Here is a 121,896-nt window from a genome sequence, read left to right on the forward strand (position 1 = left end):
AACAGTATGTGGAGGAGAAGGAAGATGCATTAGCAGCTTGATATATTCACTAGGGTACTGGAGGTGGAAATCTCTGTTATCCTGTGAGCAGACATATGTAGGACCAAATGCCAGATGCTATGGTAATATTTTCAACTAGCCTGTAATTATTCATTCTGTCATCCAAACAATAGTTTCCTCTTTATTGAGTCATTTCTTGACTCAGATTATATGACCTGCGTTACTTTTTAATTAATTGATGGGGATGGGTTTGAGGGTTGGAAATTAGGAAAGGCTCATAAATTTTTCTCTGTGTTAGAGCCTCTAGGAAAATGGAAGCAGTCAGTCCCTTAAAACAAAAGTTTGCTGTTGATGGCTTAGCTGGTTGGAATATATTTGGGGTGAATTATATAATTCTAAGCAAGACACTAAAGACCTTGGGGGAACAAGATTACTGAAAGTATTGGGAAACTCAGTATTGGCCCAAGACTTTCTCTTTGGTTTTTTAATCCATAGCAGTTAATACAATTAATTGGCATACCGTAAGTGTTTAATAAATGCTTGTTGAAGTGAACAACTGGTTAAAAAGATTTGTTTGAAATTGGGATTTGGATTTCTGGAACATGACTTAAGATTTAGGAATGATAGACTCTTGTTCTATTTTAAAGTATCTCACAAGGGTTAGTTAAAAATAAAAAAGCCTGGACACCTCTGAATCTAATCCAAATCAATTTAAAAAAATAGAGGGGAAAGAAGAAAACTCTCCACATCCCATAGATAATTTGTGTATTATAGGAAAGTCACCAGTGGAGGAGAACAGCAATTCACAAGAGATAGTATCAAAAGAGAACAAGACCTATGACCTCAGATATCTGTACAGAGATGTAAAGAGCTATGGATAATAAACAAAGTGAACTAGACATATTGATTCAAAGAGGCACATTTGAATCCAAAGGTAATAATAATAACTTACACTTTTATAGTGCATTAGAGTTTATAAGCACATTTCTCAGAACATTTATTTGGGATAGGAAATAGAAACATCAACACTCTCTTTTAAAGATTAAGGAAACTGAACCTCAGAGAAGTTCATTGATTATCCCTGTTAGTGCAGTAAGTAAATGTTGAAAGTAGAGCTTGAACCTGAGTAACAAGACTCAAAAATCCAATGTATCTTTCCTAATTCTCTGCTGCCTTTATTTATCAATTCATCTGGATAATTTCCAGCAATGGCATTGCTGGAAAGAAAAAAAATGGATAAAAAAGTGATGGTATCACATTTGATATCATGAAAACATTTTCATTTGAGAAAATCCATGAATTAGAGGGGAGAGAATGATGGAAAGCTTTGGAAAAGGATTAGTGGAGTGAGGAACAGAAGCCATTTTGCTGCAGCAGCATACATCAAGCATCTGAATGAGAAAAAATAGAGGGCAAGTTTGGGGAACATTCCAGAAGAGTAGCACTGATGAGTAGCATTTGTTCTATTGAAACATCTTGGATTTTCTCTCTTTAGAAAGTAGGGAAATGAGTACATTGTTGATTTGCTTTATTTTTGTTGTCCTTCATTCTCAAAGAAGGCCAAGACACCAGGGAGATGATGCCATGACAAGCAAGCGAATTGAATTTGAGTGAAGAGGGTGCTGTGTTAAGTCACCAGTCACTTTCTCCTCCAGAGCCATCTAAGTCAAGTGGCTAGATATGAATCAGGGCAACTGGAGATGACCCCGGATAGGAGGCAATCAGGGTTAAGTCACTTGTCCAAAGTCTCACAGCTAATAAGTGCCAAGTATCTGAGGTTGAATTTGAACTTGGGTCCTGACTCCAGGGCTGGTGCTTTATTCACTGTACCACCTAACTGACTTTGCTGATAAGTTCATTGTTCAAAAAAGCAAGACTCAAGTCTCTCGATTTCTAGGCTAATGTTGGTATCATACTACCTTTCTTGTTGCAGTCATTGCTTTGGAGAATTAACATATTTAATATACAATTCTTGACCTCAACCCACAGAGAATAACTAGAAGATAATTCTGGACAATATAGAAGCCAGGGTTAAGTGCTTGGCAAGCAACTGAGAGTTTAGTGGAGATGGAAATCTATGGGTATCATACTTGTCTTGGAAACTACATGGAGGAGGGGGAGAAAGCTTAAAATGGCCTTTGAAGCATGTGAATTTTTAGAGATAGTGGGGTAGACTTTCAAATCTGGAATAATCATCAGAACTAGGAACACTGAGATGAGAATAAACAAGATGACCATGGAGAAGATAAGCAGAAATGAGAGTACTAGGGAAACAAGACTGGGTAGGCAGGTTAATCTGGGGTCAGATTTTGGAGGGCCTTGAAAGTCAGATGGAGGTTATCACTTGAAGTGATCAAAAAATGGGGAATCCATGAGGGATCCTTGATGAGGGTAATAACATAAAATCATAGATATCATAGAAATTAAACGTGGACTTTAGAGATCATCTACTCCAATCTTCTCATTTTACTAATGGAAAAATAGAAGACAAAGAGGTGTTCTGGCTCACCTAAAGTCACACAACTAGTTAATATGAGAACCTTGCTGAAAAATGATGTGTTGGAAGACTAGTATCATAGAATGGATAAGTGAGGGAGAAACTGGAAGATGAGGAAGTTGTTCTAACAGTCTAGAACAAAGGCAATAAGTCTTGGGACTGCTAGTCAGTCAGACAATAAGCACCTACTAGGTGCCAGATGGTTTTAAGATTAAGGATACAAAGAAATGCAAAAAAAAGTTCCTGCCCTTGCAGGAGCTCATGATCTAATTGAAAAGAGAGCATGTAAACAGTAATGTACAAACAAGCTATATACAGACTAAGGTTGTAGCAATGACACTGGAGAAAAAGGGGCTGAATTGAAGAAGTACTAAAAAAATTGACAGGATTAGATAAAAGAGTGGATGTATAATGGAGATATAAAGTGTGAATTCAAATAATGCCACCACTTCACTATTCATACCAATTTTTACCCATCTGTAAAGAATGAAACAGAAAGAAGTGTCAAAGGCATCTACAAGACTCCTGAGACTTGGGTAATGGTTAACTTTTGTACTCTCTCTCATATATGTTCCCTCCTTTCTATACCCTCTCTTGCCATCCAAATACAGATTTATATTTCATCTTGACAATAGATTCCACACCAATTTTCTCATCTCTAGGATTCCCTTCCCTGACCTTATCATATTGGTTACTGCCAGAGGACTCTTGTCACTTAGCAGTTCTGATGAGGTCATTCATCTACTCAAAATTCTTCAGTGATTCTATTAATTTTTTAAAAACAATATTTGAAATTTTCTTTTCCCAATTACCTGTAAAAACAATTTTAAACATTTATTTAAAAAGTTGAGCTCTAAATGCCCTCCCTTCTTCTCTCATTGAGAACACAAAGCGATTTGATACCCTATTACATATCTAAATGCAATCTCATTTATACCTTTAGTCAGAATCTTAACATAGTATTCTAATTAGCCAAGTTCCTAACAACACTTTATTTTCCATTATGCCTATTTTAAATTTAAACTAATATCTGGAGAAAACAATGAATGAATGAGGGCAGCTAGGTGGCACAGTGGATAGAGCACCAATCCTGGAGTCAGGAGGACCTGAGTTCAAATCAGAGCTCAGATACTTAATAATTACCAAACTGTATAACCTTGGGCAAGTCATTAAACCCTATTGCCTTACAAAAAAAAACAACAAAAATAATGAATGGATGATGGCCACAGAGTGAGTATCACATTTAAGAATAGAATCTACTCTTCCTCCTCTTTAGATTTCCCTGAAATTAATGTCAACTGCCACTATACACAACCACCATACACCATACACTGCCACCATGCACAACAAATTATCATTTTAAGTCCATAAAACCAATAAAGAACCATTACCTAGAAAATTTGAATTACATCCCAACAAACTATTTTTTAGTTTCTTGAGGTTTTTGACATTAAAAAATATTCAGAATTATGTAATATCTCTACCTCCAAGATGAAATGCAGTCATACAGAAGAATTACCAACTTGAGCCAATTCTGAAATAAATGAAACTTGAGCTTTTTGCTATGGTCCTGGGAATGTTCTAAAATGATTTCTTAATTATTTCAATGTTTTATTCATCTTTATTCTATTTTGACAGATTTACTTTATTTAGTTCAGTAAGGTGCTAACACTTGGAACAGTTCTGTCTTTCATCAGTCAGCTCAGACTTTAAGAAACATCTGTTCTTTTTAATTAGTTAAATTTGTTTTTGCCCCCATCAATTTCCTACTTCAAAAGGTGAATCTCTTGACTAAACTTCTTGCCAAGTTGGCCATTTGGGAGGATTTGCTATCTCAAACTAGTCAAACCAGCAACATGAAGTTTTGCTCACATCGTTGATATGAATTCATTTCAGAAGTTTTGGAGATGCAGAATAGGAATATGGAAATAGTGTCTTGGAGTCAGTTGCACCATATAGTACTAAAATGAAACTTATAGACCATTTTATTTCAGAGTTAAGGAAAGTGAGACCTGGGAGGCAAGGTGAGATAAGTTGATTTTAAGAGTTGGGTTTTCAGCTTAGTCTCTTTCTCACCAGGCTTTGTAGATACCACTCCCTGAAGGAAACAGGGGGTCATCTTTCAGTCTCCAAAGTGTAAAGTTTCTGTGAATGTATCTTTAATCAAAGTAAACTGGAATAAATTAATAAATATACATAATCATGGTAGTTTGTCTTTTGAAAATGACAGTCTAAGTCATCATAATAATAGAAAAAAATGTTTATTAAAGATTTTATTTATTTTGAGTTTTACAATTTTTCCCTCAATCTTACTTCCCTTACTTCCCGCAAGTCCATCAAGGTTGATCATCACCACCATGATGTTGTTAGGGTGTACAGTGTTCTTTTGGTTCTGCTCATCTCTCTCAGCATCAGTTCATGCAAATCCCTCCAGGCTTCCCTGAATTCCCATCCCTCCTGCTTTCTAATAGAACTATAGTGTTCCATGACATACATATACCACAGTTTGCTAAGCCATTCCTCAATTGAAGGACATTATTTACTTTATTTCCAATTCTTTGTCACCACAAACAGGGCTGTTATGAATATTTTTGTACAAGTGATGTTTTCACCCTTTTTCATAATCTCTTCAGGGTATAGACCCAGTAGTGGTATTGCTGGATCAAAGGGTATGCATATGAAAAAATATTAAATGTCATAGAATACCCTTTTCTTTTTTTAAATTCTTTTCTTTTATTAAAGATTTTATTTGAGTTCTACAATTTTCCCCCCAATCTTACTTCCCTCCCCCCACCCCCATGCCCCACAGAAAACAATCTGTCAGCCTTTATTTTGTTTCCATGTTGTATATTGATCCAAATTGAGTGTGATCAGAGAGAAATCATATCCTTAAGAAAGAAACAAAAAGTATGAGATAGCAAGATCAGACAATAAGATATTTTTTTTCTAAATTAAAGGGAATAGTTCTTGATCTTTGTTCAAACTCCATAGCTCTTTATCTGGATACAGATGGTATTCTCCATTGCAGACAGCCAAGAATTGTCCCTGATTGTTGCACTGATGGAACGAGCAAGTTCACCAAGGTAGAACATCACCCCCATGTTGCTGTTAGGGTGTACAGTGTTTTTCTGGTTCTGCTCATCTCACTCAGCATCAGTTCATGTAAATCCCTCCAGGTTTCCCTGAATTCCTGTCCCTCCTGCTTTCTAATAGAACTATAGTGTTCCATGACATGCATATACCACAGTTTGCTAAGCCATTGCCCATCCAATTCTTTGTCACCACAAACAGGGCTGCTATGAATTCTTTTTGTGTAAGTGATGTTTTTTTGTGTAAGTGATGTCCATCATCTCTTCAGGATATAGACCCAGTAGTAGTAGTATTGCTGGATAAAAGGGTATGCTCATTTTTGTTGCTCTTTGGGAGTAGTTCCAAATTTCTCTCCAGAAAGGTTGGATGAGTTCACAGCTCTACCAATAGTGTAATAGTGTCCCAGATTTCCCACATCTCTTCCAACAATGATCATTATTCCTTTCTGGTCATATTGGCCGGTCTGAGAGGTGTAAGGTGGTACCTCAGAACTCTCTTTTCAATGAACTTGCTATATAGATATATTTTTATAAATCACATATAGAGGGTGTCTTAAAAAATCTTAGAGCAGTTTTAAGCTTTAATAGCTTAAAAATACAATTAAAATATTGAAAATTTACTAAGTGAAACACTGATAAAACCTAATAGAGAGTGTTCCCTAAGAACCTAAAATGCACTAAAACTTTTGGAGCACCTCATAATAGATCTACATAGGGTTGACTTCACTTTGTATATTTACTTACTAGTTTTAAAAGCCCATTAAGTGAAGGTGGAAAATTGTAAGAAATAACACAGGGCTTAGGAAATGTTTGAAGTTACTAAACAATGTAGAGAAGAGCCAGGAGGGAAGAACTTGCCCTGGCAATGAAGGATTGAAAAGTAGTTGAGGGCCCCACAGTCTCTTATACTTTTAGGATTGGAAGAAGGAGGTTCAGTGATAAATCTGTTGGCAGCTTTTTCCTATGGAGCAGCATTTTTTTTTAGTTTTTTGCAAGGCAAATGGACTTAAGTGGCTTGCCCAAAGCCACACAGCTAGGTAATTATTAAGTATCTGAGGTCACATTTGAACTCAGGTACTCCTGACTCCAGGGCCGGTGCTCTATCCAGTGCACCACCTAGCCACCCCAGAACAGCATTTCCTAGATTTAGAGTGGACTTTCTTACCCTTCCTTTTACTTTGTTTCCCCATCTTTCTTTTTACAGTGGATGGATGTGGGAGAGGGTAACAGGAAGAGGAATGGGTTGGGATGCTGATGGGGAAGATGAGGAAGACAATCACTTCAATTCCTTTTCTCCTTACATCAAGCAATGGTTTGTGGATTCTGGTGGTTTTTAGCTTGGGATGCTTTGAGCCAGAAAACATTATTTTTTTTGGATCTGGACTAAGTTTACATATGAACCAAAAAATAATGGCCCTTGTTCCCTAGACTTAAATTAAAAAAAAAAATAGAGAGTTTCTGATTCCCTTTTTATAGTAGAATATTTTCAGTCAGAGTTCTCAACCTTGGAAGCAAAGATAGGTAAAGAAAAAAAACACCTTTAATCCAAATCAGTCACCCCTTAAGATGTAATGAAAGTAAGGGCAGGAAAAATTGCCAGGTATCTCTATGCGTTACAATTAGCCTCTCTAGTATCCTGGTTTTCACCACAGCACTATGCAATTATGTAAAATCATAATGGGCACATTAACACTGCTCATTAGCATGTTTAGAGCTTCTTTAACTGCAAAAGTTGATTGTTGGATTTCTTTTTTTGAAAATTTCCTTAAGCCCCATTTCCCAAATAGGAAATGGGCCTAGAACTATCTTATCTGAGAAAACAGCTTCCAAGATAGATTACAAGTATTCATTTTGAATCAAATATTCAAAGTGAGGAGGTGCTTCCAGATGAAATATATGCTGAATAAACTGTGTATAGGAGCACAAAAAAAATCATCACATCAGTGCTGGCACATAGGTAAATGCCTAATCAATTACTCCAGAATAGTGTTGAGAGATGGGTTATCGATCCATAGATGGGTCATTTTCAAGACAAACAAATAAACAAGCTTTTCCCCTTAACTACATCTATTTTAATGATTTCAGCTCTTACCCTCAAGTATGATGCTATAAATTTGATTTGCTCTTAATAAATACTCTCACCCTCTTTCTCTACTACAATTTTCCAGGTTGCACAGACTAGAGAAATTGAAAGGAGGTTCAATGTCAGGAATGTGAATAGGCTTATTATTTCATGTATAAGTCATGATGGCCTATAGCAATTCAAATGTGTCAAATATTTTATTGCCATTCATGAAAAGGCACCCAAAGAGTTCTCCTAATTTTAGGAAATGTATTCTTTTTGGCAGCCTAAGATCCAAGGCTGATTTGATTGATTACTGCTGTTTCTGAGTAGGCTACAATTCAATAGAAAACACATTGATTCAAGTGCATAAGGAACAAGGGCTCATGGAGGGGGGATTACATAAAGATAACTAATTCATATTTCCTCCTTTCCTGGAGCTCATAATCTAGTAGGTGATGATGGCTATCCATGCACAGAACCTCCCTTTAGCCAGTTTATTTTCCTTCTGTATTTTCCAGCCATCTTTAAATTTCAGAGAAAAGCATATTTCTTAAAGTAAAAAAAAAAACAACTGTCCATTCCAGAAGTTCATTGTTTCTTTAAAAATCCTTTTTTTTTGTTCTTTTTTTAATATATTGAAATGTTTGTGCTTGTTGGTTGTCAAGTTGCACAATAAAAAAATTTAAAAAGAAGAAAATTAGGTCAAGTGGATGTGAATTGCCAAGGCATTACTGTAAAAGGATTTATCTATTGTCTTTCTGAAGAATTTCAGTATCCCTCATCCCCCACCCCATTTACTGCAAATTTTTTACCTGCTTCCAGGCTAGCCCCTGCTGCATGATCCAAAGAATTCCCTGTTTAGAATAGATGCAAAGTCATTGCCACCACTGATACCAAACTACTGACCAGCTGTCACCATCAAACTGGGTAGGTCCAAGAACCCTGGAAATATCAATTCCTCTCCCTACCCCACCTCCAACTCCCAGACCAAGCTTTTAGCCTGGCCCCCAAAACCATACAGGAAAGAAGCCCCTAAGGAGAAGTTAACCTATCACCTCTACAACTCCAAACCAAACTGCCACTCTTGTCGTTAAGTTGCTTCAATCGCCTCTGTTTCTTTGTGACCCAATTTGGTTTTTATGTTTGTTTATTTTTTTGGCAAAGAAACTGGAATAGCTTGCCTTTTCTTTCTTCATTTCATTTTACAGTTGAGGAACTGAGGCAAATATGGTTAAGTGATTTGCCCAGGGTCTTACAGCTAGTAAGTGTCTGCACCTGAAGGAGTCTTCTTGATTCCAAGCCCAGTTCTCTATCACTGCCCCACCCAGCTGCTCACCACCCCTAGGACAGTTAAGTCAGCCTAGCTAAAGAGGCAGAGATGGGAAGTGATGTAGGCCAAGCAAGTCAAACCACTGTCACTACTTTGACTAGTGCCTCCCTTCAGACCTTGACTGAGACAGCCAAGAGCTCCAAAAACAGCATCACCCTCCAGATCACTGTCCTTCTTTCAGCCCAACCTATAGATACCATACAATTTGACTTGGTAATGCTTCTCTGGGTTTTGCACCCCCTGTCTCCTTCAGAGTGATTGAAAACTCAAAAAAGAAAGTCCTCACCACACCACACCACACCAAAATCCTTTTCATTGTCAAATGACTCAGCATTGCAAAGAGCTATTATTTTATCAAGGGAAATATCATTACAGAAGATGCATTACCATCTGCTTTGCTGTGGACCCAAAGGACCACTGGACGTTTCCATTCGACTTGCAAATAAAATGTCCACTGTATATTGTCTTCTTTTATTTGAATGGGAATTCTTTGAGAATCGGGACTGTCTTACTTTTCTACTTGTATCTTTGATGTGGTGCTTTAACAAATCAATCAATAAACATTTACTAAGTGCCTACAACATGCTCAGGGTTTACCAGTGTTTTGCTTTTAGTACATGCTTCTAAGATGCTTTTTTAATTCTTTCATTTATTCACATCTAATACTGCACTATGAAGGAGAGACATATGAAAAGAGAGCTACCATGCCTTACGGAGAAGACTAGAGAAGCCTGTACCTGAGAAGTATTCTAGAGGAGATACCAAGATAGTGCTTGTCAACAATCCCTTTGGTAATCAGCCAGTGAGTATTTAGCAAAGTTTTGTCTAGTTGCTAGTTAAAAGGATATTTATGGGTTCATGAAAGAGTTCAAGAAGGAATGTTTATAGATTCAAGTGAAAGGCAATCACTGAGTTAAATAGAGCATGCCCATCCTCTTTTATCTTTGAGATGAAAATGTTTGATGGTGATCCCCTACTAATAGCACACCTGAGAAATAGCATGCAAAGAAAATTGATTAGAAAACTTAAGACTTCAGACCTTACTATAAGTGGTAGGATTGCCTACTACTTGGGAGTCTTAAAGCCAATTTTGTTAAATTATTTCTCCATCATATAGAATCTTTTTAACCTTCACGTGAAATGTAATCCTTTTGTGTCACCAAAAATAAGGAAAATGATTTGGACTTAATGGGATAGAGAATGAGCCATGGGAGGTATATATTATAATCATTCATACTTCTAGACAGAAACCTATTCTGATACATTTAAAAAAAGAAAGAAAAGAAGGAAGATGTGAGGATAAGGTAGGTCTCATCCACACACATGCAAGGGAAATGGGATTCAAAGCAGCAAGGTCCCCCACTCACTCTTGGATGTTGTTAGAATTCACAGATCATAAAGTGCAATTGGGAGGATTACCCAGCTATGAAATCCAAAAAAGTTGTTCTGGCAACACTTAATACCAACATGAAGCAAGTGTTCCTAAGGGGTACCTGCCCTTTACACACACAAATATCCATAATACAAAGAAAGTTATGGTAAGTACACAAGGCAAATCCAAGGATCTGTCAACAGATGTTCTCTCAACAGAGAACTCCAAGGAAGTAAATATTTCCCTTTCATGAGCATCAAGGAAAGCTTCATGGAGGAGATGTCACTTGATCTGGGCTTTGAATAATGGGTAGGATTTCAATGGGCAGAGTTTTAAATACTGGAGCTCACCAGCATAAACTTGTTTTGATCATTCACCAAGCAGCCATTGTGTGTACACACTTTGGTGTCGAAAGATATAGAACAGCTCCTGCCCTTAAGAACTGGAGAATCTGGGGTGGCTAGGTGGTGCAGTGGATAGAGCACTGGACCTGGAGTCAAGAGGACCTGAGTTCAAATTTGACTTCATTCACTAGGCAATTACTAATTACCTAGCTGTGTGGCCTTGGGAAAGCCATTTAACCCCAATGTCTTGCAAAAGCCTAAAAAAAAAAAGATTGGAGAAACCTTCAGACATACATATATAATCTAGGGGTTAAATAATGGCAGGCATTAAAGAAACTAAACTGAGGAAACTGGTGAAGAATGCAACAAGTGTCCTATACAGCCAAGAAGTATTATTTCTGTGTGGAGAAGTGAATGGCAGACTACTCCAGTATCCATGAAAACTCCAAATGGAATCATAAAGAGTTAGTCCTGACTGAAAATGACTGAACAATAAACAACTATCTTCATTGCTTAGCAGTGTGGGGAGTACATAGTGAGTACTTAATTCTTGTTTTTTTGTGATTTTGTTTTTATTTTTTATTTTTTGATAGCAATGGGGTTATGTGACTTGCCCAAGGTCACACAGCTAAAATATTAAGTATCTGAGGTCGAATTTGAACTCAGGTCCTCCTGATTCCAGGGCAGTGCTCTATCCAATGCACCACCTAGCTGCCCCCATAATAAATGTTTATTAACTATTATGAGGAAAGCAATTTGCACTCTACTGTTGATTGATTATTTTCATTAACTAGAATTTTCAAAGGAAATTTTAATGAGTTTCATTATTTACTGGTTGTTATAAGTACTAATGTGAAATAGAGGACAAAGTACTGGAATCAGGAAGACCTAGCTTAAGTTGTTTACTAGTCTTGTGATTTCCATTTTTTTTAGTTTTCTCATATGCAACATGAGAAATTTGGACTTACTGACCTATAAGCTCCCTCCCAGCTTCAGATCTCTGATCCTATCATCACTCATCAGTGTTTTGAGACAGTTGAGGTCAAAGCCTTTTCTCATTACTTATTTTAATGAACTAGTTATCTAAGAGGATTAGATGTGAGCTTGAAAGATTGTCTAATGAGTCCAACCCTTCATCTTAAGGCAGATTCTCACTTTAGCTATCCAAGACTGATGAAAAACTATAATAATTATAATATCTTCAAATTAAACTACACATTGAATTTAGGACTGAATTTATTTTTAGAGTCTTATTCATCTTCATTAAAAAACAATTCAGCTTATGGTTTGGCCAAAAAGACTCCAATAAGGAGTAAAAATAAATACAGTAAAAAAGAAGCGGGGGAAAGGGATGTATATCAATGCTATGAGTGACCCTGGGAGGCAGGAGACCTGGATTCTACCCTTGGTTCTAATTCTTACTACCTATATGAAATGTGACCAATCACTAGATCTTTCAAGACTCCAGTTTCTTCCTCTATCAAAAGAAGTAACTATAAAGTGCCTTCAACCTCTGACATTCTTTGATTTTGTTATAGCCTTGATTATCTCACTTCGTGGCCTTGAATGATGAGAACAATCTCAAGAGTGGGCCAAATAGAACATGAGTTGGAAGAGAATTAAGAACTCATTTGATTAATTCCCCCATTTTGCAGAGGAGAAAACTGAGACCCAGAGAAGGGGAACACCTTGTTGAAGGTCACATAGTTTTAATAGGTAATAGAGATAGGATGTCAACTCAAGTTGTTTCATTTTGTTTTGTTTTTTGACTTAGAATACAGAGCAATAGCACTTATTCTGCTAACTCTCTGTGCCTCCTTGGATCAATGTCACCACTCCTGGAAAAACATTTTTATATCCAAAGGACAGCACATATTTCATAGGAAGCCAAGCAGCAAACTGGTGCTACATTAGACATCATTAATTGTCCTTATTTAATTGGATTTTTGGAAAAACCTTTTAATCCTCCATTGAATGAGACTGAATACAGTACTTAAGAATGGCTGTAGTTAATTACTCACTCTAAATTCATTGAGGCAATTCCTTAATAACCATTTTCTTTGGGTAGATTCAGAAGCTCATGGATTTGGAGCTGGAAGGGATAGTAAAGGTCATCTAGTCCCACACTCTTTTTTTTGACAGTTGAGAAAAGCCAGGTAACTGAAAGGACTTGCCTAGGATCATGGAGGCTGTAAGGGAATGCATTTTGAAATTTATCAGTCCATCACAATAAGGGGGCTCTTCTTTTTTCATTTTTTATTGGATGTTTTAATTCCCTAATATTTATTTCTCAAGCAAAGGATATATATTTTGTCTTCAAATTAAAATGTAATAATATCAAGAATAAAAAAAAATCAGTTATATAGTTATTCTTTAAATCTCTGATAGATCTGTAATTTTATCACAGAGGCTCTTCCCTCTAGTGATGTATATTTTAACCTGTCAGTGTCTATCCATTCTCCATTACTCCTGTCCATGTTCTACCATAAATTATTCCTAAGTAATCCCTTATTCTTGCCACATGTCCATTATCTCTTTAATTCAGATTATTTCTTTGATGACATACTTTGTACTGGTTCTCTTATGTAACTCCCTGTGACATATGCTCATGTCCACCATGTTCTTTTATATTGCCCTTTGGTTAAACATGAAATTGGATTCTTCGATTTTTGTAAAGTTCTATGACTTACAATCTTTCAACATCATTGAAAGAATATGGATTCAATTATCTTCTCTCTGCAGCTCATTCTCATTACCTAATCACTCTTTGTATCTAGCAGAGTATTAGGGATAAAAAGGCACTAAGCAATGCTTATTAATTAACTGATTTAAAAGTTTTATTGTTGTCTTTTGGTTTTAAACTATTGTCATTTCCTCTTATCCCTCCTTGGCCCTAGCATTGAACCCTCCCCTATAATGCCTCACAAACACACATACACACACTTTTCAGACTTAGCCAACCTTATCAAATATATTATTGCATTCCACATATATGTTCCTACCTTTCTCCAGAGAGGGGAAGGATATGCTCCTTCACTGATTCTCTAGGATTTAAATCAATCATTGCAATTTATTAGATTTCAAATACTTTTTTTGGGTCCTTATCATTTACCTGTTGTAGGCATTGTGCTAATTGTACTCAGTTCTGTTTTCTTTATTCAGTATCATTTCATAAGAATCTTTCCATATTTTTCTGAATTTCTCATTTATTTTTTCTTATGGCATTTCCCAATTGATAGGTATTCACTTTGTTTTCAGGGTGTTTTTTTTAAATTTTGTTTCATTTTGGTCTGTATTGCTTTTTTATATGCTAACCACCTCCTGACAGACACATAATGACCAACGGGTACAGAATGAGGAATCTATTTTTGGACATAGTCAGTGAAAATTTGTTTTGCTTGATTATGCATATTTGTTACAAGGTCTTTGTTTTTATTTTTGGTTTTGTATTTAAAAGGGAGAAGGTGGATTAGATAAAATAGATTTTGTCAATTAAAAAAATTGAAAAAATAAAGTATTCTCTGAATGTGATATGTATATATATATATATATATATATATATATATGAAACCTTTCTGTCATTGACCTTTTTGACTCTAATTTTTTAAAAAATGATTTTATGTCTGATAGGCATTTTCCTGAAATATGGGCTAGGCATATTGAATGTAATTTCATTTGTAAATCTTATATAAGTATGACCTTAATTGGCACTTAAGAGGACTTAATATGACTATTTTATATTAATCTTTATAAATAAAAATATAGACATTTAAATTTTTAGATCTGTACTCAGAGGGTTGTTGTTGTTATTCAGATGTTTTGGTTATGCCCAACTTTTGTGACTCTCATTTGAATGGTCTGTCATTTCCTTTTTTAGCTCATTTTATAACTGAGGAAACTGAGGCAACAGAGTTAAGTGACATACTCAGGACCACATAATACATGGATTTGGATTCAATAAAATGAATCTTCCTGACTCCAGGTCTGGTGCACTATCCACTGTGCCAGTAAATGAACCTAGAAATGGTTCACAAAAAGTGTCACCGACCTTATAAGACTTAAGGTATGCTGTAACACAAGGATATATGCCAAATGACTAATGGCTAACTTTGTGCTGAGATAATGACATTTCATCAGAATTTGTAGACTTCCTCTCAATAGAATATAATCCTCTAAGAGAATGAAAGCTTCTCGAGGTCAAGGATTGTTTCATTTTGTCTTTGTATCCATGTGTCTTGCACATTATGGGTATCTAATAAATGTTTGATGAATTGATTTCAATTGTAAAGAACAAATTCCTTAAGAACTTTAAATTTGAATTTGCATGAGCACATTAAAAGTCAAATATAATCCTGACACAAGAGGGAGCTCAGTAGGCATTCTACATTAAAATATAATAACCTTTCAGTGTTTTTCTAAAAGGACACTGGAGACAATATAGAGAGACATTATGGATGGAGCAATGAAATTAACAAACCAAAAAAGGGTAAAATATGTGTTTAAAATACACATTCGAGCTTTTAAACCTTTTTGTGAACTTAGAAGGACATAAACCGAGACTGGTGATTAAATGAAAGTGACAATATGGGAGTCACATAAAAGCTTATGGTGTTTTGTTTAAACTGCCTGTGTTCTTGCCTGCTGAGAAATCTGTCCTCCTCTTCATTTTTTCTAGAGTGACCAGAAGAATGGTAGTACATTTTCTTCATCCTTCTCTTTTTTCTCCTCCCCCTCTTTATTACTGTCATTAAAAAGCTTCTGTAACACACTGCTATCATTAGGGCAGTGGGGAGTTAAATATAACAGCAGCCCTTGAAGTCCTTGAAGGACTTACATTGCAGTGAGGAAAAAGGCTAACTAACATGCAGGATGGTCAGTTTGATATACAGCGGACCCCTGAGTCAGAAAGATTGGGTTCACATCTTATCACTAATACTCCCAAATTATGACACTTTGGGCAAATCTCTTAAACCCTCCATGTCCTAGGCAACTCTTTAAGAAAGTTAAAGATGTTCATTTATCGAGACAGTCTCCTGATTCAAAGTTCCTTATGTGGATGACATCATAGACGTAATCTAAAAAATAACAATACTTAAGGCTAGCTACCTGAATAAGTAACTCTTTGCCTCCTATTATAGTGACGTCTGAAACCTTGGAAACCTCGAAGGAAATGAGGGGAGAGTTGAGAAATCTGACCTTGATTCCTTAAACATTTACTATCTTTCTCTGATAGGTCTAGTCTTAGATAAGATGTTGGGGGTGGGGAGACAGAAAAGGTATGATAGCTGGTCCATATATATATATATGAACTCATTAGAAAATAACTAAGAGCTAAATTGTATGGTACCTTGAGTTTCCAACTTAGGAAGATGGGAAGTTACTGACTTCATTCAGGAAGAGAATGTCTTCTAGGTTCCTGGAAAATTATTTCTGAGGGAATGATTTGTTTAGTAACTCTCTATCATGCTTATCTTGTAATAATGTTTGCTATAACCTTCTTTGTTGGTATCTTGTCTTCCTGGTAGCTGGTAAGCTCCACGATTGCAAGGTTATATCTTATCTAAACTTGGTGTCCCCTTCAGTACCTTACACAGCATTTGACATGCTAATGGATAGAATCTAGACCTGGAATCAGGAAGCTCTGAGTTTAAATTTGACCTCAGACATGAGCTGTGAAATCTGGGTGACTCTATTTGCCTCAGTTTCCTCATCTGTAAAATGAGGATAATACTAATACCCACCTTCCCAAGATGCTGTAAGGATCCAATGAGATAATAATTATAAAGTGCTTAGAATAGTGCTTAGCATAGAGTAAGTGCTATTTACAGATTAGTTATTATTATTATTATTATTATTATTATTATTTGTAGTAATCCTTTGTTCTCAAAGAGGGAGGACCAAAATTTCATTACTATTTAAAGTCAAATTACAAATCTGACTGTGGCTGATCAAACCAATCCAAGCTCAGAATATTTTACCACAGGTTAGACACAAATAGTCGATGGGAACATTTGGGTGGATTCTCTAAATTTGCACATCTTCTGGGGTTTTGTTTTTTTTTGAGCTATTTCAAATATGTATTAGTAGTGGAGGTGGTGGTGGTGGTGGTAGTAGTGGTGGTAGTATAGTAGTAGAGGTAATAATAACAGTAGTAGTGTAGGAGGAGGAGAAAGTGAGGAGGAAAAGGAGGTACTTAATATTGTATTGTATAATTGTATAAATTTATTTAGATAGGTATTTATCAACTTGCATCTCTCCTCTATCTTGGGAATGATCTTCCTTCTGGGCATAGAGATGAAAGAAGGTACTTCTGGTCTACCTCTTAAGAGACTAGACCTGAGATATACAATTATACTTACATTCTGCTTTTACTTCTACACTTATACTCTTTCTTCTCCTACTGTTATTCTTCTTGTCATTTGCGACTTCTTGATTGTCCCAGTTCAAATCAATTTGACAATTTTTAGCTCCCATTATGTGCAAGAAATTATACTAGGCACTGAGGATACAAAGTCAAAAATGAAGAAGACACTGTATTTTATATGAAATATCTAATATTAGGTAGGTAATTTTACTCAGTCAACTAGAATTTAAGGGCCCACTATGTGTCAGATTATGTTAAGTGCTAGGGATGTAAAAAAAATCAAAAACAATAGAAGCTCTTGAAGTATATGTAAAACAAGACAAAATGGGGGGGGAGATATAAAAGAGAAGGAAAATGAAAGAGGAAGAGAGAAAAGAGAGAAAAGTGAGAGGAGAAAGAAAAAGAGTGAGAAAAAAGAAAATGTGGGAAAGAGAGAAAAATACTCAAAGACAGAGGGAGAGGAGAGGGAGAAAGAGTAAAAGAGAAAAAAGAGAATGAGAGCAGAGAGAATGAGAGAGAGAGAGAGAGAGAGAGAGAGAGAGAGAGAGAGAGAGAGAGAGAGAGAGAGAGAAACAGAGACAGAGAACAGTCGTTAAAACTAGAGGTGGGAGAATAAAGAAAGGCTTCATGAAGGAGATGGCACCAGACCTGAACCTTGAAAAGAGCTGGAGATTCCAAGAGGCTGAGGTGGAGCATGGGACATGAAATATTCTGTGCAAGGAAAGTATAAGTAGAACTTTTTAGTTAGAATATAGAGGATATGAGGAAGAGTGGTATGAATTTCATTTTGCAAGGTTGGAGCTAAAGTGATTCCAGCTTTAAGTGCCAGAGGGATTGTATTTTATTATAGAGGAATTCTAAGGAGTTCTAGTCTTAGGAAGTCTCTGAAGATTTTGGAGCAGAAGAGAGATCTGATCAGGAACATATTTTTTTTTAACAAGATCAGTTGGGAAGTTATGCAGAAGAACTATATTGGAATCAAACAGAACAATTAGAAACAGTCCAAGAGAAAGGTGGTGAGGGTTCTAAACCAGGGTGGTGACCATCTGAGTGGAAAGCAGAGGATAAATGAGAATGATGCTGTGAAGGCAGAATCAGAATTTGTCAACTGACTGGCCATGAAAGATTTAGGAAAGGGAAGAGTTGGGGATGATTACAAATTGAGAACTGTGGCTCCCATTTAGTGGTGGTGAGGATGGCATCCTTTACAGAAATAGGGAAATCAGAAAGAAAAAGTGTTTTTTTTTGGGGGGGGGTAGGGAAGATAAATTCTTAGAAATGACTTGGCTACTATCTGGTATTGGATTTGGTTGGTGGCTTTTGATAGCAACTGGTTAAGTGGTCCCTTTACACAAGACACTGTAAGTCCTATGTAACAAATATTCGATAAGCTAATAATAATAATATAGCTAACATTTATTTAGTTCTATGTAAGGCTTTGTGTTAGGAGCTTTTACAAACATTATCTCTTTGATTCTCAGAATAAACCTGAGACGCAGGTGATTATTATTACCGTGAACTCCTTGAAAACTACAATGTCCACATTTTACAGATAAGGACTGTTATTACAGATGAGAGCTACTATTATCCCCCCCCCCCTTTTTTTTTTACAGACGAGGAAACTGAAGGAAATGGTTAAGCGGCTTTCCCAGACTTTCACAGTTAGAAAGTGTCCGGAGGTCACATTTGAACTCAGATTTTCCTGACTCCAAGTCATAGCTTAAGACCTTTTGTAGTTCCTCTGTCTCCTTCCTTATTTTTTCTGTAGTCCTACCCCCCTTTAGAAGCCAGGGGTCCTATTAAGGGTGACTTGGAAGAATCTAATGTACCTCTCTCCATAGTGATGTGTGACAGATTCTATTAGAAAATGACTGTCTTGCTAGGGATGGGGGAGGCCTCAGAAGGGACTGAGCATCCTCCCCCACCCAAAAGCCCCAGCGTGGTTATAGAACCAATTTTAAAAGAGCTCTTAGGTTTAAGTTCACCATTTTATCCAAATCGGGCGTGTATCTGCAGTGTCTCTCCAATGCCCAGGCTTATCCTCATCATCACTTCAGCGCTTCAGCCGGTCATTGGAGAAGTGAAGTGTGGCAGCAGGAGGCCGGCGGTCTGCAGTTTCCAAGGCGCCCCGGTTCGCTCGGCTCCTGAATGAGACGAGGAGAAGGAACATCCTGCGCAGTGTCGCAGTGACAAGGAGGAGACACAGACGGATCTCGGTCGCTCCGCGCTGCCTGCATGAGCAATGAGATCGCAGAGAGCGGCCGCCTCTGTGCGCTTTGGCCACACTGCCTTAACTCACTCGGGCAGTGATAACATCACACTGGACCAAGGGCGACCAAGAGAGGACAGGCATTGTGGCATTGTGTGTGTGTGTGTGTGTGTGTGTGTGTGTGTGTGTGTGTGTGTGTGTGTCCGATTTCTCCTTTGAGCAGATGGAGCGGCACTGTTGATTTTTTTCTAGTTGGAATAGCCTCGATATTTCACACAAACAAAAACACAATCCTTCAGTCTCTCTCTGGAAAGGAAATAGAAATAAAATAACCACGGTCCTAGTAAACAGTCTCGGTTCATTGCTAACGTTCTTGAATTCAGAAGCTAACTACTTTATTCTTTGCGGCGGTGGAGGGAATGAGAGAAATATAAATGAACCTTTGGTCTTCTCTACATTAAAGAACATTTAGTTAGCATTCAGAACAAGGGAGAGATAATTTCACGGTTCTCTGCCCTGGTTAGAACCTATCTGAAGGACTGTATTAAGTTTGGGCCACCACTTTTCTCCCCGCTTCCCTTTATATCTAGATAGATAATAGATAGAGCATATAAATAGATCATATCTATCATATAGATAGAAATGAAATATACCTATCTATATTTCACTTTATATTTTCCCCATATATTATATATGCCTGTATATACAAACATACACACATACATTATATATGTGTGTTCAATACACCTATGCATGCATATACATAAACATGTATGTGAGTCTATACATCTATATCTATATGGGGCAAAGTTGGGCATAGAATGGTTGCTGCTGGGAATTATGGAGCCTGCATGGCTCTGGGACAGTCTGATCTTTAATTAGGGGAAATAGGTTCCCCATTTTCACAATCCTGAGTTCCCTTGTAACACCTCCTCCAAACCCCCAGGAATTTCAGGAACAATGTCCTTTAGCTCCTCCAGAGTTGGAACTGTTTGTTTCTGTTTTTGTTTTTGGTCTGTCTTTGTATCCTCAGTGCTTAGCACTGGCTTTGTACACAGTTGTTGCTTAATAAATGCCTGTTGACAGACTAGAAATATTCTTTTTTTGACTCAAATTTAGGATCTCCTTCCAAATAAAGAGGGTCTCAACATGTAATATGAATTGGGTAAAGGACAGATCAATTATTCCTCCATGAAAAAAGTACAACTATAAAAAAGAATTTTAGTGTGCATTATAGAATGATTAGACCAGAATTCAGTAATTTATGACTATTGCTGCACTCTTCATGGAAGATCATAGTGATACACAACATTGTAACATACAAGTTTTGCGAAATTGCTAATTAGTCATTTTACACTTCACCCCTGATTGGGACTGTTTAGCCAATCAACTTGACTGTTGAAATTAGCCAGGGTAGATCCTCTCCTGGAGATCCAAAGGTTCCCTTACCTAGTCACAGTCATCCAAGCGGACACGAAAGCTAGTATTCTTAGCCCCTGTAGAATTTTCAAACCTTGAGGAACTCACAAAATTTCCACCTGGATATGTTTATCTTGAGGTTTCGGCTTGCTTATCTATTCAGAAAAGGAAACACAAAGAAACAGTCCAAACCGGGTTGGCCATAGACTTTTTTATTATAGATCCCAAGTGAGGACTCATAAAAGGTACTAGGAATTTTCAGCCTGGAGCTGAGGCTTAGGGAAGATATAACCACTATGGTCATGTTTTGAAGGCCTATATAGAATACATTTAGAGCTGAAAGAGACCTTAGAGGCCATCTAGTCAAACACCCTCAGTCTTGTAGATGAATAAACTGCAACCTAGAGAAGATCTACCCAAGATCGACGGCTGGTAACTGCTAGGAACTGCATTTGAACCCAGATCTTCCAGACAAAAACCAGTGTTTCCTATTGGACCATGATACATGGACTTTGCCACTTGGAAGAAAGATCAGACTTTCTTTTGCTTGACCCCAAAGGACAGAATTAAAGGTGGAAGGTTCAAATATGCAAATTAAGACTTGATAAAAGAGAAAATTTCTTAAAGTCATCCTAAAGTAAAATGGGCTGATAGGTAATCTTCAAATAAAAGCTAGATGGCCACTTTTTAGGTACCTGTCCCTCAGGAACGCAAAGTATACCAGGAATAAAAGACAAAAATAAAACAGTTCCTATACTTAAAGAGCTTACATTCTATCTGGGAGACACCCATGTACTTAAATAAAAAAGGCCATAATATAAAGACCTACTAGGTAGTTAGACATACTAGGTAGGTAGTTTTGTTGGACAAGACACTAGTGGCTGGAACAAATTGGGAAAGACCACATGAAAAAGGTAGCACTTGGGCGGAGTATGAAAAGAAACAAGGGATTCTAAGAGTCAGAGGGAGGGAAGGAGGGATGGAGGGAGTGAAGGGAAGGCAGACAGTTTGTATAAAGTCATGAAGATTGGAGATGGAGGGATAAACAGCAAAGTTAGCTTGATATGTGTGTATAAGGATCTAAACATTTATATCAAGGTATTTTCTGTGTACATATCACACACACACACACACACACACACATATATATATATATATATGTATATATCCATACTTACATTAGGGTAGGTACTATATCTATCTATCTATCTATCTATCTATCTATCTATCTATCTATCTATCTATCTTTCTACACACATAAATACATATATCACATATCTTAAATATTTATCAGATTATTTGCTGTATATATTCACATATATGCATAATATCTATATATGTGTGTGTATTAAGAAAGTTACTGTCATATGCACATATATATGCAAATATATCTATACATATATATATATGTATATAACATGCACATTTCTCAGGGCAGATTCTATATTTTGGGGGGGGATAAAAATGCCCCCCCAGAAAAAAATCCACCATCTTTGACTGGGTTTTCCAGAGTTTGAAAGCAAAGTGAAATGGAGCTGATCCATGTTCTCATCAATGAGGTAAGCTGCTTAGCTTTAAGAAAAAATAGGCCTTAGAAATCAAAGGCAAAAGTAGACCCATCCTCTTATAATATCAACCATCCTGAAGTATTCATGCTTTAACTCCTGGAAGGTTTCTGGATATTGAAGTTGCCATCAAAAGACTCAGTATAAAGTGTTCCTGCAATGATCAAAACCAGGGTAGCCTGTTCTCTTCCAGTCCAGGGATGAAGACCTATGTTGATTAAAATTATAAAGGATGTACAGGATTCCTATCTGACAAAACCATCTAGTAGTTCTTGGGATCCTTTCCTTGGGTCCAGAATGCATTATAAGGTTGAATAACCAGAGAAGCTTTTCATGATCCACAGCCAGTATGTGTTGCCAAAACCCCAGGATGTTTTCCCTTTCTCTTCTCCATGCTGCTTCTGCCCCGCCCCACCTCCCAGTCCAGATAATTTCCTAGAGCAGTTAGGTGTTTATGGATGGAGCACTGACCTTGGAGTCAGGAGGAAAGGAGTTCAAATCCAGCCTCAGACACTTGTCGATTATTAACTGTGTGATCTTGGAAAAGTCAATTAACCCTGATCACCTAATATCCAGGGCCATCTCCAGTCTTCCTGATTCATGACAAGCCACTGGACCCAGACGGCTTTGGAGGAGAAAGTGAGGCTGGTGACTTAATACAGGATCCCCCTCACTCAAATCCAATTCACCAATTTGTTATGGCATCACCTCCCTGATGTTGTGATCTTCTTTGAAAATGAAAGTCAAACATTATTAGATGATTCTCTGCACAAAGGAAATCCTTTGACTTTTCAATTAAGTTTTGTGTGTGTTTGTGTGTGTGTGTGTGTGTGTGTGAGAGAGAGAGAGAGAGAGAGAGAGAGAGAGAGAGAGAGAGAGAGAGAGAGGGAGAGAGAGAGAGAGAGAGAGAGAGTGAGAGGTGACTAGGTAACTATTTTCAGTCAACCAACAAGCACTTTTTAAGTGCCCACTACATGCCAGTCACAATACTAGGAGGTGGGGATATAAAACCAAAAAACAATTCCAGACTTCAGAGATACCAGAAAGACAACATGTACACAGAGTACCTTCTCTTTGTTAATTATTTCTTATTCCCCTTATGTAGCTTGTTAGTATAGACTTGCTTGCAGGCTGTCTTTTCCTCCTGGAGGGCAGTGACTGTCCTTAAATCCCTCTCTGTCCCCATCACTTAGCAGTGCCTACATCATGGTAAGTACTTCATGATTGAAATAGATATATGAAATAAGTATATAAAATAAATAATAAGGCTTTAAAGAAAATGAGAGCTTCTAAGAGGCTGAGATGAAGAGGAAGGCATGGGGGACAGCATATGCAAGGAGGGAGATAGGAGATGCTGAGTCATATGAGGAATAAGAACTGGTTAACTGTACTGAAGAGTGTGTGAAGGAGATTAATATTGGTGCCAGATTGCAAATGTCAAACAAAAGATTCTGTATTTAGTTATAGAGGTATTAGGATTAAATACAATTTATTGGACCAGTAAGCCTGTGGTTTAGGAATATCATTTTACCAGCTGTCTGAAGAATGGATTGAAAAGACAATAGACTTGAGGTAGGAAAACCAATTAGAAGCCATTGCAGGTGTATAGGTGAGAGATGATGAGGGCTTGCACTAGAGTGGTTGTCATGTGAGTAGAGAAAAGCGGATAAGTATGAGAAATTCTGTAGAAATTGAACTGACAATACTTGGCAATTGATTGTATTTGTGGTTTATGAGGTCACTTAGAAAGAGAAGAGGGCCCATGGGAGAACATTTGGGGTTACTCATACTTATGAGGTGGGATGCTTCTTCTTGTTCTTGTTATTCTTGTATTTTCTGTTCTTTGATTTCTTCTCCTTCCCCTTCTTTTTTTCACTAGAAGAGAAGTTAGATGAGTAACAGAACCAAGAGAGAGGGGGTGTCAAGAAAACTCAATGAAAAGAGAGTATAGTATCTAGGAGGAGATAGATTGTCATTAGCATCAAATACTGGACTAAGTCAAGAAGAAATAGATACAGTATGAACACATAATAAGTATTTAACAAACACCTAATTTATTCAAACCAAGTCTTGCTACAAATACACTGGGAAGGTGTACCTTGGAAGATATAACCCAAGGCTCTACACTATAATACTCTATACTATAATAAGAAGAGTTTACATTTATATGATTTTTTCAGGGCTTAAAATTTTTCAGTCTGGACAAGGTGGGGAGAATGCTTTTTATGCACACTGGGACATAGTCAGGGATGCCAAGGACACCAGAGGCCTGGAAGATTATCATTACTCGTTCCCTAGTCCTTGGTAACTCATCTGCTCACTCCCACATGTTCATGAAAGTTGTGAATATGGTAAAAGAAGAGTTTGGGGACCGGGGAAAAGACACAAAGGCTAAGAGTTGAAATCACAGCACAGCATTCTCAGGGAAGGGCAGGTGTATCTAGAGCTATCATCAATTCTGCTATGGGAGAGGAGGACTCTGAAGGTTTGAAGATATTGTTGAGCATGCTTTTGGATGGTAGATAGTAAAGAATGGCATACCTTTGAAGCTTGGGTGCAATGTGACAAGTAGGAATAGATAGGAGAAGGGAAGAATGAAAGGGATGATATATTGAGAGCCTGAGGCAGGTTGGTTTAGTTATATTGGTTTGACTCTGGACCCTGATAGAGACAATTAGCATGAATGTCATGATCTTTGAGCTTTCTCTCTGATCTGCTCTTTCTTCCATGTTGTTGGGGGGTTATCATAGTACTGGAAATGAGAGCTAAACATGGCAGCATTGTGGGAGAAGTCCAGTTGGAAATCAAGATTGACAAGCAACTTAGATATATATGGGAAAGGGAACCTGGAGCATGTGATGGAGAGTTCTGGAAAGAACCATCTCTGTGGGATGTAATGAGAAGGAACTGTGGAATTATTGCCCTTTACACAGGTTGTAAAGAGAAGATAGCACAAGTCATTGGGAGCATTGGGTCTTTGTCTGAAATTGGACTGCTGGATCATCTCTTTCCTGAATTATCTCCTTTTCTTCTTTTGTAGGAGCCTGGTTTCCTTCAAGGTGGTGCAAAAACAAACCTTTAGACAAATGGAAAAGATTTAATTGGCAATGGAGATAACATTCTGTTTGAATGGACAAGTTAAAGGCCTGCAATTTACTTTGTTTTTATCTCTATCCTAGTATCATTTTCTTGAAAGGAGTTCTGTCACCATTTGGGTCCACTCTAATAGGGCAGCCTTGATAAAGCAATTACAGGATAGATACGGTGATACCTCTATCATAGTTTTCATCAAATATTTCAGGCCACTTTTCTGGTTCAGACCATTCTCAGTTTCTCCATCTTCTATCTGGAAATTGTCTAATTTGGCTGTCACCTATTCTCTTACTAGAACTCAGCTCCAGAGCTCAGAGGCAGTTTGAAAGTGGGGTACATGAACCTTGATGGACCACGCAAATACAGGATAATTTCTAGATTTTATTAACCATTTTTCCTTTATTGATTTGCAAAGTAATTTGACCATTTCTCTACGTATCTTCTGTGAAAGATATAAGATAGGCACACAGGTCATTTTTCTAACAGCTTTAATTAGACTAAGGCACCCTGAGTCAATTTATGTAATTAGTTTGCCCCACTTTTCTCCCTAGGTGAAACAAAAGTACCCAAACTAACTCTACTTCATAAAGCTTTGTTCTAGGAACCTGAACGCAATAATAAAGATAAAAAGGTTTTAAATGGAATATGTTACCTTCTATTCTGCTTTAGGGTCTTGCTTGTGCCCTTAAGGGGTTCTAATCTTCATTTCCACTAATCTCTCCTTCCTTTCATTACTCTCCCTTTCTCTAAATCAGTTTTTCTTATCCACAGTCAAAATACCACCCAAACAAATCTCAGAGGCTGTTTATTTTTCAATTAGCAGGGGCTAAGTGACTAAAACATAAAGCACAGCTCCCTAGGCACTGATTGACCTAGAGAAGTTTCAAGTTGATTTAGTCCAGAGGAGTTGCTTCACTTACCAGAAAACTTGTTGAAAGGGAAAGCACACAAGTCAATTAACCTAATACCTCCCTTTCCCAGCTCTCTGTAAGCAAAAGGAGTTAGCGGGGGGGAAGGGGGCAGTTGGAGTCATAGTTGCTTTTAACAGATGTTTTGCTGAATAGAGTTAGAGTCATAGAATTTCATATCACTGGGGAATTTATACATTATCTAGTTGAACCCCCTTATTCTACTGACAAGGAAAATCATCCAGAAAGATGGTGACATACTTATTTTTACATATTCAAGGGCACTTCTAATTGATAGGGGACACAGTTTTGAATCCCACATCCTCAATTTTCATTCAAGAGCAATTCAACCAAAACAATAAAAACCAAGCTTCCATTGTTGAATCCAGAACGACTGGGATACTCACCTTCTCCCTTTTTTGCTAAGGGGCCTCTCAGCTCTGGACCCCTGCACAAGCCTCTCTACAGAGGAATCAGTTTCTTTTATCTCACCATCCTTTGGCTTTTTATACTCTTATACTGGAGAAAATTACTTAAGTTTAGGTTTTGGCTCATGTCTAGGGTTTCCCCAAAGTGAGAAGCAGAAAGGTATTGAATATATAATGTAAATTACATATGGGATAGTTATTTTCCTTACACAAAAGAAATGTTTAAAACATACAAGTTACACAAGTATTCCATCTTCTTATCTAGCTTTTATTAAGTATGGATTATGTACTAAATGTTGGTGATGTAAATATAAAAGTCAAAATGAAGTTTACAATTAGAGACACCACACTCATATATAGATATATACAAAACAGAGACAAGTAACCTAGGAAGAGAAGACATTAGCCATCAGCAGTCCAGCTATACTATCAGGGATAGTAAAATTTGGAGAAATAAATACCTATATAAGCAGAATTTATTATTCATATACAGGCCACTTGGAGAAGCTAACAAGTAATTTCACCAGTTAATGCAATAGTTGTCTCCACCCCACTGAGAATACAATTTTCAGAGACTGTTTCATTCCCTCCTTTGACACAATGTCTAGTCTATCTAAGGAACTCCTTGGAACATAAAAATTATCAAATGCCAAACTTAGAAAACCTATTTCACCTCAATTTCTCTTTTCTAGAGGAAGGCTAGATTTGGGGATATCTTGACTGGAAAAGATTTCCATTGACTGTCGCTTCAGAATTCTCAGTATAGATGAGAGAAAATGCTGTGCCCTCTAAGAAAGATACCTTCCTCAAAAAACTGAATCTAGCAATGGGATGAATAGCATTATCTGACAATGTATGCACTATTGAAACCCCAGAGGCCCTTCCTCCCTTCTTCCCTCTCACCTGTTTGCTATATATGGAATTTTTTTAAAAAATTATTTATTTTTTTGGGTGGCTAGGTGGTGCAGTGGATAAAGCACAGGCCCTGGAGTCAGGAGTACCTGGGTTCAAATCTGGTCTCAGACACTTAATAATTACCTAGCCATGTGGCCTTGGGCAAGCCACTTAACCCCATTTGCCTTGCAAAAACCTAAAAAAATTATTTATTTTTTCAACCACATACAACAGTAGTTTTCAACAATCTTTCTAGGCAAGGTTTTTAATTTTACATTTTTCTCTCTCCCTTCCCTCTCCCCTTCCCCTGATAGAAAGCATTCTAATATAGGCTCTACATGTAAACATGTAAAACCATGCTATACATACATTGGTATGTATGTATATATATATAGGTATATATATGTGTATATATATATATATATGTATGTATGTATATATGATTTTTGAAAGGGTTTCTAGGTAGGGACACCCATACTCCACCCCCTGCCCCAGTAATGTTCAGTTTGGAGATTTAGGGAATTATGGCAAGTTAGTAGGAGAGATATTTTTGAGCAAGTGGACTTTTCATTACCCCAAATCATACCACCTAATTTTGTTTCTCTTCCCAGTGGTGTGGAGAAAGCATTTTGCTGTCAATTACAAAATGTCTTATATACTCATTTATTTCTAGATAATATTTGAGATCCCTTTAAACTTTAGATCCTATGATTGGAACAGTCATGACTATAATGTTTTTCACTTTTTTTAATCCACAAAAAGCAAGCAATTTGAAATACAGCTGCTTTATACAATCCAGATCATAGCAATATGGTGAATGAAATGACTAAATGACATCTTGTGTATGTGTACATAGCAGGGATTTACAAGGCTTCTTGGGTCACATCTGAAAATGTTTTTCACAAATGAAAGTAAAGTTTTGCCATCAGTTTTTATGCAAAAGTACCATCTTGGTGTGTTTGAATTAAGTCAGTTTGAAGATTCAGTACAATGTAAGAAATGTTAATTAAACATCTGTGTGCCAGTTGACGAGATCACCAAAATGAACAATAACCAAAATGGTAAAGTTCTTGTTCTCAAGAAACTTGTTGTCCAATAAAGGATATGTGTGTGTGTGTATGTGTGTGTGTGTGTGTGTGTGTGTGTGTGTGTGTGTGTGTATTCTTGTTCATCATTGTCCAACTCTTCATGACCCTATTTGGGGTTTTCTTAGCAAAGACTTTTAGAGTGGTTTACCATTCCTTTTCCCACCTCATTTTTCAAATGAGGAAACTGAGACAAACAGGGTTAAGTGACTTGCCCAGGATCATACAGTTAGTGTCTGAGACTAGGAGGATGAGTCTTCCTGACTCCAGGACTGGCACTCTATCCACTGTGCCAGCTAGCTATGTGTATACATATATCATAACTCATAAGCCCCATTGATGTATTTACCTTTAACAGTCTATCAAAGTCCACATAATTAGTTCAAAGAAAGATTTAATGAAGTATAATGAGAACTATTAAAATAAATTATTTCTCCCCTCCCCCAAAATAGACATCAGTAAGAAACATATGTGTGATACATGTATGGAAAGGGACATGTGGAGAATGGGCAGAGCATTTGCATGGAGGGACACAGAAACAGGGGAACATGTATGGCCAGGATATATAAATATATATATATATATATATATATATATATATATATATATATATCAGAGAACATGTGTGGTGTGGGTTGGATTCATGTGTTGAAGGACACACACAGGGAACATGTAACACCAGGGATAGTCATAAAGAGTCAGCTCACATTTCTAATGTTTCTGATGATATCATTGTACTGTTTTCACCAGACTTGCTTTCCAGAGTTCCATTGGATATTGTTCCACATCAGTCATCACCCCACAGCTTCTGTGGAAATCCTTGGCTAGTGAGTACCATTTGTTCCCCAAGAAAAGAATGGGCTTTGGCATGAAATTTAAATTGGAAACCATAAGGCTTAAAAAATAGCTCATAAGGTACTCCTCTAGTTTTGGACTCAGAACTAGCAAAAATTCTATGCAAAGGAAAAATCCTTTTCAAACTTTTTTTTCCTTTTTGGTAAGTCAAAAGTAAGGAGGAAGTACATTCTAGTCATGGAGGTGCTGCCTTCCTCCACACCCTAACCCTCTCACCCTGTGCAAAAGAATGGAAGTAGGACATGAAAAAGACCTAGCAAGCAAGCAAATTTGGTCGAGGATGAAGCTTTAATGAGAGCTTTAAATTCTAGATCCAATATTCTTTGTTTTCTCCTAAAAACAACGAGTAGCCTTTGAAGCTTCTTGAGATAGAAGGTGTTATGATCAGTTCTGTATTGTAAGAACATCAATTTGAGAGTAATGTGGACAAAAAGGTTGGAGAGCAAAGAAGTGACCTCAATTGAGAAGGCTGTAAAAATCCAAATGAGATGTTATTTGTCCTTCATTCATGAAGACCATTTCATCAGGGAGGTGATGCCAAGGCAAGCAATGAATTAGATTTGAGTGAGGGGGATGCTGTGCTAAGTCACCAGCAGCACTTTCTTCTTCAGAGCCATCTGGGTCCAGTGGCCAGATGAGACATGATCAGAACCTGAACCATCTAATGATCTTGTGAATGGAGAGAAGCGAATGTGAGAGATGCTCTGAAAATTGACAACTGATTGGATATAAAGGTGAGGGAAAGAGAAGACTCAAAGATGATTTCAGGGCTGCAAAGGAACTTGAAGAAAGGTAAAGAAGAGAAAAGAGTAGTTTCTGGCAATATGACTGTAGAGAGGTTAGATAATATATTTTATGTCTGTAACTTCATAAAATGATATTATGTACTTCAAACTAACTTCCAATCTTTTTAGCCTGGCATTTAGATCCTCCAGAATCTGACATCAACCTGCCTTTCTAATCTTTACTCCCACTTCTTTTCTCTACAGACTTTCTTCTCTGTCCAGGTTGACTTACTTAACTCTCTCTCATCTATCAGGTGATGTGGCATTAGTATCTAACAACATCAGGAGCCAAGGACAGATTGGATTCACAATCCAACAAAAGGGACTTTATCTTGCTTAAGGAGAATTTTTTGAGCCCTCTATGAAAGGAAGAAAAAGATTTCCAGAAATCAGAAACTACAAGTTACCCCTTTCCACATAAGCTCTCTAAACTTGAGTTCACTTTCCCCTGAAATCTGCAGGTACTTGAGGGCAGTGTCATAGATTTTTTTTTTGGGGGGGGGGGTTATACCAACCATTCTGAGGAATTTCTTAGGAAATTCTCTTTCTAAAAGCTACACAAGATAGTTGACTCAAAGATTATCAACTGATAATCCTGGGCTAAAGAATACTTGTGGGGCTTGAGCCAAAAACATTAGAAGAAATCAGTCCCAAACCCTCTGAGATACCCCTAAAATTCTGAGGGGGAAATGTATCAAACCTTATTCTGGGAACTTGATTCATTATTGAGAGTGGAAGTTGGGAGGAAGTTATGTTAGAATTTATACAGACTCCACAGGCCTACTTGCTTTGCTCATACAACTCTCCACCTCCTCCCTCTCTCTTTGCCTTTATACTATCTTCCATACCTAGGATGTTCTCCTCACTCATTCTGTCTCTAAGAATCCCTGATTTCCTTCAATTCCCAGCTGCCAGTACCTTTCCCTTTAAGGTTAATGAAATAAATGGTTATTTCTCTCCTATATTAATAGACAATTATTGAATTATGACTAAAGTTTCCTCCCTTCCTTTCCTCATTTAAAAAGCAGCCCCTGTAGGTTATTCAGGCAGCCTTTGAAGTGAAGGGCTCCTAATGAGATGAAATCTTGGGTGAAACTGACTCAAATGAAAAATGCATATTGATCACAAGATAAAGAAATAGTAGTTTAGGTGAATTCATGGTTTCTGATTCATATTCCGACAAGTCTGGGTAAAAGTGGATCCCTCTTTTGTTTGGATTACCCTAGAGAGAGAGAGAGTGATGTGGGTGTAGGTAAGTCTCTTTTATCAAACTGAGTGAACAGAAATCACTCCCCAAGATCCTCATTAGAATAAGTCCACCTCTCATTTTAATATTCATTTGCTTATTATTTTTCAACCAATCAGAGTTGATTGCCACCCTTAGGTCATATAAGCATTGAGTGGGTTTGATGAGGGGGTCTTTGAGATTTGAGAACACCACTAATCCTTTTGGTAATAATATTCTAGCATGATTAATAAAATGATTGCTTACCCAGAAACTATGTATCTTGAATTTTTTATATATCACATTATCTTCCACTCACTCTGTATGCATTTTTTTTACTTATTAAGTCATATTTTATCTCCCTTGTTAAACTGTTAGTTCCTATTGTCAGGCACAGTTTTTTTCTTTTTATTTATTCCTAACACTTAATTTGGGGTTCAGCACATAGTAAATGTTTTAATAGTGATCAATCAATGTATGTGTCTTCAGCTTCCACCTCTCCACCCTCCACTAGGTTGTAAATCTTGGAAATCAGGCCCTATCTCGCATTTTTTTAGTATTCCTTCAACAGCTAACACTGTACCTGCAATAGTGGGCAGTTAGTGAAAGTTTGTTAAATGTAATTTATTTAACATGCAATCAACAAATATTCATTGAGTACACAAGTAAAGGCATGAAGATGCTTACAAGTAGGAATTTACTTTCTAGTAGAGGAGATAAGTTGTATATGCAAAAAAAAAATCTTCCTGGCAATAAATGATGAACTCCAAAACAAAGAGGTCTGCAAGAAAACTTAGTGGCATTTGACATAATCTCATCATTTTACAGTTAAGAAAATCAAGACCCGCTAGGATTCATCAACTTACCCAAGGTCATACAGGAGTTAGTAGAATCTAGAGTCGAACCTAGGTCTTCTGACTCTAAATCCAGGGCTTCTGTCACTACATCTTCATAGCTACTTTTTCAATCTCATTTTTTCTTATAGAAGAGGAAACTGAGACTCAGAGACATAATGCTCATCATCACAATGACAAGCAGTGTGATGATAAATTTTCCCATAGACAAAATGAGCCATAGAAGTTCAGAGAAGGAAACATGATTTCTAATTATGGCAATCAGGGAAGTTTCATGAAAGAGGTAAGATTTATGCTTGAAAGATGTAGAGAATTTCTATGGGTAGAGTATTCAAGAATAGATTGCTGCCTAGAGAGGCAGGAAAGTTCAAGAGGGAATATTTATTTTGCTGATAATGAAGAGACATTGAAGGTTTTTGAGATGAAGAGTGACGTGATAAAAGCAGTGGTAAATGCCATACTTCAGTATGTTAGGATTTTGAATTTAGAACCTTAGAGTTTATAGAATCATGTCCCTTAATTTTCATTCTTCCCCCCTTGATTAATATTTTATTTTATTTTTCCAATTACATACTATGAAAGTTTTTCTATATCCATCCACTTGCACGTTTCTAAGTTACAGTTTTCTTACACTCTCTCTTTCCCCCATCTTCCCTCAGCAGTGAAAGTCTAGTGAATGTTGTACATGTTCATTTGTGTTTAACATATTTACATATTAGTCATTTTATGTATAAGGAATTAGGACTAAGGGAAAAGGAAGAAAATATGAGATAGGAAGGAAAAACATTAGAGAAATTTTAAAGAAGGAAACAAAGTATTAATTCAGATTCTGTGATTTATTTGTTTTGTTTGGTTTTTTCCCTACCTGGATGTGGATGGTGTTGTCCATAACAGGTCCCCCAGGGTTGTGCTAACCTCTGAATTGCTGAGAGGAACTGCAAATATCATAGTTGGCCCCTTCATTTTCTCTGTCTAAACCATTCAGAAAGTTAAAAGCAGAGCCAAGATTCAGATGCAGGTCCCGAACTCCAAATGCAACCTTCTTTTCACTATTCTATTCTGTTTCCCTTAATAGCAACACTGAAAAAAAGCACTGAATCTGGAGTCAAAAGACTTGAGTTCCAGTTCTGATGACATCTCTTGACTAACCTTAGACAAATCATTTATTCGCGCCATTGTAAAATGGGGGGAGGGGGGTTAATGCACTGCCTCTTTCCCAGGATTGTCATGATAACCTCTACCAAATGAGAGATGATGTATATAAAGTTCTTTGTATCCATAACTCACTATCCAAATATCATTAACTATTATGGTTATGGGTCTATTTTTTATCAGCAGGTTCTGATATCCAATGCTGGTTTCTTTAGGGAGGTTAAAAGGTTTTAGCAAACAACTCAGTATCATTGGATAGTAACTTTTATTGAGATTATAAAGAAAGCCCTGGAGGTATTAGATATCTAAGTCCAGGTAGGTTAGACTCCTTAGTCTATTTGAATGGGCATATAGCCCACAATAGGGCAAAACTCATTTGGATTTTCTGTAGAGATATGGGGATTTCATGGTGAGGATTTCAAGGTTGCATAAAATCTTATTTATGGGGGAAAGAATTTCCTAGGATTTATTTTTCTCCAGAATAATAGAGTCTGAATAAACAGCTATAGACATACCAGGAATGTTGAAAGATGATAGAATCATATAATTCAAGGTGGAAGGGACCTTTTTTTTTAAGGGATTTTTTTTGCAAGGCAATGGGGTTAAGTGACTTGCCCAAGGCCATATAGCTCAGTAATTATTAAGTGTCTGAGGGCAGATCTGAACTCAGGTCCTCCCAAATCCAGGATGAGTGCTCTATCCACTTAGCCACCTAGCCACCCCTGGAAGGGACCTTTGATAACAACTGGTCCAGTCCCTTCATTGTGCACATGAGGAAACTGAGGTCTAGAGAGATTAAGTGACTTTCCAAAGGTCACACAGAAACTGTCCTTCAAAAGCGGAATTTGGACACAGTTCTTTCTGAGTTCAAGTCTAGCTCTCCATCCATCACACAACATGCTTTCTTTCTATTTTCCCATTTGGAATTAATTGACCAGTGATCTCTTCAGGTACAAGGTCACTGATGGGCCAGATTAGTTTCTGTGCTTGATGAATGTGAACAGTGATCCTTCGAAGCATGGAAAATGCTTATCCAAGCAGAGAAGAATGGGTGAAATAGCAGAGCTCATATCACTGGTTAATTTATCTGCTCCTGTCTCCAGGGTTTTATTCTGAAAATCTACATCTGTTAAAGGTCATCTCCATCCCCAGAGCACATGAACCAAGCCTGCCAACCCCCTGGTGGGGACATGCTCCACCTAATTGCAGGCTGCCCTCTTCCTGACAGCTCTTTTTGTCTGAACAAATGCTTGCTTTTTCATAATTGTTGAAATTGAGAGTCTCACGATGCTGAAATGCTGATGGGTTTGAAGCAAGCAGACAGCCACCCTGTGAAGCAATATCATTAGCCATATTAGCGCTTGTTTGCTGATTGCTACCATTGTATAAAGGATTAGCTAGCAATCTGCTTTGATGCAGAATGACATATGGGTACAATCAAAACTCGAGGGTGGTATGGACCCTAGTGCCTCCTCTCATATCCATATACCCTGCCACTGATGCTTCAATGCAACATAGAACCAGAGAATCATTGACTTAGAGCAGGAAAGAATTTTAGGAACTATATTTGCTCTGAATTCTTTTGTGGTTGCATACAAACAATCAGTTGAATAGCTTCTTATGCCAATCCTTGATAAATGACAATGCCTATTTTATTAAAGGAATAAGGAAAAATCTAGTGGGCTTGTATTTCCATTATCAGAATTGTTTCCGGACTTCCGGAATGTTTTTGTTTCCCTATCCCGCATTACATTCTTCTCTCACCTGCTGACCCTTGGCTGACAGTTTTTTTTTGGCAAGGCAATGGGGTTAAGTGGCTTGCCCAAGGCCACATAGCTAGGTAATTATTAAGTGTCTGAGGTCAGATTTGAACTCAGGTACTCCTGACTCCAAGGCCGGTGCTCTATCCACTGTGCCACCTAGCTGTCCCCTCATGGCTGACATTTTTAAACACCATGAACATCATTTTCTATTTTATAAGAGATAAAAAATGAAAATATAATTAACCCCAAACTCTGCTCATTACATCAAACCAAGGTATATTAAGATCCCTAACAGTAATGTTGAAAAGACAGATGATAGGAGGTCACTGAATGCCAACTATAATATTTTGAACCTTATTTTGTAGAAAATTGAAAGTTGATCAAGAGAAAACATTTTGTTTGGAGGGGTGGAAAAGGAGGGCAGGAGAGCCTGAGTAATGGAAAGGAAGGGGTAGGGGGAGAAAGGAGGATGCTAGAGAGGAAAAAAGGGGGGCAATTCAATTCAATAAACGTTTATTAAAGTCCTACTATGTGTCAGAAACCATATGAAGTTCAGGAGATACACAAGAGACTAAAAATAATCCCTGCCCTCAAGAAAAAGCTTAAAATATAATGTTTAAAGGAACAGATTGGTTAAAAGAATCAGGCATACTTAGTCTGGAGTAGAGAAGAGTCAGAGAGGAATTATATTGGCTGTCATTTGAAAGATTTTCATGAAGAGAAGGCATATGGTCCCAGAAGTCAATAGTTAGAAATTGCAAAGAGGACACTCAAGAGGTTCAATGTTTGGAAAAAAGTTTCCTAATAATTAGAGCTGTGCAAAAATGGGTTGGCTTAAGGGGAAGTAGGTTCCCTTTTCTTGGAGGTCTTCAAGGTGAGTGAGTTTATATTATCATGGTGATTGATTCCAGAGTGAATTGGACTGGATAGGAGTTGAGTTCTCTTTTAACTCTCAGTTCTGCAATTCTGTGAAAAGGGAGTCTCAGAGTCCTTGATGAAAATTTAATCAACTTCATAACTTGCGGCTGCAACTAATTTTCACTTCTCTAGGAATAATGAGGATGGTATGTTAAATTTGTATAGTGTTCTATGCAAAATACTTTTGCATAGATCATCTCCTTTGATCTTGCAGCTAGCTATCTTTGAGGTAGAGGTTTATCAAGGAGAAAAGAGAAAACCAGTCATAAGACTTCTGGCTTTATATGTCTTTAGATAAATGAAGAAAATCTATATAATAAACAAGGTGAATTAGAAATCTTCATTAAGGGGCGGCTAGGTGGCGCAGTGGATAGAGCACCTACCCTGGAGTTAGGAGGACCTGAGTTCAAATCTGCCCTTAGACACTTAATAATAATTACCTAGCTGTGTGGCCTTGGGCAAGCCACTTAACCCCATTTGCCTTGCAAAAACCTAAAAAAAATCTTCATGAAAAGAGATCAATTCTACCTTTTAAGCATCATGGAGACTTGGGAGAGTAGCACTCTTGGTTGAAATAAAGCTACAATAGAATTTTTATTAGTTTTTTTGGAGGGGGAGGTTAGATTCATGATTTCACTGGTATGAAGAATTCCTTGGGTAGAAACTTCTTCCTCCAGTTTACAGATTAGAATCTAGAAACTTACCTGAGGAACTGAGAAGTTAAGTAACCTTTCTATAACTAGTATAAGTCAGAGGCAGGACTCAAACCTTGGGCTACCTGACTCAGGACTTGCATTGATTTATACTCACCAAATTTGCAGAGGACATAAAACTGGAAAAGATAGTTAACAGATAACAGAGGCAGACTCCAAAAACAATGCCAGCTCAGGTTAGAAAGAATGACTGAATCAGATAAGATTAAGATTGTTTTGTACTGGTTTTGTGATTTCAATTTTATAGGGTACCTCTAGTGAAGAAACTCCATTATCAATTCAGTTTGATAGCTCATTTACAATTTAGAATATTAGAGATTTGCCTGAGGAACAAAATAAGTATATGTGAACTCAAGTTTTGTTGACTCCAAGGCCAATTCTTTATTCAGTATAGTATGTTCCTTCTCTAAAATGAAATTTATAAGGATATAAATGGAACAGTCTACACTTACATTAAAAGAAAAGCAATCTTAAGTAGAAGTTGAAAGAATCGTGAAAAACAGTAATCCTTATAAAAAAAATGAGTAGGCAGCCTTCATTCCTCTAAGCACATCATAGACAATTTATAATTCTGAAAGTATGGAAGGTAAGGAATGTATGACAAGGTAAGGAAAATAGTGATCACTCAAAAAATACAGTAATGCATCACTTATCCATTGTTAGGGTATGAATGGTTCCATGCTAGGAATGTCCAGATGACTGAAGTTTATCCTTGAAGTGTTTATCATATGTTATTACAATTTTACACTTCTGTATGATTTAAAAATAAATGAAACACACATTTATTTCTCTGTCTTCTTAAACATTAGTCATTTGGGAGTTTTAGTAAAACTGCAAGCTAAATATGAATCAAACATGTGATCACCATCCCCCTCTACTTGCCCCACATCCCCAGCTAATAAAGTTTCAGGCTGCTTTTAATGCAGTATAGTGTCCAGAATAAAGGTATCCCATTATAGGAAGAAGGGCTTTGACAAATGGCACACTCTCAAGGATAGTGAGTGGAATAGTGAGTGATGGGAAACTCTTCAGGTGACAATCAGTTGAAAGAACTAGGGAGTCTACAGAATATTTAGGAGTGGGGAGGGGGAGGTACAGAGAATTAGGACATCAGAAGTTGCTTTTCCCTTATAAGCAGAGTAAAAAATTATTTTTTCTCAAGTACTCTTCAATTTCTGCCCTTTTATTTAAAGTAATTTCCCTGCACCTCCTACCCCTAACCACACTCCCCCTTTCATCTTCCCTGTGAAATATTCTGGCTAAACTAGGATCTGAAAATGACTGCCTGGGGAGTCAACTCAGTCTAAACTGAAGACCCAGGGAGTGCTCAGATTTGATGATCATTTTCTGTATTTCTTAAATGATTGCTTGCTATCATAATCATCCCAGGCAGACACAGTAAGCAGCAACAGCAGCAGCAGCAAGTGGCAACTTCAGATTACATTAACGCAACAGTTGTTACTGAGCCATTTTCAAAGATAATATCTATAATTAAGGCATTAAAGGGAAATGTTGGCTTAGACTCATATCACAGCAGATGTTTCTATGATATTGGCTTTGGCACTGCTCACTGCCAGTGATTGTTTTCATTGATGACAATATTTTCTTGTCCTGCAAACAACTATAAGCAAAGGGAAAAAAAGAGAGAGATTAATCAAAACAATCTGTTTGTTTTCATATTCTCAAGTTCCTTTTCTTCTCTTCCAAGGAGGGAAGCAGACAATCGGCTGAACTCATTCTGTTTGAGCAGAAGGCATGAGTAAGGAGGATTTCTCCAGAGACACTCCCCATTTCTTTCATGTTCTTGAAGACAATTTGATCAAGCTAAGATATTCATAAAAGAAAACACATTTCTGATAACATTGGGACATCAAATGCTTTGGATGTGTTGAACTGTGCTTGATGACGCAGTCATCTGGTTGATTTCCTGTGGTGATTTGAACCTCCTTGAACATGAGACTAGAGGGGACACTGGGTGGTCTGGTGGAGAGAGTATTAGACTGAAAGTAAACAGATGTGTTCTAATTCAAACTCTCCTGTTGGTATGCAGTGTGACCTCGGGCACATTTCTCTGTGCTTCAGTAACTAAAGCTATAAAATAGGAATAAAATTCTATTTTTCTTATCTCAAAAAGATCCTGAGGGTAGAGTTATAACTAGGAATCTTAGTATTCAGGGTAAGCTGATTTGTTAGGGAGAAAAGCTTCTTCCCAATATAACATACCTGATATTCATTCAGCCTCTGCTTGAAGACCTCCTATACCACCAAGCCATTGCACTTTTGGACATCTTGAATTGTTAGAATGTTAACATGACATCCACTTTGAAGCACTCTGAATTTAGAACTCTGACTTCAGAGAGTCTACTTCTAAATCTAATTAGATTATTGTTTAGTTCACATCTCTCCATCTTTTCCACATTATATGAATTCATTATGTGAATTTATAATATTGTTCAAATGATAATTATATTATAAATTATATATAAATAAATATTATCATATTTATTATATGAAGTTCAGGTAATTTACATATATAACAATTTCCTGATTGATTCATTTAACAAAAACCCAAGAAAAAAGAAAAATAAAATCATTGATGAAACTTTGTTGGCTCTTTGGAATCAGTTTCTCTTGCTATGTGTTTACTAAGCATCCCTTCATAATGACTTGTTCTAGAATTTTTGTAAGGATCAAAACCAAGCCTACTGGCTTCTAATTCTCAGACATTGCTCTTTTTTGTCATTTTAAAAAATTGGGACATTTTACCCTTCTTCAATTTGTGGTATTTCTTCCATTTATCTCTATTCAGTCTGATTACCCTATCTTCTAGTACTTGAGAATACAACTTATTTTCTTTTTTATGTGGCATAGAATCTAGAGGGCTCTGAGGAATCAGGGAGACCTCAAGTCAAATCCCGCTTCAGATTCTCACTAGCTATGTGACCTGGGCAAGCCATTGCCTTTTTTTTAGTCTCAATCTTCATCTGTAAAATGGGATTGATAATAATGATATTAAAACTAATAGCCTGCCTAACAGGGTTATTTAAGGATCAAATAAAATCACTGTATCTAGAATATAGAATATTTGATAAGCCTTAAAGAGTAATATAAATGCTAGCTATTATCATTATTAGGAATTGTTGTTGTTATTATTATCATCTCCTTACCTAGATCTTACATCAAATCCCTTTTAGCTATTTTTGTTCTGTTACTTCCAAGGTAAGGTTTTCTTGTCAGAGAAAATAGTCAAATGCAAAACTTGAACAGTTTAACCTTCTCTGTTGTATCAATGCCCCACTTACCCTTTTCCTTGTTTTCTTTTACTAACTTCAGCTCATTTTGAGTTGCAACCCTTCTGACAATACTTTTCCAGAAAAAAGGCAACACTTTTTTTTTTTGGGGGGGGGGGATAAGGCAATAGGGTTAAGTGACTTGCCCAAGCTCACACAGCTAATAAGTATCAAATATTTGAAGCCAGATTTGAACTCAAATTCTCCTGACTCCAAGGCAAGTGCTCTATCCACTGTGCAATCTACCACATTTTTTTTTTTGCAAGGCAATAGGCAAGTATTAAGTGTCTGAGCTCAGATTTGAACTAGGGTTTCCTGACTCCAGGGCCAGTGCTCTATTTACCGTGCCACTCAGCTGCCCCTAAAGATAATACTTATAAAACATTTTACAAACCTTAAAGCCTTGTATAAATGCTAGCTTCTAGTGAACTACTTTCTAAAAGTTAGGATACATATTAGGCAATGCTCAGCTTGCTTCTTTTCTATCACATACTCTAAAAGGCATAGCCCATCTTTGTCCCCATCATTTCCATTGGTCCTTATTACTTTTGAAGAATAAAATTATGACTAAGGCAAGTCAAGAAGTATTAGCTGCTCCACTCTCAGTAGAAAAAAGTTCCAGCAAATGTTGGATTGAAGTCTATTTATTTTTATTATTATTATTATTATCATTATTATCATTATTATTATCATTATTATTTTAGATTTTTCAAGGCAATGGGGTTAAGTGGCTTGCCCAAGGCTACACAGCTAGATAATTATTAAGTGTCTGAGGTCGAATTTGAACTCAGGTACTCCTGATTTCAAGGCCAGAGCTCTATTCACTGCACCACTTAGCTGTCCAAGTCTCTTATTATTAATAAACATGTCTCTGTGCTAGATTTTTGATCTTTCCTTTGGAGTTTTCAATTATTTCTTCTTTCTATCCAACTGGACTATAGTACACCCTGATCACAAAATCATTTCTTTTAGTGCTTTATGATATTTGCTCAAATATTCTCAATCATCTTCTTCTTGCCCTGACTTGGTCCTATATTTTCTCTTATGAGAATATTTTGTTAACATAAAATGTTATCTCCTCCCTTTTCCCTATTCTATTTCTTCAAAGAAGATATTCTTATTCAAATTCATAGGGGCAGCTAGGTGAACCAGTGGAAAAAGTTTCAGGTCCAGAGTCAGGAATATTCATCTTCCTGAGTTTAAATCTGGGCTTAGACTGTGTGATTCTGGGCAAGTCACTTAACCTTGTTTAAAGTGACATATGGAAAATAAACTAGAGAAGGAAATGACAAACCACTTCAATATATTTGCCAAGAAAATTCCAAAATGGTCCACAAAGAGTCAGACTGAAAAAAACTCCCACTGAACAACAAAATTCAAATTCACACTTGAATCTTGTTATTTAGTAGATGAAGTCACAACAGTACTTTTAGGTCAAATTTATCTGCTTATGTTAGGAACTCTAGATCATCTTGCTTGTTTTGGGGTTTTTTTTTTTTTAGGTTTTTGTAAGGCAAATTGGGTTAAGTTTCTTGCCCAAGGCCACACAGCTAGGTAATTATTAAGTGTCTGAGACCGGATTTGAACCCAGGTACTCCTGACTCCAGGGCTGGTGCTTTATCCACTACGCTACCTAGCCAACCCACCGATCATCTTGCTTGTTGACTAAATTTTGGGTTCTTCTTTAAAGACATTTGAGTTCCTGGGTTTTACAATTGCCTTACGGTACAAGGTCTTGCTCTGTAGTGATTTGACTTGGATTTAAATCCTATAAATTGCTTAACCTAATTGTATCAACCCAATTGGACAAGTTTCAACTTTATTTGGTCACAGTCTCCTCATCTTTAAAGAGGTTGCTCTTGATGTCCTCTAGGATCTCTTGAAGTTCTAGATTTGTGATCTTTCTTAGATTTCTTTAACTGAATTTTTCCATGTCTCAATTATTGTTCTTATTCAGGCATTGAACTTACTTTCTGTAATATCTAGCTTGGTGAACATCCATAGTCAGTTTCTTTCCCTTCATTTTTAGTTTGATACCATTTTGATTAAATTTGCATACTCCAACCTTGGTCAGATATCTGCTAAACCTTTTTAAAAACCACAATGCAGAAGTTCAAATCCTATTCTCAGACATGATCTTTTTACCTTCTTTTTTTGTCCCAAATAAAATCTTTTCTTCTACATCCTTCACTTCAACAGACATTCTTTGACTTAGTGATTTCATTTCACTTGTCAGAGAGGGGTAGAAGGAAGTATGGAACTGGTGATCAGTAATATCTGTGATCTGAAGACCAGTCAAGATAAATTCATATTATGCACCTATTTATGATACCTATTTTTGGCCATAGGAACTCCTGAAAGCTTTCTATTAATTTATAAAAGTATTATTACCTTCATCAATGGACTATGTATCAGCACTTTAAAAAATCATTTTATGTATTGATGTCTATTTCACTATATTAGATTTTACGCAGTGTTTCAAGCTGTGGAGATCTTTTGTTGGCAACTAATATTATCATTCAACACTATCACTTCTAACCTTATGTGATCTCCATTTATGTCTTCATCCAAGTTATTGATAAAAATACCAAATTGCATAGGGCCATTCATTGGATTCACTCATTTAAATAGTTTTGACTATTTCTATCATTGACTTGCTCTGCTTATATCCTTCTTGTCTATCAGGATACTAGAAGACCTCTGAAAAATGTTTTGTGTAAACCCATAAATATATTATTTATAGACTTCTCCCAATTTATTGGTTGAAAGAGTTTATAAAAAAGAAACAAAGTTAGTTTGATATGATTTATTGCAAATGAACACATACTGTCTCATAGTAATAGCCACTTTCTTTCTGAAGACTTTGAAAGACTATTACCTTTGGTGCAAAGACTTGCTCTGGAGTCATTCCTTTAAGTATATCCTTTAAAATGTTGTGATGAATCTATTGTGAAAATGAGATAAATCATACTGATTCCATCTTATAAAACTCCCTTTTGATATCTAGGTTTCATATTCCTGTAAATACTACCTGCTTGCTAATCATGGGAATTGAGTAACATCTTGTTTCATACCCAGAAAAATCCACCTGCCCTAACTTAACTCAAAAGCCCATAATTTTTTCTCCAATTGGAAATCAGATCATTTAATATTTCATCTTGGTTTATATCCTGTTAATTGTTTTCTTTTAATGTTTAAATATCTGTCTCCCCCAATATTCAGGGTCCAGTGCCAAGCTGTAGGATATAGTCCAATTTTGTTATCAATTAGAATGCATTGCTTAATAAATTGATATACTCAGAAACTCAAATCTTTGTTTCCTCAGTTAGTTTAGATTTCACCCATCTTGCTCTTTTTACATCAATCTTTTCACTTTTGAAAATGGAATAATATACATTTATATCTCTTTAATTTAATAGCACCACTCTTGTTCTTTATATTTTTTTGAAGATAACTGAGAATGACTTAATTATATTCCCAGATCCTTTCAGTATTCCTGGGATGAAATTTTTGTAAGTTTGATGACTTGAGCTCATTGAGGTGATTTTTTTTACCATTTTCCTACTTAGCTTGGGTTACAATTCCATGTTAAGCCATTTCAGTTGTGTCTGATTGTTAGTGAATCCAACTTTGAGTTTTCTTGGCAACTGAAATAATTGCCAAAGAATGGCAAATTTGGAGAAGCATGAGAAAATTTAGATGAACTGGAATGGACTACAGTTAGATGAATGAGAAAAATATAAAGAATGATTACCACTACCGAAATGAAGCAACCCACAAAACCAAAACCGAATGTTGTGATTATGATGACCAAGTTTAGCCTAAAGAATATATGATAAAATGTATTTGCCTCCCATCTTTGCAGAATCTACACTACATGTGCTGAACATTGCAAGCATTTACTTCAGACTTAAGAATGTGTTGATTAATTTTGCTGAACTATTAAACCCTTTTAATTTTTTGTTACAAGGGATAGTTGGCCAGATTGGTGTGTGGGGAGGGATATATTTGTTAATGATGTTGTAAAAACAAGAGACTGGTAAAAAATAAAGATTAAAGTCAAACCAACAAATAAATAATATTTTCTCCCTGGATATTTTCTCCCTGGTTTCCTTTAACATTTTGGGCTTCAGTTTCCTTTTCTGTAAAATGGAGTAGTACTCATGCAATGTAAATGATTCCAAGAAACTGAAATTCTATAAAGGAATATATTTGCAGGGTCAGTAATGAATAATTGCTTGAATATCTTAGTTTCAACCAGGGATGTGTTTTACCTGTTTAACTTTCAAAATAAAAAAAAATTAATGCACAACACACCTTTAAATTTAATCTGCACTTGTTCTATCATTTTTCTTAAATCTAAAACAATAATAAAACAATAAATTAAACCCTGGTTTGTAATGTTTGCTGATTTCTAAGGTGTAAATACTCCCACTGAAAATTTAATAATCTGCTATTGAGAGCCTATGAGAACTGGTTCTAACACAGCCCTGGTCTCAACTTAATCCCCACTTTCACATTCCCAAAATATATTTTAAAGCTGTTGAAAAGTAATTGGCTTCCAAAAAAGCCAATTAGCCAAGCACTAATTTTATTATAAGAGAACAATAGACAAAAAAGAGCACTGACAAAAATAATTCCTCAGCTTTCTAAAAGACAATTTTCCCTCCCACATCCCTAAAATGTACTCATTGTCAGTATTCACTCACTGTGGGGAGGTTTTCAGTATAATTTGACATAATGGAATAGAATCAATTAAGACCTCTCACTCATTCTTCTAAAAGATGAGCTCCATTTGCTGAAATTCCCTTTCTAAGAAGCTGAATGATCTGATCACTGATGTACGTCGTTGTCCTAATTAATTCTGGTTCAGCTCTACCAATTCCCAATTTGGACTTTAAATGGTCATGGGATGTCATTGTGTAATTTTTCAAGTTGTACTATACTAATTGCTACATGATCTCTTCCAAGAAAAAATTATTACCTTCTCCCTGCCTGGGGAAGCCTCAGAATAATAAACATTCAAATTTATTCTGTAACCACAAATAGCAAGCATTATTTCCTTTCCCCCCTTACTCATTATGGAAAAATACCAGGATAAAATAGCATTTTGCTTCTTCTTTTTCTTAATTTTAATTTATTTAAGGAAATGGGGTTAAGTGACTTGTCCAAGGTCACACAACTAGGCAATTATTAAGTATCTGAGGTCAAATTTGAACTCAGGTACTCCTGACTCCAGGGCCCGTGCTCTATCCACTATGCCACCTAGCTGCCCCCTAAAATAGCATTTTGACAAATACAAATATTCTTGCAAAGTTGTTCAGTCGTATTTAATTCTTTGTGACCCCATGGACCACAGCAAACCAGGCCCTTCTATTCTTCACTATCTCTTGAAGACTGCTTGTTTTCATTTTTATTTTTTTGCAAGGCAATGGGGTTAAGTGACTTGCCCAAGGTCACACAACTAGGTAATTTTGAGGCTGGATTTGAACTCAGGTCCTCCTGACTCTAGGGCTGGTGCTCTATCCACTGTGCTACCTACCTACCCTTTGTTTTGTTTTTTTGCATATCTCTTGAAGTCTGTTCAAGTTCATACTGTGGTTTCTATCCATTTTATCCTTTTCCATTCCCTTTTTCTTTTACCTTCAATCTTTCCCAACATCAAGATCTTTTCCAATGCATCCCATCTTCTCATTACGGGACTAAAGTATTTAAGTTTCATTTTCAGTATTTGATCTTTCAGAATGAATGATTATAAAACAGAATGGTGGGCAGCAGAAGTTATAAATTTTTTATTAGTAAAGGTATACTTTTTTCCAACCACTAAATAATAAAAATAAAATTTAAAAATACCAACCACCTGTCTAGCATTGTGCTTTGTTCATATACAACAAAGCATGAAAAAGTTTCTGTCCTCAAGGATTTTATCATCAAGATGAAGAGAAGTAGAAAAAATGCAGAGTTATCAAGTGGAAACTATGGAATCAATTTTGAGATATAGAAAATCAGAGAAAGGAGAGGTCAGTGTAGGTTGAAATTAATCTATCAATCAATAATTGTTCAATCAATCAAACATTGTTCAAAAGTTCTAGGGATACAAAGACAATAAAAATAGAGCGATCCCAAATCTCAAGGTATTTTTATTTCTATCAGAAGAAATATATACACAAAAGTGTCCCAAAAGTCTCAGTTCAGCTTTAAGCTTTACTAGCTAAAATATTTTAGGACATCCTTTGAAGTTAGGTCTTTCCCTCTCAGATTGATTCAATTATGAAGGCAAACTAGGCCATCTTTTGCCTCTGTTTTTATTAAATCCATGGATAGGTATTGCCTCAGACAAACTGAGACATGGGAAAGGCCATAGCTTAAAAAGGCCAAGATATCCCACTGCATCTGGGATCATTTCCAGTTGTCCTGTCCTTTGTCTTCCCATTGGACTCATATGACTCTGGAGGAAAGAATGAGTCTGGTGACTTTGCATAGTCCTGCCTTGCTTAAATTTACTTGCAAGTCAAGACAGTACCCTCCAGATGTCATTGGTTCTCTTGGAGAATGAAGGCTGAACAACAACTATGGTCTGAGAGCCCAAAGGGTGGCTACTACCCTTAGAATCAAGGTTGTGTACCTCCATGAGTCATCCTTCTGCATCTATCTGCTTCCCACCTACAGTCACTCAGGAAATGCAATTAGGTTTAGATTTATTCATGTAGAGAGTATGCTCCAGATGCATTATCCCAGAATGACAATCGCCTCAAGTTAATCAAAAATTATTTATTAAACAAATACTATTAAACACCAGGCCCTGTGCTAAACTCTGAGGCTATAAAGAAAGGTTAAAAAAAAACCAAACCAAATACACAGAGTTGGGTGATGGAATGTTGTATGTGAGGAACAATAAGGAAGCCAGTGTCACTGAAGAGTATGTGGGAAAGAAGGTGTTAAAAGAGTGGAAAAGATAGATGGAGAACCAAGTTATAAAGGGTTTCAAATATCAAATATGATAAATTTGTATATTTGAAAGGAATATCAAGTTGTGCATAGTAGAATTTTCTTGTGTAGTAATCTTTTTAAAACAATTTAATAATTAAAAAATTTAAATAAAACATTTATTTTATTGTATCATGTTATAGAAATGCTTTTTTATTCAATAAATAAAAAATAAAATTTAATAATGGAAAAAAAGTGATTCTATTCTATCCAATCTCCAACAATTAGTCCCTTCTACAACCTTACTTTCTCACTAATCTTCACTCTTTCACTGTCTGCAAACTCTTCCCTACTGTTTATATATATTACCCATGCATGGCTTCCATCCTAAAAAAGAACTTTGCTCAGTCCATGCATTTCTTTTAGCTATCATGAGAAAAAAGCTCCTCTTTTTTCATGACAAAATTCTGTGAGGTCTTCTACAGTAGATGCCTCCAGTTCCTTTTCTCTCACTGTCTTCTTAACTCTTTGCAATTTGGCTTCCAGTGTTATTATTCAACCTAAAATGCTCTTTCCTAAATTTGCATTAATAATGATTCCTTAATAGTCATATACAAATAGTCTTTTCTCAGTCTTCATCCTTCTTGATCCTATCATCAGCCTTTGACCCCAAAATTCTCTTTGCCTTGATATTATTTTCCCTCTTGATTTTGGAAACACGGCTCTCTTCTGATTCTCGTATTTCTCTGACTTCTTTCTTAATCAGATCTTTATCCAGGTCATGCTCATTAACTGTGAAGTTCCCTCAAGACTCTGACCTGGGCATTTTTTATTTCTTTGTAATATATCACTTCATGAATCCATTGGCTCTCCCCCAATGGCTACCATATGGTACTACATATGTGTGTGTGTGTGTGTGTGTGTGTGTATTTGTAAAAGTATTCTATACATCTATTTATTTATCAGTTCTTTCTCTGGATGCAGATAGCATCTTTATTTATGTCCTTTATAATTAATTTGGGTATTTATAATAATCAAAATAACTTATTTGTTCAAAGTCAATCTTAAACCAATATTACTGATACTGTATACAATGTTGTTTTGATTCTACTCATTTTGTTCTTCATTATTTCTTGCCAGTCTTTCCATGTTTTTCAAAAATCATTAAGCTAATCATTGTTCAGCCATCCCCAATTAATGAGCATTCCCACAATTTTGATTTCTTTGCTACCAAAAGAGAGCAGTTATAAATATTTTAGAAAATATAGCCTTTCCCTTTTCCCTTAATTATCTTTTGGAGATTTGAAGATGATCTGATACTATTGTAGTTCTGACCATTAAACATGTGTCTAGGGAACTAGTGACATGATTCTCATGATCCACTGGGCAGCTTTCCAGGAAGCCAACTTTGGGTTCTGGGGAGAGTATGGTTGCAGAACTGAGTACAACAATGCAATCACCTTACTGATGATTAGAGCATCAAGAGAGACAGGTTAGCTATAGGACATTGAAGAGCCATTGAGATAGCTATACCATGTTGTCACAAAGGTGTCACCAAAAATCACCATACTAGTGTTATACCTGGCATTGCTAGAGCCCTGTGGTGCCTCGCTGATATGAAAGGGGAATCATATCTAAAAGATCAAGGACTCCCACAGCAACCAGGAATCACCAGAAGTTCTATTTCCTATCAAGTCAGGCCAAGGAATGAAATGGAAAAGGCAGTAAGAAGGATCAATAAAGAAGACAGTGGAAAGTTAGATTAAAAATAAATTGAAAATAAGTAATCTTCAAGAATTAGTGGGTCGAAGAACAAACCATAGAAATAATCAACAATTCCTTAAAGAAAATAATAACAATGAAATCACATACAAAAATTTATGGGCTATAGCCAAATTGGTAGTTAGGGAAAATTCTAAACTCTTATAACAACAAAAATGGAAAAAGAACAAATCAATGAAATGGGTATGCAACAAAAAAACTTGAAAAGGAACAAATTAAAAATCTCCAATTAAGAACCAAATTAGAAATTCTGAAAATCAAAGGTGAGATTCATAGGTTACAAAGTTAATGAAACAACCAAAAATCAAAAATTTATTGCACAAATAAATCCTTTTTAAGATAATTTTTATGAAGAAATCAATCTAGATAAGTCATTGTTTAATTTGATTTAAAAAAGCAAGAAAAAACCAAATATTCAGGATCAAAAATGAAAAAAAAAAGTGAAATCACTGCCAATGAGGAAGAAATTAAAGCAATCATTAGGAAATATTTTGCTGAAATTTATTTGCAAACTGAGCAAAATTGATGAATATTTACAAAAATATAAATTACCTAGATAAACAGATTAGGAAATAGTGTGCCTAATCTGTAAAAATAGATCAAGTAGTGGTATTGCTGGATTAAAAGGTATAGGTATCTTAATAACTTGTGGGGTATAATTCCATATTGCTCTCATTTGTGCAAATAGAAAGAAGTTTGCTTCGGCAAGAAGAAGGGTCACCTCTCCAGGTGAAACAAGGGTGAAGGAGGAGGTAGAAAAGAAATCAATTCCCAAGGTTGGTGCTGACAAAGAAATTTCCCTGCTTAGCTAGGGCTAGATTCAGTCTCGGGAATTTGGATTTCTGCTTCTATATGCATGAGTTTGAAGAACATTGCCCATAATTCTAACTCTTTCAGGCCATCTGGGTAAGTATGAGCAGCTTGTCCTGTGCTTCTGCCAAAAGACAAACATTAAAAACTCTGAGGGGTGAGAGAAGGAGCATTGTTCTATGCACTCTAAAATTAGATGAGATGAGGAGAAGAAGAAGAGGAAATTCTCAGTGAGCGCCCCCCCCCCCCCCTTTTAGTGAAATATAAGACAAAAACATTCTCAGCTGAGAGGGTAAAGCCTTGGGAGGTTTGAGGATGAATAAAAAGATTTGGAAAGCTGCCGCTTTGAGTAGAATAGTGAAATGATTAGGGAGGTGCAGCAGGGAGGGCCAAATGAGATAAATTGTAGAGGACTTAGCTCAGTTTTGTGATTTTCTCCAGGTTTGTTCAGCAAAATGTGAGTAGGATTCTAAGGGCACTCCTATGGGGTTCAGTATATCTTTCTCTATTGATACTGATTTGAATCCCTATTCCAGTGGGGTCACTGATACTAATCAGTGACTAGTGTTCCAGGTCCATTTAACTAATTGACACCAAGCAATATCATTTAGCAGACCAGAACCAGTTAAAGAAGATGCATGCTCCAAATCCCACAAGACACATCCATTACACATTGGGTCTCATGAAATTCTCCCAAAGCAGGCATCCAAGGCTCTTCAATGTGGGCAATTCATCAGCAACATTCTACACATGATTTTAAGGACTTTAGAAGTAAAACACATTTTAGAACTGTTGAACACGGAACCCATTTCCAATTAGACTTGCATCATTGATAATTATAAATAGCAAAAAAAAATGTATTTGTTCCTTGACCTACTAAATTTAGTTGTTTTGCTTGTTTTTACTACTTCTCCAAATTTAAGGGATACAGAGCAATCTTCTTTTTATATAAGATAAGGTTTAAGATAAGATCTTCATTCTTTAACTTAGAGGTGCTTTTAAGGCAACTTCCAAGGTTGGTGCAGACAAATACATTTCCCTACTTTGCTAAGGCTAGATTCTGGGATTTCTTCTGACTAAGCAATTTGAATCCCTGCTTCTTTACACACATGCCGAGTTTGAAGAATATTGTCTATAATCCTAACTCTCCCAGACCACCTGTGTAAGCATGAGAAGCTTGCCATAGGCTTCTGCCAAAAATACAAACATGAACAGTTCTGAGGGTTTGGAGGAGGACAGTTGCTCTATGTACTTTAGAAGTACAAGAGGAAAAGTTAAAAAACACTCAAAAGATGGAATAAAGTGGTCTGCCATTTCATTTTTAACTCAACACTTAGTAGTGACTTTTTTGATGAGTTCATCCTCCCGAGAGTCCTAGAGAATCTGTTCTTATTGTTTCAGCTTTGTTTTTGAAGAGAACCAAAAAACATCATGAGTTGCGTATGAATTGGATTTAAAAGAGACAGTTGTGCAAAGTCATCAGTCTAACCCTTTTTTCCTGAGCCATCAAAGTCTAGTTAAGATGACTGTGATGGCCTGGTTTGCAGTGGATGACCTTGGTGTCTTTGATGCCTGACCAAATTCTGAGCACTCCACAATGCTCTAGCTGCCTTCATGACCATGAAAACAAATTATTCTCATCTGTGCATTCTGCTAGAGGAAGTCTTCACATGTTTGGAGTAGACACCTCCTCATTTTACTAAAAGGTGACTGGCTAATGAATTTATTTTCTGATATATTTGAAAATGGCTCAGGGGAGGGGACTGAGAGCAGGTTTTTGCCTTTAAAGAGATGGTCGGGGTGGCTAGGTGGTGCAGTGGATAGAGCACTGGCCCTGGAGTCAGGAGTACTTGAGTTCAAATCTGGCCTCAGACACTTAATAACTACCTAGCTGTGTGGCCTTGGGCAAGTCACTTAACCCCATTTGCCTTGCAAAAACTAAGAGAGAGAGAGAGAGAGAGAGAGAGAGAGAGAGGCAATACTGTAGAAGTTAAGATGAGGCAAAGAGATCTTGAATCCCCACAGAAAGAAAAGTGCATAATGACTTAATGATTTCCTGGTAAGAGAAAAAATTGGGGCTATGTATTATTATACCTAGGAAATTGACACACACAAGCCCTATTAGAAGGAGTCACTCCTTAGATTTGATGTATAATTAAATTCATAATCCAAATAATTATTTGGTTGGCTGGCTAAAATTTCCTTAAAATGATAAATGCTTATTTTAATTTTGTGCATTTAACAACTTTTTTGAGTTGATCCTAAAAGTCACATGTTATCCTTCCTCTACATTGATCTAGAATCTGGGCTAATATGGAGGAAGAATTTAAGTGACATTTTAAGGAGAAATTGTATGAGAGAGGGAGAGTCTCAGACAGACACAGAGACAGAGTAGGTTGACAGAGACAGTCAAAGGGAGATACAGACAGAGAGGAGAAGGAAAAGCAGAAGATAGAAGAGGGAAAAAAGAAAGAAAAGAAGGGAGAAAGGGAGGAGAGACAGAGAGAGAGAAACAAAATCAGGAGATAGAGTGAGATCAAAACCAAAAGATCCCTAAGTTTAGAAGACAAGTCTTGCTGTCAGACTTGTGGTGAATGTACATTTATTCTACTGGCACAGAATTAGGGAGGACATGAAAAATCTTGTTCATATAATAACTATTTGACAGTGAAATTATGATTTTTTGACTGTTTTGCTAGTGAGTAAAAATGATACTGAGGCAAGTTTTCTCCAAGAAAAGATATTTTCATAGCAGTGATGCACGTATTGTTAGCAAAATGAGCCACTCTGGAACCATAATAAAAAATCATGATCAACTTATTAGTAACTAAGAAATTGGGTCAATGGATTCTCCCAATGGACTCCTAGTGAGATTGACAGGGACTCTTAAACCTTGATTTGACAGTTCATCATTTGAACCTGGCAAAGGTAAGACAATTTCAATTGGGAGGTGAGTTGGCCTTCAAATGTGGATGATCCCACTCCTCTCGGGCAATTAAGGAATGTTAATTGCTTGATGGGCATCAACCTCCTCTAGTAATCTTGCCTAAAAAAATAAAACCACCCCAATCAGGAAGTAGATTTCACCATCTGTCCCTCTCCTCCCCCTCCCCCAATCTGGAGTTGGAGCAAATGGGGAACAGGATATGTTACTGAGTAATATTGGTTATTCAGTAATACACCATAGTATTAATTTTCTTCATAATTTTGCCAGAACTCAGGACTCTTTATTTAGATTTTCCTCCTGCTTACAGAATCAGAAGGGTTCTAGGTCCAGCAAATAAAACACACTATGAGATACAAGCACAAAGGGTGGTTGCTTTTCTTTTTGATCTACTTCCAGGATTTATTTTCATTCCAATTCTATTTGCACAAATGACAGCACAGACCAAGCACACCAATTTAATCTTCACAGGAAGCTGGGGATGTCAGAGAGGCTTAGCATAAAAGGACAAACAGCCAATGATCAGGAAATACCTCCTCCAGGCCTGAGTAATAGCTAGATGGCCAGGAAGGCGGTCACTGTGGGCCAGATAAATCTCACGACAGGTAGGAAAGTTTTGCTTCTCAGAAACTGATTTATAAAGGTGAGAGCAATTCTTTGGATACCTTCCCTCCAAGGCTAGGACAATTGTCTTAAATTGCAAGGAAGAGACTTTTAACATCTCTCCCTACTCCATCCAGCTCATTACTAGTCTTGAACTTTTAGGGGAACAGTTACATAGGATCCACACAAATACTGTTAGAGGAGATTAGATACAATTTTACCAGCAGGGATTGATACACAAATACACTCAGAAAACAGCACCAAGGTCACCGACAATTAATTAGGGACTAACTTTTAAACCCAGACACAAGGCCAGTTCAGACTTCTGAATTTTCCCATCTTTGTTCACATCACAGTGACGGAGCAAAATTTCTCGAAACTTATCCAGGTCCACTCCACTGATGCTGGGCTAGAGAACAAGAAAATAAAAAGATCATCAGAAAAACTGAGAGGATCCACAGTAGCTTCAGGAATGCAAGTTGGAAATTGGACCCATCAGAATAAAAGAGCTAAGATGTGGCAGGAAGTTATACATTTGAGGGACTGCCCTGAACTGCTTCTGATGCAAACAGGTTCATTCCCAAGTGCATCCCTCCAGGGGATGGGTTTACATTCCCATACCATTTTCCAAACATTCCTAGAAGTTCTGCCTTACTAGCCATAGTCACATACCTTCAAATGGGAAGGGGTTGGGTGGGGGAGGTAGAAGGGGACTGGACACAGCCAGGTTGGTGATTATGAATTATGAATTCTGCCTGGGACAGGACTGGGAGAGCTGATTGATTACTTCCCTGTGGGAGGTTTTGTGCCTCTGGCAGCAAAACCAAAAAAGATTATTATCATTCTCTGAATGAATGAAAATTCAGTTCAAATATTAAGTTGTTTCAGTGAAAGAAGCAGAAATGATCCCAGGGGACATTTTTAGGGACCAAAATGCTATTATGATATTTTAGTAGCTAGGGAAATCTTTTAAACTCTGAAAAGCATTTGGTCAGGTTCCCTTTATGACAGAGATGGAGGAGAAAACAACGTCCTGTGGGAAGGCACATATATTAGGTTCCTGAAAGGGAGAGGATGAGGGCACTGGAATGGAACTGTGTTGTTCTGAAAGGGGAATTTGCCTACTTAATCATTTTTGAGGGTTGACTTTGCCTCTAGCAGTAGATGGAACACCAGCCCTGGAGTCAGGAGGACCTGAGTTCAAATCCAGCCTTAGACACCTAGCTGTGACCTTGGACAAGTCACTTAACCCCACTGCCTTAAAAAGGACTTGTAGATGTGATTGGGGAACCATGGTTAGAGATTTTTGAGAAAATAGGTAGAGTGGAAGAGATGCCATTTCCTGGAAATTGAGAAATAGAGTGATTTTTCAAATGGAAAAAAGGGTAGAGAGATTTCGAATTTTAGTTTGATTTTAATTCCTATAAGATTTTAGAATGTATTATTATATGGATTGCTGTCTGGACACTTAGAAAGGGAAGTGATAGATCATTATGATAAGAATAAATCATGCCCAACTAATCTTATTCCCTTTTTTGGGACAATATTAGTAGCCTGGTTGCTTAGAGAAAACTATGCTCTGGAACCAAATTTGACATTTTTGTATGATCCAGTATCTAAGAATGTTTTTTACATTTATAAATAATAATTATTTTAAAATATGATACTTTAAAACATAATACAATTAATATTTAGACAATTACTTTTTAAATAGAATATAAAATTATTTTAAAATGCAAAAACTATTCTTAGCTTACAGGCTATACAAAAATAGGCAGTAGACAAGATTTGGCCCTCTGGCCATAGATTGCCAACTCTTGACTTCATAGAATGCTATAGACAGTATAGATTTCAGTAAGATATTCAACAAATTTTCTAATTGTAACCTTGTTGAGAAGTTAAAGAGATAGTGACTGGATAATAGTATAAGCTGGTGGATTCAAGGCTGAAATGACCAGTCTGTGTCAACCTAGAGAGAGGGTGGAAATGGAAGTTTTGTTTTCTGTCTTGCTCTTCTGGGCATTTTTATCAACACCTTGGAGAAAAACAAATTTAGTCTTTTAGTTGTCTCTGACTCTACATGATTTCTTGGTCAAGACGTTGGAGTGGTTTGCCATTTTCTTCTCCAGTTCATTTTACAGACGAGAAAATTGAAGTAGATGGAATGAAAGGACTGTCCAAGGACACTAGTAAGTGTTTGAGGCTGGATTTGAACTCATTGAGACTTCCTGATTCCAAGCCCAGTGCTCTCTCCTCTGAGCCACCTAGTTGCCCAAAGACAAATATAGTATATAGCAAATCTAACAATGGCATGAAATTGAGAAGTATTGCCAAAAAAACAATAGGATAGAAATTCTAGAATCCACAAAGGTCCCAGAAGGGTGAATTAACAGGATGATGAGAAATGCAAAGACATTGCTATAATCTGAGGTTTGCTACAGAAGTAGCATTCAGAATAAGATGAACAGATCTATTATATTTTGTCATGGTCACATCACCTTTAACTGTCCCATTTTGGAAATCAGAGTTTAGGAAAGACACTGATAATCTAGCTTCAAGTCTATGCCATGTAGATATACTGGACCTGTTAAGCTAGAAAAATGAAGATTTGAGTTTCAAGCCTGGGATCTCTTTTAGTATTATTCTTATGTGACTTTGGGCATATAAATTGCTTCGTCAGCCTATTTTCTAATTTTTATGACGAAGAGTAATTAGATCATCTAGATGATATTTGTGTTTCCTCTCAGCTCTAATTCCATAGCTATGAAGAGCACACCCTGGCAATCTTTTGTCACTTGTTCTACAGGCCTTGAAGTTAGGTCAACAAGCAATGTTTTTTGACAGGGGTGGGAAGGAGAGGGAAGAATAGCCATAATTTTAATGACATTGATTTTCGGTGTTTCACTAGTTAGCCACTGGACTATCCTCTCCTCCTACCAAAATACCTCTTGATGAATTACAAACAGAACGAATATCAAATTTCTTTTATACTAGATGGGAAATTATCAGAGCCTTGATTTCTCTCCTAGAAATTACATGTATAGCTTAAGATTTCCCATACAACATTTGACAGGACAGACTGATAATCATCCTCTGACCCAGAGAGGTAGTCCTTGCTCAGCCCTGAAGCCAGGGTCATAATACTGATTGATATTATTGTTCCAGTGGGCACTGGTGAAGGATCTTGGTAAACCAACCCAGAAGTGGGTTTTCCTGTGATCCACCCCTCCTTATTCCAAGCTCCCTGAGTGAGATCCTACCCACTAACATGAATTATTTCCCCTTTCCCTGGAGAAAATAAATTATCAGTTAAGCAAATGAACTGTCCTCTATCTCCCCCACCAGTGAAATTTTTCTTAGAGCTCAATCTAGGAATCTTGGTTTGAAGCCCTCTCTGAATAAGAAAACTGAAGGATCAGATCTGAAGAGACCCAGAGGTGGGAGAGAGTTTTAAAGGGATTACGATACTTCACTTTTCCTTTGGGTTAGGGTCCCAAGCAACCTGGTCTAGAAACACAACTGTCCTCACTCCAGGGTTTCCCTAGAGTTGGAAACCAGCTTATTTTCATAGACCTCTCTCTTGTCCTTGCCCCTTGAGAGAAAGGACTCATGGTGAAAAAAAAGCAACACCTATCTTCCCAGAGGCTTCACCTTACCCATTGGGCCTTGATGGACAAAGGATAGTGCCAAGTCACCACAGAACAGGGTAGTCACTAGGTTCTGGTATAAATAGATAGACATATATATCTACATAAAAATATAGAAAGATGTCCATGGACTCTAGAAGACTTATCTGGGGACTCTGGGAAAAGTCTAACAGTCAGAAAAGTTTTTCTGTTCAATTGAGACCTAAAGTTTGGAAATAATTTCTATTCCTCAAGTTTGGGTTGAGACCAGAGGAAAAAAAAGGAGATGCTGTCAATTGATTGCTTGGTCTTATACCTGCTTCTGTGTGGTTCCTGGTTATTTCTTGGGATGGCATTAGCTGATGATGCTTGAGTCAGATACATGGAGAATATTTAGGAAACATCAGTTCCCTGAATAGAGGTCTGTAAGCACCTGACTTTGAAAATCAGATGGCCCCATGATCCCTTCCCAAGTTGTGGAGACAAACAACCCAAGGAGAAAATAAACTTGTCTATCTAGTTTGTTCTATTGGAAGGGAACTAATGCTCCAGTCTGGTGAGGCTTCCTATGGTGGAAGTTTAAAATATACATTTTTGACTATTGAATGTTCCATGGCAATCCAAGTTAGGCAAATAAAGAAATCTGTGTAGCAATCAGGCACCATTATCCAAATAGCTTTTCTGCATGAAAAGATGCCTGCTGAATTCTGATTTAGAGCACCATGTGAAAGATATGGGGGTGAGAAATGAAACTAAATGACTAGGTTTAGTGTGTATATATATATATATGTATATATATATATATACATATATATATATATATGAAACTGAGTAAAGTTAACATAATTTATTTAAAAATTGTTGTTTAAGGAGCAGCTAGGGCACCAGCCCTGGAATCAGGAGGACCTGAGTTCAAATCCAGCATCAGACAAGAATTGTGTATTGTGTGACCTTGGGCAAGTCACTTAACCCCATTGCCTTAAATAAAATTTAAAAAATTGTTGTTTGTAATAAAAAGTAATTAAAAAATTTATTTAAGGTAATGGGATTAAGTGACTTGCCCAAGGTCACCACAGCTAGGCAATTATTAAGTTCCTGAGGCTGTAATTACCTAGCTGTGTGGCCTTGGGCAAGCCACTTAACCCCATTTGCCTTGAAAAAACCTAAAAAAAAAAGTTTCTGAGGCTGGCTTTAAACTCAGGTCCTCCTGATTCCAGGGCAGGTGCTCTATCCACTGCACCACCTAGCTGCCCCCTAAAAAAAAAGTAATTTTTTGAAAAAGAAAGTTAAAAGTCAGTAAATCTAGTCATATTCCATAGAAACCAAAAAAAAAAAGTCCTTTCCATTCCCAACTCTGTTACTTCTCCCATTCCCACTCCATACCCCCTCTACCAATTATGTAGCAAAAGTAGAACCTGGGATACCCAAAGTAAAATCAATCTGTCATTTGTCACCGTGTCTCTTAGGCTGCCAGTGTCTATGGATTGCTAAGCAAACCCAACAGCTTCCCATATTTTGTGTTTACACTTCCCCAATAAAGGGAAAAGCTACAAATGAACATTTTAACTTCATTAGGGTAGGTAGTCAATCCAGTTTAATTTTGTTCCAATCTTAATTTCTGGATTTGTCTATCTAGGCAAGAGTCACTGGATAATTGCCATGTCTCAGTTTTACTTTGTTTTGGGGAGACATAACCTAATTTAAGACAACTGAGACCACTACAGTCTCTAAAAGATAAACAGTTATCACTTACAAGAGGTAAGGGAAGCCCTCAGATTACTAATGGAATACAAATAAGTATATCTTTTGGAGAGAATTAAATTCAGAAATGTGACTCAAATTCTCTTGAGTGCAAGGAAAGTATAACAGTCTCAAATCAAGAAATATGTTCAAACAGCATAGTATATCTATGATAAACTTGGCATTCTTTATACAGACTCCAGAAGCTCATATATTCCTTTACATTTAAATAACAGACAGTTTTAAAAAGAGGTGAAGGTAGAATTTAGGAAGATGCCTTTTGATTTTCATTTAAAATCAAATGGTGAACAGATAAATGTTTCTGGATATTCTTGCTTGCATAAATACTTAGAAGCATGTAATTCTGGCAAAAGCCCAGGATAAGAAAAATCTACTTAGCCTCATGAGATCACCTTGACAAGTTCCATCATATCTTTGACAAATCCATCCACTTCTGGGCCTTCCAAGGCTCCAGTCTTACTCTGAAAGAAAAAAAAAAAGTCCAAACAATTGAATGGAATCAGAAAACATAAGGGCAGATGGGCCAAGACAATAATATTTTCAGTATGCCAATAGATTCCAGGACTCTTCTTTTTTCTACTTTAGGATTTTTTGTGTAGAACACTGATACACCACATGAAAATGATTAAAGACTTAATTTCAAATAAATCTCTCCCAGCTAAATGGACATTGTTTATCCTGAGTGCTTGGCTTCTGCAGGCAGAGTTTGCATGAAATATGAATGAATGAAATTCATTGATTTATTTTTTTTCTTTCCACTTTCCAAATAGAAAAACTCAGGGCAGGAAGATTTGCCACACATTTATGTTCTTTGTCTTATGTCTCTCAAGAGTCATAATATCATGTTTTTGCTTAGAGAATGTCAAAACATATAATTAGAAACAGAAGTTCAAGAGAGATGGTACCAGAGGGGATACATTAGAATATTTCAGCACATCCTGAGCATAAACAATCTTCTTTCTTTTTGCCCAACATACATAGCCTATAAACACATTTTCTTTATTTAAGAGTTTGGAATTTATGGAAGGACATGTCCAAGAGTCACATAAGAGGAGAGCACACAGATGAGTTGCCATCTGCTCTGTTGGCAGAAAAATTCACATCAGTGAGTCACATAGTCACTAAAATATGTATGTATATATACCAAATGCAAATATACCCTAAGTTCTACCACAAAGTTCCTTTCATGAGAATTTTCAACTCTCTTCTTCAGTTTTTCTGAATAATGTCTCCCCAAATCTGCCATCCCTTCTATTAGTTTTTCACTCTCATCTCATTTCCCACCTATTTCCCTGTAGAGTAAGATACATTTTGTTACCCATAGTTATTTCCTCTTTAAGCCAATTCCAATGAGAGTAAGGTTCAAGCATGGTTTGCCAAAACCCATCTTCCCTTCCACTATAGGGTTTGTACTTCTATTATGTGAGATAACTCATTCTACCTCTCCCTATCCTCTTCTGCCAGTATATTCCCTTTTCTCACCCTTTAATATTTTTTAGATATCATCCCATTATTTAGTAAATTCACATTTTGGCCTTCTGTCTATGTATATTCCTTCTAACTATCCTTAAAGTTCTTAGGAATTACAAATATTATTTTCCCATGTAGGAATATAAACAGTTTAACCTTACTGAATCCTTTATATTTTCTCTTTACTGTTCACCTTTTTATGGTTCTCTTGAGTCTTGAATTTGAAAGTCAAATTGTCTATTTGATTCTGATCATTTGAAAAGCTTCTGTTTCATTAAATATTAATTTTTCTCTTGATGATCATATTCAATTTTGCTAGGTAGGTGATTCTTGGTTATGATCCTAATTTGTTTGAACCCTAGAATATTATTTTCCAAGTCATCCACTCATATAATGAAGAAGTTGCTAAATCTTGTGTTATCCTGACTTGTGTCTCACCAGTATTTGAATTGTTTCTTTTTGGTTATTTACAATATTTTCTCCTTGATCTGGGAGTTTTGGAATTTAACAAAAATATTCCTGGGAGTTTTAATTTTGAAATCTCTTTCAAGAGGTAATTGTTGAATTCTTTCTATTTCTATTTTTCCCTCTGGTTCTAGGAAATCAGTACAATTTTCTTTGAAAATTTCTTATTTTTTAGGTTTCTGCAAGGAAATAGGGTTAAGTGTCTTGCCCAAGGCCACACAGCTAGGTAATTATTAAGTGTCTGAGACCGGATTTGAACTCAGGTACTCCTGACTCCAGGGCTGATGTTCTATCCACTGCACCACCTAGCCATGATAATTTCTTGAAACATGATGTCTAGGTTCTTTTGAACATATAATACATGGTCTAATAATTTTTGAATTATCTCTTTTCTGTTTTCCAAGTCAGTTGTTTTTCCAATGAGATATTTATTATTTTCTTCTTTTTTTTCATCTTTTGATTTTGTTTTATTATTTCTTGATGTCTCATGGAGTCATTGGTTTCCACTTGCCCAGGTCTAATATTTAAGGAATTATTTTTTTTCAGTGAGCTTTTGTACCTTTTTTTCCCATTTGTTCAATTCTGTTTTGTAAAGAGTGCTCTTCAGTGGATTTTTGGGTCTCTTCTACCATTTGTTCTATCCTGTTTTTCAGATTTGCTTTTTTTTTCTTGTTTTTTGTTTTTGTTTTGTTTTTGTTTGGTTCCCCTTTATGAAGTTAAATTGTGAATTTTGGTTGAACAAAAAGTGAAGAATTCACCAACCAATGCGCTAAGAATATTTATTTCCTTTAGAGTAATGCACTGAATTTCCTATTGAAACTCTTCCCTGGGGGAGGAAGTAGAAAGTTTCTTATATAAGATTCATTATGGCCAAGTGCCTTAATTGGGAAATAGGGCACAAACAAAGATGATTAAATTCATCAGTTCTTTGCACATGTTGCCTTCATCATTCCCACTAAAAAAAGTTGACCCAATTTCATTAGGGGTTTGGAATGAAGATCTCTTCTTTTGCAACTGCTTCCTCCTGGAAGGGGGGACATAGAGCTGTCTCTGCTTAGTAGGTCTCATTTAAGGGGGAGATGAAGTGCAGTTGGCCTCCTCACTCTAGGGTTGCTATTATCTATTCAGTTGCTAATTGAAGATGTACTGCTTGTAACTAAAGGAGACAAATCTTACAAAGAGATTAAGCAGATTGGAACCAAAAATGATCTAAAGAATAATTTCTGAGGAATAAATAATCACTAGGGTTCATGCATTTTTCACAACACTATTTTCAAATCTTTGAAAGTCTACCTGTAGAATATCCTACAGATTCTGGAGACTCCTTTTTTCATGATTTTCTTGCGTCATTCTAATTTCTTTTCCCAATTTTTCTTCTGCTTCTCTTACATGAATATTGAAAATAAATTTTTGAATTCTTCCAGGGATTCTTATTGGAGCTGAAACTAATTCACATTTATCTTTGAAGTTTTGGGAGTAGGTATTTTGACTTAGTGGTCTTCTTCTGAGTTTGTGTTTTGATCTTCCCTGTCACCATAGCAAATTTCTGTAGTCAGGTACTTTTTTGTTGTTGCTCATTTTCCCAACCTCTTTCTTGATTTTTAATTTTATGTCTAAGTTGACCTCTGTTCTTGGGGTTGAGAGGCACTATCCTAAGTTTCAGGTTTTTTTGTGTTCCTTTTTATAAAGCTAGTTCTAGGGGGGCTGTAAGTTTTCAGTTCTTCTAAGGTGATAAGATCTAAGAAGAAGCATGGTCACTACTTTCCATGACTGTGCTCTGCTCTGTGAACAACCAAATCATTCTTTTCTTCCCTGGAATTGTAATCACAGCCCTTGCACCCATGTACAAAGCTTTGGTGTGCTAGTGCTTCTCCTCGTCCTGGAACTTTAATGCAAAACTGTGTTTGGGCAATGCAATAGAGTCTTATCCCCAGGATAAGACAATAACAAGGGTCCCTTGTTGTTATCTTTGACCAGTTGTCTGACCTACTTTTCATCTAGGGGCTGAGAGCTCTGGAAGCTGCTGTTTCCAGTTCAGTCATTCTCAGAGCCTACTGCAGGCTTATAGATTAGATTGCTACTGGCTGCCTGGTGCAGAGGCACAGGGCCTCACTTAGCCAGGTTTTGCTTTGCTAGGGATGATCTGTGTTATACCCTCAACCCAATGAGACAGAGTTTTCTTGGGCAGGAAATTGTTTCACTCTACTTTTGTTGGTTTTGCCACTCCAGAATTTGTTTTGAGGTGTTGTTATATTTTTTTTTATTATGAGGTTGTTTTGAGGGGGGGGGGAGGAGGACCAAAAAAAAAGTTTATTTACATTTTACTGTGATAAGCAAAAACTAAGGGAGAGATTAGTAGTAGCCACAGCAGCAGTAGCAGCAACAGCAGTTGCCATGAGGGAATAAGTAGGAAGGAAAGGTATAGAGACAACAGAGATTTTGCTTGGGGGACCACACTTCCCAAGAGTGTACTAGTCTCCCAAAGGAAGATGAGTTGAGTTGTTATATTAAAGTTATTCAAAGGGAAATTTGGGAGATTTTGGACCAGTTCCTTCCTGCCTTTACTCTGCCATCTGGTTCTGTCCCTTCTCAGTTTCTCAATTCCTAATTCTAATAGCATAATACTTTCCAAATGCATCCACATTATTTACCATTTTCTTTACCATATTCTTTACCATTTTCCTTACCATATTCTTTACCATTTTCCAATATGAGGGTCATAGATTTAGAGCTAAAAGCAATGGCAGAAAGAATTCAGATTCTGGAAAAGAGGGACCATAATTCATATAACATTTACTTACTTGTCCAAGTTACTTAGCCTTCCTGGGTCTCATCTAAAATTTAGAGGTTGGGCAATATGGCCTCTGAGGTCCTGTCCAGCTTTAACTCTACAATCTTTTCTATGATCTCTTCATCTTAGAGATGAGCCAAGTTTATCCCAGACAATTGAAGTGACTTGTCTAGTGTCACACAGGTGGGATGCAGATCCAGGTACTATTGTTCCAAATGCAGGATATCTTCATGATACCCCACTGTCTTGAAATGTTAGGATTGTTTCTTCCAAGTCCTTTTCATCATTCTCTGTGTCTTCCTCATTACATTGTACTTCTTCAATCTCAAGAAGGCTAAATCCCTTAGATTTAGTAGTCGCTTTAGTAATTGTTATTTTCTCCCTCAGTTCAGGGTCCAAATCATAGCAGTGAAGATCCTTTGTTGTTGTCTCAGGGCATACTCCTTATTCCCACCAATGAAAAAAATGTGATTCAGTGAGGTTAAGTTACTTTCCTAAATTCACACAGACATTAAATTATAGATATATGATTTAAACCCAGGACCCAAGATAACGAATTCAACTTCTTTTTTTTTTTAAACAAGGCAGTGGGGTTAAGTTATTTGCCCAAGGTCATACAACCAGGTAATAATTAAGTGTCTGAGGTCAGGTCTGAACTCAGGTCCTCCTGACTCCAGGGCTGGTGCTCTATCCACTGTGCCCCTTAACTACCCTGGGGAAATATGTCTTAACAAGTTCCTATATGCCTTCTTTTTCCCTTGATCTTGTCTTAAAATGTCTCCTATCTCAATCACCCACTTCCTTTTTGGAATTCATAAAAATCACGAGTCAGAAGTCAGTTAGAGCTCAGCAATGTGTTGGTTATACATTATATGAGGTTTCAGTTGCATGTATTTTATTCAATATCATATAACTTTTCTTCTTCCTCTGGGAACCTGTAATTTAAATGGTGTGGAGAATCCTTGGTGAGGAAATTTCACCAATTCAGATCAACAGATTCTTAGCAACTTAAAGTCTTAGTGAGTACTCTGGGACACTAAAATTTGGATGATTTGTCCAGTCACATATAGTATATATCAGAGATGAGACTTGAACTTAGGTCTTCTTGACTGAGGCCAGCTCTCAATCCATTTCACCAAGCTGTTTCTCTAAGTAGTCATTATAATTACAAAATAATACATTTTCTCATTTTCCTGAGTTCCTGAGGCAATTTAAACTAAGTTAATTCAAAAATTTCAAAACTGATGATTTTTTCTTTTTCCTTTAGAGTTTGGAAAAACTCAGTTTTAGAAAATACGCTTATAGACTGTCATTTTTAGTTTATTCTCCCCAATGGCAGTTGGCATGGAGTTGTGGATAAAACTTAATGGAAAAAAAAATCTTTCAGTCAGAATTTCCTGTGTACCCAAAAGTAGGAGCTAGAATGATGTTCAATTGAATGGCTATACAATTTTCCAACCTCTAAACTCCAAAAATTAAAAGAGGATTAAACTAAGACTCTAATTCAAGAGTCTCAAAAGTGTAACACAAAGAACAAGGTACTTACAACATCATAATGGGCAAAGATTTTCTCAAAATCCCTCTTTCTTTCTTCAGTACTACAAGCCTGGGAGGGAGGGAAATTTCATCAGGGACAATTCAAGATGTCCAAAATAGAACTCATCTCTCCCCTAGCCCAAAAATCTGCTCTTCTGAACTTTCCTTGGCTTCTAGGCTAGTAATCTTACTGTCATCCTCAATTCCTCACTACCACCCCACAAGTTGAATTCACTGGTAAATCTTGTTTCTACTTTCACAATATCTCTCATGCATATTCCCTTTTCTTTGCACCCTCATCACCTCTCACCTGAACTATTCTAAACCTGTCTCCCCACCTTTAGTCTCTTCCCACTCCAATCTACCCTCCACTTAGGGGATTTTTCTAAAATGCAGTTCTAGTCTTATCACCCTCCCATCTCCCCCCCCCCATGCTCTCATACACACACACTCACTCACTCTACAAAGGTTCCATGGTTCTCTATTATCTTCAGGAACAAATAGCAACTCCTCTGTCTGGCATTTAAAGTTCTCCATAAAGTTTTGTGGGAAATCTGGGACACTATTGGTGGAGCTGTGAACTCATACAACCTTTCTGGAGAGCAATTTGGAACTACACCCAAGGGGCAACAAAAATGTGCATACCCTTTGATCCAGTAATACCATTACTGGGTTTATACCCTGAAGAGATGATGAAAAAGGGTAAAAACATCACTTATACAAAAAATATTCATAGCAGCCCTGTTTGTGGTGGCAAAGAATTGGAGATCAAGTAAATGTCCTTCAATTGGGGAATGGCTTGGCAAATTGTGGTATATGTATGCCATGGAACACTGTTGTTCTATTAGAAGCCAGGAGGGATGGGAATTCAGGGAAGCCTGGAGGGATTTGCATGAACTGATGCTGAGTGAGATGAGCAGAACCAGAAAAACACTGTACACCCTAAGAGCAACATGGAGGTGATGATCAACCTCGATGGATTCACTTTCCATCAGTGCAACAATCAGGGAAAACTTGGGGCTGTTTTCGATGGAGAATACCATCTGTATCCAGAGAAAGAATTGTGGAGTTTGAACAAAGACCAAGGACTATTAACTTTACTTTAGAAAAAAAACTGTTATCTTATTGTCTGATCTTGCTATCTCTTATACTTTATGTTTCTTCCTTAAGAATATGATTTCTCTCTCATCACATTCAATTTGGATCAATGTATACCATGGAAACAATGTGAAGACTGGCAAATTGCCTTTTGTTGGGGGTGGGGGAGAGAAGTAAGATTAGGGGAAAAATTGTAAAACTCAAAATAAATAAAATCTTTAAGTACCAAAAAAAATAATAAAGTTCTCTATAACAGGATTGTTTTCCATCCTCACATCTTTTTCACCCACAAAGATTCAGCTAACTACAATGGCCCACTTGCCGTTCCTCAAATATGGCACTCTTGTAAACTTTTGCACTGACTTTCTGTCTCCCATGCTTGGAATGCTCTACTCCCTTATCTTCACTCCTCCCTCCCTCCCTCCTTCCTTCCTCCCTCCCTCCCTTCCTTCCTTTCTCACTTTTTCTTTCTTCCTCTCTTTCTTTCTCGCTAATTTGTATGTAATTACTTTTAACAAATAAAGATCCCCCTTCTCCCCCTTCTCCTAGAAAAATCAAGAAAAACAAAATCTCTTGGTACAACCATGTATAGTCAAGCACCAAATCCCCAGATTGGTTATGCCTTAAATAAAAGGTAGTCTCAATTTTCTGAGTCCTGAGTCTGAATTCTGGCTTCCTTTAATACTTATCTCAAATCCTACCCTCTGCAGGGAGCCTTTATTGGACATTTAAGCTCCTAATTGGAGGGCAGTATGTATCTTATATCCAATTTGATACATCCTAGTTTCTTTTATTAGAATCTACCCTCCTTGAGAGCAGGGACTGTACAGTTGGTTTTTGTTCTTAGTTGCTTTTTCTTTATTAAATACTTAGCACAGTGTCTGACAGACAATAAGCATTGATGCTTGTTGAGTGACTTCCACACAAGACCATTAGGGGTCAGGGTCCCCTTTGTACACTTCAGTCTGTAATCCCAATGAATCCTCTCTGAGGCATTTCAGCAACCAGTAAGTGAAAACCCAAATTTCTAATATCTTTGCCCTTAAATCTTTTGACGATGGCATACATTATTCTAGAGACATGCTGTTACTTACATCCATTTTAAATTGAAGCAGGAAGTTTTCCTGGAGAGCCAGAATCCTATATGGAGAAAAAAAAAATCCAGTTATTTGTGAATTACTGTTGTCAGAATTGTAAAGCTTCAGGCTACATGACAAAGTAAAATTTCTTAGTTGATTGGCTTAGTCACACAACCAGTTATGTGTCAAAGGCACAACCTCAACTTGAAGCTAGGTGGTCCAGTGGACAAAACACTTTGCTAGGAGTTAGGAAGCTCTGAGTTCAAATACAGTTATCCCTTCCATATAGCAGGGCCTAGGGGCATGGTGTTCCTCCATCTGGAAATCTGTGTAAAACTTTTTGACCCTCCCTTTGTACTAGAGAAGAAATCTGATTGTTTTTCTTTTTTCTTTTATGGGGTGTTTACAGTACCTTATTGTAAATTTTGGTTTAAATATTTTTGTGTCATCTGCTGGCCTTTGTGCTTAGTCTGAAGCTTCTGCGAAACTCCCCCCAAAATTCTCATTTGATTCCTTATGCTGATCTGAGTTATAATGAAACATGTTAGGGAAAGTCTTGATGTGGAAGGGATAACTTCAGATGCTTAAAAATAGCACATCCCTAGACAAGTTATTTAACACAGTCACCTACCTCAGTATACTCATCTGTAAAATGGGGACAATTATAGCATCTATTTCCCAGGGTTGTTGTGAGGATAAAATGAGATAATATTTGTAAAATGTTCTGCAAACATTAAAGTACTATATAAATGCAAGCTATTATTATTGATATTAATTATCATTATTATTACTCCAGTGCTCAAATGTTTTCTAAATTCCTTACTGTCCAGGATGATTATAATAATTAAGCAGCTGTTGCCTCATGTCAGCAGGGAGGCAATTTTGACCTCTTGCTGACTATATATATATATATATATATATATATATATATATATATATACAAAGTACAAGCATTAACTGTAGCTTTGTTTCCAGGCTAAGGACACCTATTGAAGTTCAAAGATCCTTATCACCAGGTAATGAATTTTTCTGGCTATCCCAAAACTGTCTGCCAAAGCATTACAGTGTTGTTCTGTCTTGATGATAGCCCTGCACAGATGACGTCTTGAATCTTTAAAGTTCTGTAATATGAATAATTTATATTTCTATAAGAAGTCATAGGTTGTAAAGCATTTTCCTTATCTAAGTGATTATCATAAGTCTACCAGGTAGGTAATATTACATCAGTTTTTCAGAGGAAGAAACTGAGTTTCAAAGAAAGAAATGGATTTGCCCAAACCACAGTGATACCCAAACCAAATTTGTGATGCCCAAGAATAGCAAAACAGTCTTTGTAACACTACAAATATGTATGAGAACAAATTAGTTTCAAAAGATCAAAATGTGTTTGCATCATCTTGATTAAGGTTATTTTGTTGTATATAAAACATTTCTGCCTTGGAATTTCCTTTCCTCTCCTTATTTCTTATGAACAAGTCTCAGATTATACTTGCCTCTCTACACATGTCAAACTCTCTTGCTTCAGCTAGTGATACCCTGGAATGATGAACATTCCTATGTAATAATCTATTTCATGTATTTCCATGAAGGCTCTGAGATTTAGAGTTGGAAGGGATCCGAGGAGTCACTGAAGTCCAAATCTCAAATTAGGTTTAAAAAAAAGCCCAAGAGGAATAATGACTTGGCCAAGGACATACAGATAGCAGAATGACTCAAAACCAGGAAATCTCATTCAAAGTCCATTGGGTGCTTGTTCCAAAGTGTGACTCTTTAAAAAAAAATACTGAAATCTGGGGTTCTGTGAGGAACAACCTATTGTCTCACTGAAAATGATAGATTTTGAAAATGCTGGTCACTAGTTCCAAGGAAGATTATCCTTTCCATTTCCCTGCTTTCAGCTTTTCTTTATTGTTGTCTTCCTCTATTAGAATAGAATCTCTTTGAGGGCAGGCACCTAATTATGTGGCTAGCATATCATGGGTGCTTAATTTTTATTTATCTGTTAGTATTGGGGGTCTCCAAACTGGGTCTAAATTTATCTGAAGAATAAGATTTTAGTAGTTGAAAAGAAAAGCACAATTTCTTGTGTCTGATGTCATTTGTTCTATCATGTTTTATTTACTCTGTCATTCCACAAATGAGATCCATGTATATTGAGGTTGGAGTCAAGAGATCAGAGTTGAAATTCATGTTTTTGATACTAGCTAGGCAACCCTTGTCTTAGAGAAAAAATGCCAGACTCAATCTCTGTCCTCCAGATAAGAGAAATTTAATCATCGCAACCTTATGGAATTTGCTTCTGAACTCACTGAATTTTCTTAACATTGCTGACCTTGCTAAGTCATTCAGATCCAACCGGCCATCTTTGTTTTTGTCAAAGATCTTCATCTGGAAAGAAGAGAAAATAACTGTGAAAAGGTTGATATTGATAAGTTTGGCTAAGCAAATCTTTTTGAATGAACTCTATCAAAAGAAGTAGGAAAGGAATCCCAAAATAGTTTCAAGAAAATTTGTCAAAAAACTTACTAACATTGTTGTCCTTCCCACTCCTTGCCCTCTGCCCACCCCTTCACCATTTATATTATATTTCAATTGCATGAAAGGGAATATTCTCTTCAAACAACTGTGATACCACATTTGAGGTGATAGACTGGGAGTCTACTTTTTTGTTTATTTTTGCAAGGCAAAGGGAGGGTTAAGTGATTTGCCCAAGGTCACACAACTAAGTAAGTATTGAGTGTCTGAGGCAGGATTTAAGTTCAGTTTCTCCTGGCTGCAGGGCTGGTGGTCTATCCACTGCATCACAGCGCTGCCCCAACTGAGGGGATACTGATGAGTGAAGCAATAGAGTTGTGATTAGAATGGAAGGCTAGGAAGTTTTGGTTGAAAGAAGAATTTTGAAGACTTGATGATGCTGAAATTTTCCATGGCAGTAAAGTCTAAGATGTGGTAAGGGAGGTAAAGGTAATTGAGAAATTTGAAGAATTGAAAAAAAAATTGAAGAGTTTGAAGAATTGAGAAGGGAATTTTGCTAGAGCAGTTGCCAACACAAATATTGAAGTTTTAGAGGATGACTTCAGGGGATGGAGTAGACTATTAGACAGCAATTGAAATCCTTGAGAAAGTGGGGACAAGTCAATAGATAACTACAGCCAGGATGGGAAGAGTAAGGTACTTGCTGGGAGAACAGTAGTGCTGTTCAGTTCAATTCAATTCAGAAAGCATTTATTAAGTGAGATCCTGTTGAGTTATGAAATTTAGCTAGGATGGTCCTTGCCCTCATATACCTTAGGATCTATAAGGGTGGCTGGGTGGTAAAGTGGATAGAGAGCCTGGTGTGGTCAGGAAAACTCATCTTGAGTTTAAACACTTAACTAGCTGTGTAATTCTGAGCAAGTCACTTAACCCTGTTTGCCAGTTTTCTCCTCTGTAAAATGAGCTGGAGAAGGAAATGGCAAATCACTCCAAGTATCTTTGCCCAGAAAATTTCATATGGGTTCAAAAACAACTAAACAGCAAAAATAACTATTAAGGAGATGCATCATATACACAGAGAGCTATAATATACAATATTACATAAGGGCATTAGAGAAATTCAACAAATGTCCCTTTGTTACATGAAAGGAGATTGTAACCACCAGAAGGAAAAACAGAAGACTTCAGAAGAAAGGACTTAGCTGCTTACCAATGAATGAGCTACAGCTGGGGTCTTTCAAAAGCAGAAGGGAATTTTACACCCACCTCCATTTACTTGTTTCCCTTTTGTATATTTGTGTATGCATATGTGTAGAATTGTGTAGTGAAGGCATTCTCTCTCTAATGGCAGATAATTTTACTGTTTTAAGTCTAACCTGAAACAAAAAAGGAGCATTTCTGGGGAAGATCCCTAGACAAGAATTTAGGAGACAAAATTTCTAATTTGGACTCTAGCATAAAATAGTTGTGTGATGTAAGTTACTATCTGCTTCTCTGCTTTATGTTCATAGATTATAAGGTCCTGTGAGCCCAAATAGTCTATAAAACTAGCTGAGCTCTTACTTTTTATTAATTAATTAATTAATTGATTGATTTTTTCATCCATATGCACATGTATATTTTTAAGTTACAAAGTCCATCCTCCCTTCCCATCCCCTTCCCCTTAGTGGTGAACAGTCAGGTTAGCATTGTACATATATATTTTTGATAAACATGTTTACAGATTAGTCATTTTCAATATGAGGAATTAGGATTAAGGGAAAGAAACACATGTGATAGTTTTTTAAAAGTGAATATAGTGTTCATCAAATTCTGAAGGTTTTGTTTTGTCTTGTTTTTTCTTCATCTGTTTGGGGATAGCATTGTCCTTTGCTGATCTTATACAGCTGTCCTAGCTCTCTGAAGTGCTGAGAGGGGCTGCTTCCAACAAGTCTGATCATCTCACAACCTTGTTCTTAATGTGTACATTGTTTTCTTGGTTCTGCTCCCTTAGCTGAGCTTTTATAATCCTTTCCAGATTTAAATTTCCATGATAATCTGAAGACAAAAGCTAAAGGAGAAATTCTACTTAAGTAAACCCCCTTTTCCTGTCAGCTAGTGTGATCCTCCAGTATAAGCTCTGCTGATTAGCAAGTAGGAATTCTAGGGCTCCCCTAGCTTCAGCCAGGCTTGTCTAGAGGCTAATTGTTTTGAGAATGATAAAAGCTCCATAATGGGCAGTTGCTGGGCTGTGAAAGATGGGTGGGATATTTTTAGGTTCCCCAAAACTGTAGTTTCATGACTTTTCTTCTCATTCTACACTTAGAGTGGTGAAACCCATGGAGTGGTGACAGTTCCATCAATCAACCAATAAATCATTCCACAAGCAAACATTAGTTAGAATATGAGTCAATTCCATCCTATTCAACAAACAAAAAGTGCCCACCTCATCCGGAACACTGTACTAGACTCCTAGAGAGAGAGGCAAATTTCAGATTAGATCAAGGCCGATAGTGAATTCAAGGAGTCACAGTCAAGTGCCTCCATTTTTAAACTTAAACACTTCAAACAACCAATGCCTGGAATTCATGGCCTCTTCAAATCTGTCTCTCATAATTTTTATATTCTTTCTGATAGCTTTGGGATTCAAGTACTTTGTATTTGCTTGTTTCTCCCCACCATAGAAGATATGCCTCTTGATTGCAGGGGCTATTTCATTTTTAGTTATATTTATATGACTCTTTAAGGTTTACAAAGTACTTTACAAAAAAATATCTCATTTCATCATCACAACAATCCTAGAAGATAGTTGATATTTTATATTTTACAGATGAAGCAACTGAGGCAAAGAGATGTTAAATTACTTGCCCAGGAGTATATAGCCAGTAAGTATCTCAGGCTGGATTAGAACCTGTAACTTTCTGACTCCAGACCCAGTGCTCTATTTATTAGGTTTGGGGTTTTTTTTTTGTAAGACATTGGGGTTAAGTGGCTTGCCCAAGGCCACACAGTTGGTAATTATTAAGTGTCTGAGGCCAGATTTGAACTCAGGTACTCCTGACTCCAGGGCCGGTGCTCTATCCACTGCATCACCTAACCTCCCCCCCCCCCCCCAGTGCTCTATTTAATGCACCACTTACCAACCACATTTTTACTTTTATATACCTACAGACTATTATCTGAACTGTAATATGCAGCTAGATGGTGAAGCAGATGGAGTCAGGAAGACTCATCTTCCTGAGTTGACTCTAGCCTCTAATTGTGGGATCTTGAGCAAGTCACTTAATCCTTTTGCTTCATTTCCTCATTTGTAAAATGAGCTGGAGAAGGCAACGCAAACCACTCCAGCAACTTTGCCAAGAAAAATCCAAATAGGGTCAGGGAAATGACTCAACAACAACATGTAATTGGATGGCTCCTCATAGGACTTGTTTATTTGTATATGTGCTTTCTTTGCTTGATACTGCAAAAGGCAATTGAACCCATAAATAAATAGGAGGAGGGGGTGGTGCATTTTCATTGGACAATTGCAAAATACTCTTATTGACTTCAAACCTCTCTCTGAAATATAGGCTTTTCTCATGAGTAATAGTATTCAGGTAGTTCACAGCTACAAGAAAGGTAGCACCCCAGTATGTGAAGAGTTAAAAATAAATATCATTTAGAGCACAATGGAAAGGGAGATATTGGATAGAGTCAGCTGCTATGTGTAATAAACCATTGATCTCAAGGGAAGTAGAGAAAAGGATGTCATCTAAGAAATATAAAAGCCTATCTTCTAGTCAAGTCAACAAGCATTTATTAAGTTCTTTTTATATACCAGGTATTTTACTGTTGTCTGGGGATGGAAAGAAAGGCAAAAACAGTTCCTGCCTTCAAGAAGTTTACCATCTACTGGGAGAAGACAACAGTCAAACAACTACATATGAATAATATGTACGAAATAAATTGGAAATAATCACAGAGGAAAACAGAGGAATGACTTCTTGAAGAAAATGTAATTTTAACTATTATCCAAAGGAAACCAGGAGATAGATGTGAGGAAGGAGAGTATTCCAAGCATGGGAGACAGCCAGTGAAGTTGCCCAGAGTTTGCAGATGGGAGATGGAATGTCTTGTAGGAGGAATGCCAAGAAGGTCAGAGTATTTTGATTGTAGAATATATTGACTATTGAGTAAGATGTAAGATTGGAAAGGGATGAAAAGGCCAGGTTTTCTTTCTCATTGTTTTTTATTTGGAAAAGATTTTTTTCCTTATTTTTCTAGCTAAGAGAAGAGCCCACAGTCTCTCTCTGTGTTCACTTTTTCTGAGAAGTTCAGGGACTCTCATGTTTTATTTTGCTTTTTTTAGCTACAGTTCTGCAGAATTATGGAAAAGATATCTTTACTGTTCTCTCTTTATTGTCCTATTTTTCCAGAATCTTTAATATTTTGTGTTGCATATTTGTATTTGAGCTAAAATTTCTCCATTGTGATCGATATATATTTTGATTTTGTTATACTTAATAAATTTTACACACCTGCTTTTTTAAAAAAAAAAAAAAGAACTATATAAGCCTAAAAGTAGATGCTTCCATGGTAAAAGGGAAAGATAACTGAAAGACAATCCATGAGCTCCCTTGGTATCCTTATAGCACTGAGAACGAGAGGGAGGCTCCCAGTACATTGCATGCAGCCTCTATAGTAAACTTATGATTTATGGATGAACAGGTGCATATTTGATAGATCCCTGTCATCTACATAAGGCTGAGCTCACAAACCTATTTCTGAGCATCCCTTGTACCCAGTGCTGTGCACCTAGTGGATACTATGCTAATATTTTGTTGAATTCAAATAGTAAGGGAATATACCACATATGAAAGCAGCTATTTTTTAAATATCACACATGCCAAGTATATTAGCAAGGTACAATCAAAGGACCAGATGAAGTCTAAGCAGAGAAAAGTTCCTCCAAGGTTGGGATTCATCAGGGAAGGTTTCATGGAGAATTTGGTACATGAATTGAGCATTTCTAGATAGGCAGGAATTTATCAGATGAGAATAATAGAAATTTCTAAGTGCATGGAGGAACAAAGCAAAAATAAGAAAGAAGAAAAGCACAGGACAGATAGAGAAGATGAGAAATGGTCCAGTTTGACTGCAATAGGGAGTATATAGAGGGGAATAGTAAGAGACAGAAGAAGCCAGGTTGGATGGGGCAAGGTATACTATAGAGGATTTGGATTTTCAGGGTGAGAAGTTGTCACCTTACAGCTGGAATGCTATTACTATTCAGTTCATCTTGCCATTGGGAAGGGAAGCCTCTCAGCCAAAATTAATTAGTTATATCTTCTGGGGGGGCAGCTAGGTAGCATAGTGGATAGAGCACTGGTGCTGAGTCAGGAGGATCTGAGTTCAAATTTGACTTCTGACACTTAATACTTACTTAGCTGTGTGACCCAGGGCAAATCACTTGACCACATTATCTTGCAAAAAATAATTATTTTCTGTAGTCCTAGCTTAGTAGTTCTCATTATTCATTTCTCCATCAGTCTAGTCCCACAACATATATACAGAAGTGTCATGGGACTCCACAGAGCTTCACTCTCTCCAACAAATTCATAAAGACAGGATATTTCTCCTGAGATTTAATGGAATAGAATCCACAGGGAATTTAAACTGCAAACATAGAAGGATTGTCGGTTCAGAACCTGACTCCATCAAGGTATTCTACTATACACAGAATTCTGAACCAGGTCCTACTTCATTATTACTAAATAGCTTATGAATGATATTCTCTGAGGGGTTTTGTTCCAGCATAACCTTCTTAAGCTAATTTCTTTTAAAATTTTATGAATGCATTATGCTTTTATATCACTGATGGGATGGATACACAACGAGCAACCTCTATTCATAGCAACCATGACTGATGGCATATGCAACATTCCACGATGCAGTCCTCCATCTCTTTCCTAAAAGGAGGTATATTTTATTATCTATTCTCCAGTACTAAGATTAGTCAATGCAATCAATTAGCTTTATGTGACCTCCTTTTCATTATTGTAAAATGTTTTTTCATTTAATAATATTCATTATTGTAAAATATTTTTGTTATTGTATAATTTTCTTTGGGTGCTTAATAAATGCTTATTAATTTATTTACTCAACATCATCAGTTCATATTATTCTTGACTTGTTTATTGGAATTTTTCCTATTCCTCATTTCTTATGGAACAATAAAATTTCATATTTCATATTTATATTTACAACTTGTTTAGATCTCCAAAGAGATGGGCAACCATTTTGTTTATAATTGTTGGCAATTATAAAAATTATGGCCATGGATATTTGGATATATAATCCTACTTTCTGTTTTTGACCTCTTTCAAGTTTGTACCCAGTAATAGGACTAACAAGTAAGGGACAATTCTATGATTTTTCTCTATAATTAAAAAAAATTCCAGATTGATTGGAAAGTTTACTGCAACACCAAGAATAGCCTATTATGGCCTGTCTTCTCAAAATTCTTTCAATAAGACTATTGCTGTCTTTTGTCATCTTTACCAGTCTTCTGGGTATAAGAGGAAACCAGCATAATTTTATTTAAACCCTTCTCTGTTTCATAATAGATAGTTTCATGAGTTGTGACCAACAAAAGTAATCATCTCAATTTTAGCCTTCTGGTAATGAGATTCTCCAAATTTGGCTGGAAATAGAATCATAGAATTTCAGAACTGGAAGAGACTTTAGTACCCATCTTGGTTCAATCCTTGTCTGAAAACAATGGTTATCCAGCCTTTGCTTAAGGACCTCCAATGACAGAAGAAGTATATGCTCTTTAGGGGGCAGCTAGGTGGGTGCAGTCAATAGAGCATGGGCCCTGGAGTCAGGAGGACCTGAGTTCAAATTTGGCCTTAGACACTTAATAATTATCTAGCTGTGTGACCTTGGGCAAGTCACTTAACCCCATTGCCTTAAAATAAATAAAAAATGAAGTGCATGCTCTTTTAAGAGAGCCTATTCACACATTCAGTTAGCCAATTGTTAGGGAACTTTTCCTTACATCAAGGCAAAATTTGTTTCTTTTTATTTTCTATACATCATACCTAGTTCTTCCCTCTGGGACCAAACAGAACAACTCCAACTCCTGTCCATTTGGAAGTACTTTAAGATAGCATTCTCTTCTCCATTTTTTTCAAAGACCATTTTACCCATGTATTTGGTGCCTTTCATCAATCTAGTTATATTTCTCTGAATACCACTTGATTTATTATCTGTTACTCACATTATATTTCTTTTTTTTTTTTAGGTTTTTGCAAGGCAAATGGGGTTAAGTGGCTTGCCCAAGGCCACACAACTAGGTAATTATTAAGTGTCTGAGACTGGATTTGAATCACATTATATTTCATAAGTTGATTTTTTTAAACTCAGAAACAAGAGTTCCTATTTATTATTATTTAACTCTATTTTGCTTGTCAAGGATTTCTGCATCTTGATTCTTTCATTCACCGGTTCAGCTATTCCTTTCCACCTCCAAATGATCAGAATGCAGAAATACCAGCATAAAAATCAGCACACTCAGGGTATGTTTTTTCCTTAAATAGCTGATTAGTAGATGGCTATTAGGTAGTTGTTTAACTGTATTTAAGGAAGTTTTTTTTTAAACAAAACTGACCAAACTTAAGACAGAAAGATTAGATTAGAAGAGTAGAAGATTAACCTGGGGTTAATTGTTTGTGTTAGACTTTTTTGGCAATCTGGTAAAACCCACATATCTCTTCTTAGAATTATTTTTTAATGCATTAAACAAAATATACAGGATTTCAAAGAAAGCCAATTACATTGAAATGAAGTTTAAGGGTCTCTGATAATTATGCTTAATGTCATAGGTTCAGAATTTAAGTGACCAGGAAGTCTAAAAATGTGACTATGGAAGAGACTCCAGTGAATTGTTCATGTTTACTAACTATATTTCTCAATATAACTTTTTGACTTGATCCTATTATATGAATGTCCTTTTTGACTTGGGTCTTATAAATGTCTTTGGGCCTTGTAAATGAGGAAGAAGTTTTGACAGTAGAGAATTTCTAGGAACTATTGATGAGGAAAAAGACATATAATCCCATTCTTTTGGTTTTATTTCTAACAAGAATGACAATTTTTAATGATACTTCCAGTACTTAGTTACTAGACAAAGATGTCATATTTAGAGTATCAAGAGAAAGGTTAGTGTTTATAGGTAACCTAAAATCCTGCACATTTTTAGTATCTTTTGCCACCATTTCTACTACTCTGCCATTAATTTGGCAGATGCTAAAGGAAACTACACAGAACTAGGGACCATTTTATTGATTGTTTCATGAATTTCTATGGTGAATTTACAAAATTTTGTGCTTACTATTTATGCATTGAAACATGACCTCTTCCCTTAAAAAGCTTGTAATCTAATGATGGGGGGGGGTGTGAACTGGCCAAAGGGGAAGTCATGTACACAAATAGCTGTGACAAGAGGGAGAATGAGATTAATGCAATGGAGAGTGTAAGGCAAAGTACCATGAGGAATCTGAGGAGATAGTAATGACTAAGGAGCATAGCATCATAGATTTTGAACTGAAAGGGATCTTTGAGGCCATTACATCCAGCCTCTTCATTTTACATATGAGGGAACTGAAGTTCAGAGAGATTAAACAAAATATCTGAGACCAAATTTAAAACCATTCTGACAGCAAGTCTAATGCTCATTTCACCTGGGTGAGGGAAGGGATTATAGAAGAAAGTAGAAAATAATATCTGGATGGTATTAGAATGGTAGTGGGTTGTGTACTGGGGTAGGCAGAAGATAGAGAAGACTTCATGAAGCAGGTAGCATCTGAGTTGAATCTTGAAGGAAGGCAACAACTTCAAATAGAGATTAGGAATGTATAGTAGAATATGATATTCATTAGGCATGGAAGATAGCAATTACAAAAGCATAGGGACAAGAAAGGGGGGAAAGAATAGAAGGCAGAAATGGATCAGTTTGATTAGTCATATGTTTTCTGAAGGGGAATCATGTGGATCAATCTGGAAAGCTAAATTAGAGACAGATAAAAAGTTATATTTTTATTATACTATATTAGCATGTTTGACAACAATCTGACATCCGTATAGAAAAGAAATTGGATGGGAGACCTAGAGGCAGAAAGAGTAGTTAGAAGGTTTTTAGAGTAGTCTGAATAAAAGATTTTGAGGGACTGAACCAGATTATTGCTAATGGAGATTATCATGGAAATAGGGACTGAACCTGTGATCTCATTGGTATTAGAAATTCTCAGATGAGGAAACTTTCTCTATCAATAATGGTTGGCACTTTCTCTCCAATTTTTAGAACTTTGAGAATTGTTTATAGCACTGAAAGATGGCAGTTAGACAGAATGTGCCAGACCGAATCTGAACCCAGATCCTTTAGATTTGTTTGTCTACTTCAGCCTCAAAAATTTTGATTTTTTAAAAATAATTATTTTAATAATAACTTGGGTTTCACTTTCCAACTAGTTACATGAGCAAATTTCTCCAAGAACTATTATTATACCTTGCTTTTCAAAAAAATGAAATTAAAAAAATGTTTTTCTTTATCAAGATCTCTATTTTTTTCTCCCCACCTCATGTTGATGGTACATCCCTATTACATGTCATGCAAGTATTTTATTAGCATATTATTTCCTTCCTTGCCTGGACCATTAATTAGAAAGTTAAATAAGACCAGATCAACAGAATCTTCCTTCCTGTTACTAATTGAATACATTTCCACGCCTCAACTAACATTTCTATCAATTTTTAAATCTTACCATACTCATTCATGCCATCTTGAAGTCATTTATTAAGTAAAACTTCTTAAGTTAAGGATTTGATTCTAAAAAAAAGGATAGAAGAAGAAAGAAAGAATAAGAGAAAGAAATAGAGACAGAGAGAAGGAGGGAGGGAGGAAGAAAGAGAGAGAGAAAGTTGCCTGAGCAACAGGCAGAATGATGGAGTTCCTACATCCTATAAGTTTTCTTGGTGCTGTTCCCAGTGCAGAATTATTCTTATGCTATAGTTCTGAACAGCAGCAAGCCTAGTGAGTCCCTCAGGACATGCACTATTTCCAACAATAAGCTCAGCTGGATGGGATCAGTTACTGTTGTTCATTCAGGTCAGAAAAATAGAATGAATGTTGAAGAAACTTATCAAATGCACATAGTCTTATAGATAGGTTCCAAAAGTCCCCAAATGGAAACATTTTAATCTACCAAGTACTCTTTTCAAGAGACATCAATTAAATGGCCACTTGGTGTTTGAGCAAGTTTCAGCCTCCATGGACTTTATCTAGTAGAAGGGAAGAAGAGAGGGATGAGAAATTAACACAGAGAAGGTGATAGATGGAGAGAGAGAGAGGGAGGGAGGGAAGGAGGGATGGGGAGAGAGAGAGAGAGAGAGAGAGAGAGAGAGAGAGAGAGAGAGAGAGAGAGAGAGAGAGACTAGGAAACAGATGAAGAAAGAGCCAGATGAGAGAGAGAAGAGGAAGAAACAAATTAATAGGTGACGGGAGAGAAAAATGCAAATGAAGGAGAAAGAAGAGAGAGATAAAGAGATAGAAATGAGGAGAGAGGGAGGGAAATGGAGAAAGAGATAAAAGAAGGGATAAGGAGGAGGACAGGAATAGAAAAAGGAGGAAAAAGGAAAAGGAAAGAGGGAACAAGATGGAGAGAGAAGGGGGTCAATGAATATAATAGACCCAAGGGGAATCGACCTGGGTTCAGATTTCACCTCTAGCACTTATTGGCTGTTTCTGCTTAGTCAGTGGAAGGATCACAGATCTTTCCTATTTAAAAAAAAGCCTTCATTTATGAGATAAGATTCTACCCATCTTAGCTGATTTTCACAACAACGCTGTGAAGAAGATTAATTGCTTAAAGCAATATTCTTAAACCCAGTTTACAGATGAGGACACTGAGACACAGTGACTTGCCAGAGATGATGTCATTAAGTGGCAGTCAGGATTTGAATTAAGTCCACTGTGTTTTTCATGACACTATGCTTCTTCTGCTTTGAATTCCTCCCAATTCAAATGTAGAAACAATGAAGACAAAAACTCTATCTACTCAGGGTGATAGGGTGTAGCTGCACTTGTTAGTAATAATTTTGTTGTTTAGTCATTTCAGTCCTTTCCAATTCTTCATGATCTTATTGGGGGCTTTCTTAGCAAACTTACTAGAATGGTTTGTCATTTCCTTCTCCAGATCATTTTACAGATGAAGAAACTGAAGCAGACAAGGTTAAATGACTTTCCTAGGATCACACAGTAAGTACCAGAAACCAAATTTGAACTTGCAAAGATGAGTCTTAATGACTCCAAGTCCAACCCTCTATCCACCTCGTTACTGTGCTAGTTACTACCACTTCCATTGTGAAGCCTTGTTTCTTCCCTTAGCTTTCTCTTTATTCATGAGAACACTTCCCTCTTCCCAAAGAAGTGCTTTTCTGGTCCTTCTGCTTTCCCACTTTCTTCACCGCAGCTCCTTGTTAACTATATAATAGGATGTCAATTGTTGGGACTATTTGAGGTGGAAAATCAGTTTTTCTGGCCAATCCGTTTCTGGCGTTGGGACTTAAGAGACAAACCTGATAATCAAGGTGCTGCTATGTTATTTTCTTTTAAAAACCTAAATGAAGTTAGACTTCCTCTCTGTGGCCTTTTCTTCAACTTCTGTGTTTCATTTTCTGTTGACATTTTTGGTCAGTTTTCAGATAGAGCATTAGAAAATTAGGTAGATGATATTTTTAGTTGTTTTGTTATTCTTTTTTTACAAAGAAGTATAAAAATTTGTAGAATATTAGACATTCAGACTTTAATCTGCTGCTAGAACATGTTTTGAACTTTCTGTCTACAGTACTTTGTGTTGTTTCCTCACCTCTTTTCATCTGTTGAATTCCTATCCATTTCTTAAAGGTCAATATAAACTTCCACATGAACTTCCATGAAAGTCAAGGGAAAGAGATCCATTAGGATTCTGCTCTCTCCTTCCCCAACCCACATGCACACCTTTATGTCTCCCAGAAGCATTTGTTTCTACTTCTAACTCACTTACCATTGTAACATGTGTATTTTAGTATCTAATCTCCCTTATAAACTGTAAACTCTCTGAGGCAGGGACTGCATTCTATCCAGATGCTGGCTCCCCTTAAGCTCTTGCTCTGCATATAATAAGTAGTTAATAAAATTAATAAATATTTATGGGATGAATTGTTGTTAAATGTATAAGGGAAGGATACTAATAAATGGGAAGAATTCAGAAGGATCTTCTGTAAGAGGTGGTCTTGAAGGGTGGTAGTGATTACAAGAAGCAAAGATAAAGAGGATACACATTGTAGGTATGAGGGTCAGGCTGTAAAAAGATAAGAGAGGAACTAGACTGTCATGCACAATTTAGATTGAACCCTTCAGTTTCTGATAAGGAATAGTGTGAAATAAGTCTGGAAAAAGTTGGGAGAAGACATTATACAAAAGGATAGAAGACATGGTCAACAGTGGCAGAAACTGCAGAGTTCAAGATGGGTGAGGTCTGAAAAAATTACCATAGGATTCAGCAATTAGGTACCCTGGATAAAAGTTCATTCAAGGGGTGGGGGCATCTGTAAGATTTCAAGAAGTTGAAATGAGAGAGATTTGAGGGAGTGGAAGCAACAAGGGCAGGCAGCTCTTTCTAAAAGAAAAAGAGATATGGCATGATAATTTCAGAGAATTGCAAAATTCATTGAAGGTTTTTCAGGATGGAGTGGGGAGGATGATTTGGTTATGTCTGTAAGTATTAAGGGAGGAACCAGTGGATAGAGAGTGATAGGGAATGATCAAAGGGAAAAATTCTTAAAGGCTGATGTGAGGAGATGAAATCAGGAGCACAGATAATGAAGTTAACCTTATTCTTTCTTGCTACCTCCTCCTCTGAGACCACAGAGAAAGAAGAGAGAATGGGGTATATTTGATATTGAGGGGATCTGAGATATAGAATCAGGTAGAAAAAGGAGTTCATAAGAGGTGGCGTCAATTTACTTGCTTAAGAATAAAAGACCCCTGCTGAGAAGGAAGTGGTAAGGATATTAGAATTGACCCGAAGAGAGACAAGAAAGTTTGGAATGCACTCATGTTAACTTTGAAGTTCATCTAATACCCCCAATATTTTTTTTCACACAAAGCTATCTAGTCATACCTTCCTTGACCTATTGTTATGAAACTGATTTCTTGTTATACCAAGGCTAAAACTTTACAATTATTACATATTGCCTTACTAAACAGCCCCCAAATTTTGACTTTGTCAATCAATGCTATTTCTCCTTGAGAGAGCAAAATTGATAAGCATGCCATCTATGACTTTGATCCAAAACCATTGACTTTTTCAAAGAGGAGTTAAAGGGGTCAAGTGAAAAGATTAGATGCTCAAAAGATGCCCAGAAGAGCTCTGATTTCCTCATGGTCAATGGAATTCTTCATTTGCTTCCAAGCTTTCAGGCTGTTTTTAATGTATTTCCATTCTCCATCCCAAGGGGTTAACCTAAACAATCTATCTCTCTTTCCTCTCTCCCATTCAAGGTAAGGACCCAAGATCTGTCTATCCTAGACACAGGGATCATAAGGCATATGCACTGCTACTGCAGTAGAGGTGGGACCAGGAGGACAGAGACGCATATGGAGAATGACCATCTATCCCCCGAGGAAGAGAATACATGACTGATGGTCCAGTACACAGTGGTCACACTGCATGTGAGCTGAACCACTGTGTTGGTCTCCTCATTTCTAATATTTTCTTCACACACCTCAATAAATGTGCAGTCCCTGAGTTACATGTCACTCCTGTTGGGGATTGTTGCATTTCAAGCAGCTGTTCCTTCCATAGAGGGTACAAAGGTTCTTTTTGCTCTGAGAACTTCATAATATTTACTTCCTCCAAGTGTTCAGGGGTCCTACTTCCTCTTCTTCTGGGTGCTATGTTTCTTCATCTTCCAAATTCAAGAGCCAGATCAAGATTTTCTTCTTCCTCTTTGGGTCTTTTTTCTTCTTTATTTTCCCATTCAAGCCTCTCCCTCTTTCTCCCAGGGAAAAAAAGATATACTTCCCAGTAAACTTGGAAAACAGAGAGGAATTCCTTGACCTAATTTTTTGGGGGATGGGGTTGCAAGAGTTAAGTGACTTGCCCAAGGTCACACAGTTAAGTAAATATTACGTATCTGACTTTTGTGCCACCTAGCTGTCCCTAATTCACCTTTTCTTATAGAAAGGAAACTATTATGCACCATGCTTAAAATGTTATGTGGTGATAGCAGAAAAAACAAACTTTATACACTCCATGAAGGTCTAAGAACTTTCTCCTTGCTTTCCATACTTGCCAGAAATGAGATTCTCAGTAACTTCTGTTATTCAGATGCAGAATAAATTGACATAATCCAGAGGATATCAGTTTTTTGGAGTGAGTTTGTTTTTTTGCTTTTTTTTGTCATTAACTCCCAAGGTAAAATCCTCTAGCATGAAGATTATTTCAAAGAATTTAGTACCAATAGCTAATCGCTATATTTGGGGATAAAAAGTAAAATTATTCTCGTAAACCAGAATGCTACCATTCCAGTTTATTTACTATAGAAATTATCTCTATATTGGTAGACACAGGAGGTACTAGGACTGTATTTCTCCTCCTTCCTTCTGTCCTAATTTCTACAACTGGCTTTATATATAAACAAAATAAAAATGAATATACATAATATAATCCACAGAATTCTGAGAAGTGTTTTACCACTCCAACACACACATATAAATATATATATACATATTTTATTATGTATAATATATGATGTTTATAGATTGTATGACATATTATTATGTATTTTCTCTACTTGCTTAACCTAATGTTTGAATTGCAGCATCACTATCTCTTCTAAAATGTTCATGCATTGAAGTTATACATGACAAATTATTTCATTAATACTTTGTATGAGTTTTTAAAAATCTGATCACTTTCCCCATTTTGGAACTAGTGAACCTTAAGGCACTGAAGAACTAGATGCTTTGATGCCAAAATGTAGGAAGAAAAATGCTTGTTGATGGAGCACAACTCTAGAGGGGTGCTTAGATCTATGTGAAATACCTTATTAGGAAATGAGAATTCACCAGATGTTTTCAGGCAGGTCAGGGATGGTGGGTAGCAAAAAAAGACAGGTTGGAGGCCTTCTGGCACACAGTTAGGGTGGTGAAGGAGATATGTTTTATTTCTATCATAATCTGGCCTAAGGTCAACCCTGACTGACCATCTTGTTAAAGATGTTGAACTATTTTTCAGGAAAGGTTGACATTGATTTGAACAAAAACCTTAAAGTCGACTGTTTTCAAGGGAAGTACTCTAATTCAAAAATTCTGAAAACCAATATTTCATTTGGCTCAACTTATTTAATCAGTCAATGAAATTGAGATCATAGAGTGCCAACATCATTTCTTAACTTCCATTAAAAAATTCCTAGAATGTTTGGTGATGTTCCTCAGTCAGTTTCAATTTTAATTCATTTTGCAAATTATTTTTATATTAAAGGATTTCAGGGAAACTTGAATCAATAAGGGACCTAGAGATTTCTCTGTAGCTAAGAAACTGTTTCCTGTTTCTGAGGGATTTCCTTTTCTACCCTTTATTACTGAACATATATTTGTTCAGGATTTTTATCATTGCTTTACCAGCAATTAAAAGAGATCAACACAGCAATGATCATCATGTTTGAGATCTGTCCTAGGATTTGATTTTATCCTTTGTGCTATTAACAAATAACCTCCATCGAAGATGATTTCCTGCCTGAGCTCATACGTGCTCCTTGTGACCAGGGGTTGAGCTAGTACTTATTTGGGAGGCTTGGAATCAGAATTCCAGAGCTAGAATATATTTTAGTGTATTTTAGTGTGATCTAGAGCAAATACAAGCATTTTTATTGATACAGAAACTGTGACACAAGATAGAAGTGACTTTCCTAAGGTCATAATAAAGAAGTATGAGAGAGACAATCTTAGTTTTATTTTGTTTGGCAAGAATAAGTCACTATTTCTTGGTACCTTAATTACAGCATCTATAAAATGAGAAATATAATTTGGTATTCTCTGTAATTTAATTCAATTAAATGAACATTTATGAAGATTATAATATGTAAAATAGCACTATACTAGGTGCTCTGGATACAGAGCCATTACTCCAATAGGGCAACTAGGATTTTGTTCCCAGTCCTCAAATTTATAAACCACCAAATCACTTGGAGGACTATCCAATAACTATATCATGGGGTTTTTTTTTTGGTTTTTTTTACTACTACTGCCACTGTTGTCAACTAGAAAAGTATTTTAAAAAACCTTCATTCAGAATTGTTACTACACACTAATTCATAATAAAATGGGTGCTGTACTAGATTCTAAATGAAAATCAGAAGAACCTATACAGCTGTAAGGGTCCTCATTTTATAAATGAGGAAGCTGAGACCTGGAATAGATATGTAACTTGACCAAGATCACTCAGGAAATCTTTATCCTTTGCTTTCAAAGCCTGTACTGATTCAAAGAGAACTAATCCAATAGTTCACAGTCTAGAGGGGAAAGAGGATAAAATATAACTATAATGTAAGGTAGAATATACTTAAGAGTGTTGAAAAACACATGTAATGAGCCCTGACTTCTAGTTGATTAGGAGGAAGGAAGGATCAGGAAAGATTTTATGGAGTAACTAGCATTTGGGATAGGCATTAAAGAAGGAGTAGTGATGGTGGGTAGGGCATCCAAGTTTTTAATACATATACACAATCAGGAAAACATTGAGTATGTTAGAAAAACCAAAGCACACCATTTTGTCTATAGCACCAGATGTACAAAATGAATTCAATTAATAAACATTTCTTAGGTACTTCTTAGTAGTAAATCATTATTCTAGGAGCTGGGGATATAAAAAGTGAAAAAGATGACACAATTTTGATACAATACTCATGGCAATATATTAGTCCAACTGAGAGATCCTGAGGATCTGCATTAAGGTTGTGGCAAGCGACATTGCAAAATGTGAATGGATAGAATATGGCCCCTAGATAGGTGGTGGTGGTCATCAGAGAGTAATCAAGTTTATTCTATGGTTTCCAAGATGATGGTAAAGTTATTAACAGAAAGGGAAGAAAAAAATGTTAGAGAAAAAAGCAAGTTTTAGAGGAAAAATTAGTCTGGTTCTGAACATTGTATTCCATAAACCTTCATTTTATAGATGAGCAAAATATGGCCCCAGGAGTCTAAGTCACTTGCTCCAAATCTTGTAGATAGCAAATAGTAGAGTTGGGATTTGAACAAATGTCTGTTTCCAAATTCTATTTTTGCTACTATGCCACAGTGAGTTTAAAATTTTAGCAGAAATTTCAGAGATAGCCAATAGACAATTGAAAATGCAAGGATTGAACTCTGGGGGTGGGATGGGAGAATGGGTTTGGAGATAGAAATTTAAGAGCTACCTTCAGTGAAATGATAGTTGAAATCAAAAAAATGAATGGGATTTCTAAGGGAGAGAATAGTGAATGAGAAGAGAAGGTCAAGAACAGAGCTTTGAGAATGACCATATTATGGCATCAAGAGGGGGAATAAAAAGCAAAGGAGAGAAAGGAGAGACCAGATGGATTAGAGGATAGCTATTGTAAAATGTCTCAGGGATCTAATATCTAAATTTGAAAGATTTGAGTTAACACTGTGATTATTTACCTAATATGAATGGGGTCTTCTAGACTTCTCTTAAAAAAAAGTGATTAAGACAGTTAGATGGCATAGTGGATAGAGCACCAGCCCTGGAGTCAGGAAGACCTGAGTTCAAATCTGATCTCAGACACTTGATAATTGCCTAGCTATGTGGCCTTGGGCAAGTCACTTAACCCCATTGCCTTAAATAAATTTAAAAAAAAATTTTTTTAAAGTGATCAGCTTTCACAGATGATTGTATAAGATGAGTGGTCATCTAAAGGAATCAAGAGTGGTTATTCTTATTACTCTTGTGAAGCATATCTGAGAGTGTACTTACCATAGTATCAGTATATTCACTCAGTTTGGCCTCAGGAATGGTTTTTTTGTGATGTAGGAAGAGATCTCGAAGAAAATTCTTATAGATAGCAAGAAAAGAATCACTATTTTACAAAAGTCATAAAGTCTATATAAGGCAAATATTACTGTCAAAAATTATTTCATGGAATAAAATAAGCATTTCCATGACAGTATAATTTTTAAAAAGATGATTATATATTAAATTACAAATCTACTTTGAACAACTTGCTATTCCTTTTAAATATGTAATAAAATTATCATGTAAATTTCTTTTTTCTTGTTTTTTTCTCCCCCCCCAAAGGCATAAAACTTCCATGAATTCCTTATTTAAAGACTGAGTTTTTTTTAAAAATAAAACTCACTATTTTTAGAAGGTAATATAGATTTGGCTGACCGCTTACTCCACAGCCCCCTCGTGTCCCATTCCAGATTCTCTTCCCTGAAGGTAGGGCTCCTTTCCTATTAATTGGTGATAGCTTCTCTGAGAATACTTTGTATTTCAGGAAATCCTCAACAACTCTTCATGTCACTCCCTCCTCTTTGGCCTGCTCCTCCAAAGCTTCCCCGCCAACCTCCTTGCCAAGGTCTGTTTATCCTTTCCTCTCTTCCTCCTCCAGTTCTGGACCTAGGAACCATGAACAAATCTATCCTGTCATTGTTCTTGGATGGGCTTCTCCTGGGCCCCACTCAACATCCCAGTAATTTTCCAGAAAAAGAGTCCCTCTCCAGGCCACTGTCCTGTGACTATTCTTTCTCCCTTAAAAATTAATTTCCTCAAGAGCTTTAGTATTTGTATTCCAGGATTTTACATAATCCTTGGGACATTGTAAATAACAAACATTTTTATTCATTCATTTATGACTACAGTTTGATGTAATCTCATATAACATTTTAAGATTTTAAAATGGCTTTTCTTCACAATTACACAAGAGGATCTGGAATGTAAGTGGTATTATTTCCATTTTGTAAGTGAAGAATCTGAACCACAGAGAGGGTATGTGATTGCCCAAAGTCCCACATTTAGAAAATGGCATAGCCAGGATTTGAATACAACTTTTCACACTCCTAATCCAATACTCTTTCCACATCAGTCTTGGTCCAAGAGAAATAGAGCGAGAAATAGAGAGCAGGGACTCATTTTCCTCATATTCCTCATTCTGTCTTTGTATTACTAACACCTGCCACAGTGCCTGGCCATAGCAGGTGCTTAATAGCCCTTGTTTAATGAATAAGGGAATGAATGAATAATTAAAATGATGATATCCCTCCCTCTTTGTTTCTGTGGTTGTAAAAGAAGTGCTACCTGAATTTTTGAGGAGAGATTCAAATGTGAACAGCTTGGAGAACTGGAGGAAAAAAAATTAATCTTGAATTTCTTGGCCCCTCTCCTTTGGAAGTTAAATCCACAACATATTTAGATTCAAACTTGTATAAATAGACAAATCCATATGTTATCCAAGTCTTCAGTAGAGGTCAGAGGGCATTCAGCACAACTTACCTGGAGCTCCCCAGACGAGATAAACCCGCTGCTATCAGCATCATATCTGCGCCAAATCTGAAATACAAGTCCCATTTATTGAGTCAGCCTAATGTAGACTTCTGCTAATGGATAAGAGTGTTGGGAGCAGAATGTGGAAGACTCATCTTCCTGAGTTCAAATCTCTACTCAAATATTTATAAGCTGTGTGACCCTGGGCAAGTCATTTAACCTCATTTGCCTCGGTTTCCTCATTTGAAAAATGATCTGGGGGAGGCTAGGTGGTGTAGTGGATTCAAATCCGGTTTCAAACCCTTAATGATGACCTAGCTGTGTGGCCTTGATCAAGCCGCTTAACCCCATTTGCCTTGCAAAAACCTAAAAAAAAATGATCTGGAAAAGGAAATGGCAAACCATTCCAGTATCTCTGCCATGAAAACCCCAAATGGGGTCATGAAATGACTGAACAACTACAGTCATTGTAGCCCAGAATCAGTGTTGGTGTTTAGTTATAGATAGGGTAGGGACTGGATCTGTGATTTCATTAGCATAAGAAGCTCCCTCTACCAATTCAAGTTAGTACTTTTTCTGCAAATTATAGTCTTAGAGAGTTGCCCAGAGCATAGAGAAGTTAAAGGACTTGCCCAGAGTCACTCAACCAGTGTATATCAGAGGTGATACTTTCACTCAGGTCTTCCTGGCTTTGTGTCTGGCTCTCTATCCACTATAGACAATATCTAAAAAAAGACAAAAGTTGTGTTTAAGCTTTCTATGAATGGTAGTGAATGAGCAGACAGACCAAATTTCAAAATAAAACAGAATAAAATCAAATAAAACCTCTTTGTTCTTTTGTTTTTCTTTTTTTTAGGTTTTTGCAAGGCAAATGGGGTTAAGTGGCTTGCCCAAGGCCACACAGCTAGGTCATCATTAAGGGTTTGAGACCGGATTTGAACCCAGGTACTCCTGACTTCAGGCCCGGTGCTTTATCCACTATGACAACCTAGCTGCCCCATCTTTGTTCTTTTGTATAGAGCAGAGGTCACATAGTTCAGAATGATCCTTGATGATTTATATGGGATATTTTTGTGATGCCAAATTAGGTTATCTTTTATCTCAGTTCTTACCTAGCCTTTAGTGAACTGAAGGTGTTACCTCAGATAAAATGAGGCCTGGGAAGGACCTTGATTGAGAAAGGCCCAGATCACCCACTATATCCATTGTTCATTGGCCATCACCAATTATCTTGACTTATGTCTTGCTGCTGGACTTTTGATGATTCTGGAGGAGAGAGTGAGGCTGACAACTTTGTGCAGCTCTGCCTCACTTGACTTCAATTCATGCACAAGTCATCACTGTGATACCACTGCTTCTCTTTGAAAATGCAGGACAAAGGGCAGCTAGGTGGTGCAGTGGATAGAGCACTGGCTCTGGAATCAGGAGTACCTGAGTTCAAATCCAGCCCCCAACTCTTCATACTTAACTTAGCTGTGTGACCTTGGTCAAGTCACTTAACCCCATTGCCTTAAGAAAGAAAAGAAAAGAAAATACATAAAGAAAAAAATAAATGACAAACATTAAAAAGGGGGGCAGCTAGGTAGTACAGAGGAGAGAGCACCAATCCTGGAGTCAGGAGGACCTGAGTTCAAATCTGGATTCAAACACTTAATACTAACTTAGTTGTACGACCTCGAGCAAGTCACTTAATCCTATAGCCTTGCAAAAATCAAAAAACAAAAAAAGAAGAAAATGAAGGATCCACAGCAACAACTACCCCAACCACACACATGCACATGCACACATAAACACACACACACACACACACACACACACACACACACACACACCTCTTCTTCACCCTCCTACCCATTGATTAGGAAGGAAACAATAGCAGGGAAAACAGGCCTTTAGCATCTTTAGAAAATGGGATTTAGGAATGATTTAGTACAAGCATTTAATAAATATTTATTGACTGATTGACCAGTGTGACCAGCAAGCTGATTCTATTCTCTCTATAAATGTAATCCTTAGTTCCAAGATGTTGAAAAAATTATAGCTGACAGCATGTCCCAAAAGTCTTAGGGCAGTTTTAAGCTTGATTTAAGAGTGCACTAAGATTTTTGGGACATGTTGTAAAGCATTTAAAAAATAATGCTGTGCTTTAATTCATTAATCCCACATTAATTCTGTGAAGAAGATATTAGATATATTAATATCCCTGTTTTATAAATGATGCAAGTGAGGTTCAAGGAGGCTAAATAAATGACTTTCAGAGTCACATGCCTAATAAGTCAGAAGAAGGATTTAGTCCAGGACCCTTTATATGGCATCTTGTTGACTCTCAAAATCAAAACAATCACATAGATAATCATAATGGGGTATTTGCTTCCCCCTCCCATTCCTAAACCCCACCACCATATTATCTGAAGTCTTCTGTGAATATATTTTGACAGGGTTTGATATGAAAAGGAAAAACTACCTACTTGCATAAATTCCACACTGTTATCCAAGGGGGTTTCTCGACGAAAGAGAAGAAGGAAGTTTTCATCTTCTGGCAAGATTATGTTGGCAAGCTAAAGGATTAAGACAAAAATATTTGGAGTTATTCAAGGCAGTCAGTATCATTTAGGATGCCCTGTCAATCAGTGACCTGGTTTTTTTCCTTGTTTTTTTTCCCCAAAAGTGGTTCTAGTGCCATTGTGGAAGTCTAATGCACATTATTCACCCTTTTGATTCTGAGTTCTTAGTGTATAAGAGGAGATTTTTCTAGAATTCTGTTTTCTTGTGGTTATTGTTTGTTTGTTTGTTTTTAGCCTTCTGGGACTATGTAGTGAAGTTTACATACAGGTCAAAAATTATTTCAGTCTTCTCTTTGGGAAGAGAGCCAATGAATTTGAATAAATAATAAAACCACTAGAAACCATCTAGGTCCATAAGGTTGATTTAAGTTATAAACTACTACCTATTCAGGTCTTTCCTTTCCCTGTGGTTGGTTATGTCCTCTTGTTTACCTCCTAATTTCTTATTCCTTTAATCCTTGTGATGTTCTCTAGATACAAAATTCTTTTTCCTGCTGTCCCTACCCAATATTTATCATGTCATTCCTATGCCCCGCCAAATGCTATCTTTCTTTAAGCTTTGGGAAACCCCTGCTCCACTATCTTTCTTTAAAATATTTTACTTTTACTTCAATTACATGTTAAAATAAATTTTTAAACATTTTTCAAGTTTTGAATTGCAAATTTCCTCGTCTTTCCCCTTCCCACTCCCTTCCTCTCCCCTCCCCCCTTTTCTGAGATAGGAAGAAATCTGGTATAGGTTATATGTGTGCAATCACATAAAACATTTCCATATTAGTCTTTTTGTACAAGAAGACTCAAACAAAAAAAAGAAAAAATAAAGTGAAAAATAGTAAACTTCAATCTGTATTCATACAATATCACTTCTTTCTCTGTAAGTGGATAGCATGTTTCGTCATAATTCTTTTGGGATTGTCTTGAATCATTGTATTGTTAATTTATTCACAGTTCTTCATTATACAATATAACTGTTGCTGAATACAAGGTTCTTCAGTTCTACTCATTTCACTTTGTGCCAATTGACATGTTTTTCCAGATTTTTCTAAAAGCATATGATTATCATTTATTATAACCCAACAATATTTCATCACAATCATATACCACAATTTGTTCATATTATTGATTTCTTCTTCCTCACACACTTGCACATCTTCAGACTAACTGAAATGCAAATTCTTCCTATGGACACCACATCTACGATCTTGTGATATCTCATCATCCTCTTCTATGCTGGCTATGACTTCTCTCATGCCCCCTCACTTCAATAGGAGAAAGTTCTCAACTTCCACCAAGGAGTGGAAATTCCACCATATCTCAGATCTTTAGCTCTGAAATTTTCCTCTTTGACCACTTCCCCTCAATTCCTCCTTTGCTTTCTTCTAAGAGATTCTTCTAGATCTCCATTACAAGGAAAAAATGCCACATAGCATCTTTCAAGGCTCTACTTTAGAATCCGTTCTCTTCTTTCTCTACATTCTTTCCTTTAGAGATTCTATTCTAGTGACATCAATTATCATCTTAATGCATATCATCTCCAAATCATTCAAAATAGTTCTACTCTTGTTCCAAAGCTTCAGTTATGAATTTCTTTTTTTTTATTTTTTTGTAGGGTTTTTTTTTTTTTTGCAAGGCAATGGGGTTAAGTGGCTTGGCCACGGAAGGCAACACGGCTAGGTAATTATTAAGCGTCTGAGGCCAGATTTGAACTCAGGTACTCCTGACTCCAGGGCTGGTACTCTATCCACTGCACCACCTATCTGCCCCCAGTGATGCATTTCTAATGATTTTTCATGGCATAATAGATAGAATATCGGTCAAAAAATTCTATGTCAGACCCTTACAATCTATGTGACCTTAGCAAGCCATTTAATCTTTTCAGGTTCACATTCCTCATCTGTAAAAACCCTACTTTATAGAACTTTCATGACCAAATGAGATAAGAATACATACAAAGCACTATCTGAACTTTAAAATACCATATAAAAGTTAGTTATTATTATTATACTTATATATAACATATAATAAATATAATAAACTTCAACTGAATGGCTTATTGAAATTTGAACTCAACCAGGACTGAATTAATCAGTTTTTCTTTTAAATGTACCCTCCTAATTTTCTTATTTACATTTTTTAAATGGTAAATGTGACAACCATTAACAAAAATAAAATAAAGATCTCAAATAATTTAGCTATAGACACATATATACTATAAGAATGTGCCACATATTTTCTAGGGATGCAAAGCATTATGTCTTTTTTAACTTGGTAGATAGTCTTTTAATGTGCATACAACTGAAAATGAATCACTGTTTGGCTTTCGAGTCTTTCTGCATTTGGCTATAATTTTTCTTGAACCCTTCAGTTAATAATAAATCATTTCCAGTTTGGTAAGTCCTGCCAGAACCAACACTACATTATACTAGATTATAACCTTAAAAGAATGAGTTCCAGTAAACCCATAGAATGATGGAGATATGCACAGTGGATTCCACCACATTACCAATGATGACTTGCACACAAGAATTGATATAAAAGACAATACTCTGAAGATGTATGGAAGCAAAAGATGGAATAGTTATAAAGGAAGACAGAAATAATGCATGGAGAGATCAATACTACTATTTACTACTGCTAGCTACCTAGCTTGCATTTATATAGTGCTTTAAGGTTTGCAAATTGCTGGATAATAATATCTCATTTGATCCTCAAAACAGTCAAGTCAGGTAGATGCTTTTATTAACCCCATCTTAACAGATGAGGAAATTGAGGCACACTAAGATTAAGTGACTTGCCTATGGGGTCACACAGCTAGTAACATTCTGTGCTAGTAAATCAGATTTGAACTCTGGTCATCTTGACTTCAAGCCCAATGATCTATCCAAGGAGTACTTAGTCAAATGCTGTACTTTTAGAATGTTAAAAGACTTGGAGTATGGCCTCTAGGACATCAAGTAGATGATCCTTTTTTGCCACTTATATGGGAGGACATAAATAGAAATTTCATACTGTTTCTTTGTTTCTGTTATTCTCACATCTTGAACAAATCATTCCTCTCCTTTATTAGAAAAGCCTTCTCATCTGTTAACACCAAATCAAGTGCCAATATTTCTGTGCACTACTTCCATAACTATGGGCAGCTGGGTGGCAGAGTGGTAGAGTGGTGAACCCGGAGTCAGACAAACTCATTTTTTTGAGTTCAAATCTGACCTCAGACATGAGTCGGATGACCCTGTTTGCCTTTGTCTCCTCATTATAAAATCTCTTCATCTATAAAATTTCCTAGAGAAAGGAAATGGCAAATCACACCAATCTCTTTACCAAGAAAACCCAAAAAAAGGTCACAGAGAGTTGAACACCACTAAAATGAATGAACAACAAGGAAAGTCTCAGTAACTAACTTGTTATCAGGACTTCAATAACCTTTTATTTTTAGGAGTAGAAACTAGGTTCATTTTAACTTTGAAGTGAACCCTATCTGAGGGGGTATATCTCAAACAGGTCTACTATTTTTCTATAATTAATCTGACCTTAGGACTCTACCAACTCCTGCTTTGACCTTTGAGTAGGTCTAGGGACTGGATGTCTCTGCTACAACATGTGCACTTTCCATATACTTTCTGTATCTTCCTCAGGAAACCTAACCAAATTGCATTATATTTGTTACCTGTTAAATATATGATTATCTTTTATTCTATTGTTCTAGTCAGTAATCTTGAGCTTCCGACTTGGATGCTGGCTAAATGAGTTAATTTCCCTTCTCCCTGCTTCCTCAGAACCATCTGTGACCCACATCTCTTGGTTTCCTCTCTGACTCTTTCCTACCTTCCATTGTGCTCTCTGGAATCCCTATCCTATTGTTAACAATATACTTCTAGAAGACCTAGACCATCCCCCAAGAAAATATCCCTTTATATGTATTTATATACTTTAAAGTTTGCATCTCTTCTTCCCCAAAAGAATGGTTTTTTTGATGGTACCTTTTTTTTTTGCATTTGTAATCATATGATCCCACACACTGCCTGGGCATTTAAATGCTTATTGAATTGAATTTCTAATCTCTATAGCTAACAGGGATTCCACCTTGGATTTTTCAGAACACTCTTTTGATTGCTAATATACCTTGTAATTTTCCAACTCAAATACATTATTTGAGAGCAAAGTTTATCCTGTATTTCATTTTTTTTATCCCCAGTGCCTCATGCTTAATACTATTTGCTATTTATTTTTTATATTGAACAAGTCCTAATGATAAATTTGAACTGTGATGTTATATTTTCTACCAGTATGGAATACTAATATCACACTTCACCATTCACATTTTATAGATGAAGGATTACAGGACTGGGCAGGGTATATTAGTCTGCTCAAGGTCGCACTGCAACATCATATGAGATTAGAAATTCTACTCCTTTATAAAACTGTTTCTTCTGATAGGGGATAGTTTTTACAAGCTCTTTTGAGGAGCATGCTAAGACAATCAATTATTGTGGAATTCACTGAACCAGGTCTTTAGAACACAGTCCACTATCAGTTTGAGGTAATGGAGGAGGGGAAGGCAGGGAAAACCTGGATATGTGAAATTTCCAATATTAATTTTTCCCATCAATTACTGTCTTTTTCCCTATCATATAACAAAAAATCCATCTTCTTATCATCCTTGACTTTTTCCTTTCTTTTTCATTCTCTAAATAAAGTTGTGCATAGTAAACTTGCAGTTCATGTACAATCAACTTTTTTCTTATATATTGTTTCATTCCATAAATTAAAAATAAAATAAAAGGAAAAGACAAGTGACCAATGTAGAGATGGAAAGCTGGAAAGAGGGCTAGAAAAAAAAAACATCAACTGTGGAATCTGAAACACTTTATAAATATGTGGCTTTGTGTATTTCTTTGTTATCCTTCCCTTGCCTTGTCTTCTTTTTGGTTTTCATTCTAATAATTCCCTTCCTGATTTTTTAAATTTTGTTTTGCTTTGCTACTCTTTCCCCTTTGACTGAAAAGTTGCTTACACCTACTTTAGAGGTTTGCCCTGGGAAGGTTCTCTGAATTTTTCACCTATTTTCTAAAGGGTTGCAAGATTCCCTTCACAAGATTAATTTCTTACTGAGGTTTATTCCTCTGGGATGAGACCTTATTACTAATGTACAAACTCAAGTCTTAAGTTCCTTTCTTCTTCTCTGCTCTCCCTTTTAAACAGTAAGTTCAAGGGTATAGCCTGGACTTGAAGTCCACATGAAATGGTTATAAATCACTTTCTCTCAGAAGTGACTTATCAGCATTATCCAGGGCACACCCTTTACTCTGGTGATCCATCAAATTCTCATCTTAATAAAAGAATCCGGGATCCTTCCCTGTTCTTCTCCCCTTTTATCTTTTCTCCTTCCTTCTCCCCATCCACTTAGGATAAAATCAATTCCAGATGGAACAGGAAACAATTGAAGGGTGGGTGGAAAAAGTAGTAGAAATTATTGGTGAATAACTCAGGATTTAATGTATTCAATAACAACAGTCCTTTAACACCCTCCCTCCACTGCAGCTGGGAAACATTGGAGTTTAGTGACTCACTAAAGGAGCCCTGGGTTCCTCAGAGCCAGCTGCCATGACAATCAAATAGACTAAGAGCATCCTAGGGCTAAATGATAAGGCTAATGCATCTGAAGAGCAAAGCAAGTGCTTCTTCCTAATGATCAGGGACCTAATGGAAAATGCTTCTGTTCTTCTTACAAAAAGAGGTCATATATTATCAGAATTACCATTAGGATGGGGATGACGAGGGGAAGAATAACGTGCTTCTATTTTACAATAACTTTGACAGAAAAATCGCATTAAGTTGATCAGTAAAAAATACCTCCCTCCCGCATTGATTAAGTACTTAGTATGTATAGACAAAGCTATGTTTTTTCCAGTAGCAATGTATATAGCTTAGGCCCATAAGGAAAACTGGAGGCTGCAGAATCAATGCTTTCAACTTGTTGTCCTGCAGAAGACTTTTGAGAGTCCTTTGGAGAGCCAGGAGATCAAATAGGTCAATACTTAAAGAAATTAATTCAAGTTATTCACTGGAAGGTCAAATCTGAAGCTGAAAATTAATACTTTGACCACATAATGAGAAGGCAGGACTCATTGGAAAGAATGGCTTTGGGAAAAATAAAGGCAAAAGGAAAAGGAGATGGCAAAGGATGAGATGGATTGATAGTGTCAGGGAAACAATGACTATGAACTTGGACAGCCTTTGAGAGACAGTGGAGGATGGAAGGGCCTGGCACGCTGTGGTTCATGGGTTCATAAAGAGTCAGCCACGACTGAACAATAACAAGAACAAAATGTTCTAAACACTTTAGGAGTCCCTGGGGATAGAAATATAATGAAGGAAGCATCTCCTACTCACAAAGAGCTTTAGTGGATCTTAGTGTGAGATTCAGCTTTGTCATCTTTGTCTTTTGGCTTGGTGTGATTTTAGGCAAAATACTTCCCATCTCTGGGTCTTAGCTTCCTGAACTGTAAAGTGAGGGAGTTGAATTAAATGAGCATTTAAATCATTTCCATTTCTGACACCCTGCAGGCAAATTGGCCATCAAAGAGATGTTTCTCTGTTTTTATTCTATACTTCCCCAATAAAGAAATGATATTTTAAAATTTATTTTATCTATATACTCACTGCCAACACAAATTACAACCCTTCCATGCCTTCTCATCTTGAATTGCTTAGACAGATTTTTCTGTAAAACCTCCACAGAGGCTTAATCCACCCAACATGATAGTGACCCTCTTGTGATCCTTTATCATCTCAGCAGTACCCCCATTGCCATTCAATGAATCTGTGGTCTTCATCACTTTTATGTGACTTTTTTCCTTCTTAGTTATTCAGATACATCTTAATAATATCTTTCAAACCATGTCTCATGTAGCATGTTTCAATCCTCTATTATAATAAATGAATCTCTACTAAAGTAATCATTACCATTCATTTGGACACAAATGAATTTAGATATCTTGCTTCTTCTTAGAACACTGTCTTTCCACTGTTTGTACATATAACCCACAGAACCTAGCAGTTCTTGCTGAAGGAGGATGGAAAGAAAAGAACTGGAGGGGTACTCCTCATGATAGACTCTATTTTCATCCATATTCCTTGTGAATTGATAGAATTAGAAATGGAGGCTGTAGATGAAGTCCTAGAAAGATCAATCTGCACTAACTCCCTGCCTCCAGATTCCAGAATGATAGTGAAATCTACTCTGAACGGTCTTTTCAAAAGTCAAAGTTTCTCTCAGATAGCAGGAAGCCTTAGGTTCCATTACCAGGATCAGCTCCTTTTCAGAATCATTTCTGAACAAGGACAATCAATATTTCTGTCTGTTTAAGGGAAACTATAACTAGTTATGTTCCTGTTTAGTTGCTCATGAGAAGAATTAGAAACAAATAAGATGCCCATTAACTGGGAAATGACTAAAAGTATTGTGGCTATATGAATATAGTCTGATATCACATTGTAAGAAATGATGAATATGAAGAATAGAAAGAGAGACTTGGGAAGAAATATGAGAAATATGCAAAGTGAAACAACTACAACTAGGAAACAATACCCAATGATTATAACAATAGCAACAATAATTTTGTTATTATTGATAGTATATCATTTTAGTCATGTCCAACACTCTGTGATCTCATTAGGGGCTTTCTTAGCAAGGATACTGGAATAGTTTGTCTTTCTTTCTCCAGTTAATTTGACAGGTGAAGAAACTGAGGCAAATGGGGTTAAATGACTTTCCCAGGATCATATAGTTAGTAGATGTCTGAGGTCAAATTTAAACTCAAATCTTCCTGACTTCATACCCAGCCCTCTCTTCACTGAACCACAAAGTTGTATCATCATCACTGTAACAGCTGGCATTTATATAACATTTTCATATCTGCAAAGTGATTTACAAATATTTCTCTTATTTTATCCTCACAACAACCCTAGGAAATAAATACTATTTTAATCTCCATTTTTGGATATTAGGAAACCAAGTCAAGTTAAATGAAGTTAGGGGTTGCCTTAGCAAAGATATTAGAGTAGTTTGTCTTTCATTCTCCAGCTAATTTTATACATGAAGAAACTGAGGCAAAGTAGTTTAAATGACTGTCCTAGAATCACACAGCTAGTAAGTATGCAAGGCTGTATTTGAATTAAGTTTTTCAGATTCCAGAGACAATGCTCTCACTACAGGGTTATTTAGTTTGCAGTTTAAGTGGAAAGAATAACAACAAACAAACTCAATGGTATAAAATTGTAATGACCAAAATTGGCTCCAAAGAAGAAATATAAGAGCATAACTCCCTGTCTTCTTTTTAGAGGTGGGGGACAATGAATATAAAATAATACCATATAACAATGTCAGACTTGGTTGATGTGTTCACTGATTTTGCTGAACTGTTTTCCTTCTTTTTTTCATTCTTTGTTTTAATAACTTATGGTCGTGGATATAGAAAAAATATAGAAAAAAATTTTAACTTAAAAATCCCTCAGTTTTTTTAATCTGTAAAATGGAAATGATAATAGCATAAACATCACAGGATTGTTATGATGATCAAAAGAGATCATGGGATCATAAAATTAGAGTCAGATGGACTATCAGAGGCCATAGTTCAATTATTTCATTTCATTCATTGTAAACTAAGGCCCAGAGAAGTTGAGAGACTTTTTAAAGTGGCACAAGTATCAGAGATAAGATAGTTTATGTAAAGTGCTTTCTAAACCTAAAAGTATTCCATAAATGGGAGCAATCAAAATTAGTCTTTTTTTAAACTGCTTTGCAAGACTTAACTTTCATCAATGAATCATCTATAAACTCTTTCTTGAGCTCTCCTTAGAACTGAAAAAATAATGAACAAGAAGGGATTTCAGATTTAATCTTGTTTTACAGATGAAGAAAGTAGGACCTCAGAAAAGTCAAATCATTTACCTTGGCAGATATTTTATTCTTTTTGTTGCTGCTAGTGGCACAGTGGATAGAATGCTGATTTAGAGTCAAGAAAATGTGAGTTTCATCCAACCTTTCTGGAGAACAATCTGGAATTGCACCCAAAGGGCAATAAAAATATGCATCCCTTTGATCCAGAAATATCACTGCTGGGTCTGTATCCTGAAGAGATCATGAAAAAGAGTACAAATATCACTTGTACAAAAATATTCATAGCAGCTCTGTTTGTGGTGGCAAAGAATTGGAAATTGAGTAAATGTCCATCAATTGGGGAATGGCTAAACAAATTGTGGTATATGTATGTCATGGAACACTATTGTTCTATTAGAAACCAGGAGGGATGGGAATTCAGAGAAGTCTGGAAAGACTTGTATGAACTGATGTTGAGCGAGATGAGAAGAAGCAGAATATTATACACCTTAACAGCAACATGGGGGTGATGATCAAACTTAATAGATATGCTCACTTCATCAGTGCAATAATCAGGGAAATTTTTGTAGTATCTGTGATGGGGAATATACAATCTGTATCCAGAGAAAGAAACAAAGACCAAAGTCTATTACCTCCAATTTTTTTAAAAGTATCTTAGGTACTACATAATTTTGCTATCTCTAATATTTTATTTTCTCCTCAAGGATATGATTTCTCTCTCAACACATTCAATTTTGATCAATATCTGTATCATGGAAACAATGTAAAGATTATCAGACTGCCTTCTGTGGGGAAGGGAGGAAAAGGGGGGGATTATAAAGTTTGAAACCTTACAAAAGTGATAGATAGAAACTACTATTGTATATAATTGGAAAAAAAATAAAATATTTTTAAAAAAAAGATCTGAGTTCAAATTCAGCCTTTGGCTAGCTGTGTGATCCTGAGCAAGTCACCTAATTTTTGTATTAGTTTTTTCAACTGTAAATTGGAGATAATATTATTAATACCAGTTAACACCAACAGCACTTACTGAATACCTACTGAATAGACATCCCTGGAGCTTACTCAAAGGAGATCTCTTAAGGACTGCTTTGAGGAACAAATGAGATCGTATTTATAAAGCACTTAGAACAGTGCCTGAAAGAGTAGATGTTTAATAATGATTATTTTCTTCACCTTGTTTGTTTCTCTCTGTCTGTATTACTCCCCTCTAGTATATTATTTCCCTGAGGGCAGGCTCTATTTCCATTTTTCATTATATCCCCCATACTTGGCACAGTCTCTGATAGATCATAAGCTTGTAGAATTAAATAGCCCAAGTTTATATGTTTACTTAATGATGGAGTCAGACTTAAAAACCCAGGTCTGTTGACTGTATATCTATTGTCTCTCTAATATCATTCTTACTAATAGCTCATATCCAAATCTATAGAGTATTTTCCTCTTGACAAACTTGATGAGCTTGCTATTCCAGGTATTCCTAGCCTGGTTGTTCAGATAAAGAGTCTGTGGATTCTACTAGGTCTATACTCTGAAGAGATTATGAAAAAAGGGTAAAAACATCACTTGTACAAAAATATTCATAGCAGCCCTGTTTGTGGTAGCAAAGAATTGGAAATTAAGTAAATGTCCTTCAATTAGGGAATGGCTTAACAAACTGGTATATGTATGTCATGGAACACTATTGTTCTATTAGAAACCAGGAGGAATGGGAATTCAGGGAAGCCTGGAAAGATCTGCATGAACTGATGCCGAGTGAGATGAACAGAACCAGAAGAACATTTTACACCCTAACAGCAACATGGGAGTGATGATCAATCTTGATGGACTTGGTCATTTCATCAGTGTAACAATCAGGGACAATTTGGGGCTGTCTGCAATGGAGAATACCATCTGTATCCAGAGAAAGAACTGTGGAGTTTAAACATATTACCTTTAACTTAGAAAAAAGAAAAACTGTTATCTTATTATGTTATTTTGCTATCTCTTATACTTTATTTTTCTTCCTTAAGGATATGATTTCTCTCTCATCACATTCAACTTAGATCAGTGTATACCATGGAAACAATGTAAAGACTAACAGAATGCCTTCTGTGGGGGTGGGAGGAGAGAAGCAAGATTGGGAGGAAATTGTAAAACTCAAAATAAATAAAAATCTTTCTTCAAAAAAAGAGTCTGTAGATTAAAGAATTTCAATGATTTGACTTTGTTCACAATGAGAAGTACCAGAGTCAAGTTCAATGTTTTTATCATGTCCTACTCCATGCTAATGTATTTTAGGAGAAAATTATTATGTACCTAGAAATATTCACACACAGACATCTACACACATACATATACTCACAGCATACTCAAACACCTATATACATAAATACAAGTATGTGCTTATTGTTGTTCAATTATTTTAGTTGGGTCTGACTTTTTGTGAGCCCATTTGGAGTTTCTTTGCAAAGACACTGGAGTGGTTTGCCATTTCCTTCTCCAGATCATTTTACAGTTGAGGAAATTGAGTCAAACTGGATCAGGAGACTTGCCTAGGGTCACACAGCTAGTAAGTGCCTGAGGCCAAATTTGAGCTCAAGAAGCTGAGTCTTCCTGAATCTAGTCCCACTGAGCCAACCTAAACCCACACATATATGTATATACACATGCCTATGCATAGACACTTAGGCACCCATCCCCAAAATGACTGGAAGGTACCTCTTGTATCTGCAGGTGGCCATCTTCAGAGATGCCATGGGCAGTCAGGAAATACTTTTTCACCTCTTGAAGTTTCTCTTCTGCTAGAGCTTCCTGCATCAAGTCAGAAAAAGTTACATGTTAAAAAATGCAAGCCAGTGACTTGCTCAAAGTCACACAGTAATTCAGAAATTGATGCTCTTTCCATTAGTCCTCATTTTGGGTCAGTATGAGTTGTTATTGACCAGTGGTGTACAAGTAAGAAGCATGTACAATTAACTCCAGCCTTTTAACTGCCTACATAATAGGGACACATGTCTTACATTATAATTCCCTCTCTACCTATATAACCCCAGGCAAGTTCATTACTTGTTTAGGTGAAGCTACATAAGCAGACTATTCCAATAATTTAGGCACAGAGATCCCCTTTGGGATGAGCATTGCTCAAAAAAAAATAAGAAATGCTTCAATGTGGGCATGCTTTGAGAGATTGTATCTAGGAAATAAGACATTCAAAGTTTATGGCATCCATTTAAGAAAATATCAGGCTCTAGAGAGACAATGTCCCTTAACTGTGGTCTCTGGCTAATGATGGGACCATTCAATAAATATATGTTAAGTACCTAGAGTGTGTAGAATACTTCAATAAGTGCTGAAGACTCCCCCAAATTTAGAGAAATTAAGACCCTCCTGGACCTCACTTTAGGGAAGAGGGATGGAATATCACACATATACAAATAACTATAATATAAAATAAATATATGATAGATTTCCAAAAGAATTACAAAATGGAATGTGAAATCCAAGAGTCATCTGATGACTGCTGGAGTTAGGGGAAGACTCTATAGAGGAAATGGTAATTGAATTTATTTTTAAAAATAATATTCCCCACCCAAATACATGTTTTTCTTTTTTTAAGTTTTGAATACCAAATTCTATCCCTCTTCCCTCCCTATCCTATCATTTTCCTTGATAGTAAGCAATTTGAATTACGTTGTACATGTGCAATCATGTTTATTGAATTAATCTTAAAAGATAGAGTGGTAGGAGCTCAGCAGGTGAGGCATGGGTTCTTTTTTTCTTAATTGTTTTCCATTTGGTCTGAGAATGATGTGGAGAGCTGGGGAAAAATGGTCCTAGAAAGTGAGAAAGAAGAGAAAAGAAATTAAGGAAGAAGAGAAAGGGGAAAAGAGAAAAAAAGTTAAACAGAAGAGGCAGCATAGAAGGGGTAGCTGCAAACATGTTTGAAGAGAAAAGAGAAACACTCTCCTTTATTGGGAAATAATACTTGCTCCTGTCCTAATGGACAAAGAAAGGCTATTAGGAGCTATAGGAATGGCTTGGAATAGAGGGGAAGAAGGTGACTGATTCAAGAACAGATATTTTATCTTCTTTTTGTAGTAGTTACTGTTGCAAAGAAGCAACAATTTTACAGGTGACAGTATCAGGTAAACTCCTGGTGTTATATGGTCGTTTCTGTACACACAGCTTTCAGGATAGCCCTTTTGGAAATGATCAAACAACATCAGAGACTAAGATAGCAATCAGGTACCTATAGGCATAAGCAAGGTAGAAGACCTTGTAGCTGACCCTACTAGTGATGTGATGATGATGTCTTAACTTGAAAAGTAACTTACTGTTGTAGTTTTCTATTTTTTAAACAATTTTTATTTTATTTAGCATTTTTTCATTTTGAATGTTTTTTGTTCCAAATTCTTTCCCACCCTCCCTCCATTCCCTTACTCACTGAGAAGGCAAACAAATGATATCAATTATAAATGTGAAATCAAACAAACATTTCCATATTAACTATATTATAAAAACAGAGAGAAAATAATATGAGAGTTCATCGATTTTCTTTCTGGAGTGGATAACACTTTTCATCATGAGTTCTTTGGAATTATTGGATCATTATATGGATCTGAGTAGCCAAATCTTTCAAAGTATATCACCATTTCAACATTGATCTTACTATGTACAATTATTTCCTAATTCTTTGCATTTCACTGTGTATCCGTTCATGTAGGTCTTGCCATATATTTTCTGAAACCACCTCCATCATCATTCATTACAGCACAATAGTACTCCTTCACAATCATATAACACAATTTTTTCAGTCACACTCCAACTGATGAATATTCCTTTAATTTCTAATTCTTTACCATCACAAAAAGAGTTGTTATAAATATTTTGCACACATAGATCCTTTTCCTTTGATTCCTTTGAGGTAAGACTCAGTAGAGGCATTGCTGGATCAAAGGATATGCACAGTTTTATAACCCTTTAGACATAGTTTCAAATTGTTCCCCAGAATGTTTGGACCAGATTTGCAACTCCATCAATATTGATTATTGTTATTGTTGTTATTATATTCTAACACTGTTTTCCCTTATTCCTGATAGCAGTTGCCATTTCTGATAGGTATGAGGTGGCATCTTAGTTTGATTTATATTTCTCTAATAGATAGTGATTTAAAATATTTTTAATATGACTATAGATAATCTTGATTTCTTTTTCTGAAAATTTTCATATAGTTCATATAGTCTTTGACTATTTATTAATTGGGGAATAGCTCCTATTTTTATAAAGTTGATCAGTTCCTTATGTCTTTATTGGAGAAATTTGCTGTAAAATTTTTTGATATTGCTTCATTGTCTATGATACTTTTTGGCAAAATGTAGCTTCCTTTATTACTTCTTTTAATTAGGTCTTTTTTTCTGTTGGTTTCTCTGAGATAATGATTGCTATCCCTGCTTTCTTTACTTCAGCTGAGGCATAATAGATTCTTCTTAAGCCTGTTATTCTTTTTACATGTTAATACTTGAATATTTAATACTTTAAGTTGTACTAGTAAAACCGATATAAATACATAAATCCACAGTCAAATATTGAGTTCTCATACAATTAGATTTAAAAATATCAGATCTTTTTGGTAATACCATTTTTAAGTCAATAATAAACAGTCCATACATGATTATATCATTGATAATTAACATTGTCCTTTTTGATCTATGCCCATATTAGCTTCAGCAGCTTATCCAAGGCCAAATAGTCTAACAAAGGACCACTATTTTCATTTCTTTAGAAGTTTGCTCTAACACATTCATTACTTTAATAAAAGTATGTTAAGCCTGTTATTTTAACTCTATGTGTATTTCTGTTTCAAGTGTGTCTGTTATAAACAAAATATTGTTGAATTCTGCTTTCTAATACATTCTGTTATTTGATTTCATTTTATGGGTAAGCTTGTCCCATTCTCATTTACAGGTATGATTATTATGTATTTTCTATCATCCTATTGTTCTCTCTCTATCTCTCTATCTATCTCTCTCTCTCTATCTATCTATCTCTCTTCACCCTGTTCCTCCCTCAAAAGTCTTCTTGTCCCTACAAATAAATTTATTTCATCTTGGGATGGATGGGTCAAAGTTAGCTAGAGGTATATAAATAGGAAATCTACTTCTTCTAATCCAGTCTTCAAAGTATGCCCTGTCCTTCCTTTTTGAATCTTGTCTTTGATCTTTGGCTTATTTTCTTTCAAACCTTCTGCCTCCCTAGACTTCTTTCAACTTCATATTCCAACAATCACCTCTGAAGAGCTATCCCTGACCCCTCTAGGCCAAGGGTTATTTCAGTCATATAAAGTCTGTGTTTATATCACATAGAATTAAGTGCATAGGATTCTGGAGTTAGACGTGGAAGAGACCTCAGAGTCATCAAGTTCAACCTAGAATTGAGGAAATAGATTAAATAAGGACACTTGATTAAATGATCTGCCCAAAATATTCATGAGGTAAGCATAGGAGCTGGGATTTGAACCCAGGTATTCTGGTTTCAGAATCAGTGTGGTTTTTTTTTTGCACTATACTCTAATGCCCAGAGCATTTATTTGATATTTCTTGTACCTTTTGTATGTATATGTATTTGTATTTCTTCTTGTATTTTCTGTGCACCACCTTTATATGATAAAAATTTCTTTATTCTACCTCTCCCCTTCACTCTTGCACCTGTACTCACTCCACTATCTTGACCCCAGCCTCCATTGCTGTTTTCAAGATGAATTCCTTACATGTATTTGTTCAGAACAAAAACAGCTTTGAATAGTTTGAGGAAGCATCTAAAAATATACATTTTGTGTGTTTGTATTTTTGTGACTCTAAATATATAGATATAGATATATAGATATATATAGTCAGTTCTCTGAAGACAGGGACTATAACACTTTTCATTCTTGAATCTTTCCAGTCCTAACTATAGTAAATAGAATACAGTGAAAGCTTAACAAATGCTTGCTTTGCACTTCTTGACCACCAACATATAATTACCCTTGTTCAGTCGCTACATTCCAATTTAAAGCACACACTAGTTTCATCAGGAAGAAAATAATGGCTTCATTGACTTTTTCAATGGTAGTTAGGGGATGCAGTGGATAGGCCCCTATTTCTGTTGCTAGGAAGATTTGGGTTCAAATCTAGTCCCAGTTGTATGAGGTTTACTAGCTCTCTGATCCTGAACAAGTCACTTAAACTCTGGGCTTCACTTTCATCATCTGTGGAATGAGACTAATAAAAGTACTTCTCTCCCAAGGTTGAGGATTACATGAGATGATATTGCAAGGCATTTTGTCAACCTTAAAGGAACTATATAAAAGCTAGTTTTTGTTATTTGCAAGTCAATTCATTAGGCCTAGGGATACAAAGACAAAAATAAAATCCCTTACATCCTCAAGGAGCTTTCATTCTATTGAGGAAGGTAAGGAAATAATAAATGGTGTGCTTGAATTAGCTCCTTTTGGCTCAAGAGAGCAGATCATTACATTTTCAGCCTGAGCATTTATACCTCAATCAGCAAATGTTAGAAATCAAGACTTGATTTTGAAAAATTGTTTAGACTTAAGAAAATGACAGGGGAAATATTAATTATAATAATACAAATTCATTTTAAAAGAATGTATTTGATTTCAATTTTTTTCCTGGAAAGTTGGCTGTTAAATATTTACCAGTACCTCTCTGGATATGATGTGTGAGTATGTATGAAGTCAGAAGAATCTGAGTTCAAATGTGAACTCAGACACAAACTAGCTGTGTGACCTTGGGCAAGTCACTTAACCTTGATTGTCTCACAATCCAGGGCCATCTCTAGTAGTCTTGATCTAAATCTAGTCACCAGACCCAGATGGCTCTATAGAAGAAAGTGAGGCTGGTGACTTAGCACAGCCCTACCTCACTCAAAACAAATTCATGAGCTTGTCATATCATCTTCCTGATGTTGTGGTCTTTGAGAGCAAAGGACAAACATAATCACTGGTATGTACATGAGTGTATATATACATCTATATGTCTAGGTGTATATATATATATACATACACACACACAAATTCTGGGAGACAATGAGCATTAAACTTTGGCAGGACAGGGAGCAGAGGCAGAGAAGAGGATATAAGAAAGGGTTTCTCATAGGAGATGGTATCTGAGCTGAGCCTTGGTGAAAGCTTTGAATTAAATTAGAATATTTGTAAAACACTTTGTAAACCTTAAAGAGCTATATAAATGCTAGTTGTTATTGTACCACGTATGATATGCAATTTATTAGACCTAATTCTTTAAAACAGAGGCAGAGAATTAGGTGTATTCCAAGCATCTGTTCTAGAACAGCCTCTGGGGAAAAAGCAACATGGAGATTGAAAGTGGAATTTTCAATTCAGGGAACAACTGGTAGCATTGTTTGAGTATAATGCAGAGTGATGTAAAAATGCATTTGAAAGTGCAGGTGAGAGTCAGATTGTAGAAGCCTTTAACTGACAGTTTGAGGAGTTTTTACCTTTTTCTAACATGAATAAAGTCACAGAATATATTTGGGACATGATTAAAACTGTGTTTTAGGAATATTTCTTTAGAAACTATGTAAAGGAAGGAATGGAAACTGGAGAGACTTGAAAGAGGAAGAAAAATTAGGAATCTGTTGCATGATTCAGACAAGAAATGAACACAACATGAGCCAGGGTAGTAGTTGTATGTGTAGAGAGGAGACAAATGTGACATATAGTGGGAATAGAATCTACAAGAATTTTTCCATTCTTTTGCCCTAACAGACACTTGTGGAATACCATATTGCAATAATTAATTCATTGTAAAACTAGGGACAATATGATTTCCCCTCAGGTGTCAATAGTTCCCTTGTTTTTGCTTTAGGGAATTTCTATTAAACTAGAAGATAGGAGTATAATTGCAAACACTCCAGATGCCTGTTTAGGAAAATTCCTAGGCAGTGGTTTGGCTCTCTACTCTAAGTTACATTTATATTTGTTTCCACTTAGCTAATCCCTAACTTCTTTGTGGTTGAGGCAAACTTCAAGTTACTGGAAACATTTGGGTAAAGGAGCAGTAAAGTGTATTATAATGTCTGTTAATAGGTAGGAAGACTAATCTTCATGAGTTCAAATCTTGTCTCAGATATTTACTAGCTGTGTGACTGGGCAAGTCATTTAACTCTGGTTGTCTCAGTTTCCTTATATTATATTATATATTATAAAATGAACTGGAGGAGGAAATGGCAAACCACTCCAATATCTTTGCCAAGAAAACCTCAAATGGAGTCACAAAGAGTCAGATATGATAGTAAACTGACTCAGCAACAAAACCTGGAAGGGAAGTTGGGGAAAAAGCAGTCATTTCATGAAATCTCCCTCACTTCTTGAAGAGGTAGATACAATGGAAGCTTTCAATATGATGTTTTTTGCCTGCTGGATCAATTCTCCCTTCTAATCCCCAATACAATTTTCTTTTTTCCTTTAAATTAGGCTGCCAATTCTTTCTGATTCAGTTTTGAATATTCCTACTCCTTCCTTTCAGCTGCTAGACCCTCAAAGTTTCTCCTCTATTCTGACTTAGGCCCTCCTTTTATATACAGTTCTAAAGATTATTGGAATATATTTCCTCTCTCACCTGATTGAGGTCTTTGATTCAAAGTGGAATGCTAGTTTTGTTCAATCTATTGAAAAGTTGAGATGTATTCTCAATTGGAAATAGGATCAGAGATTAGCATCTTGAGCCTTACTTATAGGTATTAGGATGATTTGGTTGATTTACTCAACTCCCACTTGCCTTTCTCCAGAAAGCACTGAATTCTTTGCCATCATTTCCAATAGCCACATGCTTATGCCCCCTAGACATTGGACCAGAGGGAGGCATACTTTTGTTTCTCTTTGCTACTTCCAGACTGTCCTTTTGCCACCATCAAGAAGCAACTTCTCCTTTAGGGTTTTCTCTATTCATTGTTTCACCTGATTCAGATACTTACTACAATCAGCAACAGACTCTAGGTAATTCTCCTGTAAGGAGATGCTCTTTCTCACCTAATCCTTACACCCTTAGTTGCTAAAATGGAAGAAGAACTTGTTCAGTCATTTTCAGTCATGTCCAACTCTTCATGTCCCCTTTCAGGATTTTCTTGGCAAAGATACTTAGTGGTCTGCCATTCCCTTCTTCAGCTCATTTTATAGATGAGGAAAATGAGGCAAATCAGATGAAGTGACTTTTCCAGAGTCACATGAGGTCAGATTTGAACTCAGGAAGATGACTTTTTCTGACCCCAGGTCTGGCACTCTATCTCTTATGCCACCTAGCTGCCCCTAAGCATTTACATGGTTTTTATCTGTACTGTATGTTTTTAGTACTATCTCTGGAAATCAGATTATAAGGTCAGGAACCAGGCTGTATATACTTTTATAGCCTACTAAACACCTAATATAGTGCAAAACGCCTAAAAGGTATTTAATACTTATTTTTTCATTAGATACAGCCTTGTATATCCTTTTCTAACTTTCTAAGTATTTTCTAATCTGTTTCACTATATAAGATGTTCTCTTGAAGGCATAGGATTTTTCCCTTGCCACTTTTCCCCTTCTCTGTTGCAATCAGTCCCTGTGCTTAATAAGTATTTGCCTATTTGACTCACCCTCAATCTATCTTTCCTGCAGTATCTGTGACAGACCTAATTTAGGTAACCATACATTCACTTGCTCCTTTATTTCTTACTTGCTCTCTTCATCCATGAACACACTAAAGAAAAAGAGTTTGATAAATAACCTAAAGAATCTGAATGGGAAAAGTAAATATGGAGCTGAAGAAAGGATGGAGGAGTCAGGAAAGGAAAAAATTCAGTCGAGGAGGATTTGCAGAAGAAAACCAATGAAGAAAAAAGGTTTACTGTATGGAGGCAATGAATTCAGTGGATCTCACTGAAGATGCCTCATTGATCAATATCCAATTTCTGGTTTCCTTCCAAAAAGAAAATTAGAACCTTTATCTCAGGATAAAACATTTCCTTATCTGAGTAAGAAAGGAATGTTAACTTAACCTTTATGTGCCAAAGTGCCTTACAATTCATAATCTTAGATCTATAAGTATAAAAGTGATCTCTGAAAAATTTTGAGGTTTTTTTTGAAACTGCAAAATACAACAATTCTTCATTTAATTGACCATATTTAGGAAATATTTTCCACATACGTGAATTTTTCCAGATAATCAAAGATTTACACTTTGAAGTGGCATTTAAAAATCATTTGAAATAAATTGTCTTAAAACAATTCCTTATTAGGGTGGTTGAATATAATTCACCTATTTTTAAAGTTATTATTGATTTCACTATGCTGTTAAAAACATATGTAATGCTCTTATGGCTACTTAAGTTTTTAAATATTACTTGCTCCTACACTAAATAGTCCTAGATGGTGAGCTTTTTAAATGTTTCTCTCTCTCCTTTTATAGTTTTTCTGTACCAATCTGTCAACTGCCTTTACATATCTGTAGAATTAGCAGTTTGTCATGAGGATCAAATGAGCTGATAAATGTGTAATGTTCCCTGGTGGTATCCTACCCTACTTAGGGTTTACTCAATTAGTATTCTAGTTGAGTATATTAATTTCTTTTCTCCTTTCCACTCCAACCCTCTCCCACTTCAGAGAACATAAGTGCACTGTTTCCTGTCAGGCATTATGAACCAGGGCATTGTACCATATAATGATGAAAAGTCTTTTAATTGGATTCTGAGCCAGAAATCTTTGGGTACACTAAATGGGAAATCTGTTCCTCAGATTCCTTTTTTCCTGCTAACTTTGAAGCAAGAAACTGGAACTGGGCTCTCTGAGGAATCAAGTGGGAAAGGATAGCTGGTTTATTCTGAATTTGACCCCAAATTTGAGCCTGTGTTCTACCTGTGATGCTTATCTGACCAGGTCTTGTATCTTCCTTCTTTTGCAGAAGGCCTTCTGAGATCTACAAAGGGAACTGGCACTCTCCCTTCCCTCATCCTGCACCCAAGTAGAGCATAAGTAAGACTAGGCTACTATTGGAGCATCTGGGACATCAACAGCAGCAGAAAGCTGGGTCCCAGGGAAATGGTTCCCAGGGAAAAGAGTCATGAGAAAGACAGAGACAGCAAAAGAGAGACAGACAGAGGGTCAGAAAAAGAGAAAAGACAGAGACAAGACATGAGAAAGAGAGAAAAAACAGACAGACCAAGAGAAGTGACCAGAGAGAAAGAGACAGAGAAAGAGACCACCAGAAGTTTATGCTTATCTTTTTGATCAGATAATACCAGTGCAAAGATGAAATAGCAGCCTTACAAACACTGTGTCCCAACAAGATTGAAGTATTGACCTTATAAATCTAAAAGACTTGTGATAGAAAATGCCATCCACATCCAGAGGAAAAAGCTACAAAGTCTGAATGTAAACCAAAGCACAGTATTTTCATTTTTTAAAACTTGTTTTATGTTTTTTTTCTTTCTCATGGGTTTTTTCTCCTTTTGTTCTGATTCTTCTTTCACAACATGACTAATATGAAGATATGTTAAACATGATTGTATAACCATTATCAAACTATTCACTGTCATGGGGAGGAGGGAGATAGAAAAATGCAGATCTCAAAAGTTTATCAAAATATGAATGTTGAAAGCTATCTTTGCATGTAATTGGAAAAAATAAAATAAAGCAACATTAAAAAATAAGGAAGCAAAACAGAAAGAATAAAACAGGAAAAAAAAGTATTGACCTCCCAGATGACTAGTTCCTTCTTTAATATGCTCTATAACCTTTTGTTTCTAGAAAGAATCTATTGTGTGCCAAACTCATGCTATCTATTGGATACTTTCTTTACTTCCCTGTTCAGTGTTAAGAAATTTTAGACTAGGACCATAAATAAATTTTTCCCCTTGAAGATGAAGCCCTGGGAAATCTTAATTTCCCCATTGAGAAGTTGAACAACCCCAGAGCAATGAATCCAAAGCAAACTCTGATAGCAGGTAAAGTAGATGTATTTGGTAGGTCACCAAACCCTGTAAACTCACTGGAATGGTAGCTAGCTGACCACTATGCTAGATATATAAATCGTTTTGCAAATCTTAAAGCATTGCATAAATGTTATTGTTATCAATAAAAACAACTGGAGATGATTAGACTAAAGAAGAGAATGCACATGTTTTCAGAAGGCCAAGTCAAGAAGTTGTTGGAAATCATAAAAAAGGCAAATATTGGTTTAATGTGAAGAAAATCTTCCCAATAATTAGAACTTTTAAAGTAGAAGAGGCCATCTCAGGAGATAGTGATCCCCTCCTCACTGAAGTTTTCCAAGAAGAGATCTGATAACCAATTACTTGTTGGATATGATATTGTGAGGATTCTCTTATGGAGCTAGGGATTGAATTTGGTGGTCACTAAAGTCCCTTCCAATTGTAAAATTCTGTGAATTTTTTTCTTGAAATATCAGGGAACACTACCAAGAACAGAAATAACCTTGCTCTAAGAAAGTTAACGTCAGTTACTCCTGGGATTCTTAGTTTAGGGAATTGCATGCCCTCTGGGAACGCACAATAAAACTTTAATTATAATAGTGAAGGGGGGAATTTGTCCTTAGAGCAAACAATTTAAAGTTTCTCCAACTGAAACATAGTTGTCCTTAATATCAGGGTTCATGTGTGCCCATTATTCTAATATTGCCTTTTCTTCTGACCAAGGCTATTCCAATCCTGATAAAAAGTACAAAAATTCAGTTTTGTCTCCTATCCTTTTCTCTACCAGATCATGAAGTTCCTTGCAAAGATGAACAACAGATCAGAAGAATGAGGATAGAAAAAAGCTTTTGTATGGTCAACAAATTCAATAATCTCTGCCAAGGTAATCAACAATAATAAATATATTTGGAATGAACTCCAGACTACTGGAATCTATCTGCCTAACTATAAATCATTCAGATTTTTGAAAATGTCATTTCAAAATAAGAGAAATACATCTGTCTACTCAAAAAAGAACAAAATCCAAACCAATTTCACTTATGATTGACAGAGTTCATTAATCAAATGCACTTTAGCCAAACATAATACCATCTGTTACATTGATGACTCAGGCCATTTGTTTAGAAACATGGACTGATTTAGCTAAGAATACTTTGAAAAGATTGATTCCTTAAATATACCTACCAAATCCATCCACTTAATGATTAGAACATGACATACATAAGACCTAATTAAAATGACTCTCTAGTACCGAGTATTACATTAATTTAAAAAAATTTAAATATTTCTTGTTTTCAGTGGGTACTCAAAAATATTTCCTTAATTGAACAGTCATTTGTTAATAATAGTCAAGAAATCAGAAAATGATAACTAATCATTATGATTAATTTTGGGGGGAATATTTATTCTAAGAGAGCTGATTCTAAGTCTTGAAATTCTCCATAACGTCATGTTTCTTTTCCATCTTGTCATTTGTCCAGTCAGAATGTCAGGATCTCCCTTATAGAAATGATGTACATAAAGGGCACTGGAAAGTCCTGTTGCCCCCCAAATCTAAGACTGATATTATATTTCTGAAGACTTATCTCTGGGTCTTGAAAGTGCTTCAGATAAAATGGAATTACTTCCAAGGTGGGGATGAAGTAATACCTTATGCCTAATCAGTTCATCTCGTGCAGGCTTTGTTGAAAGGGAATCTGCTTAGGAACTTGGATAAAAGTGGAAATAGGAAGGTAGGAGAGATAAACTTTACTTTCTTCATTATATAATTTAGGGCTAGCCTTGTGAAAGGTAAATAAGTATTGGGAACATAAATAATAGAATCAGCTCCTGAGGTCCCAAGTCAGAGAGCATTCTTAAAATCTGATTCTCATGTGTGAGCAGTTTCTCTTCTATGTCAATCCTGGATCAGTATCCAAGAATGTGCTTATAAAAGTAGGTTTGGGAAAAGGGGAGAAGGCAAGAGCACAAAGGTGAAAGAATAGAATCCATCAGGTTCAAACTTCCATATGGAAATTTTAGGCTGATAGGAATTAACTAAATTTTTCAAGAGAATCAGATGAAATTACATCCCCTCATAGAAAGGCATATTTCAGTTGAAATACATTTTAAAGGCAAAACACACACACACACACACACACACACACACACACACACACACACACACAAACAGAATCTGTGAGTTTCAGTTATAAACATAAAATCATAAATTGAAATTGTCCTCAGGCAGCTAGGTGGCACAGTGGATAGATCACTGGTCAAGGAGTTCAAATTCAGCCGCAGACACTTAATAATTACCTAACTGTGTGACCTTGGGCAAATCACTTTACTCCATTGCCTTGCCCCAAAAAAAGAAAAAAGAAATTGACCTCAGAGAACTTAAAGAATGACTCTCTTTTATATTATTTTATCAATGAGTTAACCAATATCTTTTCGAAGACCTTCAGTGATGAAGAGGATGAAGAGGATGAAGAACTCTGTCTCTTGAAGTAGTTCATTCTTCTTTTTGGACAATTCTAGTTGTAAGGAAGCTTTTTTTTTCTTATATTGACCTCTTTGCTTCTAGATCTCCCCTTTTGGGACCAAACAAAATAAAAGTAATACCATTCCACATTACAGCCTTTCACATGTGTAAATATCATTTGTTTCCTCAAATGATTTTCAGGTAGGATGACTTTAAGCCTCTTTACTATTCTTGTTAAGTTTTAGCTTATATGTCTTCTTCCTAAACCCTCCCTCTCAACCATCACCTCCCTGAAATTTGTTAAAAGAATTACAAGATCTAGATAAAGATTTAATTAATTCCCCTTTTATTACCATGCTATACACTTGATAGGAGTTTTCATTCTGCTAAGATTTTCCAGATCTTTCAAAGTAATTTAATGTCTACTTACAATGCTTCCACCCATTGTGTATGCTATTATTTTTTGGACCCAAGCATAGGCACTGCAGTGGATAGAGTGTTGGAGTCAGCCTTAAGTTCAAATTCAGCCTTAGACACAGGGCAAGTCACTTAACTCTGCCTTAGTTTTCTCATCTGTAAAACGAGCTGGAAAAGGAAATAGTATCTTTGACAATTCCTAAATGAAGTCACAAAGAGTCAGACACAGCAGAAACAGCTGGTCAACAACATTTATCTTTATTACTGTTGAAGTCACAGTAGTTATGTCTCATTCATCTAATTTGAGATCATTTTGGATCTCAGTTTTGTTATACAATATGCAAACTATCCTCTCCAATGTCTTGTCATCCACAAATTTAATAAGCATGTCATCTATGTCTTCATTCCAAATCACTGGTTAAAAAAATATGTTGAGAATATATTCCTAGTATTTCATTTTATCTGTTTGTAAGGAGAGCACCATTGAATTTTGCTTCTTTAGAGATTCAAGGTTTAGTCTCTGGAACTATAGTTGTAGAGACCAGGCACACATATTCACAAAATATCTTACCTCTTTTACCCCATTTACCTCTATAAGCACTGACCTTCATGTTTGTTCTTTTTTCTCCAACAAATTGTGACTTGGAACCTGTACATTAGCAGCCCTGCTTAGTTTCTGTAGCAGTACAACAGGAGTGGTTAAGAATATTAAGAAAATTTGACTCCTATCCATGGCGATCTTCCATGGTTATGGGAAGAGATATTTTCAAATTTGCAGGGTGAGGCCTGATCATGTCAAAAAGTAAACTGCAACATTTAAGGAAAGAAAGCAGTAAAATAGAGTTGGAGAGGCATTTGGTTTTAATAGATGATCCATCCCTGGGGGCTTCATTAGTAGCATTTAATTACAGGCAGTTTCTCCTCTAGAATTGTCAGGCTAGACATTTTTGTTGTCAGGCATCCTAGAACATGCTTCACTAGTAACTGTGACCCACTAATTATTTTTCAAGGGCTTCAACACTTCCATTTTTCCTCAACAACTTCCCAGTGCTATGATCTCAGTGCTAAAAAGCAACAGTGTCCCTGGAGGCATCACTTTATTGGTCGTGAGGCAGAAACACAAATCGATCAGAAGACAAACATAACAAAAATATTAATTATTCTCTGGAGAGGGGGTAATGGTTGGTTGTTTGGATGGTTCTTGACCTTAATTGGCTAAGACCAAAACATCATCACTATGTTAGAGACAAGTTATAGTGGATCCTATTGTGGTTGATCAGAACAATATGAGCTCAGGATACTCTTCTACAAATTGAATACAGATGATCCATGTGAATGCCTGGGGTGGGATCTCAAACTTGTGCATCTCACTTTTCCTTTGAGTTATTTCCATTCTGCCTTAATCATAAAGCATAGCCCCCTCTTGTATGTTTTTCTGACCCCATTGTAAGCATTTGTCCTGGGAGAGTTCTCCATAAAATAGAAGGGTATTTTCAGTTTCACATTACTGCCCTATTGATAAGTATTTGATGCTAGCTCACCCAGATACTATTCATTGTGATGATGCAGTACCCATTAGAGCTGGCAAGAGAAGAAATGTAAGCAAAACTGATCTTTTTGCACAATCTACCTGGATTGCCATAGCAGTTACAAAATGGGCCAGATCAATGATGCTTCTGCAGGGTCAATCTGAATTGTGCTGCTAATAATGATAATAACAGCAATTAGCATTTATATAGTGCCTACTATGTTACCAGGCATTGTGTTACATTCTCTACAAATATTATCCTCACAACTACTGGTGGAGGCAGATATTATTATCCTCACTTTACAGATGAGATAACTAAGGCAAACCTGTTAAATGACATGCCCAGGATCACACAGCTAATTAAGCATTTCAGTCTGGATTGAACTCAGGTCTTCATAACTCTAGTACTGTTGCTCTACCCATTGTACCATCTTTAGGTTAACAGTTTTAAAAAGCAAGTCACAAAGTTCTCAATAGGTGAGAGGCAATTTGACACGGCAGAACAAGAACTGATCTTGTAGTCAGAAGACTGAAGTTCAATAATTGGTTCTGATACCCTGTAATTTCTGTCTGTACAGAATTTCTGAGCTTTAGTTTTCATATGAGGAAAGTGAAGATAATCAATTTTGCCACCTCACAAGACTATTGTGGAAAAAATTCTTTTTTAGAAAAAAGGACTTTAAGAACATAAATTACCAGATTTAAAATGATACCAATAATCAAATTTTATGTGGTTCCCTCAGAGGGGTTTGGAATCTCTGTAAAATTTGACCAAGGAAAACTGGCACCAACACCTAGTATTCAGAGCTTAATAAAGAGACATTGGGGACTACTTTGCACAATTTGCCTTGGGTCACATCTGGACTATTATGATCAAATATTTTCAATTTTGGACTTTGGCATGCAATAGACTTCCTTCCATGGCCATGTTCCCTATGTATTCCATCTCATAAGTACACCACAGATCTCAAGGGATTCATCTGCTTAAACTTAGGTTCTACTGACTGCTATAAAACTTCAAACCAGGGAGTATTCTAAATAGGTCTCAAGTTCCAATTTTAAAGTTAGAAACTATTAGCAAAATACAAGGGAACATTTTCTTAGTGATAACTGATAACTTCCTTATCACTATGGCATGGGGGACGTTCTATCCTTCTTATCTATTTCCCTACCAGAAGTTCATTCCCTCTCATGTCAGTGTTTGTCCAGATAATACCATTGTAAAATGCTATACTATCTTATTTCATAAAGAAATGTAGGCACTTTTCATATATGTGCCAGGAGGAGATATGATTATAAATGTTTAGCAATTATATGGAGGAGAGCACCTTTGACATACTTTTACATTTAAACTGCATTATTAATACTTTCTGAAGTCTAGGTAATCAACAAAACAATAAGCCATGCTCTGATTTATAGCATTTGATGAGGAATGTTTAAATGTGAAAGGTGGACAGAAGTAAGCAGACTATATTGACATGAGCCTTAACATGTGGTACCATTCTGTACTCTGGCATCCAGATTTCCTAACTACTTTCTGTTCATGTCCAAGACATTTTAAAACATTTTTGGTTCAATTCTAAGTCTAAAAATAACCTCTAATTTTATTCTTTCCTAATTGTACATACACAGAATCAGTAGCAAAGGCTATATTGACCACACCTTCATCGATTATGCTATATGTGTTTGCATGTGGGTGTTTATGCTTCAGTGTCTATGCTAAGCAGCTCCCTAATGATTTAACAGAGTTAATTTGTTTCCCTAAGGTTCTTCCTTACAACCAAAGAAAGACTTAGTCACTTGGAATAAATTGGCTAAAGTTTACACATTGCTAGATTTCTATGCACTGTGTGAAGGAGGGAGTGCACTATAAATTTTCTGCTGTCAGTTCTTAAGAAATATTTATATGATTTATATTAAAATAATGACATAGGTATGTATGTATATATATATATATAGTATTTCTTTATCATTGTGGAAAGATTTCATCTCTTTTATCCATTTCCCTCCCATAAATTATGTCAGTGTTTGTCCACCAAAGTTCTAACTCTGTAAAATGAATTCCTCTTTTTTTACCAGAAAGTGAAAATTTTTTCATTTCCATACTAGGAAGGGGTACAAAAAGACTCCAAAACTATCAAGGCCCCTCCAATCTTCAGAGAAAGGCTCTGAAACCTGGTTTCTGGCTTTACATCCACTAAGATAGCCAAGTAGATTTCCAAACATAGGGCATGTTTACTGTCTTAATTGTGATCTTCAGATAGGTAACAACTAATTGTTACTGAGAGCCAGGAACCACAATACTTGATAAAATAGTTACATCTGTTTTAAAAAAAAACTGTCTAAATCCCACTTTGTTGCTAGGAGAAAGGGGAAACACTTCATCCAGGAAAGAAACAGTTCAGGCAAGATTAACCAGAATTAAAAAACACTAACCTCTGGTTTAAATTTCATCTTGAAATGCAATGATAGAACAAGTACTTACCTCAGTACCCATCTTCTCCAGCAAGTGATGAAAGAAATCATCAAGTTCTTTCCCTTCTATGTACCCATTATCTAAAAACAGGCAGAGATACCATAAATTGCATAATAATAAATAACATAACATTAATGGGTTTTTAAAAAATCTTTAAATTTCACTTGAACAGATTGTTATTTTGTTAGATTGACAACTGAAATAGAACTCAACTCTGCCATTCATATTTAAGAGACAGATTTTTAAGGGGAGGGTAGAAAGAGGAACATGAAAGCAAATCCATTTTCCTCAAAGTTTATAAACAACTGGAAATAAAAACTACTTAACAAGGACATTTTAGCAATGATTAAACCTAGATCAAGGGATCTCAAGCACTGGGGAAGTGTTTCACTCTAATGAACCACAATTTGGTCAATAGTTACAGCTTACATTGCAAATTAAAATTAAGTATGCAATTTTCATGCCATTTCTTTTGTGACACTCATTTTAATTCATAATAAGTATCTTTTGTAAATTAGCAGATTGTCTTCCCATTTAAAATAAAGGTGTCATTTAGGAAGCAATCGTGCCAGAGAAGGGATGATAGAATTGTGAAGATAAAATTAATTTTGTTTAATCAGATAATATAGTTTAACCCAGATAATATAGTTTAATCTGAAAAGAGAAACCTTTCTAGTCTGTGATATAGAAACCCCTACCCTACAGTTTGTTCCATAACTCAGGTCTCTAGGATTTAGAGTAGGAATAATCTAGCCTTACCCATCGTTTTACAAACAAAGGGAAATGACTTGCCCTTACAGTTAATTAGTAGCAGAACTGATAATCTTATTCTGAGTTTAATGCTCTTTTCACTTCACAATGATCAGATTTTGTCCCAATATCTTCGAGGTTTTTCTTGGTACCTAGATCAACTCCTTTGCCCTACCTTTTATTTACTCTGAATTACTTTCAGATACTTGGGACAGACAGCTTTCAAATCAACAAACCTGGAGAGAAATGCAGAGATAAAAAACCCACCACTTTATGCCAAATATAAGCAGAAAAACTGTACTCAAAGTCCTAACCTGTAGCCATCATGACCCTACTCACTTACCGTCAACATCAAAACGCTGCCAGATGTGCAGAAAAGCGGCAGCATCAATCTGTCCCAGAACTTCGCTGATGTCGCTATCCATGGTCCTGAACAACAGACTGGCTTTGGCCAAGAGAGAAGGTAGTTATAACTTGCAGAACTCCTAGAAACTCTTTTACCCCCGCCCCCACTTTTCTCTCTCCTTCACTTACTCTGCTTCCTCTCTTGATCCCTTTCCTTTAGGGAAAACGCTTTTCCTTTCTCTCCTCTCTAAGCGAGGAGCAAGGGTGACACAGACCCTCTAGGGGAACGAGAAAAAGAGCTCAGAGCAGCAGAGATATAGTTGGAGCCAGTACTGCTGTTCTGATGCCAG

The 121,896-nt window shown here is 36.3% G+C and overlaps 1 protein-coding gene across 1 annotated transcript; it reads right to left on the minus strand.

The window, feature by feature from the left end:
- Positions 1-53,563: 53,563 nt before the first annotated feature.
- Positions 53,564-121,626, minus strand: SCGN (secretagogin, EF-hand calcium binding protein). The gene is made up of 11 exons (XM_074206848.1): positions 121,545-121,626; positions 120,461-120,531; positions 103,298-103,390; positions 91,600-91,689; positions 89,141-89,197; positions 87,623-87,700; positions 69,442-69,497; positions 67,125-67,170; positions 64,943-65,002; positions 59,063-59,131; positions 53,564-53,692 (listed from the first exon to the last, which is right to left on the minus strand). The coding sequence occupies exons 1-11, from the start codon at positions 121,624-121,626 to the stop codon at positions 53,564-53,566; spliced, it is 831 nt and encodes a 276-aa protein (XP_074062949.1).
- Positions 121,627-121,896: the final 270 nt, after the last annotated feature.

The sequence above is a fragment of the Macrotis lagotis genome, chromosome X (assembly GCF_037893015.1).
Source record: "Macrotis lagotis isolate mMagLag1 chromosome X, bilby.v1.9.chrom.fasta, whole genome shotgun sequence".
Taxonomy (NCBI): domain Eukaryota; kingdom Metazoa; phylum Chordata; class Mammalia; order Peramelemorphia; family Peramelidae; genus Macrotis; species Macrotis lagotis.

Excerpts from the sequence above, each read along its gene's own strand:
- SCGN (XM_074206848.1), bottom strand. The coding sequence starts at position 121,626 with ATGGATAGCGACATCAGCGAAGTTCTGGGACAGATTGATGCTGCCGCT. Across the intron at positions 89,198-91,599 it reads ACAGTGTGGAATTTATGCAA|ATTTGGCGCAGATATGATGC; the intron begins GTAGGTAGTTTT and ends CTTGTATTTCAG. Across the intron at positions 87,701-89,140 it reads TCTCGTCTGGGGAGCTCCAG|AATTTTCTTCGAGATCTCTT; the intron begins GTAAGTTGTGCT and ends GCTATCTATAAG.